The sequence below is a fragment of the Mustela lutreola genome, chromosome 3 (genome assembly GCF_030435805.1).
Source record: "Mustela lutreola isolate mMusLut2 chromosome 3, mMusLut2.pri, whole genome shotgun sequence".
Classification (NCBI taxonomy): domain Eukaryota; kingdom Metazoa; phylum Chordata; class Mammalia; order Carnivora; family Mustelidae; genus Mustela; species Mustela lutreola.
In genome coordinates, this window is record NC_081292.1 from 99,463,229 (window position 1) to 99,607,407 (window position 144,179).

The 144,179-nt window shown below is 42.8% G+C and overlaps 1 pseudogene; it reads right to left on the bottom strand.

Annotated features, from left to right (window-relative positions):
- Window positions 1-6,353: 6,353 nt before the first annotated feature.
- On the bottom strand, window positions 6,354-110,565 carry LOC131827897 (uncharacterized; annotated as a pseudogene).
- Window positions 110,566-144,179: the final 33,614 nt, after the last annotated feature.

A 144,179-nucleotide genomic window follows, 5' to 3' on the forward strand; every position in this document is an offset into this window, starting at 1 on the left:
CTGTCAGGTCCCCTGAACATGCAGAGTTCCCAGGGTGGACAATGCTCACTCCCCTAAAATCTTTCTGAGGTGGCAGCTTTAAACAGGCTCAATGTCTCCCCACTTAGATTGGCTGTCTTATGGGGTACTGGGCTGACCATCATCAATGCTCTGGATAAGATTCCCTCTTTCTGAAATCTCCAGCCATCCTGTACTGCCTTGCCTGACAGGGCAGTCCAGATTCCTCTAGGGGTGTCTTCAGGGGGAAGAATATGCATATTTGTGAAGATTAGCACTTGGAATTAGGCAGTGTCCTGGTACCCCAGTAACTCACTATAGGAACCCAGCCTCTCCCAATAGATGTCCTGGTTCAGATTCCAGGCTCTCTAGACTCGTGTCACCCACACAAGCACAGTATACAGTCTGTCAGCTGGTGTTTGGCTCTTGGAGCCTGTTAGGCTCGGGCTGGTCCCCAAAGCTGCATAGCATCCAGAGGGGAGAGGGCCCAATCCTCCCCATATATTCCTGAGGTGGCAGCTGGAAACTGGGAACTACCAATCCCCATTTGGACTGGCTGCCTGACAATGCCCTGGGCTTACCAGTAAGCAAGTCTCTTAGTGAAGGATACCTTGCCCAGTGGGCTGGGCTGATGCTGGCAAAGGGACTGTGCACATTAGTGCTAAGTAGAGCCTTCAATTAGGCACAAAATTGGTCCTGCAAGATATAAACCCTGTGATCAGGACTCCAGAGACCCTTGCCAGTTCCAAATCCCTCCAAACACTAATCTGCACAGCTACACCTGCCTAGTACTTAGTCCTTCAGCAGACCTTGAGCATTGAGACTCTCCAGGCCTGGGGAGTTAGTGCCTGTCCCCAAATGACTGCATAGTTTAGAGATGGTAGAACCCAGCCCCCCAAAATCATTCTGAGGCAGTGCCTGCCAATTGGTAGCACTTGGGTCTCATTTGAGGCTATTATCCATCAGCCTGCTTTGTGTGAATGTAGGTCTCAGTTCTTGGATTTTCCAGCAGATGGTTTATGTGGGGATTGGATCCATGTTGAATCAAGACAGTCAGTAGGAGTTTAGCAAGCACAAAAGACTTAATTAAAGTGAAAGTATGCTCTCAAGGTGGGAGGATAGGAAAGTTCTTGGAGGTGGAACTGATGTAAGAAAGAACTTTAGGGTTCTAATCTGATGGCCAAGATAGAATTCTTGAGACCCTTTTGGTGTGAAAAGGTGGTTTTACAAAAGCACAGGGACAGGATCCACAGGTAGAAATAGCTGTGGTAGGGTCGTGAGGGGTGGCCCACTAAACACCTTTACATCAGGAGGAGGTTAGGGATAGGGTAAGACTCTAAGGAATCTTGAAAGCAAGGTTTCTATGATATTTTGGAGGCCAGATATTGTTGGGAAAAGGTCATTTATTAATGTCTAATAAAACCTTAGTCATGAGAACCTTCAGATGTATATCAGGGGGCCATATGCTTGGGGGGTGATTACCAACAAATGTATTGGGGCAGTTAGAGATAAAGGAAGCTTCCAAAGGAATTTTTATATGTTAAAGTTGACTTAAAGGATCCATGGGGTGGGGAAGGTTTCAGGGTAGGATTGCCTTTCACCCTCAGGCAAGTATTAACATTGAGGCAATTGAGTCCCTAGAAGAATGTCACTCCTTCCATTCCAAGGACTTATTTGGGCTTTTTTTTTTTTATTTTTAAAATTTATTTTCAGCATAACAGTATTTATTGTTTTTGCACCACACTCAGTGCTCCATGAAATCCGTGCCCTCTCCAATACCCACCACTGGGTTCCCCCAACCTCCCACCGCCCACACTTTCAAAACCCTCAGATTGTTTTTCAGAGTCCATAGTCTCTCATGGTTCACCTCCCCTTCCAATTTCCCTCAATTCCCTTCTCCTCTCTAACTCCCCTTGCCCTCCATGCTATTTGTTATGCTCCACAAATAAGTGAAACCATATGATGATTGACTCTCTCTGCTTCACTTATTTCACTCAGCATAATCTCTTCCAGTCCCATCCATGTTGCTACAAAAGTGGGTATTTATCCTTTCTGATGGAGGCATAATACTCCATAGTGTATATGGACTACATCTTCCTTATCCATTCATCCATTGAAGGGCATCTTGGTTCTTTCCACAGTTTGGCGACTGTGGCCATTGCTGCTAAAAACTTTGGGGGTACAGATGGCCCTTCTTTTCACTACATCTGTATCTTTGGGGTAAATACCCAGGAGTGCAATTGCAGGGTCATAGGGAAGCTCTATTTTTAATTTCTTGAGGAATCTCCACACTGTTCTCCAAAGTAGCTGCACCAACTTGCATTCCCCACCAACAGTGTAAGAGGGTTCCCCTTTCCCCACATCCTCTCCAACACATGTTGTTTCCTGTCTTGTTAATTTTGGCCATTCTAACTGGTGTAAGGTGATATCTCAATGTGGTTTTAATTTGAATCTCCCTGATGGCCATGATGATGAACATTTTTTCATGTGTCTGATAACCATTTGTATGTCTTCATTGGAGCAGTGTCTGTCCATATCTTCTGCCCATTTTTTGATATGATTATCTGTTTTGTGTGTGTTGAGTTTGAGGAGTTCATTATAGATCCTAGATATCAACCTTTTGTCTGTACTGTCATTTGCAAATATCTTCTCCCATTCCATGGGTTGCCTCTTTGTTTTCTTGACTGTTTCCTTTGCCATGGAGAAGCTTTTGATTTTGATGAAGTCCCAAAAGTTTATTTTCGCTTTTGTTTCCTTTGCCTTTGGAGACATATCTTGAAAGAAGTTCCTGTGGCTGATATCGAAGAGGTTACTGCCTATGTTCTCCTCTAGGATTCTGATGGATTCCTGTCTCACATTGAGGTCTTTTATCCATTTTGAGTTTATTTTTGTGTACGGTGTAAGAGAATGGTGGAGTTTCATTCTTCTACATATAGCTGCCCAGTTTTCCCAGCACCATTTATTGAAGAGACAGTATTTTATCCACTGTATATTTTTTCCTGTTTTGTCAAAGATTATTTGACCATAGAGTTGAGGGTCCATATATGGGCTCTCTACTCTGTTCCACTGGTCTATGTGTCTGTTTTTATGCCAGTACCATGCTGTCTTGGTGATCATAGCTTTGTAGTAAAGCTTGAAATCAGGTAACATGATGCCCCCAGTTTTATTTTTGTTTTTCAACATCCAGAAAAGGCTTTTATTTCTCCAGACAGGGTTTCTCTAATATCTTCCGTGCCTTTTTTGAGCCCAGCTAGGACCTTGAGAATTGTCATTTTGAACTCTAGATCTTACATATTACTAATGTCCATATTGATAATGTTCCTAGCCTCTGGTACTGCCTCTTGTTCTTTTTTTTGTGGTGAATTTTTCTGCCTTTTCATTTTATCCAGATAAGAATATATGAAGGAGCAAGTAAAATACTAAAAGGGTGGCAAAGACCCCCAGGAAAATGTGTTTTAACCAAATCAGAAGAGGCCCCAACTCATGGGGCGGGGAGAAAAGGGGTAAAAAAACATTCAGGAAAAAAAATTAAAAAAGAAAACAAATAAAGAAAAATATATATATATATGACTGGTGAGTAGAACAGGATCACCCACTTAATTTTGGGAGTATTTTGGTCTCTTAGAAGAAACTGCCTCCCAAAATTTTAAGGAATAAAAAACATATATAAGGGTAAACACAATGAAGGGATAGAATATGACTATAACGATAAAAAAATTTTTTTTTAATTTCTAAAAAAGGAGTTGATAATAAGTTGGTTGGGAGAATAAAGAAAAAGAGAATGGAGAGAATTTGCTTGGGCTGAAGACTAGCACAAGCCTGGTGTTAGATTTAGGGTGTATTTTGATCTATTAGAAGAAGTTGTGCTCCAAATTTTTTAGAAGAAAAACCCCTGTGTTACACAGAAAATAAAGTTAGATACAATGAAGGATAAAATATGACTATAAAAATGAAGGTTCAAAAAAGATTTTTTTTAAATGAAAGGTATTGTTAAGATAAACTAGTTAAAAATGTTAAAAGAGGAAAGGGTAAAAATTAAAAAAAATTTAGCAGAAGAAAAAAATAAAATTAAAAAAATTAATTAACTTTGCAAGACTAAGGAATCATGGGGAGAAAGCTATGAATTCCATGCTTTGCTTTCTCCTCTGAAATTCCGCTGTTCTCCTTGGTAAGTGAACTTGGTCCTGGCTGGATTTCTTGTTGATCTTCAGGGGGAGGGGCCTGTTGTAGTGATTCTTACTGTCTTTGCCTGAGGCAGAATTTCAATGCCCTTACCAGGGGCCAGGCTAAGTAATCTGCTCAGGTTCGCTTTTGGGAGCTTTTGTTCCCTGAACAGTTTCTGTAGAGTTTGGAATGAAAATGGTGGCCTCCCAATCTCTGGCCCAGAGGAGCCAAGAGCTCGGGGCCCCACTCCTCAGTGCACTCTTGGAGTAAAGTGCTCAATCACTCCTGTCTCCCTGGACTCCAGCTGAGCTCTGAGCTCAGCCAGCCTGTGACCAAGCTTCTCTGTCTCTGGCACACAGCTCCGCCTGGAGTCTCTGAACCCTGCAGATCCCTGAGCTATTCCAGGGGAGGTTTCCCCAGATCTTGTGGGGTCCCCACTCACAGAGCAGTGTCCTGTGCCATGGATTACAGTCCAAGGTAATCCCGAGTTGTGATCTCACTCCTTGGCTCCATCTCTGTATCTGGCTTCCCTGCTCTAATACCTGTGAGCTCTGTGACACTCAGACACCCCTGATCCTTCTTTGACCCCATGGAACCTGAGGCCATGCTGTCCCTGTGTGGGCTTCATGCCAGTTTAGCCTCTGGAGCGATGTCCATCAGTGGAGTAGACTTTTCAAAGTTCTGATTTTGTGCTGCATGGCTGTGCCACTTGCCAGGAGCCGGCCCCTCGCCCCGCGGTCTATCTTCCCATTGTTTTGGATTCACTTCTCCGCCTGTCCTACCTTTCAGAAAGTTGTCAATTTTCTGTTTCTAGAATTGCTGCTCTTCTTCTCTTCAATCTCCTATTGGATTTGTAGGTGATTGGAATGGTTTGATAAGCTATCTAGCTGATCTCCTGCTACCTGATGTTGTTTCAGCCAGCTACTTCTCTGCCATCTTGACTCCTCCTCTGATTTCTTCTTATTGATGAATTAGTTAATTGATTCAAGTAACACTTATTGACAAATCTAGGTAGAAGGTATTGGTCATTTTGCTGAATGTGCTGCAAAATTCTACTCTATGGGATTTTCATATTACTGTGGTAAAAAAGCATAAAAAATAAACAAAAATATGGATAAACTAATTTCAAAAACTAAGTAAGCAAACCAGTCAGTTTTCTGTTGGAAAATGATGTAGATAGAGTAGTGGACCATTCAGCAGTATAATCACACAGGGCCTAAAGAGATAGCTTTTACTCAGAACTGAATGAAGAGGAGGCAGATGAATGATAACCAGAGGAACTTCCTTCATCTTAGGTGGGAACAACAAATTCAAAGCCTCAAAAAGGAAAGGTCTGGGATCTGATGTGTTAATTTGCTGTTAAATCCCCAGGATCTGGAAAATATGCAGTACATGCTAAGTGGGAACTTAATAAATGATGGTATCTTTTTTACATTTGGAAAGATTAAATAAGGGTGAGTTTTGTTATTTGTGGAGGACACTGTACACATTTAGGAAGCTGGAAGTGATAGATGAATCTCGTGCATCCTTGAGTTTTGTTATAGTTGGCATTTCCTTAATATACTGGGGTTTTTTGAAAAACAATAAATTAAATACATATTATCAGCAGATAGTTGTTGCTGATATATTATTCTCTCAAAGTTCATGGAAAATTTCAATATAATTTTAAACACCATACAATCACAGGGCCCTTTTTTGTGCATGTTGACATTCAGCTGGGAGACCTGGTCCCAGCCTTGAGGTTAAGTTTGTCAGCCAAGGTGGCTGGACTTTTCCTAGCCATATGGATGAGATTCTACTTCTTTTTCTTCTTCTTCTTCTTCTTTTTTTTTTTTTTTTTGGTCCAAGTATCACAATGTTGGGATTCTACTTCTGAGATGAGTAGCCTTCTCTAAAGGGACTGATAAAGCCTCTGTAAGCAGAAAGAAGAGACAGGACAGAGGGGACTGGGGCTCTACCAGGGGGCCTCTGTGGGGGAGGGCTTCCCTCCAACAGTAGTAGAGAAATTTGAAGAAAAACTTTCTTCTAGTAGTTTCTAAAACCTAAAGAGGGCCAGGTCAGAGCCCTTGAAGGGATCATGGAGTACCCAGGATGCCAGGGAGGTACTTGTCCTGGGTTAATGAGAAGTCCTGGCCAATGGTCCCCAGTCCTGGAAGACACCGGTCATGTTGTTGTGCCAGGACAGCCTTCAACTAAGACAGCTGGGCCTGCACAACCACACTAGAATGGTCATATGGGCTTCATACTGACTAACCCAAAACTGCCTGCCTGGTCCCAGTGTTGGAAAGACATAAAGCAGACACCCATCTTGACGTTGGAGAACACATGGGTGACCTGAAAGAAGACATTGTTGTTCCACTGTTGGATGGGAATGGGCACAGCAGAGAATTTATCCAGCACAGTCTGGTTACCATCTAGAAGTTGGACAAGGAGTCGATACATGCAGTCATTGTTGTGTCAGTCTCCCCACCAGGGACACAAATCTCAGTCTTGTCATTATCCAGCAGCTCTGGCCACAAACCCTCTTCCTCCAGGTCCAACACCTGTTTTTAGCGACACAACCCTAAGGAAGACATAGCAGGTCTACAAGGGGGCCTGCGGCACTATTGGCCTTTTTACCACCACCACCCAGCAGTCCCCACTATGCTGCACCATCCATTTCCGAAGGCCTTCCTGGCTGCAGGGGTTGCAGATGAAGTTGCATCCCAATGGGCTGCGCTGGCAGAGGCAGCCCAGAAGGCAGGGTCTGCCAATGCAGGCAGAGGTAGGGGGAGAGGGTGGGGACATGGCAGACAGTTGGGGCAAGCAGCAGCAGGGCGCCATGGTCCCAGACCAGACTGAGCAGTCACAGGGCCTGCCATCCACCAGGGTGCACCAGCCCCAACGCACTCTGTGGCAGCACCCCAGCAGCATTCATGGGCCACGTGGCTCAGTACCACAAGGAGCAACTCCAGTGGTACTGCACCTCCTTGGCTTGGGCATGGAGACTGGAGCAGGCATGCCCTCGGAGGCGGAGGCACCCATGGTCACTAGCCCAGCCTGCGCCAGGCCTGTCGGTGACTTGGATCAGAGCAAGGGTTCCTTGTCTTGCCAATGGACTCTCTCCTCTACATAACATACTGTTAATTTGATTTATCAATGTGTTCTCAAATCTACAAGCAGTTTTGTCATATTGATTTCCATTTAATATGGTAATTAATTACTATTTTCATAAGAAACAATGCAAAAAAAATTTTACTTGAACTCTGAATGGACACAAAAGTGCTGAAGGCTACACATAAGAAGATTGAAACATGGAAAAAAACATTTGTGTATGGGGAAAAAAAAAAAAAAAAACGAACCTGGGAAAGACCTTTTACATAGCCTAAGAGCAATATTTATTTAAATGCACATGATGAATATTTTTACCACCTAATTTTTTGTTCGAACAAATTTAAATATTCCTAATGAATTATGGAAAGCATTTAACTTGGATAATAAGTAAAACCAAGTTAACATTAAATTGTAAAAATATTGACTTTGAAAATGCTCAGATGTATTAAAATATTTTTAGCATATTGTATTTCTGGAGAGGCTACAACTGCTTTCCTTTTTGCAAACTTCCAACTTGGTTAGGTAGAATTATTTAAAATCCTTGAAGTGAGTCGCTGTGCAGAACCTCTTGGCAAACATACAGAGTGCTTCTTACTGAGTGTGTCGTCCTGCTATTAGGGCAATTTCACATTTGTTATCATGGCAAAATCTCAGATTACTTTTGTTTTCCACCTAAATCTCAGTACATAAATAATAAATATCATAGACTGATATTTATCATTGCCTGAAATGTAGATTTAACTTGAAGTATTGACTTTCTATTTAAAAGAAAATATACTATACCAGTACAGAAATCTAACTTTCTTAAATCATTTCTCCCCAGTGCATTGTCTTCCTATTGTTTAAGTATTTCCCACTTGTAACTATTGACAAACTTTTGCAATTTGTGACTTAAATTAATTCCAAGGGCCACAATAGTTTTAACTTAGAGTTTGCTTCATTTAGTACTGAAAATAATTTTCATTAAAAATTTAAAAATATTCTTATATGATATCATATTCTACACACAAAAGATATAATCCAGAGACCAAATGGTTTATTAACCAGATTGAACAGTCAGGTAATAGAAATGGAAGAAATTCATTGGGGTTTATGCCACTAGATTGTAAAATCATGAAAGCAGGTACATTATATATCTTGACTACAAATTATTACTTAATTCCTTCAGCTTGCAAAGGCCTTATCTAATTTAGTAGGTACTTTGTAACTTTTGTTCAGTGAGAAATTTAATTGGTGATCATTGGAAAGGCAAGTCAGAAAAGAGGGATAAGAGTTTGTGAGACTTGAAGATGTTGATTTAAAAATAAGCATAATTTGGGGCCTCTAGGCAGAGCTGTCTTGGCTTTGGCTCTGGTTGTGAACTCAGGCCCATGAGATAGAGCCCTATGTCAGGCTCCATGCTCAGTAGGGAGCCTATTTAGGACTCTCCCTCTCCCTCTCTTTCTGCCTCCCCTTTCTATCTCTCCCTCTCTCAAATAAATCATAACTGGTTTGGGCTAACAAATAAGGAGCTTAGAAATCGTTACTCCATCCTAACAAGTAAAAAGCTGAAAAATAAGCAACTCTCCTTAGATTTTTCAGAGAGTGAGTTCATGGACAAACCCCTGCTCCTAAAACATGAGAGACAGGCAGGCAGATCCAGAGAATTACAACCTTCCAGAACAGAAACTTCCACAGAAACCAGTCCTGGGGTTGGGAAACCTAAACGGTAGTTAGTGTATTGCTTGAAGGTTTAGTGTGCTTATGACTCTGATAAGAACTCTATTGGGGGAAAAACAAAAATCAACTGTAAGGGGACCCAGCCAGAGGGAACCTCCACACATTTGTGTGTTTTTACCTCCAGGAGCTCTACCAGGTCCTCATAGTTAACAGTGGAGAAAAACTTCCTCATGCCTCTACAAGGAGAAAAGAAAAAAGAACATTTTGAAAAATACCCCTTTTATCTACATAAGAACAGCCCAAAACGCTGATGGAAAGTATCATTGAACAAAGGAAATTGAGAAAGACTCCATATTCATGGATAAAGACTCAATATGGTCAAGATAACAGTTCATCACAAATTGGTCTATAGATTCAATACAACCCCAGTCAAAATCTCATCAAGTTAATTTATGGATATCAGCAAACTGATTCTAAATATACTTGAAAGGGCTGAAGATCAAGAATAGCCAACATAATATTGAAGAAGAAGAACAAAGTCAAAGCACAGGTAATACTCTTCTTCCAGACCTACTATAAAACTATAATAATCAAGACTGTGGTTATTGGTAAAAGAATAGACAGATTAATGGTATGGATTAGAGAGCCCATAGTCAAATCCACAGAAGTATGTCATCAACTAGTCTTTGACAAAGGAACAAATTCAATATACTAGAGCAATTAAGGTCTTTTCAACCAATAATGCTGCAACTAGACATTCACATGGGGGAAAAAAAAGACACAGACCATATACCATTCATGAAATTTGCTTCAAAATGGATCACAGACTTAAATGTAAAATCCAAAAGTGTGTAACTCCTACAATATAGTATAGGAGAAAATTCATGGCCTGGGGTCTTATAATGATTTTTAGATACAACATTAAAGGCACGATCCATGAAAGAAAAAATTGACTAGCTGGACCTTATAAAATTAAGAAATTCTTCTCTGCAAAAGACAATGACAAGAGCCACAGACTTGGAGAAAATGTTTACAAAAGACACATCTGATAAATTACCATTATCCAAGATATACTAAAGAACCCTTAAAATGCAGCACTAGAATATGAACAAACCAATTAAAAATTGGAGAAAAGACCTGAACAATTACCTCATCAAAGATTTATAGTTGGCAAGGAAACAGATGGGAAGATATTCAACTTCCTCTGAGAGCAGGAAATTTTAAGTTAGAAATGAGATGGCACCACGCACCTGTGAGAATGGACAAAATCCAAAACATGTGATCCCAAATGCTGGAAAGGATACAGAACAACAGAATCTCTCATTCATTGATGGTGGGAATGAAATGGTACCGCCACTTTGGAAGACAGTTTGGTGGATGCTTCACAAACTAAACATACTCTTACCATACTATCAAGCAACTATAGTCTTCGTATTTACATGAATAAGTTGAAAGCATGTCAACATACAAACTTGCACATGGATGTTAATGCAGTTTTATTCATAATTACAAAAAACTTGGAATCAAATAAGGTGTCTTTAAGTGGGTGAATAGATCTAAAAAAACAACAACATCAGTACATCAAATGAGATTCAGTGCTACAAAGAAATAGATATCAAGCCATAAACAGATGTGGAAGAAATTTAAATATTTATTATTAAGTAAAGAAGACAATATGAAAGTTCTATGTATGATTCCACTATGACATTCTGTAAAAATAAGAATTGTGAAGCAGTTAAAGTAACTGTGTTTGCCAGGGTTTAGATGGGAGGAAGGAATGAATAGGCAGAGCAGAGGTGCTTTTGAAGGCAAAAATGTCCCGTGTGATACGGGACATCTATAATGTATCTATAATGGTAGATACATCTGATTATACAATTATCAAGATCCACATAATGTATGACATCATTAGTGAACCTCAAGGTAAGTTACCAACTTTGGAAATTAATGGCATCTTAACCTCAGTCCATTGGTCATAACAAATGTATCCTATCATTCTAGATATTGATAGTGGGGGAGGTTGTGCATTTGTGCAAATGAAGAGTATGTAGAAATTCTCTGTAGTTTCTGCTCAATTTTGCTGTGAACTTAGAACTTCTCTTAAAAACACAAGTGCTTTTTGTTTTGTTTTGTTTGTTTGTTTGTTTAGTTTAAAAAATAATGTGTATTCTGCTACTTTTGTATGGTATGTTCTGTAAATATTTATTAAGTCCATTTGGTCTAAAATGTTGTTTAAGGCTAATGTTTATTTACTAAATTTTCTGTCTGTGATATAAGTAGGGTAGTATTAAAGTCCCCTACTATTATTGTTTAGCAATTTCTCCTTTAGGTCTTTTATATTTTATATTTTGGTGTGTGGAGTTTTTATTGATGATATATTTTATGTCTTTGTATTTTGTGTATCCCTTAACTATGTATTGTAGTTCCAGTTAATTTTACTACTCTTTTCTTTTAACCTAAATACTAGCTTTATAAGTGGTTAATCCACTCCTTTATTATATGTTTGCTTTTACCAGTGAAGTTTTACTTTCACATACTTTCTTGATATTAGTTAATGAATTTTAGTTCTGTTTAAAAAATTATCTTTAACATTTCCTCCAAGGCCAATTTAGTGAATGATGAATTCCTTTAGCTTTTTCTTCTCTGGAAAGCTCTTTATCTTTCCTTCAATTCTGAGTGACTGCTTGGCCAAGCATTCTTCCTTGGAGCTTTGTTCCTCTCTGCACTTTGGCTATGTCATGCCATTCTTTCCTGGCCTGCAGAAAAATCAGATGATCTTCTCATAGGGCTTCCCTTGTATATAACAAGTTGTTTTTTTCTTGCCATTTTTAAGGTACTCTCTTTAACTTTTGATATTTTAACTAATGTCTTGGTGTGGATCTCTTTACCTTATCTGGAACTCTCTCTGCTTCCTGGACCTGAATGACTGTTTTCAGGTCAGAGAAGTGTTCGGTTATTATTTCCTCAAATAAATTTTCTGCCCCTTTCTCTCTCTCATTTCCTTCTGAAACACTTATAATGGGAATATTATTCCACCTGATATTCTCCCTTAAGTCTCTTAAGCTATCTTTACTTTTTAAAGTTCTATTTCTTTCCTTCTTTTTCTCTCTCTCTCTTTCTTTCTTTTTTCTTTCCTTCTTTTAAGTAACCAATCCTTTGTGGTACATATCATATGATGTACAAGGATGCCCACTCTCAGCACTCTTGTTCAACATAGTGTTAGAAGTCCTAGCAACAGCAATCAGGCAACAAAGAGAAATAAAAGGTATTCAAATCAGCAAAGAAGAAGTCAAACTCTCTCTCTTCGCAGATGTCATGATACTTTATATGGAAATCCCAAAAGACTCCACCCCCTAACTACTAAAACTCATACAGCAATTCAATAATGTGGCAGGATACAAAGTCAATTTACAGAAATCTGTTGCTTTCTTTTACACTAACAATACAAATACAGAAAGGGAAATTGGAGAATTGCTTCTGTTTATGATAGCACCAAGAACCATAAGGTACCTGGGCATAAACCTAACCAAAGAGATAAAGGATTTATGCTCAAGGAACTACAGAACACTCATGAAAGAACTTGAAGAAGACAAAAAAAGATGGAAGACCATTCCATTCTCATGGATCGGAAGAATAAACATTGTTAAAGTTCTATTTTCTTTTTGCTTTTCTGTTTGGATGAATTCTGCTGCCCTGTTGTTGAGCTTGTGAAACAGTTGACTTCATCCAGTCTCTTGTTGAACTTCTCTAATGTACTTTTTAGTTTAGCTGTTGTATTCATCAGACATATGATTGGTACTTACTTATATTTTCTTTCTCTCTGTTGACATTCTCACAGTGTTCAGCCTGTGAGTTTCTCCTGAGTTTAGTGAGAATCTTTATAATTGTTACTTATAGATTAGTAGATTAGTTATATCCATTAATTTCCCCCCTGAGGCTTTGTCTTGTTCTCTCATTTGGGACATAGTCATTTCTCTATCTCTATTTTATTTGACTCTCTGTGTTTGTTTCTGTGTATTATGTGAAACAGGTACCTCTCCTAGACGTGAAGGAGTTGCCTTGTATAGGAGATGAAATATTATTCAACCTTGCCTAACACTTGATAGTCTCTTGAACCTTTGTGATTGCCTCAACAGCTTCATTTATTCTTCCTATGTATTAACTGTTGAGGGTGTGCCAAGACTTGTAGGGTTGCAAAGAGAAGAATCTCAGTCAACACTTAGCTTCAGGCTGACTGGAAGCCAGATCCTTAGGCAACTGCTTTTAACATATGTAAACACATATACAGTCCCGTGGGACCACAATCATAGGCTCTGCTGATCTTTAGACCAAGAGATCTGGAGGTGTCTTTAGCACTCATTTACAAGAATTGGTATTTCAGATGAGTTTGTATGTTCCTTTATGCGAGGTACATGTTTGCTTTGGTGAGGCCAAGGGAGGACACTAAGATGTCCACATTCCCCAACAGCACCCCTGTAGCTTCCAGATGTGTAGCATACCTGAAGTTTATATCTTCAGATTGAAGCTTTACCAAAAGTATTTTTTTAAATAGGCAGACAAAAGGGTGCATTTCCATCAGCCTTTGTGCAGTGCACTGGGTGTGATAGCCTGTTCTGAACTGACTTTCTGATTGTAGCAGTTGCGTGGGGCCCAGAATACATACTCCTCTGACCTCCAGAGCTAGGCAATCAAGAGGCATCACCTGTGTGGACTGCATTTGCCCACTAGTTTTAGCAAGACCTTGGGAAAGTGATGATGGTGGGGCTTGTTTGAGGCTTTAGTGATACAGGAGAAGTGTGCTAGAGCAGGGGACACCTACTGCAGAGAAGAATACTGAGCTAGGCATGCCTGCAGCATTAGCAAGGCTATGTCTTGGGCATCAGCACTACCAAGATGGAGGGAGAATGCAAAAATGTCACTCATCAACACCTTTATCTTCAAAGTTCTACTGGTCCCACCTCTCTTGCAGATACTTCAAAATTAGCAAATACATCTCCTTTACTTAGAGTCTGATTACTTCCCAAACTATTGCCTTTGTGCTGAATCCCAGAAAGTGAGTCCATGCACAAGCCCCTCAGGGGCATTTGGTTGGGTGAGTCAATTAAGCGTCTGCCTTGGGACCATCTGCCTTTGGCTCAGGTCATGATCCTGGGGTCCCAGGATCTGGCAATGTTGGAGTCCCTGCTCAGTGAGGAGTCTGTCTCTCTCTCTCCCTCTGCCCCTATCCCCCATTCCCATGATATCTCTCTCTCTCTCAAATAAATGGGTAAAATCTTTAAAAAATTTAAAAAAAAGAATATCTCAGATTACCACTATCCGTCAGACCGTGTGGATGTAAACCTATTAGTTTCTAAAGCCAGACTTGTCTTTCCAATGCAAGTCTCAACGTTTGGGGTGCCTGATGTGGGGCATAAATGTCTCACTTCTTGGAGAGAAATTTCATAACTGTGATCTCCCTCCTTATTGTGTGTCCATGTGCTGAGTTGGGGTTTTAAGCAAGACTTTATCTCTATCTCTCACACTCATCTTAATGTGGTCCTTTTATCCCTAGTTGTGGAAGGAGCTACTCAGATAGTTTCAATTCTTTTTCAGTGGGAATTAGTCCATATGTAGCTATAAATTTGGTATATCCTTGCAAGGAGGTGAGTTCAGGCTCTTCCTTTGTGTTCATGCTAGACCCCTCTCCCATGGTTGTCTGTAAAGTTCAAGAACAGAATGTCAAAAGAACACTACCTTTTTTTAGATGTCTCATCAGACTACAAACTGATTTTTATGAAAGAGACAACCATACAGACTTAATTGTGGTTAATTTCTGTAAATCTTTATGTAAAATCCTCTGATTCTGTGTTTTATCATAGGTAAACTGGGTTATAACAGGAAGTTTGTACACATTAAATGAAACAACACATGGGGAAGCAGTTATGTATCTGACACCTAGTAAACACTTATATTTCAATTCTTGTTGATATTGATATTAGATCTAATCTGAAGCAGAATTATAGAATAAAAGGGCAATGTGGGTTTTTTAAATCTATAGCTAATGTCTGGGTGATTGCTTGTAATAAAAAGATGGATTTATTTTTCCCTTATATGATCTTTATTCTCAAATACAAGCACAAAGTATCCCTACACTGAAAGAAGATTGAGACATCATTCTTTTTTTTTTTTTTTTTTTTTTAGGATTTTATTTATTTATTTGACAGAGATCACAAGTAGGCAGAAAGGCAGGCAGAGAGAGAGGAAGGGAAGCAGGCTCCCTGCTGAGCAGAGAGCCCAATTTGGGGCTCAATCCCAGCACCCTGGGATCATGGCCTGAGCCGAAGGCAGAGGCTTTAACCCACTGAGCCACCCAGGCACCTCAAAACATCATTCTTAATAGCAGGTATGGTGTTGCCTCTATAGGTTAACAGGTAGCTCTCAAAATGATTTATCCATTACGACTTTGCACATAGTTGAGAAGCAAAACAGGAAAGTAAAGCTCTTGTTACACCCAAAAGTGTGCTATTTTAAATGCACATAGAATTTATCAACTTTACAAATGCTTAGAGACCAACTAGTAAATGTCTTCCTAACTTCCCACTCAGTACTACTATAAGAAATCCTATCTATTAAAACATAACATATCTAGTGCCCTGACTTCTGAAGGAATGGAATAGCATCCTAAGTAAATCAGGCTATAATGCTTTTTCAACATATCGAGCCATTAAAACCCAAAGAAAAACCTCAATCCCACCCTAAACAATATCCCAGCGTTTACAAAAAGTCTCATCTTAAGTAAAACAGATTCTACTTTCTTTTAGTACCTCTGAGAAAATGCATAGGGAATGAGATAGTATTAATGAAACCAAGGCAAATCATTCAGGTCATAGGTTCACCTTGTGTGAGCTGGTACATTCCTTGAAGTCAAATATATATATGTAAACCTTGGCTCAGGCTTTTCTCACAGGAGCCAGATAAACGTAGATCTTTACCAAAAGAGATTTGGTCTTCTTGAGAATGTTAATAATGCCCCCTCCCTGACCCCTCACGCATAAGAGTTTGGCTGAACACATACAAATGTAAGATTATCTTGTTTCTCTCCTACAGACAGAACAATGATTTAGCACTTTACCAACATGTATGTCATATGTACTGTAAATCACTATTTTATATTGCTATGACCTTGCAAGATATAAAGTAATGTTAAGGTCAGAAATAGCACTTACATAAGTATTTTCTCATCTGCAAAGAGTGTTCACACGTGTTACCTCCCTTATCTATATATCACAACAAATCAAAACCTCCACCAAGTTCTCCAGATTTTTAAAAATAAAATACACTTAATTATTGATTTCCCACTATTGTATCAGTTCCATTCAAACACTATTGATATGAACTTACTCAGTGCTGGGAATTATGTACTGGGGGTTGTGTTGTGATGATGGTAACTGGGATCATATAATGATGATCCTGATTATCATAATGATGGTAATGCTGATTATAGCATTTTAGGGATGATTTCCAGGTGCTATGTTCTCCTCATACATACCAGGATCTATTTTTGTAATCTCGAGTTTGTTTTCACTTCTTTACTTTCCATTTCAATGCCAGTGATGTCTTCTGGAGTCTTTATAGTATGTTGTGATATTGGATAAGAAAGTTTTTGGTCACTGTTCTTTTCCAAAATTTTCTTAGGGATTCTTTTTTTTTTTTTTTTAAGATTTTATTTATCTATTTGACTCAGAGAGAGAGATCACAAGTAGGCAGAGAGGCAGGCAGAGAGAGAGGAAGGGAAGCAGGCTCTCTGCTGAGCAGAGAACCTGATGCAGGGCTCGATCCCAGGACTCTGGGATCACGACCTGAGCCGAAGGCAGAGGCTTTAACCCACACTGAGCCACCCAGGCGCCCCTTCTTAGTGATTCTTAAACATTTATTTTCTAATTGAAGTTATAAGGTCTCTTACTTGTCAGTTCCTCTCAAACTCCTTTCCTTTCCCAGAAGTTCTGCTCTATTGTGATTCTATGAGAATGGCATTAACATGTACTCATTATTTTTGGAACAATTGGCATATTAATGGTATTAAGACTTCCTTTCGAGACTATGATATGGTTTTAATAGGTTCATTGTGTTTTATGTTTTTCAATGAGATACTATACATGTAGATCTGGTGCCTTTACTATTAAATGCATTCCCATACATTTTACAGTTTTTGTCGCCAATACAAATGGAAGATGTTTTCTCTTCTTACTGCCCCTCAGTGTTTACTGCTGAATTAGAAACATTATTGAATTGCTGATTTTTAAAAATTTTATTTATTCATTTATTTTTTTTAATTTATTTTCAGTGTAACAGTATTCATTGTTTTTGCCCCACACTCAGTGCTCCATGCAATCCGTGCCTCTTTAATACCCACCACCTGGTTCCCCCAACCTCCCACCCCCATCCATTCAAAACCCTCAGATTGTTTTTCAGAGTTCATAGTCTCTCATGGTTCACTTCCCCTTCCAATTTCCCTCAACTCTCTTCTCCTCTCTAACTCCCTTTGTCCTCTATGCTATTTGTTATGCTCCACAAATAAGTGAAACCATATGATAATTGACTCTCTGCTTGACTTATGTCACTCAGCATAATCTCTTATATTATGTAGTTATGTCAATTATATCCCTAAATGCACTGATGTAGTGAACCACGTTGATATATTTTATGATATCATTCCTGACATTATCCCTGTTTGGTCATGGTATAATGGTCTTTTGATATTTTAGTAATATCTTTTTGCTAGTGTTAAGGGGCCTGGAAGGAAGCTGTGGTAGTCTTAGTAGGAGAACTTACCAGGAATACCAGAACATCTTACCAGAGTCTGACCAGGCTCTGCAGGCCACTCTTGGTCTTGCCAGTGGTGGTTTGAAGTCCATCATACTTGCCTGTCAAAACACCTGTCCCAGTTAAATGCAATTCTTCACCTGAGCCTCATTATTACTTTCTGTTCATGACTGCTAGTCTCCTGTAGGTCATTAATGTTATCTTGAAGTCCTACTAGAATTCCCTAATCCATTGACTTTACCAATCTCCTTCTTATCTATTTCATACCTGCTCCTATACCCCCAAATCTAGAATCTTCTCCCAAATATTCATCTCAAATAATTTTGATTTAGTAATAAAGGAAAGGATAGTTATATGAAGGTCACAATATTCCCAGAATTTCCAACTCACAAATGCTCTGAAATAATCTATAATCTGCTCATTCTCATGTTTAGATAATGAACAATGGGACATACTAAGTCACAGTTTAAGGAAAATTGATAACATAAATGCTGAGAAAAAATTAATCTTTCATTTCAGTGCCTTTAAACAAGCAGAACAATCTTCAAAATTTGAACAAGTATTAATTAAATTATTTAAATAATTAAATGAAATAAAATTATTCAAATCCAATGGAAAATTGAAGACAAATTTGACGAATAATAGCTAATACTAAAACATAGTGTTTTTATGTGAACATAGTTATAACCACTTTACATATAGTATTTGGTCCAATCCACAGAGTAACTTCAAAAATCAGAAATCATTAATGTCCACATTGTAGAAGTGAGAAATGGGAGGCACAGACAAAATAAACTTGTCTAATGTCACATAATTACTAAGAGGTGTTGGCAGGATTTAAACACAGGTAGCATAGCTGTTATTCCTTTCCTGTGGGGACTAATGAAGGGGAGAAGATGGTGAAAGAGGTGAGAAATGTTCAAATAAATTCTCTTCTCATAGAAATCAGGAGTGGAGAAAAGAGTTGCCCCATAAATTTATGAAGTGCAACAAAATGGGAGTTTGGCTCTTGTCGCTCAAGTGAAATGATCAGCAGTGTGTTTGGACAGTCTCCTATTTTTCAAGATGTCACTCACACATAGTGATCATTTCTGTTTTGTGCATTCTCTTGGGATCAAATGTGGATAATATAAAGTTTGTCTCCAAAGTTTCTAAAATAGATAAAAATCATGTATGAATTAAACTCAGTCTGAGGCCACTGAGTCCCCAAAGTCTGAGTCACTCTCTCTTCTCTTTCTTAACCAATAGTATTATGTGCAGCCACATAACATAATTTATTAGAGACTGTAGAGAGATTATATGTCATTAAGCTATTCGAAGATGCAACATCAAGATCCTAGCATTTGAATTCACACTCCCTGTGAACTTTGCAGAAACAAACTTAAGTCTATATATTATTCACATTTTTCTCAAAAAATCAAGTTATTCTTACTCTTTAATAAAAATTGGAAGAAAAAGAAGTCTATCCTCTCCACCTTCATTTTTTAAATTGTGATTCATTTTTAAATTTCTTTTCAGTGTTCCAGAATTCATTGTTTATGCATCACACCCAGTGCTCCATGCAATACATGCCATCCATAATACCCACCACCAGGTTCATACATCCTCCCAACTCCCCACCACTACAAAACTCTCAGTTAGTCCCTCAGAGTCCACACTCTCTCATGGTTCATCTCCCCTCCATTTTCACCCAATTCACTTCTCCTGTCCATCTCCCCATGTCCTCTGTGTTATTTCTTATGCTCCACAAATAAGTGAAACCATATGATAATTGACTCTGCTTGACTTATTCACGCAGCATAATCTCTTCCAGTCCCATTCATGTTGCTACAAAAGTTGGGTATTCATCCTTTCTGATGGAGGCATAATACTCTATAGTGTATATGGACCACATCTGCCTTATCCATTCATCCATTGAAGGGCATCTTGATTCTTTCCACAGTTTGGCGGCTATGGCCATTGCTGCTATAAACATTGGGGTACAGATAGCCCTTCTTTTCACTACATCTGTATCTTTTGGGTAAATACCCAGTAGTGCAATTATGGGTCATAGGGAAGCTCTATTTTTAATTTCTTGAGGAATCCCCACACTGTTCTCCAAAGTGGCTGCACCAACTCGCATTCCCCCCAGCAGTGTAAGAGGATTCCCCTTTCTCCACGTCTTCTCCAACACACGTTGTTTCCTGTCTTGCTAATTTTCGCCATTCTGACTGGTTTAAGGTGGTATCTCAATGTGATTTTAATTTGAATCTTCCTGATGGCTAGTGATGATGAACATTTTCTCATATGCCTGATAGCCATTTGTATGTCTTCGTTGGAGAAGTGTCTGTTCAGGTCTTCTGCCCATTTCATTACATGCCTATCTGTTTTGTGTCTGTTGAGTTTGAGGAGTTCTTTATAGACCCTGGATATCAGCCTTTTGTTTGTACTGTCATTTGTGAATAACTTCTCTCATTCCGTGGGTTGACTCTTTGTTTTGTTGACTGTTTTATTTGCTGTGCAGAAGATTTTGATCTTGATGAAGTCCCAAAAGTTCATTTTCGCTTTTGTTTCCTTTGCCTTTGGAGACATATCTGGAAAGAAGTAGCTGTGGCTGATGTCAAAGAAGTTACTGTCTATGTTCTCTAGGATTCTGATGGATTCCTGCCTCACGTTGAGGTCTTTTATCCATTTTGAGTTTATCATTGTGTATGGTATAAAAGAATGGTCGAGTTCCATTCTTCTACACATAGTTGTCCAATTGTCCCAGCACCATTTATTGAAGAGAGCGTCTTTTTTCCACTGTATATTTCTTCCTGCTTTGTCGAAGATTAGTTGACCATAGAGTTGAGGGTCTATATGTGGGCCCTCTATTCTGTTCCACTGGTCTATGTTTCTGTTTTTATGGCAGTACCATGCTGTCTTGGTGATCACAGCTTTGTAGTAAAGCTTGAAATCAGGCAACGTGATGCCCCCAGTTTTGTTTTTGTTTTTCAACATTTCCTTAGTGATTTGGGGTCTCTTCTGATTCCATACAAATTTTAGGATTGTTTGGTCCAGCTCTTTGAAACAAGCCAGTGGAATTTTTATCAGAATGGCATTGAAAGCATAGATTGCTCTAGGCAGTATAGGCCTTTTAACAATGTTTATTCTTCTAATCCAAGAGCATGAAATGGTCTTCCATCTTTTTGTATCTTCTTGAATTTCTTTCATGAGTGTTCTGTAGTTCCTCGAGTACAGTTCATTTATGTCTTTGGTTAGGTTTATGCCCAGGAATCTTGTGATTCTTGGTGCTATAGTAAATAGAATCGGTTCTCTGATTTCCCTTTCTGTATTTTCAGTGTTAGTATATAAGAAAGCAACTGATTTCTGTACATTGATTTTGTATCCTGCCACATTACTGAATTGCTGAATGAGTTCTAATAGTTTGGGGGTGGAGTCTTTTGAGTTTTCCATATAAAGTATCATGTCATCTACGGAGAGAGTTTGACTTCTTTTTTGCAGTTTGAATACCTTTTATTTTTATTTGTTTTCTGAATGCTGTTGCTAGGACTTCTGATACTATGTTGAACAAGATTGGTGAGAGTGGGCATCCTTGTCATGTTCCTGATCTCAAAGGAAAGGCTGTCAGCTTTTTCCCATTGAAGATGATATTCACTGTTGGTTTTTCATAGAGAGATTTGATGAAGTTGAGGAGTGTTTCCTCTATCCCTATACATTGAAGCGTTTTAATCAGGAACATATCCTGGATTTTGGCAAATGCTCTTTCTGCATCAGTTGAGAGGGCCATATGGTTCTTCTCTCTTCTTTCATTGATCTGTTCTGTCACATTTATTGATTTGCAAATGTTGAACTGCCCTTGTATCACAAGGATAAATCCCACCTGGTCGTGATGGATAATCTTTTTAATGTACTGTTGGGTCCTATTAGCTAGGATCTTGTTGAGAATCTTAGCATACTTATTGATCAGGGTTATTGGTCTGAAATATTCCTTTTTGGTGAGGTCTTTGTCTGGTTTGGGGATCAGAGTAATGCTGGCTTGATAAAAAGAGTCTGGAAGTTTTCTTTGTACTTCAATTTCTTGAAACAGCTTCAAGAGGATAGGTATTATTATTATTATTATTTTTGAAAGCTTGGTAGAATTCCCCAAGGAATCCATCAGGTCCCGGTCTCCTGTTTTTTGGGAGGTTTTTGATCACTGCTTCAAACTTGTTATTAGATATTGGGCTATTCAGGTGGTCAGTTTCTTCCTGATTCAGTTTTGGAAGTTTATAGCTTTCCAGGAATGCATCCATTTCATCTAGGTTGTTTAGCTTATTGGCATATAACTGTTGTTAATAATTTCTGATGATTGTTTCTATTTCCTTGTTGTTAGTTGTGATCTCTCCCCTTTCATTCATAATTCTATTAATTTGGGTCTTCTCTCTTCTTTTGGCTTAGTGTGGCCAAAGGTTCATCAAAAAACCAGCTTCTAGTTTCATTGATGCGTTCTACTTTATCTGTAGTTTCTATCTCATTGATCTCTGCTCTAATCTTGATTACTTCCCTTCTTGTGTGTGGAGTTGGCTTAATTTGCTGTTGATTCTCCATTTCTTTAAGGTGTAAAGATACCTGGTGTATTCTGGATTTTTCAATTTTCTTGAGGAAGGCTTGGATGGCTCAGTATTTTCCCCTTAGGATTGCCTTTGCTGTTTCCCATAGGTTTTGGACAGAACTGTTTTCATCGTCATTGGTTTCCATGGATCGTTTAAGTTTTTCTTTGATTTCCTGGTTGATACAAGCATTCTTTTTTTTTTCTTTTTATTTCTTTTCAGCATAACAGTATTCATTGTTTTAGCACCACACTCAGTGCTCCATGCAGTCTGTGCCCTCTCTAATACCCACCACCTGATTCCCCTAACCTCCCACCCCCCACCCGTTCAAAACCCTCAGATTGTTTTTCAGAGTCCATAGTCTCTCATGGTTCACTTCCCCTTCCAATTTCCCTTAACTCCCTTATCCTCTCCATCTCCCTTTGTCCTCCTTGATATTTGTTATGCTCCACAAATAAGTGAAACCATACGATAATTAACTCTCTCTGCTTGACTTATGTCACTCAGCATAATTTCTTCCAATCCCGTCCATGTTGCTACAAAAGTTGGGTGTTCATCCTTTCTGATGGAGGCATAATACTCCATAGTGTATATGGACCACATCTTCCTTATCTATTTGCCCATTGAAGGGCATCTTGGTTCTTTCCACAGTTTGGTGACCGTGGCCATTGCTACTAAAATCTTTGGGGTACAAATGGCCCTTCATTTCACTACATCTCTATCTTTGGTGTAAATACCCAATAATGCAATTGCAGGGTCATAGGGAAACTCTATTATTAATTTCTTGAAATCTCCATACTGTTTTCCAAAGTGGCTGCACGAACTTGCATTCCCACCAACAGTGAAAAAGGGTTCCACTTTCTCCACATCCTCTCCAACACATATTGTTTCCTGTCTTGCTAATTTTGGCCATTCTAACTACGTTTAAATGTACTAGAGGCCAAACGGTCTCCACCGAAGATTATATATTCAAAAAAAAATCATGGTACCTGATAGTCAAATTGAGGAATCATAATTGTAGATACAATTTCTTGAAAGCTGCTAGGACAAACAGCCTCCTTACTTACAGAGGAAAGCCCATCAAAATAATGTCAGACCTGTCTACAGAGACCTGGCAAGCCAGAAAGGGCTGGCAAGATATATTCAGGGCACTAAATGAGAAGAACATGCAGAAAACATCCAAGAATACTTTATCCAGCAAGACTGACATTCAAAATGGATGGAGAGATAAAGAGTTTCCAAGACCAGCAAGGCTTAAAAGACAATGCAACCACCAAGCCGACACTGCAGGAAATATTAAGGGGGGTACTATAAAAGAGGAAAAATTCTAAGAATAGCTTTGAACAGAAATATAGAGACAATCTACAGAAAGAAATACTTCAAAGGTAACATGATGTCAATAAAAACGTATCTATCAATAATTACTCTCAATGTGAATGGCCTAAATATGCCCATAAAATGACACAATGTTGCATATTGTATAAAACGACAGGACGCATCTATATGTTGTCTACAAGAGACCCATTTTGAACCTAAAGATACACCCAGACTAAAAGTGAAGGGATGGAGAAGCATCTTTCATGCCAATGGGCCTCAAAAGAAGGCCAGAGTAGCGATTCTCATATCAGACAAATTAGATTTTAAACTAAAGACTGTAGTCAGAGATACAGAAAGACACTACATAATTCTTAAAGGGACTATCCACCAAGATGGCCTAACAATTGTAAGTATCTATGCCCCCAATATGGGAGCAGCCAATTACATAAGAAAACTGTTAATCAAGATAAAGTCATATTGATATGAATACATTAATAGTAGGAGATCGTAGCACACCTCTCACAGAAATAGACAGATCATCGAAGCAGAAAATCAATAAAGAAACGAGAGCATTGAATAACACATTGGACTAGATGGACCTCATAGATATATACACAACATTCCACCCTAAAACAACAGAATACTCATTCTTCTCAAGTGCACATGGAACCTTCTCCAGAATAAACCACATACTGGGTCACAAATCAGGACTCAACCGATACCAAAAGACTGGGATTATTCCCTGCATATTCTCAGATCACAGTGCTTTGAAACTGGAGCTCAACCACAAGGAAAAGTTCCGAAGAAACTCAAACACCTGGAAGCTAAAGACCACCTTGCTTAAGAATGCTTGGATCAACCAGGAGATCAAAGAAGAACTGAAACAATTCATGGAAACCAATGAGAATGAGGACACTTCGGTCCAAAACCTATGGGATATAGCAAAGGCAGTCCTAAGGGGGAAATACATAGCCATCCAAGCCTCCTTCAAAAAAGTGAAAATTCCAGAACACACCAGCTGTCTCTACACCTTAAAGAACTGGAGAATCAACAACAAATCAAACCAACTCCACACATAAGAAGGGAAATCATCAAGATTAGAGCTGAGATCAATGAGGTAGAAACCAGAGATAAGGTAGAACGTATCAATGAGACTAGAAGCTGGTTTTTTGAAAGAATCAATAAGATCGATAAACCATTGGCCACACTAATCCAAAAGAAAAGAGAGAAAGCCCAAATTCATAAAATTATGAATGAAAAGGGAGAGATCACAACAACCACCAAGGAAGTAGAAACAATCATCAGAAGTTATTATCAACAGTTATATGCCAATAAGCTAAGCAACCTAGATGAAATGGATGCATTCCTAGAAAACTATAAATTCCCAAAATTGAGCCAGGAAGAAATCGACAACCTGAATAGACTGATATCCTGTAAGGAGATTGAAGCAGTGATCAAAAACCTCGTAAAAAACAAAAAGCTGATGGATTCCCTGGGGAATTCTACCAAACTTTCAAAGAAGAAATAACACTCTTCTCCTGAAGCTGTTTCAAAAAATTGAAGCAGAAGGAAAACTTCCAGACTCTTTCTATGAAACCAGCATTACCCTGATCCCCAAACCAGGCAAAGACCCTACCAAAAAGAATTTCAGACCAATATCACTGATGAATATGGATGCTAAAATTCTCACCAAGATCCTAGCAAACAGGATCCAACAGCACATTAAAAAGTTTATCCACCATGATCAGGTGGTATTCATCTCTGGGCTACAAGGATGGTTCAACATTCTCAAATCAATCAATGTGATAGAACAAATTAATAAGAGAAGAGCGAAGAACCACATGGTCCTCTCAATTGATGCAGAAAAAGCATTTGACAAAATCCAGCATCCGTTCCTGATTAAAACGCTTAAAAGTATAGGGATAGAGGGAACATTCCTGAACCTCATCAAATCTATCTATGAAAGACCCACAGCAAATATCATCCTCAATGAGAAAAAGCTTGCAGCCTTCCCGTTGAGATTAGGAACAAGACAAGGATGCCCACTCTCACCACTCTTGTTCAACATAGTATCAGAAGTCCTAGCAACAGCAACCAGACAACAAAGAGAAATAAAAGGTATCCAAATTGGCAATGAAGAAGTCAAACTCTCTCTCTTTGCAGATGACATGATTCTTTATATGGAAAACCCAAAAGACTCACCCCCAAACTACTAGAACTCATACAGCAATTCTGTAACGTGGCAGGATACAAAGTCAATGTACAGAAATCAGTGACTTTCTTATACCCTAACAATGAAAATACAGAAAGGGAAATCAGAGAATCGATTCCATTTACTATAGCACCAAGAACCATAAGATACTTGGGAATAAACCTAACCGAAAAGGTAAAGGATCTGTACTCGAGGAACTACAGAACACTCATGAAAGAAATTGAAGAATACACAAAAAGATGGAAGACCATTCCATGCTCTTGGATCAGAAGAATAAACATTGTTAAGATGTCTATACTGCCTAGAACAATCTATACTTTTAATGCCATTCCGATCAAAATTCCAGCGGTATGGAGGAGAAAGGGTAGAATGCCACCTGCTTCCCTTTCCCGTTATCTCCCCTTTCTCCTCCCAAAAGGGCCTGTTGCTAGTTAGATAAGTCCTTTGAATGTGCTTGCTTAACTATAAACTTAGCCCTCCTTCTTGTTTGTCCACAAGACATATGACTAATGTTTGACCTTCATCAGCTCTTCTGTTGGTCATTGTTTCTAGCTAATAAAAGTGAGACTGAGGAGTTGCTCAGGGCAGCAGTCTTTTCTATGGTTGTCCCCTGCTCCCTTTCTCTTGCAGCTGACTTTTTTGTGCCTCATTCTTCCCCTGTTCACCAACTGGAAGTGGCAAGTGCAGCCCGGAAAGGGACCAGAAATGCAACAGAAGAAGAAGCCCCAACGTGAGTTTTGCATGGCTGTGCCTTTTTCCCACTGGTGAGTTGTGGGTACTTATTGCAGGGTATGGGTAATCTAGAGAGCACATACGATTATCACCCTTATGTTTGCCTACTGAGACAACTCCAAAAGGTGGGAGGAGTAAAAGTCAGTGAGGGCCAACTCATGGAGCTTTTAAAGGTAATTAAAGAACATTGCTCCTGGTTCCCTATATTAGGAACTTTAGATTTACAAACATGGGAAAAAGTAGGTCATGAGTTAAAACTTTTGTACACTAAAGGAAAACCAATTCCAATTACTATATGGCCTACTTGGACCCTCATTTGCTCCATTCTGGAGCCTTTACAGACCCCTGATTCAGAGAGCAATAATGAATATTCAGGAGAAACTAAAAAAAGAGGAACCTGACCATGCCATCCAGGAGGAGAAAGAAATTACTAAGGCCATCATAAAAGAATATATAAAGAAGGAATCTCCTCCTCCTCCTCCTCCAATAAAGACAAAAGGTGCCAATGGCACTGCGGACATCAGCTCCACCATCCTATAAGAAGGCACCATTCAGTGAAAAAGATGAAAAGTACATGCTATCAGCCATTCAAAGAGGCCTCCTTGAAGCACAGCGAGCGAGACACCTAGATGCCTTACATTTTAATTTCCTGGTTATTATTACAGAACATGTCCTTCCAGGACATGATCCTAACAACCCTAATGGTGTCTATGAGGCCAAGCATGAGCCATTTCCCTTCAAATTATTGAAGGAACTAAAACAAGCAGTACAAAACTATGGAGTTAATTCTCCATTTACAATCGGAATCATTCAAGGCATCACAGAAAGCAATTGATTTATTCCGATTGATTGGTCACTGTTAGCAAAAACAGTTCTATCTTCAAGTGAGTTCTTACAATTTAAAACATGGTGGCAAGATCATGCAGAAACACCAGCTGCCCATAACAGAGCTATTAATGTTTTCTATTTCCATGAACAACTCATGAGTGTTGGGCCATGGGCCCGGGTGCAAGACCAGGTACTAATGAATGATCAAGCTATTGAACAGCTTCAGCATTGCTGTTTGAGAGACTGGGAGAGAATAGAATCCCAAGGAGAGAAGTACTCTTCTTTTCAAAAGATGGTACAAGGTCCAAAACAACCCTATACTATTTTATTGCAGGATTACAAGAGGCTATCGAAAGACAGATAAATAATCTTGAGGCTGCTGATACATTCTTCAGCTGTTGGCTTATGAGAATGCTAATTCTGATTGTAAGAAATTGATAGCACCCTTTAAAGGCAAGGGAACATTGACAGATTATATTAAGCTATGCCAAGGAGAAGGAACAGAGATCTATAAAGCTGATTTGTTAGCTCAAGCCACGGCTGCTCTGACCACCGGAAAATTTAAAGGACAATGTTTCAACTGTAAGCAAGCAGAGCATACTAAAGCTCAATATAGGGAAAAGGGAAAATTCCCTCTGCAAAATGTAAAAAATAAAACACCTGGTCTCTGTCCTAAATGTAAAAAGAAAAATCATTGGGCAAGTCAATGTCATTCCAAATTTAGCAAGGATGGATTCCCCCTTCAAGGAAACTTATTTTGGGGCAAGCCCTCAGCCCCGAAAAACAAGGGGGACAATTCTCCCATAACACCCAGCTTTTGGACAAATGTACAATTTTAAATTTATTACATGCCACATGTAATAGTAGTGCTGGATTAGATATTCCCATTCCCAAAGATTATTTTTTAATGCCTACCAAGCTTCCCATTAAAATTCCAACTAATATTTATGGTCCTTTACCAAAGGGGACCACTGGGAGATCTATCCTTACTTCAAAGGGAGTACTAGTTCACACTGGCATTATTGATTCAGATTATGTGAAATTTTAGTGATGTTAACTACTGTGGCTCTATACTGTTTTCAAAAAGGAGACTGCATTGCTCAGTTTTTACTTTTACCCTACCTCTGGGGTCAATCTAAAAATAAACAAAGAAACTCCAATGGGTTTGGAAGTACTGGAAAAACTAGAGCATATTAAACTGAGAAAATTTATCAAGACAGACCAGTTTGTCATCTTAAAATATAAGGAAAGGAATTTTCGGGTCTAATTGATACTGGAGCTGATGTCTCTATCATAAGCTCATCACATTGGCCTAAAAAATGGCCATATAATTCCTCTTCTGCTACTATTACAGGATTAGGACAGGCTGGCAATGTGAGTCAAAGCTCCAATATTCTTTTCTGTGAAGGACCTGAGGGTCAAAAGGGTTATCTACAGCCATATATTGTAGACTTTGGGGGTGAGATTTACTAAGTCAATGGGAAGCCTCTCTGGTTATACCTTCCCCTAAGGAGGATTCCCAGATTTTTCACTGAGGGCCACTGCTCCTGAACCCATTAAGTTAAATGGGAAGAATGACAAACCCATTTGGGTGGAGCAGTGGCCCTTAGCACAAGAGAAATTACTCACTTTGCAAACCCTAGTAGAGGAACAAATAAAAAGGGGACATATTGAAGAATCTCACAGTCCTTGGAATTCACCAATTTTTGTTATTAAGAAAAAATCAGAAAAATGGAGACTTTTAACAGACCTATGTGTGGTTGCTTCTGCTATTCAACCCATGGGGTCTCTCCAACCTGGATTGTCTTCACCTAATCTAGTCCCACACAAATGGCCAATAATTATCATAGATTTACAGGATTGATTTTATACTATACCACTTGCTAAGGAAGACTGTCCCCGTTTTGCTTTCACTATTCCCAGTGTAAATTTTAAAAAACCAGCCAAACGATATCAATGGAAAATTCTTCCACAGAGAACGTTAACTAGCCCCACTATCCATCAGGACTATGTGGCAAAAGTTACACAGCCAGTTAGAAATCAATTTCCACAAAATTATCTTGTCCATTATATGGATGACATATTATGTGCAGCCTCTGACAACATGCAATTGCAGGATGCATTCAGAATGCTTCGGTTGCAATTTGAAAAACACAAACTAATTATAGCTCCAGAAGAAATAAAAGTCACCACACCTTTCTCATATTTGGGGTTCATTATGGACAGGACCTCAGTTAAACCACAAAAAGTTTAAATCTGTAGAGATAAAATGACAACCTTGAATGATTTGTAAAAATTCTTGGGAGACATTAATTGAATAAGACCTAAAATTGGAATTCCCACTTGTGCTTTACAGCATCTATTTGCCTCTTTAAAGGGAGATCCTAATTTAAACAGCCCTAGGACCCTATCAAAAGAGGCCTTAAAAGAATTACAATTTGTTGAAAGCCAGATTCATTCAATGCAAACGGATAGAGTCCAACCTGAGATCCCATTAGATCTTCTCATTTTTCATACCCCACATACACCCACTGGATTAATTATTCAGGAAAAACTAATTATAGAATGGATTTTTCTCCCAAATAATAGTGTTAAAACACTCACTAACTATATAGGTCATATTGGAAGTATTATTCAATTAGGAAGAAAAAGAACTCGGCAAATACAGGGGTATGATCTGCAGGTTATTGTTCTGCCTTTAAATAAGACTTTAGGCAGCCACGGACCCAGCTAGAGGGGAGGGATCGAACCAGGCCCTGACTCGTGCCTCCTGAATATCAGTTGAGTTGCGCTTGAGAAAGAGCCTGAGCTATAGACCTTAAGACTCGCTGACGTGACTGCCTGCACAGATTAGAGGCAAAACTGGGTTGCACATTTAACTGTTACAAGATTACCCTGTACTTGCATGGATTATAAATTGCACCATTGTAAGCTCGTGAATTGCTAGTTAAAGATTAGCTAAGTAGACAAAAGTTACTGGCGTCAGAAGATCCGCTACCAGTGCTTGGGAAATGGGCTTCATGAAAGCTTGAGGGGTTTCATGTGAATGTTATATGTGTATGAGCAATCAACCGAAAATAGATACTTCCTTATAATTGTTTCTGTTAGCTATATAATGCCTCACAGCCTTGAATAAAATTGGCACTGCTTGGACATCATCCACTGTGTCCCTCTTGTCCACACTTCTTTACAAGTCTTATTCTTTCTCCATTATCTTACCCTCTGGACCCTGCTTGTGTCATCACACCGGCCACGGCATAAGACATAAATTGAAACAGCATTCCAAAATAATTTAAATTGGCAAATTGCCCTTAGTGGCTTTACTGGAAACACTTCTTCTCATTATCCTTCTTTACCTGTTGTTTCCTTTTTAAAACATACTGCTTTTGTCCTTCCTAAAATTACTTCTACAAATCCAGTAAGAGATGCCTCTACTTACTTTTCTGATGGCTCTGTCAAAGGTAAAGGTGGTTTTTATGGTCCTACTTCGAAGATCATATCTACTACCGGTCGCTCAGCACAAAAATCAGAATTAATTGTGGTTATTACATTGTTTCAAAACGTTTCTTCTGCATTTAATCTATTATCTAATTCTTTATGTGCAGTGTATGTTTTACAGCATATCAAAACTACTACTGTTTCTACATCTGATGCACTATGCTGGCTCTCATCACGGTAGCCATAAGTCTTCCTGGATGTTATGCACAAATACATAATTTTCTTACTGGGTTTATATACCCAATCCTCCTCTGCTCCATCCAGTAGAGTGGGGAGAAGATATAATACCAATTTATTTAAATATCTCCAAATGGGTACCTGGAATTTTGGATCCTAAATGGCCACTATTGCCCTTAGATGAGGGCACAAATATTAATCTTACCTTAGAATATCAAAATAGACCAATATGTATCAGCAATCATTCCAGTTGTCTTATCCCTGATGATCAAAGATGGTTGGTGGACTTTCCTACTGATAATTATCTGACTAAAGCTCAGTTACATTTACTCTCCGCTAAAGGATTCCTAGCCAATGAATATCGGGGTTCTAGCTATAACACAGCAGCACCCTCTATTCCCAAATGCAAACTAAGACAAATGTGGTCTGATGAGGGAATTCTACCTTTATGGGAGGATTGTCGAGCTTCTCACCCCAGTATTGTTATTAATGATTCCTATGGAAATGTATGGGACTGGTCCCCTAAGGGGATGGCAGTCACAAATTGCACAGGGAGACCCTGCTCCTCTCATCAAAATTTAAAATGTCAAGTTTTTGATGATCTCATTTTACCACAAACCTTAACCTCAGGAGATGCACTCCTGGTCTGGCTTGGGCAAGGACTTTGTATGCCATCTCCTTTTGCTAATTATCATAAAAGACAAAAGAATTTATGGAAGGTCACCACAGCTTTAAATCACATAAGAGTTTGGAACAGCTCTTATATTCATCTGTCTAATAACTATGCATTTCTTTTTTCCTAATGGATGAAGAATGGGTATAAGCTTGTGTTAGAGATCCCTATGTTTTTGTTATTGGCAAAATGACTTTTGATCATAGCAAGAGAGAAAAAAGCTGTCTCAAATGTAAAATGCACACCTGTGTAGATGAGAATATTTATACAGACAATTCTATTATTCACATAGCTAGAAGAAGAATAGGCATTTGGTTACCGGTAAAACACCACCGTGTTTGGGAAAGCTCTCCAGATATACATATACTTTTAACAGCTTTGAAGGACTGGGTCCATAGAGCAAAAAGATTTCTTGGGTTGCTTATAACAGCTATTTCAGGAATTATAGCCATTACTGCTACAGCCTACCACTGCAGGAATAGCCTTGCTTCAAACTGTACAAACCACACAATTTGTACAAAAGTGACATGAGAATGCTAGCAAAGCTTGGAATCAACAAATGATCATAGATCAAAAATTAGATGAAAGTATCTCTGATTTAGAAACAGCCATGATATATATAGGAGATGATGGAATGTTTCTTCTTTCTGTGTTACTCCCCATGTCTATAATGAATCAGAAATATCTTGGAGCAAAATTCGCTGGCATATTACTAATCATTATGGTGATAATCTAACATTAGATATTAAAAAACTTCAAGATACTATTCAAAGTATTACATACCCATCATTACAATCAGTTCCAGGAGTGAGTTTTTTTTTTTTTTAAGGCTTTTATTATTTTTAAATTTCTTTTCAGTGTACCAAAATTCATTGTTTTTTGCAACACACTCAGTGCTCCATGCAATCCATGCCCTCTCTAATACCCAGCACCTGGTTCCCCCAACCTCCCACCCCCCACCCCTTCAAAACCCTCAGATTCTTTTTCAGAGTCCATAGTCTCTCATGGTTCACCTCCCCTTCCAATTTCCCTCAACTCCCTTCTCCTCTCCATCTCCCCTTGTCCTCCATGCTATTTGTTATGCTCCACAAATAAGTGAAACCATATGATAATTGACTCTCTCTGCTTGACTTATTTCACTCAGCATAATCGCTTCCAGTCCCGTCCATGTTGCTACAAAAGTTGGGTATTCATCCTTTCTGATGGAGGCATAATACTCCATAGTGTCTATGGACCACATCTTCCTTATCCATTCATCTGTTGAAGTGCATCTTGGTTCTTTCCACAATTTGGTGACCATGGCCATTGCTGCTATGAACATTGGGGTATAGGTGGCCCTTCTTTTCACTACATCTGTGTCTTTTGGGTAAATACCCAGTAGTGCAATTGTAGGGTCATAGGGAAGCTCTATTTTTAATTTCTTGAAGAATCTCCACACTGTTCTCCAAAGTGGCTGCACCAACTTGCATTCCCACCAGCAGTGTAAGAGGGTTCCCCTTTATCCACATCCTCTCCAACACACGTTGTTTCCTGTCTTGCTATTTTTGGCCATTCTGACTGGTGTAAGGTGGTATCTCAATGTGGTTTTAATTTGAATGTCCCTGATGGCTAGTGATGATGAACATTTATTTTTAAATTGCAACTTACTCCTTCCTTCAGCACCCTTGATTCTTTTTATCCTGCTTGACTTTTATTCTTTCCCACAGTATTTATGACTTGCAGGTACACCATATTTCATTGCTCATTTATTAGATTTCCTTTTTTTTTTTGCCTGTCTATGCCTTTTAGAATATGTTTTATGATAGAGATATTTGCCTCTTTTGCTCATTAATATTGCTCAAGTATCTAGAAAAATGATGTAGATAGTAGGCACTCAAAAAATATATATATATAAAATATATGTAAATATAAAATATAAAATATATATTTATATAAATATAAATATATATGTATATATGTGTGTGTATATATATATATATATATATATGTATATATATAATGAATTAGATCTTAAAACAACTCTCTGTGACAGGTATTACTATTATTACCTTCAGGTTACAAATGAACAAACATATTTACAAAGAGATAAGCAACTTTTCTTGATTGTTCAAATGATAACTGACAAAGCATTGAGTCAAATACAGGTAGTATGACTACAGACTCTGAGCTCAACAATGATGCAATATTGCTTTGTTCTGAGAGAGAGGAAAAGCAACTTGTGAACCTAAAACTTTCATATTGCATGTAAAGACAGATAACCCCTCTTAAAAGTTTTGTTTCTTTGTCACATTACTATGTCTATAGAAGTTTAAGCATACATTTGCAGAATTCTCAGAAAAATACAATATTAAAAGAAATGAGTCCATCACACAGATGCAAACTTTACATTTAAGTATTGCTAAATTTTCCCCTCAAATAATTTAAGTAATATCCCTCATCCCAGGATTCTAACATTTTTCCTTAGCAGTTGAAAATCTCAACAGTAGAAAGGATTCAAATAAAATTAATAAGGTTCTTTTTAGTTCATCTTTATAGAAAAATCTTTAGCAAACAGAATAACTCAGAGTTTTAAATTGATGACTCTTTGGAGGTTTTCCAGCACTGTACTCAATATTTGGGCTAGTTCATTATTCTTCATGGATTTTATTTCACTAAAATACACATTTACCAGTCAAATTTCACATCAAAATCTGGGTCAAAATTATCTAAGCTTGAAAGAAACTAACAAAAGTAAGGAAATAATTGCATGATAAAATTGGGGAATTTCTGAGCAAGTTCATTGTCACTTTGAATGCTTTTTTAAAAGATTTTATTTATTTACTTGACAGAGAGAGAGCAGGAGAGCACAGCAGGAGGAGTGGCAGAGGGAACAGGAGGCTCTCCGCTGTGCCAGGAGCTTGATATTGGGCTGGATCCCAGGACCCTGGGATCATGATCTGAGTTGAAGTCAGATGCTTAACCAACTGAGCCAAACAGGTGCCCCACCACTATGAATGCTTTTATTATTATTATTATTTAATTTTAGTTTTTTTTAAATTTATTTTCAGAAAAACAGTATTCATTATTTTTTCAGCACACCCAGTGCTCCATGCAATCCGTGCCCTCTATAATACCCACCACCTGGTACCCCAACATCCCACCCCCCCGCCACTTCAAGCCCCTCAGATTGTTTTTCAGAGTCCATAGTCTCTCATGATTCACCTCCCCTTCCAATTTACCCCAACTCCCTTCTCCTCTCTAACACCCCTTGTTGTCCATGCTATTTGTTATGCTCCACAAATAAGTGAAACCAGATGAAAATTGACTCTCTCTGCTTGACTTATTTCACTCAGCATAATCACTTCCAGTCCCATCCATGTTGCTACAAAAGTTGGGTATTCGATCCTTTCTGATGAAGGCATAATACTCCATAGTGTATTTGGACCACATTGTCCTTATCCATTCGTCCGTTGAAGGGCATCTTGGTTCTTTCCATAGTTTGGCGGCTGTGGCCATTGCTGCTCTAAACATTGGGTTACAGATGGCCTTCCTTTTCACGACATCTGTATCTTTGGGGTAAATACCCAGGAGTGCAATGGCAGGGTCATAGGGAAGTTCTATTTTTAATTTCTTGAGGAATCTCCACACTGTTCTCCAAAAAGGCTGCACCAACTTGTATTCCCACCAACAGTGGAAGAGGATTCCCCTTTCTCCACATCCTCTCCAACACATGTTGTTTCATGTTTTGTTAATTTTGGCCATTTTAACTGGTGTAAGGTGATATCTCAATGTGGTTTTAATTTGAATCTCCCTGAGTGCTAGTGATGATGAACATTTTTTCATGTGTCTGATAGCCATTTGTATGTCTTCATTGGAGAAGTGTCTGTTCATATCTTCTGCCCATTTTTTGATATGTTTGCCTGTTTCATGTGTGTTGAGTTTGAGGAGTTCACTATAGATCCTGGATATCAACCTTTTGTCTGTACTGTCATTTGCAAATATCTTCTCCTATTCAGTGGGTTGCCTCTTTGCTTTTTTTTTTTACTGTTTCCTTTGCTGTGCAGAAGCTTTTGATCTTGTTGAAGTCCCAAAAGTTTATTTTCGCTTTTGTTTCCTTTGCCTTTGGAGACATATCTTGAAAGAAGTTGCTATGGCTGATATCGAAGAGATTATTGCCTATGTTCTCCTCTAGGATTCTGATGGATTCCTGGCTCATGTTGAGGTCTTTTATCCATTTTGAGTTTATCTTTGTGTACAGTGTAAGAGAATGCTCGAGTTTCATTCTTCTACTTATAGCTGTCCAGTTTTCCCAGCACCATTTATTGAAGAGATTGTCTTTTTTCCACTGTATATTTTTTCCTGTTTTGTCGAAGATTAATTGACCATAGAGTTGAGGGTCCATATCTGGGCTCTCTACTCTGTTCCACTGGTCTATGTGTCTGTTTTTATGTCAGTACCATGCTGTCTTGGTGATCACAGATAAACAAAAGGGGGAGGGAGCCACCATAAGCGACCGATTAGAAAGTAATACCTCAATATGAATGCTTTTAATAAAACTCTTTTACAGATCGTTTTCCTAATCATCAACTATACTGCAAGAATCATAACAGAAGTGTGCTGGATTAGGAGGAGTAGACCCAAGGTCTAATTCTGGCGCTGTCATTGTCTTACGATATGGCCTCATGTAAATAATTTTTTCTCTCTGGGTCTCAAATATTTCATCAATTGGAGAGCGTTATGGTGTAGCGTCTAATGTGACTTCCAGCGCTTATAACACCTATGAATCCATAAAAAGTGAGAAATCCGTCTTTTTTTTTTAAGATTTATTTATTTATTTATTTATTTGACAGAGAGAGAGAGATCACAAGTAGGCAGAGAGGCAGGCAGAGAGAGAGAGAGAGGAGGAAGCAGGCTCCCTGCCGAGCAGAGAGCCCGATGCGGGACTCGATCCCAGGACCCTGAGATCATGACCTGAGCTGAAGGCAGCGGCTTTACCCACTGAGCCACCCAGGCACCCCGAGAAATCCATCTTTAAAGTAAGGTTCTATGAAGCAGATTTTCCACACATCTGAGTATATGTAAGGAACAGGTGGCCCCCAGTTGTCTACCGGCTTCATTTAATTTAAATGAATGATGGAAGGAAGCTCTAAAGGGATAGTTGTTGTACACTTTCCTTGGATACTGTATCAGTCAGTTTTCAACATTAAAACCTATAACAAGGGGAGCCTGGGTGGCTCAGTAGGTTAAAGCTTCTGCGTTCAGCTCAAGTCATGATCCTGGGGTCCTGGTTTCAAGCCCCGCATCAGGCTCTCTGCTTGGCAGGGAACCTGCTTCCCTTCCTCTCTCTCTGCCTGCCGTCTGTGCCCACTTGTGATCTCTATCTGTCAAATAAATGGATGGAATCTTTTTAAAAAAATCTATAACAAATCACCCCAAAATACAGTGGTTTCAACAATATACATTTATTCCCACGCTCACAGGTCAAGAGGTTGAATGGCTTTTTGATCTAAGTTGTTTCCACTGGGCACTCTACTTCAGGCTGTGTAGTAGCTAAGCCTCATTCTAGGTTGGGTCATATTTACTTCATGTGATTTGTTCTAGGGACCAAGCTAATAGGACATCAGCTATTACAAAATTTATCCATGGAAGATTTCTGAACCACAAGAAATAAGCCAAACCATGCAAGGCTTTTGCTTCTGTTATATATGCCAATATGCATGGGCCAAGGCAGCTAATGTGGTCAAGCCTAATATTAAGGAGTAAGAAAGTATACTTTCTTGAGGTATGGCATGGATGTAGATGTACAGTAGTGTAGAATTACCAGTAGTAGTCCAATCTTTCACAAAGGCAAGGTGAAGGGACACATATGTGTTCCTGAACCTAGCCTCATGGACTGGTTTGAATGTTATCAAGGGGAAAAAAAATTCCCAATGTTGACAAATCTCCAGGGATTTATCAGGATTCAGTACCTAGTAGGGATTGGACGAACATAGTGTTGTTTTGTTCATTTGAGATCATTACAGTGGTTTATTTAGGGTGGAAGTAACTGGTGGCATCACCGTGGGCTAGGAAGCACTGCCATGTGGTACAATAGCAGTATCGATGATACTGGTGGTCTGTGAGTCTCAAGTGCCTCTTTAAGTGATAGCCTTCATTAAAGAATAGAAGGACATGAGCAAATTTATTCATAAACAGATGCTTAATTTTCCTGGGAGGATCTCATTTAAATGAAGACAATAGTAGCTGTTAGGATTGAACCATGTACTCTGCAAATTCATATGCTGAAATCCTAACCCCCAGTATACCCTAAGATGTGACTGTGCTTAAGATAGAGCTTTTAGGGGTACATGGGTGGCTAGGTGGGTTAAGCTTTTGCCTTCAACTCAAGTCATGATCTCAGAGTCCTGGGATTGAGCCCCACATCGGGTACTTGGCTCAGCAGGGAGCCTGCTTCCCCTCTCTCTCTGCCTGTCTCTCTGCCTACTTGTAATGTCTCTCTGTCATATAAACAAATAAAATATTTTAAAAATATTTAAAGAAGCAATTCGGTTAAATTAAATCATTATTAAATAGGTTAAATTAAATCATAATTAAATCCTAATCCCATCCTAGTCAATAAGTCAGATGTCCTTATAGAAATGGAAAGAGACACCATGGATGGACATGCATAGGGAAAGACCGTGTGAGGACACAGCAAGAAGGTCCTGTCTCCAAGCCAGGAAGAGAAGCTTCAGGAGAAACCAAACCTTACCTTAATTTTGGACTTCCATCTTCCAGAATTCTGAAAAAATAAATTTCTGTTGTTTAAGCCACCCAGTCTGGTGGCTGGCATTTTGTTAACAGAGCCCTAGCAACCTAATGGAGATTTTGGCATTGAACAGTAGGGAGCTGCTGTAACAAATACCTACCAATATGGAAGTGACTTTGTGGAAGTGGGTTGGGGAAAGGCTGGAAGATACAAGGTGCATGTAAGAAAAGCCTACATTGACTTGGAGAGACTGTCAGTAGAAGTAATAACCTTTAAAGGTGATGCTCATGTGGTCTCCGATGGGAATGAAGAATGCTATTAGAAACTGGAGGAAAGGCGACCTTTGTTATAAAGAGGTAACGTACTTGGCTGAATTGTGCTTAGTGTTTTCTGGAAAACAGAACTTATTTAAATGATTACCTGAGACTTCTAAGAAAAAATGTCAAAGGTGCAATCTGGATTTTTGTTACTGTTTATAGTACAGTGCAAAAGCATAGGGATGATTTTTCTTTAATAATTTTTTATTTTTTATAAACATATATTTTTATCCCCAGGGGTACAGGTCTGTGAATCACCAGGTTTACACACTTCACAGCACTCACCAAAGCACATACCCTCCCCAATGTCCATAATCCCACCCCCTTCTCCCAAACCCCCTCCCCCCAGCAACCCTCAGTTTGTTTTGTGAGATTAAGAGTCACTTATGGTTTGTCTCCCTGACAATTCTCAAGGTTATAGCCGGGCTCGAAAAAGGCATGGAGCATAGGGATGATTTTAACAAGGAATTGTTAAATGATTGTTAAGCAAAAAGGAATGAGACTTTGAACACTCAGAAAACTGCCAGCCTATCCACACTGAAAAACACAAGAAAAGTATGATCTGGAGAGAACAAAAATTGTTGGCTGGAAGAAGACTCTGGCAAAGACATTATGGATGTGACTCCTGGCCAGCAAGATAGGAATGAGTAATGTTGAAATTTGAACCAGGGATTAAGTTCTGGAATTTCAGTTTTTAACTCCTAACCTCTCAACTTTCACACTTTGTTATTCACAGAATCTATCTATCCTGTATTCTTTGTGTGTATATATATTATATATATTCATTACATGGGATACAAGTTTGGTAATTTCTCCATCCCCCTGTGGAACATATTTTAAAGGACAAGACATGTGAAATTTAAGATGAGTGACAGTACTATAAAAATAATAGTACCATATGATTTCAGTTATATGTGGAATCTGAAACCAAACAAACTCTTAAATACAGAGTACAAACTGGTGGTTGCTAAAGGGAAATGTGTAGGTGAATGGGTTAAATAGATGAGAGGTAAAGGGGATGAGAGGTAAAATTTTTTCTTTCTTTTTTTTTTTATAACTAACAGAATCTGGATTTATTTATTTATTTATTTTTAAAGATTTGATTTATTTATTTGACAGAGAGAGAGATCACAAGTTGGTGGAGAGTCAGGCAGAGAGAGAGAGAGAGAGAGAGAGAGGGAGAGAAGCAGGCTCCCGCTGAGCAAAGAGCCCAATGCGGGGCTCCATCCCAGGACACTGAGATCATGACCTGAGCCGAAGGCAGCGGCTTAATCCACTGAGCCACCCAGGCACCCTTAAAATTTTTTCAATTACAAAATAAATAAGTTACAGAAATGAACAGTACAACATAGGGAACATGGTCAATAATACTGTAACAATGCTGTGTGGTGACAGATGGTGACTACGTTTATCACGGTAAGCATCAAGTAATGTATAGAATTATCAAGTCACTCTGTTGTACACCTGAAACTAATATGACATAGTATGTTAATCTACTACAATATTTTTTAAATTTTTAAAATAAAAAGAACAATACCAGTGCTAAGGGTGATTGGAATGTGAAAGGGACATTTCTTAGACTGAGGAGTTTGTGTCTATGAACACAATGTGGAAAGGTTGGGATCTGTGTTTTCTGGAGTTGAGGAGTAACTTGCATTTGCTAGAAATAGAGGGGTGGAACTCCCTATCCACTGTCAATATTTCATGAGAGTTTTAATATATGGGGGCTAGGTATCATTGGAAAATGTGGATGTCTGAAATTAATTGAAAACTGAGAAGAAACATTTTATCTGTGGTAAACTCATTGGCAGCTTCTAAGAAAGGCACTTATTTCAGCTAAATGATAAGAAAGCTCCAGCTGACTTGAGCCATGTGTGAAAAGACTCTTGTCATATTTTCTTAAAAAAAAAAAAAAGTATTTTACGGGACACCTGGATGGCTCAGTTGATTAAGCATCCAACTCTTAGTTTTTGCTCAGGTCATGATCTCAGAGTTGTCAGATCAAGACTTATGTGGGGCTCCCTACTCAGCATGGGGTCTGTTTAGGTTTCTGTTCCTCTCCCTCTGCCTCTGCCCCTCCTCCAACTCATGCACATGCACATCCTCTCTCTATTTCTCTATAATAAATAAAATCTTTTTAAAAATGTGCTTTGTTTTGGTTTGGCTTTTTTCATTTTTGAGATTTTGTTTGAGATTTTGTACATCTGGATTTTCATGTAAACTTGACAATTTTAAATGTCAGGAAGTAGTTAACATTAAGTATGTTGAAGGCAAAGAAAGGTGTCCATGCACTGAGACCCAACACCTCATTTGTAATCTCTGACCTGCACAAAGTGATGAAGAAGAAAAGAATAACAAGTTTCATTACAGACCAGCTAAGGCTGGATAACAAAAATATTTAGTGCAGCCAGTAAGCTTGGCCACAATTAGCTGTATGGGATTGGATGAAAGGGAATAGATAGTTGTAACCAACCTGGAAGTTTTGTTATGTGGGTCTGGCAGGCAGTCAAGAGATGGAAAGAAATCTGTATATGAAAAGAAGGACATTCATGAACCTATTGTTGGCAAGCTGAAATAGCCGGGAGATGCACTCTTTTCTCTTTCAAGGATACATTTATAGAAAGAATAAATAATAGATATATTAACAGAGATACCAGAATGAGACAAGTGAAGCCCCTAGCGTACAAAATTTAAGGAGCCACTCACATGCAGGGTCATGAAGGTTCATGGTTGAGGCTTGCACAAACCTAGGCGTGAATGTCTCCTGAACTTGTGTGCTCTGGATACATCAATTGCCTCACCTTAGTGCTGGTTCCGGTGTTTATGCTACATCAAAAACAATTATTTATTCTTTTCTCAGATAATATTTCTCAGTTTTGGGAATAGCAAATCTTAGTGAAAAATAGTAATGAAAGAGTAGCAAAAAGAAAAAATATTTAGAAATTAATGGCCCATTTTGTGATGACAAATTTACAACCATTTGCTCCAGTAAACAAATTCCTATTTAGTATTTATAGATTTTCAATTATACTTCCATACTCTGATATGATTTCACTTTCTTGGATTACATATTTATTCATTCAAAGGTCTTTATTGAGTTCCTACCTCATGTGTCATTGCGCTAGGCAATTGATAATATATTGGCCAATAAAACAGAAAAGGTGACTGCCCTTTTGGAGTTGATAAATGAGAGAGAAAGAGGCACTTAATATGTACATAACTAAGTTAATAAGTACTTATTGCGGTAAGGACAATAAAAGAAACAAACACGATGCAGGAATATCCACTATTACTGGTTCATGTTAGAGAATACAGTCAAGGATCACCTCCAAGACCTTTGGCAATGCAGTTTGGTTGAGGAGAATTCCTGCTACAAGTCTCAAGACATTTGAGAAAGTAAACCATATAACATCTTTTCTTTAAATATTAAAGATGAAATTAAAATAATTCAGGCATGCTTTAAAAAAATAGGAAGATATTTTTTCAAGTATGTAGAATAAAATCACAACACATTTTGGTCACACCACAAAGATACTACTAATAAAGTCATTTCTTTCTTTCTCGTTTTGTCTCATGACACACTTTAGTAAAATTCATATTACTCTTTGACTACTCTTCCTCTGCTCTTCTCTTTCTTCTTTCTCTTCTTTCACCTACTCTTCCTTTTTATTCTTACATGTTTAGGATTGATCTAACTTTAATTTCTTCTCATTTAAATCTACTCTTGGAGGGGAGCCTGGGTGGCTCAGTTGTTGAGTTTCAGCTCAGGTCCTGATCTTTGGGGTCCTGGAATCCTGCCCAGAGTTGGACTCTGTGCTCGGCAGGGAGTCTGCTGCAAGATTATCTGCCTCTGCCCAACCCCTGCACACACACACACACACACACACACACACACACACACACACACTGTCTCTCTCTCTCTAATAAAAATTATTTAAATAGATTTTTAAAAATGAAAAAATGAAAAAATAAATAAAAGACTAAAAAATAACAATACAAAGAATGCTACTTAGTGTTTTCCCTGAGATCTGAAGCTTTGCAGCCCTCTATTATCAGTAAACTTGAAAAGAGTGAGTTGTTTGTGATGGTCTTATAGGGAAGGACCTCTTACCCTGATTCACAGGTATACTTCAGCTAGTGCAAATGCAGCTCTCCTAAGCAGCAGAAATGCCTCCGTGTATGCAGCTCTTGATGTTTTACTCTGTTTATGCTGTTTTACTCCCTGAAGGCTTGCAGCACCAATGGGTGAGATGAATATGACTGCAACCTGATCTCTACCCAGGCATTGAAAATTTGCACCCCAGCTCTTCAGTGAACCCTTACAGAAAAACAATGCCTAAGTCTGAACTCCTCAGTTTCTGTGAGAACTCTGTGTTCACCCTGCCAGTGACAAGGCATTTTTACCTCAGTCACATGACTGAGTTCCAATTCCAATTTCTTTGGATTCCTGTGGCACAGACCCACACTCTACCTGCTGGTGTTGTAGGTCTTGCCATGCTTCTGTTTTTTGCTGGACCTCTCTCAGGAAAGTGAATGCCCAACTGTGCTGTGATTTGGAGTGTATGGCTACATAGAACAGAAAGCCAGCACCTAGCCTCATGGTTTTCAGCCAGTTTTCCCTAACTGATGTCTGGGAACTCTGAAGCATTTAGGCCAACGTGTTTTTCTCATGAACCCTGGGACCCTAAGATCATGCTGTCACACCTGGGATTCCACTCCACTTCACCACTTGAACACTTTTAAGCCAGGAATGTCCCCCATAGTAGTAAACTCCTAAAAGCTTTGATTGTGCTCTTCGCTGTTGATAAAAAACTTTGCGGTAGGCTCCTTTAGCTGGGTGCCTTCCCTCTGCTGTTATCCATAGCTACATCACCCACACAACTTATTCCCACCTGCCACTTGAGCTCTGAAGCTGTAGCAGGCACCAGAGTGGGAGCTGGAGGTAGCTCTTGAGGTGGTTCAGGATCTTGTTTTGGGGCTGGTGCTGTAGGTCCAAGAAGAGAAAGTATCATCACCATGATTGACTTTTCATCTCCCTTCTAAATAAAGGAAAAATTTCCCACCACTCAATGTTGTCTGAGTCCATGAGGAAATCCCTGGGAAGTCTCTCCTGATTACAGGTCAGGGGCACAGGAAATTGAGGGTACTCATTACTCCTGCCCAACCACAGTTGATGGAGGCTCTGTGTGGCCTAAGCTGTTCCCTTCACAGGTCTGTATCAGCCACCCCCTGTCCTCCTCACCTCAGCATCTCTCTGGTTCGCCTCCCTCTGCCCCTCCCCACTGCTTGTGCTCTTTTCCCTCTAACCAATAAATAAAATCCTAAGAAAATAAAAAAAAATTGAGCATAAAGGTGTACATTTTGGCCTTCTAGACCTGGCTAGAAACAATGTCCCATATGTATTTCTTTGTCGTCTTTCTTCTTATGCTGATGGTGTCAGAGGTGCATGACAACCCAGGGAGTGAGAAGGCCCATGGTAGAGGGACTCTGGGCTCCTGAAAGACTACATGAAGGAATTCAGTCTCCAATCTGAAGAGCCACTTGGCACTGTCATGTGGGGGAATCTATGGTGACATGCTACCAAAATTTGGGAAGTTATTTGGTAATTCAGGATAACGTAAAATACCTACAATATGTTGAAATCGCCAAGTTAACTTCAATAGTTATCAGCCTAGAACCTTTAAAAATGACCAAAGAGGCAACTGGTTTTCTCAGTCAATAGGGTACTTGATCATGAGTTTGAGCCCCACATCAGGCATGGAATTTACTTAGGAAACAAAACAAAACAAAACAAAAGGACTTACACATGACACATGATCAATTAGGCTCAAATAATAGAGCTTGTCAGTGGTGGGATGGATCCAGTCTCCTGTTCATTCAGCCACTGTGCCCTGAGCACTCAGAAGGTACCAGTTCTTATCAGCCAATCAGTTTCTCCCTCTAGGAGGTCAGGGTCTAGAGGGGAAGATGGACAAACATGTAACAAAAACATGAAGGAAATGTGCAATTACTCCACAGGAAAAGAGCAAGGGACTACAGCTACGCCATGAGCTCCACCAAATGAGGGGTCTGATAAGGCTGTGCTGAGATGACATTGAGAATTCCTATGGCAGGAAAAGAAGGAGACAGCCCTGCACAAATCTGAGTATATGTAGCCTGGCAGAAGGCACCATGATGCAGAGGATTGGAGGCAGAATTTGATGTTCCCAGAATGGAGGTTAGAAAGGAGGCCAGGGTGGCCAGAGGAAGCTGAGGAGGAGAGCAGAGAGGGTGGGTAGGAGGGCCAGGGCCCAGGACAGGTGGACAGTATCAGTACCCTGCTCCCAGTGCTGTGTGACCACATTACCCCACACTCAATGGTTTAATCAACACGGTCTCTCAGTCTCAGAGGATCAGGAATCCAGCAATGCACAGCTGAGGGTTCCTGCCAGAGTCTCTCAGTAGGTTGGGACTGTTGACAACACCAAGGCAGGACCTGCTTCACTGAGAACCTGAGCTCCCTGAGGGGTGTTGGCAGGTTTCAGTCCATCTAGAAGGCCTGAGTTCTTCTGTCTGTTGTTGACTGCAGGTCAACAACCAGGCCATGTGTGTGTGTCTGTGTCATGGTTCAACATAGGGGCTTATATCCCACTGTGGGGATCTGAGAGAGAAGGTGGGCAGAGTCAGCATGGTGCTGGGCACTTAGTTTTCATGACTAAATCTCAGAAGGGGCATTGGGTCATGTTGCCATGTTCTGTGGCATGTAAGTGAATCACTAAGTCCAGACCACTTTTCAGGGGAGGAGGACACAAGGATGTGTACACAAGGACTCCTTAGGAATCTAAGGGAGCCACTGAGGGCAGAAGGTGAAGACCCCTGCAGGGTCCGTGCCTTGCCTAGATTCACAGTCTGGTAAGAAGGCTTATCAGGCATGAACCCAACTCTCTGAGTGTCCTCAAAGGTGGGGTCCTGGATGCACCTAGCCCTTCACTGGGGGCTCTAGAAAAGGTTGTCTTGGTAGAATGGCTACACACAGGGAAATGGTATGGGGGTGAAAGTGAGCATTAATATCCTAGAGACATTCCCTAAATTCTTATCTGAGGGAGAGGCCAGGTCATGGCAACCCACTGAGTGGGCCCATATCCACATCACACCCATTGGAAAGGAGGTAATGGCTTGCATCACAGGACAGGCAGTCTCTAGGGATAAGGGCGGTTTCTGACCATCGAGGGCCAAGGATCCAATCCCTTCTTTAGGGTTTGCATTGGAAATTAGAAAGCCCAAGATCTTGGGAAGTTACTGTCCATCCCTCTGTCAATGGGGCTGTCATCTTCTGGGACTCCAGAATTTTAGCACTAATGAACACATGTGGGCACACAGGAATGAGTGTGCATATGCACATACACACACACACACCCCAGTAGGGACTGTGGGGTGGGATCTGACTAGTAGCAGTCTCAGAGAAGGTGAGAAGAAAATGTGGTTGGAGGTTTTTGTCTACATGTGACACCACTCGTCCAATATCATAGGTATTATCCCACATATGCCTGTGGATATCTAGAGGAAGTACATGCTAGAATCATCTGTATTGTAGACAAGATGCAGACCACCCCCGACAGGGATGATAGCTTATACAGGGTCAAAAACAGTAAGAGTGGAGATTTGTGTCTGAAGCCAGGTGGGGCTCTTTTTGCACGCAGACCTTCCTTGGGGGCCTGTGGAGAATGGTGTGTTGGTGTCACTGTGTACAGATGTGGTCTTGCATGCAGAAAGGCGATGAGCAGACAGCAACCCAGAGCACTGTTTGTGTAGGTGTCAATCCAGGAGTGGACATGGAGAGGTGATCCCAGGCAGTGAAGTCACTTCCTGGACCATAGATCTCAACAGAACTTGGAACCCTTGCAACCAGGCGCCCACATTCTAGTGTAGTTCAGTATCAGAGTTACTTGGCTAGAGACATCCGATACTGAAAGATGTTCTCTTATTGCTTGCTTACTTCCCAGGACTGTGGCTTCCAAAAACCCTAGCAGAATGGCTTTTTCACATGCTGCAAACATTGGCTCAAACCTTGCCTACATAAGAGCAGCGTAGGTGATGCCAAGTCACTTCTCTGAACCATCCCAGGTCAGCCCTACCCCCTCCTCTTGAGTTCCAGGGAAAGAGGGGTATGTGGGTGTTCCCACCCCTGGGATGGAGGAGGTTGAGGACAGTGGATATCCTGGTGATCCCTTCATTTTCACATCAATGTCTTGGTAGGCAGGGTGGAAAGAGGATTCCCGAGGTGCCTCTTACCTGTGCCAGAGCACATCCAAGTCCCTGAAGCTGTGTCACATTTCTCTCCGTGGTGGAGGTGTGTGCATACTGGGGAGTTGTGTGTCTGGAATAGAGTTCCCTGGGTCTGAGGACCAGCAATGGCAGCCAGATAGGGCTCTGAGACCTCCTGCCTGGTTGCCAGTCTCTGTCTTTACAGAGCTCCACACGGAAGATAGAGCAGGGGCTGAGTGAAGAGGTCTTCTTCTCTACCTCCTTGAAGGTGCCCCACACTGCCAACAGAGTCCAGCGCTGGCTCAGGGTGAGTACAGGTGCTGGGGAGAACAAACTCACAGGGTGCTGATGCAGAAGAAAAGGCCTCACTACCTAGAAGCCAGTCTGGGCTCCCTCCTAGAGTCCAATGTCCACATGAACTCGCATTCCATCTCTTCCCCAAACTTGCCCTCATGGCCCTGCCTCTGTCTTGGCTAGAGGCAGAGTCATTGTCCACATATTTGTAGGAATATGAGAAAAGAGATTTTAAGATGTCTCATCCCATTCATCTAGAATCCTTTTGCACTGTACTATGCATTTTCTTAACTAGTGCTTTCAAGTGTCCCCGTTGGCCTATCCATCCTTCCCCGACTTCTGCAAGTCTTGCACATGATCATGGTGCGTTGAGAGACTTTTACCTAATGAGACATGGGGCCCATGGTACTATGTCTCTTGATCTGCCTTTTGGTTGTGAAAGAACACATCCCTGGGCCCCTCCAGAGTCAGGAGCAGGGGCCTCATTGTGCTGCACAACATTCCAGAAGGCCAACCATTTATCACAGCCACTGATTCCTTTATTGATGCAGGACTTGGATGTGACTCCCTTCTGTTGCCAACTCAGTGTTACATCCTACATCCTACATGTCCTAATATCCTGAGCCCTTTATCTAAAGCATCTCTATGTTGTCATCTCAAGAAAGGTATATGCTTTCAGAAATCATAGGATCCATGCCTTTCATCCAGGGAGGTGCTATCAATACTCAGCTCACAATATGACCTGACATACTATCAAGTTCAGACATCACTTGCTTCAATTCTTTGTATGGATGCCAAGAATTTTTTTTTCTTTTTCTTTTTCTTTTTTTTTTTTTACGTTAAGTAATTATATTGAATATAAATTCTCAAGGAATCATTTGCCGTTATAATATGCTACAGTGATCATTCCGTCATGAATATCAGTCCATTCAGCATAACAGTATTCATTGTTTTTGCACCACACCCAGTGCTCCATGCAATCCGTGCCCTCTCCAATACCCACCACCTGGTTCCCCCAACCTCCCACACTGTTGGTGGGAATGTAAGTTGGTGCAGCCACTTTGAAGAACAGTGTGGAGATTCCTCAAGAAATTAAAAATAGAGCTTCCCTATGACCCTGCCTTTGCACTACTGGGTATTTACCCCAAAGATACAGATGTTGTGAAAAGAAGGGCCATCTGTACCCCAATGTTTATAGCAGCAATGGCCACGGTCGCCAAACTGTGGAAAGAACCAAGATGGCCTTCAACGGACGAATGGATAAGGAAGATGTGGTCCACATACACTATGGAGTATTATGCCTCAATCAGAAAGGATGAATACCCAACTTTTGTATCAACAGGGACGGGACTGGAAGAGATTATGCTGAGTGAAATAAGTCAAGCAGAGAGAGTCAGTTATCATATGGTTTCACTTATTTTTTTTCTTTTTTTAATGATTTATTAACTGATTGGTTGATTGATTTGAGAAAGAGGAAGGGGGAGAATTGGGAGAATCAGAGCGAGAGACAGAATCCTCAAGCAGACACTGCCCTAAGTATGCAGCCCACGAGGAGCTGTCTCAGGACATTGACGTCATAACCTGAACAAATACCAATACTCTTTTGATTAACTCAATGAACCACTGAGTCACCTTATTCTTTTTATGCTTATGGGCCCACTTGTCCCACCTCTTGCCATAAGTCACTGAGATGTTGGGGGTTCAATCTGCCCTTCAACCCCCAACCTTCCTGGTGGCTACAGCACTGATTCATGTTTCCTCTGATCCACCTCAGGAAGAGGAATGAGACCTGCATGCTGTGGACCAACCAGGTCAACTCACTAGAGACACAAATCGAACACCTCTTGCCCATCCTCCTAGGAAGAGATCTAAGGTACATCCACATGTTCCTGGGAGCATATAGAGTCTTTGCCACCACCCAAGATGTGTTAGACCTTCTGTTTGCCAAAGAATTCTGGACCACCGAAAAGAAGACAAAAACAAAAACCTCCTGTTTGCTAGGTGAGCACCCTGCCCCTAACTGCCCAGTGGGATTTGGCCACCACCTGGTTGTGAGTTTTGGGAATGTCCCCACATTTCCCCAAGACTCAGTTTTCTCCTCTGGGGCAAAGTTATTACAGGGACTCAGTGGGTTCTTGTAGGGAAACTACACTTGTGTGCCTGGGCCTGTGGAAAGGTATGCTAGAGGGGCTGTGGTCATACTCATTTATAATTGTCCTGCTCCTTATGAAGAAGCTTCTGCCTCATACCTCAGTATAACTATGGTCTTCACTGGGCTCTTTTACCATTTAAAGGGATATCTGAGGCTCCATCTGGGGTCTGTGTCTGGGTGAAACCAGAGCAGGGATCCCCGGGGGTGAACAGCGGGCTAGGCCCACTCAGATCTCTGTGATGGGCTGGTAGGGACCCTTTCATTCATTCATCAAACATTCAGGACGCCCAACTCAGTGCAGACTCTTTCTCGGAGCTGAATGTGATCCCTGCATAGAACAGATAGCACCCCAGGGCTCCAGACTAGTCAGGGTCAGACAGTGACACTGGATACAATGAGAGGTAGCGTCCACAGGACATTTCATGTGATGCCCCCTGGCCTCCTCTAGATATGGGTGCATTCTTTCCAACTCTAATGAGATTGGCAGAGCGCAGGAGAAGTGGAACATGTGAGTGAGCTTTGGCTGATACAGGAGGATCTTACCTCTTCACTAGGGCAGTGAGGGTACTGTGAGTTGGAGGGACTTTTGGACCTTCAACTATACATCTAAGGTTTCTGTTTTAGGGTAAATATCTGCGAACTTCTTCTAGAGAATGGGAAATAGTCCTGAGGAGCTGTGGATGGGGTGTGAGAACTGTGGGAGAGCTGAGGGGGCTAAAGGACAGCTTTAGCCCCTAAGAGTCATTCCCAAACCTCCCAACCAGCCCTGTCTCTACCCCAATCCTGGGACCCAGAACAGATGATGTGGGAACCATCACATTCAGCAAGCTGTTGAAACTTGGATACTGGGTGCTCAGGAGACCCAGTGAGAGCTCAGGGACCAGACATCCCACACCCTGTAGGAGATAAGGGTCAATGGAAGGAGACCCACTCATGGCACCTGGAAAATGAGGCAGCATGGACATGGGAGGTAAATTTTGAGGTATTGGGATGGTCCTGGGAAGGTCTAGCTAAAGATACAGTTCCTTTGTTCCCTCCTTGGTTGGATCTTCTCACAGCAATGGTGTATGCAGTGAGAACAATGAACAGGCCAGACACTACCCCACCTTGGCCACAAGCAGATGAATTCATGTGGCACATGGGCAATGAGAGAGACTGAGGAGTGAGTTCAGCTCCCCTCAGAAGGACAGAAATGCTCACAACATTGATCAAGGACTCCTGCTCATAGAGATTTTTACCAGCTTTTCATCTGTGACCAGGCCTGTCTCAGGCAGGACTGCCAGATCACAGGAGGACAAGGAGTAGGACTGGTCTCTGACAGGAACTGGAATTCCAGGGACAGGTTCCCACAAGGGTTCCCTGGGATATTGATTTGAAAGGGTGCCCTGTCCTCTGACTCCTCTGCCTACTTTCTGTCACCAGGGCCCTCTATTCCATCTTGAGCACATGGATAGAACAATATCCCGAGGATTGTGTCAAGCACCCAGAATTTCCCAGCCTGAATATGCTGCTGGCTTACATGGGGCTCCGTATGCCAGGCTCAGTCCTGAAAAGCCAGGCCCATCTTCTGCTCTCACAGCTGCAACACCTTAGGTCCACGGAGCAAGAGGCTGGGGGTGAGGAGGACAGGCGGTGATAGGTATGCCTGTGAGGAGGGGACAGGGTGGGCCACACTGAGCAAGCCTCCATAGAGTACAGTTGGGCTGAGAGAAGTGAGTATTCTCAGATTCCTGTCGCTATTGTTTTGAGTCGGGGAGACCTTCCACAGATTGGTTCTTGGATTCAGATGACAATGAGTGGTGGGAAAAGTTTCTTTTTTTAGAAGGCACATGGGAAGTCAATCATGCTGATGATACTTTCTCTTCGTGGAGCTGCAACACCAGCCCAGAACAAGATCCTGACCCATCTCAGGAACTCTCCCCAGCTCCCACTTTGGCACCTGCTGTATCTTCAGAGCCTAAGCTGGCCCAACCCATCTCTGCTGCTGGAGCTCACCAGTCAAGAAGAGCAATGACACCACCTGCCCTGTTGAGTACAGTGCAGTTGGTAGTTAGGGCTCTAATTCACTCTCCTGACCTGGAAGAGCCACATGCTCCTTTGTCTGACCTGGAGGTCAAGGTAGGGTCCTGCCCCTGCAACTGGGGTTCCTGGAGGGCCTGAACTACCACCTGCCTTAGTGGAACAACCATCCTCAGCCCCCAAGCAACAGCTCGAGCTGGATTCAGTCTCAAAGGATGTCTTTGCCTCCCCTGTCATTCTCCTGTTTGTAAATTTTGTGATTTTTATACACCTGTATAATGGCCTAAAATATTTTGTTCTTTAAAATAGAATTTGACTTTACATAAAAATTTTATATGATCCTTTTCAATGACATATCAAGGTGCCACTAGGTATATTAGGAGTGTTCCCCCAACCATTAACTTTTGGAACATTTCCATCCCAAAGATAGCTGTACTAGTAATCACTCACTGCTCCTTACCTCACCTCAGTCCCCCAAACCACTGCTCTCTCTGTCTCTGGTACTTTACCTCATCTGAGATGTTCATGTGCCTGGAATCTTACAATATGGCCTTCTGTATCTGGCTGCAGAACATAAGATTGATTCATAATTTTCCTTCACTTTTTATACAAATAACATTTTATTACAAAGAATGTTACTGAAAGAACAAAGACCACAACAAGCCCCCAGATGAATTATTTTCAATATGTGGGATAGGGTTCCCTTTTCTAAGGATGTCTGGAAAGGTGAAAACCACAAGAGAAATGTCTGGATCCATGAGACATCTTTAATTTCTTTCATTTTCCTGGATAGGCCACATTTAAACTATTCTAATGGGAATATTATAAAATATTAAAATCATACCTTAATTATTCCCATTTATTACTAACAAGTTAGGTAATAAAGTAAATAGTACTTTAGATTTTAGCCAGACTATGTTTATTTAGTAAATAATGATTTAAATATGAAGAAAAGAAGACACCTTTCTTTTACCAAGAAATAATCACCCATAACACACGATGTCCATTTTCTCCACCATTCCATCTGAGTGTAGTGTGTGTGTGTGTGTGTGTGTGTGCCCGTGTGTGTGTGACAGGATGGGGCAGGGAAGGTTCCAGGGCTGGGCTTTTATTGTACCTGATGTCTTCACAGTGAACAGGCACTGTCGCTGCTGTTCCCTTGGGCATTCTCAGTGACAACACTCAAGGTACCATCTGTTGAACAACAGAGCCATTTCCAATTATTTGACTCTCATAATTAAAGTAATAAGCATGTCTGTGCCATAAATCTCTATTTCTTTAGGACTAGTTCCTATAAGAACCATTACTGGAACACACTTTAACCACATTTTTGGAGGACAGCCTGCAGGCTCCTCTGTGCTCTCTAAGGGGCAGCCTTGCTCTGGAAAGGAGGGATCCCATTTTGCATAGATGAAACCTGAAATCATGAGGAGGACAAGCCAGCAGTGAGGTCACTGGTACTGAGAGAGACCAAAGAGCTACAAAGAGCCTGCCCACAATCCCCTCATGTGTCCTCCCCCACAAGCTTCCCTGCCGCATGTCCTGGAACACACCTCACCCAGACCCGGTCCAGTGAAATGCTCCAGCCACTCCAGCCCATTGTGATTCATAACTCAGATTCTAACTAGAACAACCAGGCCCTGCTCCAGGCCAGTAGAGGAGTGTAGGCCAGGCCAATCCTGCCAGGCTGCTTCCTGTCCTCCCTGGCTGAACTCCATCCTTTCAGGGAAGAACCTCTAAGGATAGTACAAGTCAGTGGGTTACAGACAGGTGATCATTCAGATGTAGTTTTAGTGGCAACAGCAAGAACCACTTGAATTTGTGTGAGCAAGAGAGGCCTTTACAAATCACACTGGATGCTCATGGAAGCTCCAGGATGGACAGAGTCTCAACCAGGGGCTTTGACACTGGACCTAGCTCATCCACACCCCTCAGGATCCACTAGCTGTGACTCCCTGGCCCTGCCAGCCCCAACATTGGTATCCCTCAAGTTAAGCTTGTCCAAGAGAGGGGACTGTGCTTCCTCCTGAGACCGCTTTCCTCCCACAAAGTCAGATAGTGGGAGTCCACTTTCTCTGACACTGTAAGAGAGGCCATCATCAGTAATTTCTGTCTTCTCTTCCACAAGACGGAGCTCCCCAGAAGATAGATCCTCAAGGAGAGAGAGGGCATTTGGGCTCTCTCTGCAGGAAGAGAGAAATACCAGCTAATGGGACTCAGTGAGAGAGGAGAGCTCTGACCACTAGGGGAAGGGCTGCCATGGGATGGGCACTGCCCTATTGGTCAGCACAGGCTTTGTGTGGGTTTGTAGGGAGTGGCCAGGCTTCATCCTACCAACAGTTCCATCAAAAATGAAGTTCACCACCAGCAATCACTTTCATCTCTGACCACAAAAAGGCTCTGGGGCCCTGGCAGCCAAGGAGGTGCTATGTACCAATGATTACACAGTGGGGGAAAAGGGGGGACATGTGTGATGGAACTGAGGGCAGCTTTTTTTGTCTGCTTTGTGGAGAAAGAATCCCATCACAAGGCACCCCATAATTTGTTCCAAAAACAGGTGACAATTCAGGGGGCTCCAACTGGCAATCTCCACACTGAGGACTATCCATATCCAGGACACAAGCTCTGGATGACATCCAGTCTCGGGGCTGGGTGGGTCTGATGGGCGAGCACCAGTGCTGTGGGATCCCATACTGGAGGGGATGAAGGCTTTCTCGAAGGACAAGTGAGTCAGGGGAGGCTGAATGGACAGAGTAAGGCAGAGGTCCAGAGCCCAGGGCACCAATGTGCTCACAGTGGCCTAATTTAAGCAGGTAGAGCTAAGAATTACGGAGTATCTTTTGAGAGCATGAATCATGTCCGTCAATCTCCATAACAATTCCATGAGGAAGGTAGAAATGCTGTCTCTGTTTGACTAATAAGGAAACCAAGACTTTAAGAAACTTCTCCTTATTGAGTCACAGGCAGGATTTGAACCCAGGGCATGCCACCCTTGTGGCCCTGATCTCACAAGAAAGTTGCATCCAGATGCTTCAAAAGGGGTTTCTCAACTCTGAGGTTGCATGAACCTTTGTGCATGTACCCAGGGAGAAACCTCCTCCTGCCCACACAAAGGCTGGCTGCTACTAGGAGAGTCCTCTGTGCCATGACAGACCCAGGCCAAGCCCCAGTCAGGAGTGGCACCAACTGCCCCCTGAGTTTAGTGAGATCTCCAGACCTGGGAGTTGGATGTGGAGCTTTACACATCTTTGAATTCCAGGGACGAGCCATGTGGATGGAGTGCAGAGTCCAATGACAGAGAGACAGCCATTTTAGCTAGCCCCTGCTCAGCCACTTTGTAGCTGAGTGATGCCAGGTAGGGCTCTGAAGCTACAGACCCCATCCCTAAATTGGAAAATATAACAGGTACTGCTAAGTGGGATGCAGAAAGAAATGACTCATATAGTTCCTGCCTCATGCTTGGGAGCACATGGGAAGCCCAGAGGAAATGTAGTCATGCTGGTAAACAAGTTACCCACGTATCTGTTTTTCCACTTGTTAATTCTGACGTCATCCTTAAGAAATAGATGCTAAATCTAAGGTCAGGTATATTTCTTCTTAAGCTTTCTTCTCTGAGGTTTATATTTTTAGCTCTTAAATTTAGGTCTGTGACCCATTTGGAGTTCACTTTCTGTCTTATCTGAGGGGAGGGTCCACCTTCAGTCAGTTATTTATAATTTTATATATCTGCATGTGTAAGAAGGGATACGGTTTCATCACCTTAGTACCTTAGGTTGTCACTTGTAGGGACCTGTCAATAGATCCCCAAGAATTTTTAGAATAAATAATCCTTGAAGCAATTCCCCAAGATTATAAACAAGTCTTAAAGGAGTTAATTGTATCTTCAGTAGAGGTGGTGTGTTAAGAGCACACACCACCCTCTGCTGGCCACAGGAGAAACTGCAGAGGTTCCCTGATTTGTCTGCAAAACAAGCCTCATTCAACCTTGGACATCTTCAAGGATTTGTAGAGAGACAAAAACAATTCTGCAAAATTCAATGTTTTGGAGGATGTCTTCTAGGAAATCTGTGGAAAAAAATAGCCTTCTCAAGAGCACTATTTCGAGAAGTATTTTCTGAGAAGCTGAGTCAGGCCCTGGGTTCCAGGACAGAAAGTAGGGAGAATGGTGGATGCTTCTTGAGAGGCACAGGTTGTAGGGTGGGAAAGTGTGGGGAATAACTGATCTACACCACAGCTCTGTATATCCGGGTGAAAGAAAACAGTAAATGAAATAAGTCATATTTATGGATTCCTTTGCTTACATTAATCATAAAACATTTTAGAAAATTTGAAAACTATCTGTATCTGCAATCTTTTTTCTGTATCCTTTTTTCCCAGTTAGATGATATATCTGTGTCTTTTTTTCCCAGTTAGATGACATCAATCCATAGTCCCAGCTAATTTTTTACTTACTAGGTGAGGATGATATGATATGTCTAACCCTTAATGACTCTACAAAAATCCTTGTAGAACTAACAGATGGATTAAGTTAAGCTTAAGGACAAAGATTCAATATAAAGAAATGAGTTTCATCTCTATACATGAATAACAAGCTATCATGGAGAGAAATTAAGAAAACAATATTTAATTGGTAATCACTCAAAAAGAATAAAATACATAGGAATTATTTTCACCAAGAGGTGAAAGACCTGTATGCTGAAAACTATAAATCGTTAATGAAAAAAATTGAAGAAGACAGAATTAAGTCTGAAGACATCTCATGTTACTAAATCCCAAGAATATATGCAATCCAAAGCCCCACCCTGCATAAAGCAATCTAAATACCCAGTGCAAACCCCATAACATTTAATGGTATTTTTAGAAATAAAACCATAATCCTACAAAGTGAATAATACCACAGAAGGCCCTGAATAGCCAAAGTCATCTGGACAAAGAACAAAGCTGGAGGCGTCATACTTTCTTAATTCAAATTGTAATACAAAGCTGTAGAAATCAAAACATCATGGTATTGACATATAGACAGGCACACAGATCAAGGGAACAGAGTATAAAGACCTGGAAGAAACTGACACATATGTAGTCAATTAATTTACAACAAAAGGTCCAAGAATATAAAATACAGAAGCAACAGTCTCCACAATAAGTGATGTTGGAAACTCTGGGCAACCTCAAGTGAAGGAATACAACTGGATGTCTATCCAACCTCATCCACAACAATGAAGTCAAAATGTGGCAAAGACTTCAACAAAACAGCTAGAGCCATAAAATACCTAGATGAAAATTGAGCAGAATGTTATTAACACCGCTACCTTTTTTCAAAATAAACTCCATGACCGAAATTTGAACTCAATATTCTGAGATCAAGAGTCAGATGCTGTGCTGACAGAGCCAGCCAAGAACCTGTTAAAACTATGGAGCACAGAAAATGTCCTGAGGGGGAGACAAGATGGCAGGGAAGTAGGAGGAAGGGCCTTTTCAACCTGTACCCTAAAGTGAGCTGATTACCTTCCAAAGAACTCTGATCACCATGAAATCAGCCTGAGATCAGAATTATACACGTCTGGATCTCTACAGGGACAGAAGATGCTAGTGGGCAGGTAAAGTGGAGTGGGAAAGTAGGACTGATATCGGAAGATAAACAAAAGGGGTAAGGAGCCACCAGAGGTGACCGATTGGAAAGTAATACCCCTAATACGAGAGTGCCCTGCATCTGGGGACCAGCATTAACTTGGAGACTGGTTGAAAGCACTCCAAAAGAGCAAAGGATGGGGGCGGGGGCGACTGGGGAATCGGGGCAGCTAAAGACAGGGGCTTAAGTCCCCGGACCCAGGACAGCCTCCCCTGGCACTGAGCCAGAAAGAGTGTGGTGGAGAAATCAGGCCTTGGTCCCTGAGCCACCAGCTCGCCCGAGATTGCATGGGGTCTGGCTCCTGTGAGGGGCTGGGAGCCACAGAGCCTAAGACACGCGCGCCCCCACCCTCCCCTGAGAGAGGTGTACAAAGGCCCACCCAGTGCTCTTAGACCCTTGCCATTTTTTCAGAGCCTGAGACGTGCACCCCAAACACCCCTGAGAGAGGTGTGTGAAGGCCCAGCCTAGTGCTTTTGGACCTGAGCCCCGCTCTAAGAGGCTAAGACACACGCACACACAACCCACAGGCTTCCCTGAGAAGGGTGCGCGCAAGTCGGACTCTCTTAGACCCAGAAAAACCAGGCACTCCCAGCCCGAGCCAGCGGGAAAATCTCAGTGTGCAATCCCTGCTTAGAACCTCTCTGGTGGTCTGGAGCTGCCCAGACAGCCACTGCTGCTGTGGTTTTGTGTACAAGCAGATTATCCTGAGTCCCCAGGGACCACGACTCGGAACCTGCACTGCTAGTGGCCAAGGGAGAATTTAAATGAGCTCTACTACACCCACAGAAGAGCAGACTGAGGCTTCTATCTGAGAAGGAGGGTAGGGTGCACTTTACTTTCCTCTAAACCTACAAAAACCATCAAAAGGGGTCAAGGTGAGAGAAAAAAAAAAAAGTGAACAAACGTAAAAACATTCGGAGAACAAAAGCCTGAAAAAAACGGTTTTCTCAGAGACCACCCCCTTGAGGAGGGCGGGAGGACTTAACTCAGAGAACATCATTGACTGAAAACCCACGTGGCAGGCCCCTCCCACAGAAAACCAACCAGGAAAGAAAAAAAAAAAAAAAGACTAGAAGATAACAACCACCACTACTTCATAGGACACTTTTATTTTTAATGTGTTCCCACTATTCTGGCTTATTTTTTATATATAGATAATTTTTTAACCTATTTACCATTACAGTGAGCTGTCCAGTACATCAAATTCCATAATAACCTCCTAACCTGAACTTTTTGATACATACACCTGTGTTTTTCTTTTGCATTTCTATTTTTTAAATTTCTTTTTCTTAAATTTTAGTTTAGTTTAGTCTTGTTTATTCCTTTTTATTTTTATTTTCTAATATTCATATAGAGTTAAACTTCAAAGTAATCCCCTTTCCCCAATCAATACTACCCCTATAGGTAAACCAATTTTTAATCCCCCTTTATCTTAGGAAAGTTGAGTCCTTTAAAAAAGATAACAAGATATATCCAGGAAGAATCAAAACAGCCTTCGTTGCCCACACTGAGAATTTATAACCACTTTCTCATCTTTTTCTTCCACTAGTATTTCTGTGTTTTTGTGTTTGTCCTGATAGTATATAAATCTTATATTTGGGGTGCTTTTTGATGAGGTTCTTCCTTTATCTGCATATATATATATTTTTTTTTCTCTTGTCATATACTTTTATCAGTCTTTTTGTCTGTTTTTGTTTGTATACTTCATAAATCTTACCTTGGGGGCCATTTGGGTGGAACCTTCTCTTTTTTTTTATATAATTTTTTATTTTTTATAAACATATATTTTTATCCCCAGGGGTACAGGTCTGTGAATCACCAGGTTTACACACTTCACAGCACTCACCAAAGCACATACCCTCCCCAATGTCCATAATCCCACCCCCTTCTCTCAAACCCCCTCCCCCCAGTAACCCTCAGTTTGTTTTGTGAGATTAAGAGTCTCTTATGGTTTGTCTCCCTCCCAATCCCATCTTGTTTCATTGATTCTTCTCCTACCCACTTAAGCCCCCATGTTGCATCACCACTTCCTCATATCAGGGAGATCATATGATAGTTGTCTTTCTCTGCTTGACTTATATCGCTAAGCATGATACGCTCTAGTTCCATCCATGTTGTCGCAAATGGCAAGATTTCATTTCTTTTGATGGCTGCATAGTATTCCATTGTGTATATATACCACATCTTCTTGATCCATTCATCTGTTGATGGACATCTAGGTTCTTTCCATAGTTTGGCTATTGTGGACATTGCTGCTATAAACATTCGGGTGCACGTGCCCGTTTGTATCTTTAGGGTAAATACCCAATAGTGCAATTGCTGGGTCATAGGGCAGTTCTATTTTCAACATTTTGAGGAACCTCCATGCTGTTTTCCAGAGTGGCTGCACCAGCTTGCATTCCCACCAACAGTGTAGGAGGGTTCCCCTTTCTCTGCATCCTCGCCAGCATCTGTCATTTCCTGACTTGTTGATTTTAGCCATTCTGACTGGTGTGAGGTGATATCTCATTGTGGTTTTGATTTGTATTTCCCTGATGCCGAGTGATATGGAGCACTTTTTCATGTGTCTGTTGGCCATCTGGATGTCTTCTTTGCAGAAATGTCTGTTCATGTCCTCTGCCCATTTCTTGATTGGATTATTTGTTCTTTGGGTGTTGAGTTTGCTAAGTTCTTTATAGATTCTGGACACTAGTCCTTTATCTGATATGTCGTTTGCAAATATCTTCTCCCATTCTGTCAGTTGTCTTTGGATTTTGTTAACTGTTTCCTTTGCTGTGCAAAAGCTTTTGATCTTGATGAAATCCCAATAGTTCATTTTTTCCTTGCTTCCCTTGCCTTTTGTGTTGTTCCTAGGAAGATGTTGCTGCAGCTGAGGGGGAAGAGGTTGCTGCCTGTTTTCTCCTCAAGGATTTGATGGATTCCTTTCGCACATTGAGGTCTTTCATCCATTTTGAGTCTATTTTTGTGTCGGAACCTTCTCTTTTATCTTCCATTTCTTTCCTGTCTCTCTCTCTCTCTTTTTTTTTCTTTTTATTTTCTTTTTTCTCTCGTTTGGGTGGGGAATGTTGATTTCTCAGAAGTGTTCCAGGGTGCACCTTGACTGCACCATGGTTGATATATCCAGCTACATCTGTTCAGTCATCTCTCACCAAAATGACTAGGAGGAGGAAGGCCCAACAGAAGAAAAATACAGAGGATGGACCTTCTGCAACAGAGTTAATGGCTACATAGCTAATGGCAACATAGACAATATGGGTGCAGCTAATTACATAAGAAAACTGCTAATCAAGATAAAGAGTCATATTGATATGAATACATTAATAATAGGAGATCTTAACACGCCTCTATCAGATATAGACAGATCATCGAAGCATAAAATCAATAAAGAAACAAGAGCATTGAATGACACTTTGGACCAGATGGACCTCATAGATATATACAGAACATTCCACCCTAAAACAACAGAATACTCATTCTTCTCAAGTGCACATGGAACCTGCTTCATAATAGACCACATACTGAGTCACAAATCAGGACTCAACCGATACCAAAAGACTGAGATTATTCCCTGCATGTTCTCAGATCACAGTGCTTTGAAATTGGAGCTCAATCACAAGGAAAAGTTCAGAAGGAACTCAAACACCTGGAAGCTAAAGACCACCTTGCTTAAGAATGCTTGGGTCCACCAGGAGATCAAAGAAGAACTGAAACAATTCATGGAAACCAATGAGAATGAAGACACTTCGGTCCAAAAACCTATGGGATAGAGAAAAGACAGTCCTAAGGGGGAAATGCATAGCCACCCAAGCCTACCTCAAAAAAACTGAAAAATCCAGAACACACCAGCTGTCTCTACACCTTAAAAAACTGGAGAATCAACAACAAAACAAGCCAACTCCACACATAAGAAGAGAAATCATCAAGATTAGAGCTGAGATCAATGAAGTAGAAACCAGAGATACAGTAGAATGTATCAATGAAACTAGAAGCTGGTTTTTTGAAAGAATCAATAAGATCGACAAACCATTGGCCACACTAATCCAAAAGAAAAGAGAGAAAGCCCAAATTCATAAAATTATGAACGAAAAGGGAGAGATCACAACTACCACCAAGGAAGTAGAAACAATCATCAGAAGTTATTATCAACAGTTATATGCCAATAAGCTAAGCAACCTAGATGAAATGGATGCATTCCTGGAAAACTATAAGCTCCCAAATTGAACCAGGAAGAAATCGACACCTGAATAGACTTATATCCTGTAAGGAGATTGAAGGAGTGATCAAAAACATCACAAAAAAACAAAAAGCTGATGGATGCCCTGGGGAATTCTACCAAACTTTCAAAGAAGAAATAAAACTCTTCTCCTGAAGCTGTTTCAAAAATTGAAGCAGAAGGAAAACTTCCAGACTCTTTCTATGAAACCAGCATTACCCTGATCCCCAAACCAGGCAAAAACCCTACCAAAAAGGAAAATTTCAGACCAATATCACTGACCAATATGGATGCTAAGATTCTCAACAAGATCCTAGCAAACAGGATCCAACAGCACATTAAAACGATTATCCACCATGACCGGCTGGGACTCATTATTGAAGTAAAAGGATGGTTCAACATTCTCAAATCAATCAATGTGATAGAACAAATTAATAAGAAAAGAGTGAAGAACGACATGGTCCTCTCAATTGATGCAGAAAAAGCTTTTAACAAAATCCAGCATCCGTTCCTGATTAAAACGCTTCAAGTACAGGGAAAGAGGGAACATTCCTGAACCTCATCAAATCTATCTATGAAAGACCCACAGCAAATATCATCCTCAATGGGAAAAAGCTTGCAGCCTTCCTGTTGAGGTCAGGAACACGACAAGGATGCCCACTATCACCACTCTTGTTCAACACAGTATCAGAAGTCCTAGCAACCGCAACCAGACAACAAAGAGAAATAAAAGGTATCCAAATTGGCAATGAAGAAGTCAAACTCTCTCCCTTTGCAGATGACATGATTCTTTATATGGAAAACCCAAAAGACTCACCCCCAAACTACTAGAACTCATACAGCAATTCAGTAATGTGGTAGGATACAAAGTCAATGTACAGAAATCAGTGGCTTTCTTATACCCTAACAATGAAAATACAGAAAGGGAAATCAGAGAATCGATTCTATTTACTATAGCACCAAGAACCATAAGATACCTGGGAAAAAACCTAACCAAAGAGGTAAAGAATCTGTATTTGAGGAACTACAGAACACTCATGAAAGAAATTGAAGAAGACACAAAAAGATGGAAGACCATTCAATGCTCTGGGATCGGAAGAATAAACATTGTTAAAATGTCTATACTGCCTAGAACAAATTTTACTTTTAATGCCATACTGATAAAAATTCCAACGGTATTTTTCAAAGAGCTGGAGCAAATAATCCAAAAATTTGTATGGAAAGAGAAGAGACCCCGAATCACTAAGGAAATGTTGAAAAACAAACATAAAAGTGGCAGCATCACGTACCTGATTTCAAGCTTTACTACAAAGCTGTGATCACCAAGACAGCATGGTACTTGCATAAAAACAGACACATAGACCATTGGAACAGAGTAGAGAGCCCAGATATGGACCCTCAACTCTATGGGCAAAAATCTTCGACAAAACAGGAAAAAATATACAGTGGAAAAAAGACAGTCTCTTCAATAAATCGTGCTGGGAAAACTGGACAGCTATATGTGGAAGAATGAAACTCCACCATTCTCTTACACCACACACACAGATAAACTCAAAATGGATAAAAGACCTCAATGTGAGGCAGGAATTCATCAGAATCCTAGAGGAGAACATAAGCAGTAATCTCTTCGATATCAGCCACGCAACTTCTTTCAATATATGTCTCCAAAGGCAAAGGAAACAAAAGCGAAAATGAACTTTTGGGACTTCATCAAAATCAAAGAAAACAAAGAGGCAGCCCACGGAATGGTAGAAGATATTTGTAAATGACAGTACAGACAAAAGGTTGATATCCAGGATCTATAAAGAACTCCTCAAACTCAACACACACAAAACAGAGAAGCATATCAAAAAATGGGCAGAAGATATGAACAGACACTTTTCCAATGAAGACATACAAATGGCTATCTGCACATGAAAAAATGTTCATCATCACTAGCTATCAGGGAGATTTAAATTAAACCACATTGAGATACCACCTTACATCAGTTAGAATGGCCAAAATTAGCAGGACAGGAAACAACATGTGTTGGAGTGGATGTGGAGAAAGGGGAACCCTCTTCCACTGTTGGTGGGAATGCAGGTTGGTGCAGCCTCTTTGGAGAGCAGTGTGGGGATTCCTCAAGAAATTAAAAATAGAACTTTCCTATGACCCTGCCATTGAACTACTGGGTATTTACCCCAAAGATATAGATGTCGTGAAAGAAAGGCCATCTGTACCCCAATGTTTATAACAGCAATGGCCACGGTTGCCAAACTGTCGAAAGAACCAAGATGCCCTTCAACGGATGAATGGATAAGGAAGATGTGGTCCATATACACTATGGAGTATTATGCCTCCATCAGAAAGGATGAATACCCAACTTTGTAGCCACATGGACGGGACTGGAAGAGATTATGCTGAATGAAATAAGTCAAGCAGAGAGAGTCAATCATCATATGGTTTCGCTTATTTGTGGAGCATAACAAATAGCATGGAGGACAGGGGAGTTAGAGAGGAGAAGGGAGTTGGGGGAAATTGGAAAGGGAGGTGAACCATGAGAGACTATGGACTCTGAAAAACAATCTTAGGGGTTTGAAGTGGCAAGGGGTGGGCGGTTGGGGGAACCAGGTGGTGGGTATTAGAGAGGGCATGGATTGCATGGAGCACTGGGTGTGGTGCAAAAACAATGAATACTGTTATGCTGAAAACAAATAAATAAATAAATAAATTTTAAAAAGTAAAGGTGAAAAAACAAAACAAAACAAAAAAACAACAAATGTCCTCTGAGAATAAAGAAAATGCCTATCATAAAAAAAAAAAAAAAAAAAAAAACTGTGGAGCACAGAGGTGTCAGAATGGATCTATTCATTTATCCCCCTTAACACAATTTCTTTCAGAAAGATGTTTCTTGAGATCCTTCTTCACACTGATTTTTGGATTTGACATCAGAAGCAAAGGCTACAATGAAAAATAAACAGCTGGGACTACATCAAACTAAAAGCCTTCAGCAGAGCAAAGGAATATCATCAACACGTTGAAAAGACAACATACTAAAGAGGAGAAAATATTTGCAAACTATCTAACTGGTAAAAGTTTCATATCCAAAATACTGAAGAACTCATATAACTCAATAGCACAAGAACAGATAGCAGTTACGAAATCAGCAGAGTTCAGAATAGATATTTTTCCAAAGAAAACACACAGAGGGTCAAAAAATACATGAAGCGATTTCACCAACACTTATCACCAGTGAAATGCAAATCAAAGCCCAAAGTGATGTCACCTGATACCTGTCAGAATGGCTAGTATCCAAAAGACCAAAAATAACAAGCGCTAGCCAAAATGTGGAGGAAAGGGAACTGTGTTGTTGGTGGGAGTGTAAATGGGTGCAGCCACTATGGAAACAGTATTAAGTTTCCTCAAAGAATTCAACATGGGGCACCTGACTGACTCAGTCAGAAGAATGAGTGACTTGACCTTAGGGTCAAGAGGATGAGCCCCACTTTGGGGGCAGAGAGTACTTTTAAACAGTCAATATAAAACAACCATATCATCCAGAAACTCCCCTCTTACATATTAGAATAAAGCCAAACCTTCTCTCATCTAAAATGAATAGTTTGTTGTGATCCACTGTTTCATTCCAGCACTGAAGAGTCTCTGCTCCCTTGAAGTAGACTGTGAAGGGTCCTGGCCACCAAGCTAAGGTCTAAAGTCCCAAGCCAGCTGCCATCCAGAGCTCTACTCAAATCCTGAGAAGTTAGCTCTCAGTCTATTTTCCTTGTACCCACAGTTCTGTCTTTCCCCAATCTCTCAAGGCCCAGCCCACCATCCCAGGGAGCTTGACATAACTTGTGGTCTGGCTGACCCTGGACTTGCTGGGTCAGCACTGAGCCCAAATCTATATCCTAAGCTGCCCACTACAAATATGCCTGGGTCATAGAAACGTATTAGCTACTTAGCAGAATTCTCAGAAGGGTCTCACAAGCACAGACACCCAATCTATATACTTGCTGATTCGGAAGCGTCCCCCAGCTATTGCAGGCCCACTGTCTCCAATGTGCCATCAGGTGTTCTGTGCAAAATCCTTCCACTCTTGTCCCTCAAACAGCCTAGACTCTCACCAGCCAGTGAGAACTGGTTAAGTTACATGCACATGATCACCAAAATCTGCTGTCTATAAGCCCTCTGCTACTCATGCATATATTCCCTTCCCAGCTTAGCAGTATCTGGAACTTATCACACATTACCGAGTCTTCTGATCTTGAATCCTTTGACTCTTCATCTATCCCATGGTCTGATGTGCTTGGTGTCTTCCTTCTGCCTTCAGAAATCTTTTTCTTCATAAGGTCCAGCCCTCAGATCTGAGTGCTGCATTAACCCATGGAGTCCACCAGGTAACTCTCTTGATCCTTAGAGCTTCCCCATTGATGGCATGGGAACAATAATCTGGAGTTTATGGACCTCTAGGAGTTTCTGGAGTGAATAAGTGACATTTTTCAATCCAGCGGTCTCAGATTTTGTTTTATGGAGGAAAATATTGACACTGACAGGGCAAACAAATCCATTCAAATGCAACATATTTCATAAATATACATGTTCAAAAAGGAAAATTCAAACCATAATTTGTCTCATTTTATATTTATATTTACTCAAAATGACAACCTAAGTTTGTTTCCTTCAAAAGGTCCACATAAGACAGCAAGAGGCTATTTTAAATGGTCACTTTGACTGGAACCTAAGTGGTGCTTTTCCTCTCCCATCACTATGCTTTTCTTCCTCCACCTTGCAACACACAGCCTATTCTTTCCTCCTCTTTGGAAGGAAGCCAGGTGTCCACCTTAATGCTCAGTCCCTAAAGAACATCTTTTACTTCCTTTTTTTAATAGGATAGTGTCTTCTGCTAATCACACAGAAACCATTGCTGGCCTAGGTGAAGAAAATAGATTATCCACAAGGGAACAGCATTTCCATTTTAAACATTATCTGAAGTGAAATATTAGTTCCCAGATGGGGGAATTTGGAGTGAATTTTCCTCAACACTGTCTCCTTTTTCAGAGTCCTCAGAGGTGGGTATGGGATGTGGCTGCCCCAAGGCCTGACTGCCACAGGAAAGAGCCCTACCCCGGAACTCCAGATTTTGAAGATTGTAGCAGGATTAACTCTAAAACCGCCTGTACTCAAAAGAGTCTGGGAGCAAGGGAAGGAGAAACAGTCAATCATCAATGTGGGAAATACCCATCAGATGCTAAAAGTACTTGAATGCTAAGCAAGGACTGGGCCTGATGTCTTTCATCAGGCATGTGTCCCCTACAGGAGGCTCTAGAGCAAGGACTAAAGTCACAGTTGATGCCAAACTCTGAGTAGAGATTTACAGTCCCTTCCAGTCAGTGGAGATGTGAGAGAAAGTGTGTGGGCTTTGGAATCAAGGCACCAAAACTTCAGTGCCCCATTTCTCATATGTTGGTCATGTGCCTACATAGTCCTCAAGCCTCTGTTGCCTCACATAGCACACAAAGACCATGATAGTGCCTTTTCTTTTCTCATGTTTGATAAATGCCATGAGGGAAATCTAAAGCCTGCTCAAAGATTAAGTTATTAAGATGAAGTTATTACTGACTCAGTAACAGAGATTCTGAAGTATGGCTGTTGTTCATTTACAACCCTGTGAACATGTTTTTCAGTGGTGATAGCATTTCCCCGAGGTTTATTGAAGTACCCCTTGGTGTGCAATAAACTCCTGAGGCCCAAGCAAAACCAGGCTTCCCTCAAGAGAATGCACAGGGTCCAAGTGGATGATCATTACTAACAATCCTTGTCTTGACCACTGGGCATTATCTGAAGTACTGACCTTTCAGGAAGTACAGTCAACATGAGTTAAAAATTTGCCATACCAGTATTTGCAGGAGTTTTCACAGTGATGACCCTCGTGCCAATGCTTAAGTGTTTTTTTCTTTTTTTTGAGTCCATTATAGTTCTAATGAATGAACAGCTCCTCCATAGTGTCTTCAAATGTAGCTTCTATTTTTATTAGGTGTGGCAAGGCCATTGCAAAGATAGTTTGTTATCCTCACAGATCTCAGGAGGACAGAACACAGCATGCCACGTGGGGAAGTACAGAGTCAGTTAGGAGGCTGAGGGGGCAAAGGAAAAAATGTACCAGGAAACAGTACCAGGAATGCCTTTATACCCCAGAGTCTGCTGAAATTCTTCAAACTAGCCAATCCTAAGCCTTCTTACCTTGCCTTGCACATTCCTTCCAATGGAAACCGAATGTAAAGATTTTTCCTATAGTTTCCCTTGTACCCCTTTCTCCTGAATGAGCCTGGAACTTCCCCATGTAGCTCCGTGTGGTGATCTATGCCTTTTATTTCTAGGCACCTGCAAATATTAACTTTATTCTTCATGAGAGTCTTTTTTTGTGTCCATATGTCTTACCCTACTTGCTTAAAACAAGCGTTAGGTACATCTTTTTTTTTTTTTTTTTTTTTTTTTTACTTTACTTTTAACTTATTCTCAGCATAACAGTATTCATTATTTTTGCAACACACCCAGTGCTACATGCAATCCATGCCCTCTATAACACCCACCACCTGGTACCCCGACCTCCCACCCCCGCCCCTTCAAAACCCTCAGATTGTTTTTCAGAGTCCATAGTCTTTCATGATTCACCTCCCCTTCCAATTTCCCCCAACTCCCTACTCTCTATCTCCCCATGTCCTCCATGCTATTTGTTATGCTCCACAAATAAGTGAAACCATATGATAATTGACTCTCTCTGCTTGACTTACTTCACTCAGCATAATCTCTTCCAGTCCCGTCCATGTGGCTACAAAGTTGGGTATTCATCCTTTCTGATGGAGGCATAACACTTAGTGTATATGGACCACATCTTCCTTATCCATTCGTCCGTTGAAGGGCATCTTGGTTCTTTTGACAGTTGGGCAACTGTGGCCATTGCTGTTATAAACATTGGGGTTCAGATGGCCCTTCTTTTCACGACATCTGTATCTTTGGGGTAAATACCCAGTAGTTCAATGGCAGGGTCATAGGAAAGTTCTATTTTTAATTTCTTGAGGAATCTCCACACTGTTCTCCAAAGAGGCTGCACCAACCTGCATTCCCACCAACAGTGGAAGAGGGTTCCCCTTTCTCCACATCCACTACAACACATGTTATTTCCTGTCCTGCTAATTTTGGCCATTCTAACTGGTGTAAGTTGATATCTCAATGTAGTTTTAATTTGAATCTCCCTGATGGCTAGTGATGATGAACAATTTTTCATGTGTCTGATAGCCATTTGTATGTCTTCATTGGAAAAGTGTCTGTTCATATCTTCTGCCTTTTTTTTTTTTTTTTTTTTTTTTTTTTTTTTTTTTTTGATATGCTTCTCTGTTTTGTGTGTGTTGAGTTTGAGGAGTTCATTATAGATCCTGGATATCAACCTTTTGTCTGTACTGTCATTTGCAAATATCTTCTCCCATTCCGTGGGTTACCTCTTTGTTTCCTTGACTGTTTCCTTTGCTGTGCAGAAGCTTTTGATTTTGATGAAGTCCCAAAAGTTCATTTTCGCTTTTGTTTCCTTTGCCTTTGGAGACATATCTTGAAAGAAGTTGCGTGGCTGACTGATATCAAAGAGATTACTACCTATGTTCTCCTCTAGGATTCTGATGGATTCCTGCCTCATGTTGAGGTCTTTTATCCATATTGAGTTTATCTTTGTGTACGGTGTAAGAGAATGCTCGAGTTTCATTCTTCTACATAGAGCTGTCCAGTTTTTCCAGCACCATTTATTGAAGAGACTGTCTTTTTTCCACTGTATATTTTTTCCTGTTTTGTCAAAGATTTTTTGCCCATAGAGTTGAGGGTCCATATCTGGGCTCTCTACTCTCTTCCACTGGTCTATGTGTCTGTTTTTATGCCAGTACCATGCTGTCTTGGTGATCACAGCTTTGTAGTAAAATCAGGTAACATGATGCCCCCTGTTTTATTTTTGTTTTTCAACATTTCCTTAGCGATTCAGGGTCTCTTCTGATTGCATACAAATTTTAGGATTATTTGCTCCAGCTCTTTGAAGAATACCGGTGGAATTTTGATCGGAATAGCATTAAAAGTATAGATTGCTCTAGGCAGTAGAGACATTTTAACAATGTTTATTCTTCCGATCCATGAGCATGGAACTGTCTTCCATCATTTCTGTCTTCAATTTCTTTCATGAGTGTCCTGTAGTTCCTCAAGTACAGGTCCTTTACCTCTTTGGTTAGGTTTATTCCCAGGTATCTTATGATTCTTGGTGCTATAGTGAATGAAATCGATTCTCTAATTTCCCTTTCTGTATTTTCATTGTTAGTGTATAAGAAAGCCACTGATTTCTGTACATTGACTTTGTATCCTGCCACGTTGCTGAATTGTTGTATGAGTTCTAGCAGTTTGGTGGTGATGACTTTTGTATTTTCCATATAAAGAATCATGTCATCTGCAAAAAGAGAGAGTTTGACTTCTTCATTACCAATTTGGATACTTTTTATTTCTTTTTGTTGTATGATTGCTGTTGCTAGGACTTCTAATACTGTGTTGAACAAGAGTGGTGAGAGTGGGCATCCTTGTCGTGTTTCTGATCTCAACAGGAAGGCTGCAAGCTTTTTCCCATTGAGGATGATATTTGCTGTGGGTCTTTCATAGATAGATTTGATGAAGTTCAGAAATGTCCCCTCTATCCCTATACTTTGAAGTGTTTTAATCAAGAACTGATGCTGGATTTTGTCAAATGCTTTTTCTGCATCAATTGAGAGGACCATGTGGTTCTTCGCTCTTCTCTTATTAATTTGTTCTATCACATTGATTGATTTGAGAATGTTGAACCATCCTTTTACCTCAGTAATGAATCCCACCTGGTCATGGTGGATAATCTTTTTAATGTGCTGTTGGATACTGTTTGTTAGGATCTTGGTGAGAATCTTAGCATCCATATTGGTCAGTGATATTGGTCTGAAATTCTCCTTTTTGGTAGGATCTTTGTCTGGTTTGGGGATCAGGGTAATGCTGGTTTCATAGAAAGAGTCTGGAAGTTTTCCTTCTGCTTCAATTTTTTGAAACAACTTCAGGAGAAGAATATTATTTCTTCTCTGAAAGTTTGGTAGAATTCCCCAGGGAATCCATCAGGTCCTGGGCTCTTGTTTTTTGCGAGGTTTTTGATCACTGCTTCAATCTCCTTACAGGATATAAGTCTATTCAGGTGTCGATTTCTTCCTGGTTCAATTTGGGAGTTTATAATTTTCCAGGAATGCATCCATTTCATCTAGGTTGCTTAGCTTATTGGCATATAACTGCTGATAATAACTTCTGATGATTGTTTCTACTTCCTTGGTGGTAGTTGTGATCTCTCCCTTTTCGTTCATAATTTTATGAATTTGGGCTTTCTCTCTTTTCTTTTGGATTAGTGTGGCCAATGGTTTGTCGATCTTATTGATTCTTTCAAAAAACCAGCTTCTAGTTTCATTGATACATTCTACTGTATCTCTGGTTTCTACTTCATTGATCTCAGCTCTAATCTTGATGATTTCCCTTCTTATGTGTGGAGTTGGTTTGTTTTGTTGTTGATTCTCCAGTTTTTTAAGGTGTAGAGACAGCTGGTGTGTTCTGGATTTTTCAGTTTTTTTGAGGTAGGCTTGGGTGGCTATGTATTTCCCCCTTAGGACCGTCTTTGCTGTATCCCATAGGTTTTGGACCGAAGTGTCTTCATTCTCATTGGTTTCCATGAATTGTTTCAGTTCTTCTTTGATCTCCTGGTGGACCCAAGCATTCTTAAGCAAGGTGGTCTTTAGCTTCCAGGTGTTTGAGTTCCTTCTGAACTTTTCCTTGTGATTGAGCTCCAATTTCAAAGCATTGTGATCTGAGAACATGCAGGGAATAATCTCAGTCTTTTGGTATCAGTTGAGTCCTGATTTGTGACCCAGTGTGGTCTATTCTGGAGAAGGTTCCATGTGCACTTGAGAAGAATGAGTATTCTGTTGTTTTAGGGTGGAATGTTCTGTATATATCTATGAGGTCCATCTGGTCCAAAGTATCATTCAATGCTCTTGTTTCTTTATTGATTTTCTGCTTCGATGATCTGTCTATTTCTGAGAGAAGCATGTTAAGATCTCCAATGATTAGTGTATTCATATCAGTATGACTCTTTATCTTGATTAGCAGTTTTCTTATGTAATTGGCTGCTCCCATATTGGGGGCATAGATTTTACAATTGTTAGATCATCTTGGTGGATATTCCCTTTAAGAATGATGTAGTGTCCTTCTTTATCTCTTACTACAGTCTTTAGTTTAAATTCTAATTTGTCTGATATGAGAATCACTACCCCAGCCCTCTTTTGAGGCCCATTGGCATGAAAGATGCTTCTCCATCCCTTCAATTTCAGTCTGGGTGTAACTTTAGGTTCAAAATGGGTCTCTTGTAGACAACATATGGATGGGTCCTGTCATTTTATCCAGTCTGCAACCCTGTGCTGTTTTATGGGTGCATTTAGGCCATTCACATTGAGGGTGATTTTATTGATAAATACGATTTTATTGACATAGTGCTACCTTTGAAGACTTTCTGTATATTGTCTCTATATTTCTGTTCTTACTATTCTTGGGCTTTTTCCTCTTTTATATATCCCCCCCTTAATATTTCCTGCTATCGGCTTGGTGGTTGCATAGTTTTTTAAGCCTTGCCAGTCCTGGAAACTCTTTATCTCTCCATCCATTTTGAATGTCAGTCTTGCTGGATAAAGTATTCTTGACTGCATGTTCTTCTCATTTAATGCTCTTAATATATCGTGCCAGCCCTTTCTTGCTTGCCAGATCTGTCTCTGTGGACAGGTCTGACGTTATTCTGATGGGCTTTCCTCTGTACGTAAGGATCTTCTTTGTCCTAGCTGCTTTCAAGAGGTTCTGCCTACAATTATAATTCATCATTCTTACTATTAGGTGTCTCGAGTACTTTCGAGAATCTGTAATCTTGGGGGGAAACCGTTAGGCCTCTAATACATGAACACTGGTTCCATTCATGAGATTCGGAAAATTTTCATGAAGAACTTGTTCCACTATATCTTCTAGACTACTTTCTTTCTCCTCCCCTTCAGGGATTCCAAGAATTCTGACGTTGGAATGTTTCATGGCATAATTTATCGCCCTGATTCTGTTTTCGTGGCTTCTAAGCTGTTTGTTCCTGGCTTCCTCCAGATCCTTTCTCTCTATCTGTTTGTCCTCCAGATCACTAATTCTATCTTCTGTCTCAGTTACTCTAGCTTTGAGAGAATTTAGATTAGATTGGAACTCATTGAGAGCATTGTGAAGCTCATCCCTGGTACCTTTCAGCTCTTCCCTAGTATTGAAAACATGGTCTCTGGTCATTTTCCGTTTGGTCCTAATCAATTCCATTTGGTCACCCATGGCTTTCTCTAACCTAGCTATTGCTTGGATAATTGTTAGGCTGAATTCTCTTTCTGGCATATTGTCTATGTTGATAGCCATTAGCTCTGTTGCAGAAGGCCCATCCTCTGTATTTTTCTTCTGTTGGGCATTCCTCCTCCTAGTCATTTTTGTAAGAGATGGCTGAATGGGTGTAGCTGGATGTATCGGCCGTGGTGCAGTCAAGGTGCACCCTGGAAAGCTTCTAAGCAATCAGGGTTCCCCACCCAATTGACTGGAAAAAGAAAAGGAAAAGAAAAAAAGAGAGAGAGAGAGGGAGAGACAGGAACGAAAGTAGATAAAAGAGAACGTTCCGCCCAAATGGGCCCCTAGGTAAGATTTATAAAATATACAAACAAAAACAGACAAAAAAAAGACTGATAAAAGTATATGACTAGAAAGAAATATATATATATATATATATATATATATATATATATATATATATATACAAATAAAGGAAGATCCTTGTCAAAAAGAAGCCCGAGTGTAAGATTTATATACTATCAGGACAAACACAAAAACACAGAAACACTGGTGGAAGAAAAAGATGGAAGAGTGGTTGTAAATTCTCAATGTGGGTGAGGAAGGTTGTTTTGATTCTTCCTGGATGTATTCTGATACCTTTGTTAAAGGACTCAACTTTCTTAAGATAAAGGGGGATTAGGAATTGGTTTACCTATAGGGGTGGCATTGATTGGGGAAAGGGGATTGCCTTGAAGTTTAACTCTATATGAATATTAGAAAATAAATATTAAAAAAAGAATAAACTAGACTAAACTAAACTAAAATTAAAAAAAAAGAAATTTAAAAAATAGAAATGCAAAAGGAAAGCACAGGTGTATGTACCAAAAAGTTCAGGTTAGAAGGTTATTATGGAATTTGATGTACTGGACATCTCACTGTGACAGTAAATAGGTTAAAAAATTATCTATATAATAATAAAAAATTATCTCTATAAAAAAATGAGCCAGAATAGTGGTAACGAATTAATAATAAAAATTGTCCTATGAAGTAGTGGTGGTTGTTCTCTTGTCATCTTTTTTTCTTTTTTTTCCTTTCCTGGTTGTTTTTCTGGGGGAGGGGCCTGCCACGTGGGTTTTCAGTCAATGATGTTCTCTGAGTGAAGTCCTCCCGCCCCCCTCAAGGGGGTGGGCTCTGAGGAAACTGGTTTTTTCAGGCTTTTGTTCTCTGGAGGTTTTTTTATTTGTTCACTTTTGTTTTTCTCTCTCGCCTTGACCGCTTTTGATGGTTTTTGTAGGTTTAGAGGAAAGCAAACTGCACCCTGATCTCCCTCTCAGAGAGAAGCCTCAGTCTGAGCTGCAGAGCCCAAATATATCCCCCCTTGGCTGCTGGCAGAGCAGGTTCCCAGTTGCGGTCCCTGGGGACTCAGGATTTTTTGCTTGTACCCAAAACCACTGCAGCGGTGGCTGTCTGGGCAGCTCCAGACTGCCAGAGAAGTTCCAAGCAGAGATCACACACTGAGATTTTCCCGCTGGCCTGGGCTGGGAGTGCCTGGTCTTTCTGGGTCTGAGAGCACTGGATTGGTGCCTGTGTGCACCTCTCTCAGGGGAGGGCGCAGGGCACGACTTGGACTCTGATGGCATGGCAGGGTACTCACGTGGGGAGTGCAAAAGGCTGTGCTTCTGTTGGCTGGTGAGGCTCCCAGCTCCTCAGGGGAGCCAGGCCCCACACACTCTCAGGCGTGCTGGTGGTTCAGGGACCAAGACCAGGTTTCTCTGCCACACTCTCTCTGGCTCTGCGCCAGGGCTTGGCTGCCCTGTATCTGGGGACTTAAGCCCCGACCCTAACACCCCGATTCCTGCAATTTCCCCCCAGTGATCCTTTGCTGTTTTTGAGTGCTTTCTACCAGACTCCTGAGTTAATGCTGGTCCCCAGACACAGGGCACTCTGGCATTGGGATATTACTTTCCAATGGGTCGCCTCTGGTGGCTCCCTCCCCCTTTTGTTTATCTTCTGATATCAGTCCGACTTTCCCACTTTGCTTTACCTGCCCACTCGCGTCTTCTGCTCCAGTAGAGATCCAGACATGTATAATTCTGATCTCAGCCTGATTTTGTGGTGATCAGAGTTCTTTGGAAGGTAATCCGCTCACTTTAGGGTACAGGTTGAAAGGGCGCCTCCTCCTAGTTCCCCGCCATCTTGTCCCTCCTTTATGTTCTTTTCTGAATTAGCTAGGTAAAGGTTTCTTAGGGAGAGAGGGAGAGCGGTAAGTAGATGATAGATGGATAGATGGGTAAGTGGATTATCAATGGATGTATAGGTGATTGACAGATGATAGATGATAGTTAGATGGATTATAGATAAAATGGTTAATTTGGTTTTCTTATTTATACACAGGGATTATTAGAAGGATCCAGTTTCCTACTTAGAAGATAAAACAAAAACAAACTGCAAGGGGAGCCTCCATACATTTGTGAGTTCTACCTCCAGGAGCTCTACCAGGTCCTCACAGTTAACAGTGGAGAAAAATTTCCCTGTGCCTCTAGCAGGAGAAAAGGAAAAAGAACCAATTTGAAAAATACCCCTTTATCTATATAGGAACAACCTAAAATGCTGATAGAAGGTACCATTGAACAAAAGAAATTGAGAGAGACCCTATATTCATGGATAAAGATTGCATATGGTGAAGATATCAGTTCATTACAAATTAGTCTATAGATTCAACACAATCCCAGTCAAAAATCTCATCAAGTTAATTTATGGATATCAGCAAACTGATTTGAAATTTACTTGAAAGAGCTGAAGGACAAGAATAGCCAACATAATATTGAAGAACAAAGTCAGAACACAGATAATACTCTTTTTATGAAGGGAAGGACATTCAGGAACCTGTGGTTGGGAAGCTAAAACAGCCTGGAGATGCACTCTTTTCTCTTTCATGGATAAGTTTATAGAAAGAATAAATAATATATCAATTAACAGAGATACCAGAATGAGACACGTGAGGCCCCTGGGGTACAGAATTTATGGAGTCACTCACTTGCAGAGTCATGAAGTTTCAGGGTTGAGGCTTGCACAAACCTAGGCATGAATGTCTCCTGACATCATGTGCTCTGGAGGCATCAAGTGGTTGTGCTGGTTCTGGTGCTTACACTATGCAAAAAAAAAATTACTTATTCTTTTATGAAATGATATGTCTATATTTCAGTTTGGGGAATAGCGAACCTCAGTGAAAAATAGTCATGAAAGAGTATTAAAAAGAAAAAAAAAGTGGACACTGATGGCCAATTTTTTTTAAGACAATTTTCAAGCATTTGTCTGGCAAATCAGTTTTTATTTTATACTTCTAGAATTTCAGTTATACTTCCAAACTCTGTTACAACTTCCTCATTTACATTATTCATTCAAATTTATTTTTTGAGTTCCTACCTAATGAGTCATGTGCTAGGCAATTGATTATATATTGGTGAAGAAAACAGAAGACCTGAGTGCCCTTTTGGAGTTAATAATAAGTGAGAGAACAAGAAACATTTAACATGTACATAACTAAGTTAATATGTACTTATCATTGTGGTAAGGACAATAAAAGAAACAAGGATGATGCAGGAATGTCTATTATTCTTGGTTCATGTTAGAGAAAACAGTCAAGGATCACCTCCAAGACCTAAATTATGGTGGGGATCAGTCATATATAAAAAATTGGGGGGATGCAGTGTGGTTGAGGAGAATTCCTGCCAGAAGTCCTAAAACATTTGAGAAAGTAAGCTATATAACATCTTTTCTTTAAATATTAAAGATAAAATTGAAATAATCCACGCATGCTTTAAAAAATAGGAAGACATTTTTTCAAGTATGGAGAATAAAAACAGAACGCATTTGGTCATACCACAAAGATACTGCTAATAAAGTTATTTTTTTTCTTTGTAGTTTTGTCTCATGCCACACTTCAGTAAAATTAATGTCATTCCTTCACTTATCTTCCTGTGTCTTTCTTCTTTGTCTTCCTTCTCCTACTCTTCCCTTTTATTCTTACATGTTTAGGATTGATCAAATTTTAATTTCTTCTCATTTAAAGCTACTCTTGGAGGGGCACCTGGGTGGCTCTGTTGTTGAGTTTCAGCTCAGGCCATGATTCCTGGGATCTAGCCCAGAACTGGGCTCTGTGCTCAGCAGGGAGTCTGCTTGAATATTCTCTCCCTCTGCCCAAAACCCCACTCTCTCTCTCTCTCTAAAATATATAAATTTTTGAAAAAATAAACTCTTGGATATTTTAAGTTTTTTTTGTTGTGAATGAGGTCTGATCTCTATATTTCCTTTTCATAATTTTCATAATCGGCATAGTCAAAATTATTCACTGTAGAGAAATTTTAAACAGAATTTTAAATTCTAAGGACTAAAAAAATCACCCACAATGTGGTATCTGGTTAATATTTGCAGCATATTTCAGGTGTATGTTTATATTTATAAAATCAAGCATTTTTGTTGGTCATATGTAATACATTTTGTAGCTATCATTTACTTACGTGAAAAAAAGTATTGAATTTTTCTAGATGTAGCTTGCATATGCCATTATCCCCTTATCTATCCCATAGTATCTAATTACTAACACTTTTAATCAAATGCTTCATCTTCATCTATTGAAGTAAACGTTTTTTTCATATTTCACCAATTGTTAAATAACAGAGTAGATTAGGTTTTTTTGGAACAATGATGTCTTTGTGTTCCTGGGATAGAATTTAATCTATTCATGGTATTTACTTTCATTTATTTTGTGTAAATTGACATACATAAATACAATACACACTTTACTGCAACTGCTCATATATGTCTTATATATCAAAATCGTTCTTCTTTACTTATGAGAGAATCCACTGATAGAAAATAATAATTCCTCCATTTTCATCCTTTTCTTTTGAAGATTTTTATTTCTTTAACTTTTCCATATATCACTCTGAAGTCCATTCATATGACATTAAAAAATAATTTTATACTTTTAGCCATTTTAATAGTGGAAATGGATATAATTCACTATTGCAAAGAGTGATGTCCTAGAAAATATTTATCAGTTGAATCTTCAGAATTAAAAAAGAAGAAGAAGCCATAATTGGTAACATTCATTTCTCCCATGGTGTAAATACTCCCACCCTGGCTTTTTTCAAGCTGCCAAGGTGACATCACTTAACACAGATTTGAGACTTTCAGTAACCTATAGAATCCTGCTCTAGGACACTACTGAAATTGATGGTGCAGGATTTAGTCATTGAGATGGCTGAATATAAGAAAAGTCTTATAGTCCTAATATCTATAAATGAAAATGGACTTATGAAAAAAGATAGGATTGTATACATATTTTATATGAATAGTTCAAGAAGGTTTTGAAGGTTTGCTAGCTCAACATATGGCAGTAAAAAAGTACTGGAACAAGAGCACAGACCTAGATACCAGTTTAAGCCTGACCACTAACCAGTAATTAGATACCTGAGCAAGCAACATAAATTTTCTGGTCTCCATGGTATCCATATTAGAGAGAGAGAAAGAGAGAGATTGTGTGTGTGTGTGTGTGTGTGTGTATACATATATATGTATTTAAGTCCAATTTTCTGTGAATGAGACATAATATATTCATTCCATCATAAACTATACCAGTTTACCATTTCCCAGCTGTTATAGAGATTATAACTGCCTTTCAAGATCATACTCAGGTCCCTAAGAACTTTATCAAGCCTCTTCTGACCATATTAAATTTTCATCTTTATTCATTTTCGTCTTTTTTTTAAAAAATTAATTTTATTTATTTATTTGACAGACAGAGATCACAAGTAGGCAGAGAGGCAGGCAGAGAGAGAGGAGGAAGCAGTCTCCCTGCTGAGCAGAGAGCCCAATGTGGGGCTCAATCCCAGGACCCTGGGACCATGACCCCAGCCAAAGGCAGAGGCTCAACCCACTTAGCCACCCAGATGCCCCCATTTCTTCTTTTTAATTCCTATCTTCATTTTCCCTATTATACAATGCAACATGTGTGCATGTATCATTTAAATTATTCAGAGCTTCAATATGTCCTGATCTTTCCTTTTCAGATAGACTTAAAGCCATTAATGTTTTGAATCATAAAACCCCAAATATTTATCATATTGCCACACATATAGCTTCCAATTACTACCTCTTGACATATATATATATATATATATATATATATATGAAAATAAAATCGAACTCTAAACTTGAAAAAGCAAGAAAATAAAAACAAATTTTTATGTAATTTTAACTTAGAACTGTGATGGTATCTTTGAACTTGAATTATTTACCCTGTTTACTGTTGATTGCTTAATGTAACAGTGTCCAACAAATTACTATACCTATCATCTACTAAAGGCTTCCTACAAGCCAAGAACCCTACCAGGAAGTTTTATGATCTTTTTTATCCTTACATGAATTCCAATAAGATAGGTCATTTCATCCCTTATTTTTGAAAAAAATGAAGTTATGCTTTAGAGATATTAACATGTTCAAGGTTATAAAGCTTAAGTAATAGATCCAGGAATAAATCCAGGTGTGTCTGACTCCAAAGTCCATGTCTTCATGTACTGCATCACAAGTGCAAAATTTAACTGGGTAGCATGTGCTTTGGCTTTAGAACGTAAATCGGGGTCTCATGTCTGTGTGCTCAGATGTAAACAGTTATCTAACGGATTTAAGGAGATCCTAGCAGACGTGTATAAAATGCAGTTTCTCCTTTTGAAGAATTATTGCTGATGAAAAATATTGCATTGTACAATTGGGTGTTGGTACGCTCCTAGTTCAGCAGTGAGAAAGGATATGAAAATTCTAGACTTGGTTCTAACAATAAATGGCTGGGTTTTTTAAACAAAACAAAACAAAACAAAACAACAACAACAAAAAAACATATGTTCCAGAAGTTTACATTGAAATTAAGAATATATTCAAATTTATGGAGAAGAGAAATGAAATGCCGTGGGTCAAAATAATTCTATGGTTAACCATATAGGAAATCATCCACGTTGTTGCAAATGGCAAGATTTCATTTCTTTTGATGGCTGCATAGTATTCCATTGTGTATATATACCACATCTTCTTGATCCATTCATCTGTTGATGGACATCTAGGTTCTTTCCATAGTTTGGCTATTGTGGACATTGCTGCTATAAACATTCGGGTGCATGTGTCCCTTTGGATCACTACATTTGTATCTTTAGGGTAAATACCCAATAGTGCAATTGCTGGGTCATAGGGCAGTTCTATTTTCAACATTTTGAGGAACCTCCATGCTGTTTTCCAGAGTGGCTGCACCAGCTTGCATTCCCACCAACAGTGTAGGAGGGTTCCCCTTTCTCCGCATCCTCGCCAGCATCTGTCATTTCCTGACTTGTTGATTTTAGCCATTCTGACTGGTGTGAGGTGATATCTCATTGTGGTTTTGATTTGTATTTCCCTGATGCCGAGTGATATGGAGCACTTTTTCATGTGTCTGTTCGCCATCTGGATGTCTTCTTTGCAGAAATGTCTGTTCATGTCTTCTGCCCACTTCTTGATTGGATTATTTGTTCTTTGGGTGTTGAGTTTGCTAAGTTCTTTATAGATTCTGGACACTAGTCCTTTATCTGATATGTCGTTTGCAAATATCTTCTCCCATTCTGTCAGTTGTCTTTTGATTTTGTTAACTGTTTCCTTTGCTGTGCAAAAGCTTTTGATCTTGATGAAATCCCAGTAGTTCATTTTTTCCCTTGCTTCCCTTGCCTTTTGCGTTGTTCCTAGGAAGATGTTGCTGCGGCAGAGGTCGAAGAGGTTGCTGCCCGTGTTCTCCTCAAGGATTTTGATGGATTCCTTTCGTACATTGAGGTCCTTCATCCATTTTGAGTCTATTTTTGTGTGTGGTGTAAGGAAATGGTCCAATTTCATTTTTCTGCATGTGGCTGTCCAACTTTCCCAGCACCATTTATTGAAAAGGCTGTCTTTTTTCCATTGGACATTCTTTCCTGCTTTGTCGAAGATTAGTTGACCATAGAGTTGAGGGTCTATTTCTGGGCTCTCTATTCTGTTCCATTGATCTATGTGTCTGTTTTTGTGCCAGTACCATGCTGTCTTGATGATGACAGCTTTGTAATAGAGCTTGAAGTCCGGAATTGTGATGCCACCAACGTTGGCTTTCTTTTTCAATATCCCTTTGGCTATTCGAGGTCTTTTCTGGTTCCATATAAATTTTAGAATTATTTGTTCCATTTCTTTGAAAAAGATGGATGGTACTTTGATAGGAATTGCATTAAATGTGTAGATTGCTTTAGGTAGCATAGACATTTTCACAATATTTATTCTTCCAATCCAGGAGCATGGAACATTTTTCCATTTCTTTGTGTCTTCCTCAATTTCTTTCATGAGTACTTTATAGTTTTCTGAGTATAGATTCTGTGTCTCTTTGGTTAGGTTTATTCCTAGGTATCTTATGGTTTTGGATGCAATTGTAAATGGGATTGACTCCTTAATATCTCTTTCTTCTGTCTTGCTGTTGGTGTAGAGAAATGCAACTGATTTCTGTGCATTGATTTTATATCCTGACACTTTACTGAATTCCTGTATAAGTTCTAGCAGTTTTGGAGTGGAGTCTTTTGGGTTTTCCACATATAGTATCATATCATCTGCGAAGAGTGATAATTTGACTTCTTCTTTGCCGATTTGGATGCCTTTAATTTCCTTTTGTTGTCTGATTGCTGAGGCTAGGACCTCTAGTACGATGTTGAATAGCAGTGGTGATAATGGACATCCCTGCCGTGTTCCTGACCTTAGCGGAAAAGCTTTCAGTTTTTCTCCATTGAGAATGATATTTGCGGTGGGTTTTTCATAGATGGCTTTGATGATATTGAGGTATGTGCCCTCTATCCCTACACTTTGAAGAGTTTTGATCAGGAAGGGATGTTGTACTTTGTCAAATGCTTTTTCAGCATCTATTGAGAGTATCATATGGTTCTTGTTCTTTCTTTTATTGATGTGTTGTATCACATTGACTGATTTGCGGATGTTGAACCAACCTTGCAGCCCTGGAATAAATCCCACTTGGTCGTGGTGAATAATCCTTTTAATGTACTGTTGAATCCTATTGGCTAGTATTTTGTTGAGTATTTTCGCATCTGTGTTCATCAAGGATATCGGTCTATAGCTCTCTTTTTTGGTGGGATCCTTGTCTGGTTTTGGGATCAAGGTGATGCTGGCCTCATAAAATGAGTTTGGAAGTTTTCCTTCCATTTCTATTTTTTGGAACAGTTTCAGGAGAATAGGAATTAGTTCTTCTTTAAATGTTTGGTAGAATTCCCCCGGGAAGCCGTCTGGCCCTGGGCTTTTGTTTGTTTGGAGATTTTTAATGACTGTTTCAATCTCCTTACTGGTTATGGGTCTGTTCAGGCTTTCTATTTCTTCATGGTTCAGTTGTGGTAGTTTATATGTTTCTAGGAATGCATCCATTTCTTCCAGATTGTCAAATTTATTGCCGTAGAGTTGCTCATAGTATGTTCTTATAATAGTTTGTATTTCCTTGGTGTTAGTTGTGATCTCTCCTCTTTCATTCATGATTGGAAATCATAAGAACGTTACTTGAATATAACCTTACCCTAGAAAGAACTCTAGTTCTAGCCACCAAGCTGAATCAGTCATTAAGAATTCAAGGTGGTCTGCAGAGGAAGACACTTAGCCCATAAAAGTGATTCATCCATGCTCTATCTGGATATGACATTCCAGTTGGGCAAATCAAAGACATGAGCTGCTATTGAGGGCACTATATGGGCCCAAAACCACTGAGGCTCACTTTTATTTTTTGACTGTGATTCTAAAAGGTACTTTACAAATGTTGCAGGATTTTCTGTACAAGAAGGCAAACAATAATAATTGGGGGAAATTGGGTATCATACATGAAAGGACTACTGAAGGATCTCTGGCATTAATTTCACTTTTATTCCCTTTTATAAGTTTTAATTGAGGATTAGCAATAAAACAAGTTTCTGGAAAAAGGTTGTGCTACTTTAAATTCTAAACAAAAATACTTGGAAGAAAGATAAAATAAATATTATAGTAAGTTACACAAATATAACAAAACTTCAAACCCTTAGGATTATATTGTGCTTAGTTCCTTTTTATAAACAAAGATTTCTGTTACACACAAAATTAGCACTATGGTTTACTGGTTCCCAATTTTGATATGTTGGACTAACAGAAAAGATGGAGCTACATTCACATTTGTAAGTTGCTCAACTTGCCTAGACACATTAGTTATTCAAGAAGTATTTGTTAAATTACTAAATAAAATTTTGTGAGTATAAACATTTGTATGCTTATGTACACATGTACATGTACACATATTCATGTCTCACATGGCAATCATTCTAAACACATATTTACAGTGAGGTGTGTGTGTGTGTTCATGTGTATTGAAATATAGGGACTGAGTAAGAAATAGTCTAAATCCCTGGCTATGGTATACTCTGTATTATTGAAGAATAACAGATTTTAGAAGCAAAACACACTTGGCTTTGAACCCTGATTCTACCATTAACCACTTTCTAACCTTTGGCAACCTCTCTGATGTTTCTAAGTCCCTGTTTTCAACTGTTAGTACACAGTAATGCCACTTTTTCAGATTTTCTGATTTGTTAACATAAACATTTCAAATATAAAATATAAAATAATCCAGATGACCTCAACATTTTAGTATTACGTGGTCTTAAGTTTTAGATTCACTACTGAAATATTTCAATATTTCAAGATAGCTATGTGGGGCTTCAGTTCCCAAGAAGGCTCCATCTTTCAAGAACGATAAGATAATGCTTGTGATTCCTTCTAAGATGTTTTTAATGTAATAGATGCATGATTATGAGAAGAAAATGTCAAATACTGAAGCTTTGAATCAGTATAGCTGAAATAGCTTCATTTTAGTATTTTAACATAGATTGTCATCTCATGGGCTGGATGTATATTGTTTGTGCGAAAATTCACAAGTTCACTTGGTTCTTGGTTAACATAGTACTTAGTAATTTCAGATATATTTTCCATTGTGTTAATATTCATGAACTAATTAAGTTGTGTTCGTGGTATAGTTTAGGCTGCTTTTATTTTCCTAATAGAGTGTAATTCCAAATATTCTATCAAATTCAGTTGGTTGGAGAGAAATCAAATGTATAATTCAATGAGAAAACAAATCCTAAAAAAAATCTAATAAACTCTTAGAATTTTACAAATAAGTAGCAGAAATTTGAAATGAGCAAGCATATACCATGATTCTGCATTTATAGAAAATTGGAAATAATATGATTGAAAACTGATTCACCATATTAGTGGACAATAATAATTTTAATTTTTAATTATATAACTTTAATTGGGCAATGCTTTCCTTAACTAATCTCTTATTTTGAATATAGGTGACATTGACAAAGCTCTAGTTCTCATCATATTTAATGAATCACTTCTAAGTGCATGTATACTTTTCTTAAGATTTCTAATTCCAAAATAATATATGATAGTCATACTTTGTCTCCTGAATATCTGTCAAACTCAGAAACAATAAAACCATTACTAAAATAAATAAGTATACAGGGATGCCTGGGTGGCTCAGTTGGTTAAGCAGCTGCCTTTGGCTCGGTCATGATCCCAGCATCCTGGGATCGAGTCCCACATTGGGCCCCTTGCTCAGCAGGGAGCCTGCTTCTCCCTCTGCCTCTGCCTGCCACTCTGCCTGTGCTCACTCTCTCTGACAAATAAATAAATAAAATCTTTAAAAAATAAATAAATAAGCATACATCATCATGTTGGAAAGTAAGAAAGGGAACTATCAACAAACAAGAAACTAAAATGAATTCAACACCAAAAAAAAAGGAGGGGGGCAGTAGGAGGGAAATTAATGACTACCTTTAGAAATAGAGCTAACTGGGGCACCTGGGTGGCTCAGTGGGTTAAGCTGCTGCCTTCGGCTCAGCTCATGATCTCAGGGTCCTGGGATCGAGTCCAACATCGGGCTCTCTGCTCAGCAGGGGGCCTGCTTCCCTTCCTCTCTCTCTGTCTGCCTCTCTGCCTACTTGTGATCTCTCTCTGTCAAATAAATAAATAAAATATTTTTAAAAAAAAGAAAGAAAGAAAGAAAGAAAGAAAGAAAGAAAGAAAGAAAGAAAGAAAGAAATAGAGCTAACTTAGGTAGTTGAGTGCACCTGGAGAGGCCCATGGCTGATTCAGGAAACTGTAGTTTGAAAACTGTAGGCAGTGCTGCAAATATGTGTTAAATAAATTTAATCACCATATAGTTAACAAAATCCAAGCTAATGAAAGACTAACAAACTCAACAAATAGAATGTGCATTCAAAGAAACATAGTTAATAGAACACTTAGATCCTGTCTGTATAATAAACATATTTAGTGTGGTAGACAAATAAAGTGAGAATGTACACCCTTGGAAATAGAAACAGGAGACTGTAAAAGATAGAAAGGCGATGCTGGGAAAGAAGTCAATTCAATGTGTGTGTGTAATTGCTGAAATGTACTTTTCATCATTTTAAAGGTAATGTCAGAGAAAATGGTAGTCACCGGACTTCATTCTTCTCTTCCCTTTTCTCCTTCTTCTTCCCCTTCTTTTAATTCCAAGTTCCTTTTTTTTTTTTTTTTTTTTTTTTTTTTTGCAGTTTCCTTCCTTTAGTTGTTGCTGTTGTTGTTTTGGTGCATTTTTTCTTTGTTCGTTTTGTTTTTTTGTTGTTTTTGTTTTTGTTTATGTTTTGGTCTGAACCTGAAATCCTCTTCCCTCATTCATTAGGATACTCCATGAATTTGCATGATTACATTGCCTCTGTGAGTTATATCAATATTGGCTCTGTTATCCTATATTCTGAATGTATAAATAAACAAAGGGTAAATAGAGCAAATTAGACCCAAATGCTTTAGGTTGAACATTCTTCTACTTCGTATGCAGCACAATGCTCTCTTTGATGTCAGCCTCAATTTTAAGTAGTTATTCAATTTTCCTGTTTCCTCCAACTTGCTCTATTGAAGACACTGCTTCCTCTGTAGTCCCCTTAAGTAAGTCATTTACAAAACACAGATTCCACTTCAGACTAATTCTCATCTTTGAGCTTGAGAAATCCCTTTTTATTTCCTCATCTATATTGTCCTCCCTTCTTGTTTCTGGATAATTGGCTAATTTTATGAAATCCACATTTAGGGAAGTCATGGTCCACAGACTCCTCCATTCCTGCTGCATCTCAGTGTGAATAACATCTTCTCCAGTATCACTCATCCATCTAATCAGGCCTCCTCAAAGGCACCCTAATGCCCCCTAACTCCTCTACTTCCGTTTGAAACATCCCATCCTTCCACCCCACATACTATCTTCCAGACTGCTTGTTTAACTATTTCTTTTCTTTCTTTGGCCTCATTGAGCTTCTCAACTCATGGATTTCTCATTTTTCTCATTACCCATCACCACCTCCTTCCTTTAGTTCCTTCTGTATTGGGAAAGACTCCCTATTCCCTTATTTCAGTCACTGTCTTCCAACCTGAAACTCTGCCTCTATCACAATGAGCCCAATGTTCTCTGCATGTCCACCTGGGCAAGGGACCGTTGCTGAAGGAGACTATACAACCAGATTGGAATGAGAATCTCTACAATTTTTGTTCACCACAATAAACACTGTTGCAAATTTAGGTAACATTTTCCTATTTGGCTAATTGTTCTACTTTCCACAATAGCAATTTCAGTTTCCTCCATTCTATGCAGACTTCCAATCTTTCCTACTTCACCATACTAAGCAGTTTCAGAAGTCTCTTACTTCCTGTAGAATGTAAAAGCCAGCATTCTGGAAATCCTTCAGCTTCCCACCACTAAACATAAATACCTCTCTGAATCCTCAGCCATCCCCTTTTTCAGTGTTTAAAGTGGAGAAAAAAAAATTTTCTCAAAAGCTAGCTACTACTTCCATTTTCTTTACATTTCTTCACTCTTAGCCCACTCCAATCCAATTTATTGAATTGAAAGTGGCAGAACCACTTCCATAAAACTATATTGTCTATGAAAACCTTTGGAATCTTAATTTAATATACTACTTAGTTTTTCAGTAGTATGACCCTGTGTTCCATAATACACTCCTACTAGTTTTCTTCTGACCATTTCTTTATCACTCAGCCTTTTCTCTTGGCTGTTTTTATCTATAAGATCTTTAAATATCATAGTTCCTAAGTATTTCCCTACTTTCTTCTCTTAGCCTGACCTCCCCACACCTATTCATTTCAAGAACGTCAATCAATAGCTTTAAACTGAATGTTCTCATTTTTTTTTTCATCAAATCTATAAAAGACCCACAGCAAATAGTATCCTCAATGGGAAAAAGCTTGCAGCCTTCCCGTTGAGATCAGGAACAAGACAAGGATGCCCACTTTCACCACTCTTGTTCAACATAGTATTAGAAGTCCTAGCAACAGCAATCAGACAACAAAGAGAAATAAAAGGTATCCAAATTGGCAATGTCTCTTCACAGATGACATGATTCTTTATATGGAAAACCCAAAAGATTCCACCACCAAACTACTAGAACTCATACAACAATTCAGCAACATGGCAGGATACAAAGTCAATGTACAGAAATCAGTGGCTTTCTTATACACTAACAATGAAAATACAGAAAGGGAAATCAGAGAATTGATTCCATTTACTAGAGCACCAAGAACCATAAGATACCTGGGAATAAACCTAACCAAAGAGGTAAAGGATTTGTACTCGAGGAACTACAGAACACTCCTGAAAGAAATTGAAGAAGACATAAAAAGATGGAAGACCATTCCATGCTCTTGGATCAGAAGAATAAACATTGTTAAAATTTCAATACTGCCTGGAGCAATCTATACTTTTAATGCCATTCCGATCAAAATTCCACCAGTATTCTTCAAAGATCTGGAGCAAATGATCCAAAAATTTGTATGGAATCAGAAGAGACCCTGAATCACTAAGGGAATGTTGAAAAACAAAAATAAAACAGGGGCATCACGTTACCTGATTTCAAGCTTTACTACAAAGCTGTGATCACCAAGACAGCATAGTACTGGCATAAAAACAGACACATAGACCAGTGGAACAGAGTAGAGAGTCCAGATATGGACCATCAACCCTATGGTCAATTAATCTTCGACAAAACAGGAATGTTCTCATTTTTATATACTGAGCCAAGACTTTTTTCTGAGTTATCGATCGGCACAATTGTTTGCCTACTTGACTTTACACTTGGATTTTCAAGAAGCATTTCAAATTTTATACAAACTGAACTCATGATTACTTATCTCCCTAAGTCTTCTTGCTTTTCATAATCTCCCCTCCAGAAGTACTCCAAACAGGTCTTCAAGTCAGAAATATGCAAGCCCTTCTTAACACTGTTTCCCCAAACAACATTATTACGTCTTACCTATTTTATTTCCGTATCACTGGGATTCATCATTTTTTCCCAAATGTACTCTACTCATCTATCTCCTAAACTACTGCAATAACTTTGCAAATCATTTGCTTTTATTCAAATACTTGTTTCATTAATGGCATAACAACTAAAGGAATGTATGAGTTATTCCAATGATCACTGTTGGAACACTTTATGTGTTACCTAGAATTAATTCTTTTTTTAATTTATTAATATTTTTCTTAATTTATTTTTTATTTTCAGGAAAACAGTATTCATTGTTTTTGCACCACATCCAGTGCTACATGCAATCTGTGCCCTCTATAATGCCCACCACCTGGTACACCGACCTCCCACCCCCTGCCCCATCAAAACCCTCAGATTGTTTTTCAGAATCCATAGTTTCTCATGGTTCACCTCCCCTTCTAATTTCCCCCAACTCCCTTCTTCTTTATATCTCCCCATGTCCTCCATGCTATTTGTTATGCTCCACAAATAAGTGAAACCAGATGATAATGGACTCTCTCTGCTTGACTTATTTCACTTAGCATAATCTCTTCTAGTCCCGTCCATGTTGCTACAAAATTTGGGTATTCATCCTTTCTGATGGAGGCATAATACTCCATAGTGTATATGGACCACATCTTCCTTATCCATTCGTCCGTTGAAGGGCATCTTGGTTCTTTCCACAGTTTGGCGACCGTGGCCATTGCTGCTATAAACATTGGGGTACAGGTGGCCCTTCTTTTCACGACATCTGTATCTTTGGGGTAAATACCCAGTAGTGCAATGGCAGGGTCATAGGAAAGTTCTATTTTTAATTTCTTGAGGAATCTCCACACTGTTCTCCAAAGAGGCTGCACCAACCTGCATTCCCACCAACAGTGGAAGAGGGTTCCCCTTTCTCCACATCCACTCCAACACATGTTGTTTCCTGTCTTGATAATTTTGGCCATTCTAACTGGTGTAAGGTGATATCTCACTGTAGTTTTAATTTGAATCTCCCTGAGGGGTAGTGATGATGAACATTTTTTCATGTGTCTGATAGCCATTTGTATGTCTTCATTGGAGAAGTGTCTATCCATATCTTCTGCCCATTTTTTGATATGCTTCTCTGTTTTGTGTGTGTTGAGTTTGAGGAGTTCATTATAGATCCTGGATATCAACCTTTTGTCTGTACTGTCATTTGCAAATATCTTCTCTCATTCCGTGGGTTGCCTCTTTGTTTTCTTGACTGTTTCCTTTGCTGTGCAGAAGCTTTTGATTTTGATGAAGTCCCAAAAGTTCATTTTCGCTTTTGTTTCCTTTGCCTTTGGAGACATATCTTGAAAGAAGTTGCTGTGGCTGATATCGAAGAGATTATTGCCTATGTTCTCCTCTAGGATTCTGATGGATTCCTGTCTCACGTTGAGGTCTTTTATCCATTTTGAGATTATCTTTGTGTACAGTGTAAAAGAATGGTGGAGTTTCATTCTTCTACATATAGCTGCCCAGTTTTCCCAGCACCATTTATTGAAGAGACTGTCTTTTTTCCACTGTATATTTTTTCCTGTTTTGTCAAAGATTATTTGTTCATAGAGTTGAGGGTCCATATCTGGACTCTCTATTCTGTTCCACTGGTCTATGTGTCTATTTTTATGCTAGTACCATGCTGTCTTGGTGATCACAGCTTTGTAGTAAAGCTTGAAATCAAGTACCGTGATGCCCCCAGTTTTATTTTTGTTTTTCAACATTTCCTTAGCGATTCGGAGTCTCTTCTGATTCCATACAAATTTTTGGATCATTTGCTCCAGATCTTTGAAGAATACCGGTGGAATTTTGATCGGAATGGCATTAAAAGTATAGATAGCTCTAGGCAGTATTGACATTTTAACGTTTATTCTTCTGATCCCAGAGCATGGAATGATCTTCCATCTTTTTGTGTCTTCTTCAATTTCTTTCATGAGTGTTCTTAGTTCCTCAGGTACAGATCCTTTACCTCTTTGGTTAGGTTTATTCCCAGGTGTCTTATGGTTCTTGGTGCTATAGTAAATGGAATCGGTTCTCTAATTTCCCTTTCTGTATTTTCATTGTTAGTGTATAAGAAAGTCACTGATTTCTGTACATTGACTTTGTATCCTGCCACGTTGCTGAATTTCTGTATGAGTTCTAGTAGTTTGGGGGTGGAGTCTTTTGGGTTTTCCATACAAAGAATCATATCATCTGCGAAGAGAGAGAGTTTGACTTCTTGATTGCCAATTTGGATACCTTTTATTTCTTTTTGTTGCCTGGTTGTTGTTGCTAGGACTTCTACTACTATGTTGAACAAGAGTGGTGAGAGTGGGCATCCTTGTCGTGTTCCTGATCTCAGCGGGAAGGCTGCAAGCTTTTTCCCATTGAGGATGATATTTGCTGTGGGTCTTTCATAGATAGATTTTATGAAGTTTAGAAATGTTCTATCTATCCCTATAGTTTAAAGCGTTTTAATCAGGAACGGATGCTGGATTTTGTCAAATGCTTTTTCTGCATCAATTGAGAGGACCATGCGGTTCTTCTCTCTTCTCATATTAATTTGTTCTATCACATTGATTGATTTGCGAATGTTGAACCAGATTGCTCCAGGCAGTATTGAAATTTTAACAATGTTTATTCTTCTGATCCAAGAGCATTGAATGGTCTTCCATCTTTTTGTGTCTTCTTCAATTTCTTTCATGAGTGTTCTGTAGTTCCTCGAATACAGATTCTTTACCTCTTTGGTTAGGTTTTTTCCCAGGTATCTTATGGTTCTTGGTGCTCTAGTAAATGGAATCAATTCTCTGATTTCCCTTTCTATATAATCATTGTTAGTGTATAAGAAAGCCACTGATTTCTGTACATTGACTTTGTATCCTGCCAGTTGCTGAATTGTTGTATGAGTTCTAGTAGTTTGGTGGTGGAGTCTTTTGGCTTTTCCATATAAAGAATCATTAGACACTAATTCTTACTCTCAAATCAGGTCCAATTTATTTCTTTGGACACTTAACAAATATTATAGCCCTAGGCCCTCCTTTTCTTGATATTATGTAACTATAGGGTTTGCTTATTAAATTAGTTCATGAAGTTCTTCCCTCTCATATCTTCACAAACTCTGTATAGTAAGAGACAGACCTGGACATTTGTGTAGTACCAGGATGGAGGCCTGGCATTTTCCAAGGTCCATTGTTGTAACGTTTAGGATAACCTCTTCTTGTATAGAGAAAATAGAGTTCTAAGACCAAGATTAGTGAATTAGTCTAGTAGAAACTGTGTAGGTGAAACAGATAATATCCTTTTACATGATTTCCAGCTCTGCTTCTCACTGTCAGGTTTTCCAGATAGGTGTATGGAACTGATAGTTACTTGTCATTTCTGTTGAGATCCTTATGTGTTCAGCTGGAGCAGAAGTTAGCAGTTTGACAATTTTTGAAATTTGACTATCTTTAACTTGGTGTCCTGAGATAATTCCTGGGATGATGGCCCTGTTTTACTTCATACTCACTCCTCCTAAAAAATGGAGTCATCTCTGAGATCCATGTTGGTGCTCGTGTTCTTGATTCGTGCTGATAATTTTGGTACAAAGTTCTTGCTAGGATGGTTTTATATTCTATTGCACCACCTAATTTCTCTGTCTTTATTATTAAAGAATGTTTTAACTAAATCCTACAGTGACACTTTAGGAGAAATTTAAGTTAACATGAAATGTTTGCTTTTGGGAGAACTTATATGGTGCCAAGGCTTATTTATTGAAGAAATGTTGATCCTCCTGTCAAATACTGTCATATCCCTCAACTGATATGGCACAAACTTACTGAGTTTATTCCATGCATTTTTTATAGAATAAAATATACTCTTTTTTTCTGCCCCACCAGGCCAGATCCCAAACAGGTATTAGAATCCAAGTAATGAACTTTTAAGTCTGATTCTGATGGGATTGGCACAGATTTTATCCACCTTCCTCTATTCTATTTTTCTGCCAAGATCTGCTCCCTCAATACATTTTCTGGAACACTTTACTATCTATCTGTTTCGTTAAAAAGGAACTCACCTATTTCTTGGGGTAAATTATGTTTACTCTCCCACTTCACGACTAAGACTAACTGAACATTGAGCAAAATATCCCAAATGGAGCTTACAACCTGAATACTGCTTTGGAACTATGCCAGCTTTTCCTGAGTATTAACTGCTCTTCTAATGGTTGTCGAGTTCTTCAAATTGCAGTTTGAATTATGTCTATTTTAGAACTACAGATAGAAAAATTCAGATGTTTCACACAGGGATTTGGAGAATTAATTTTGTAAGCAAAAAATTTCACTATGTTCTAGCAGAAGAAATAAGTTAATGATTTTGTGTGGTTTAATAAGACCCAAAGAAGGAAAATGGGGTCAATATCTATATTTTCAAAGAAATGTGTTTAAAATAGTCTTAAATATTATAGTTTGATTTCTAATTTCACCAATGGTTTAACTTGCTTTATCTTTCATCTGCTTTTCAAAAAAGGCAATATCTAATCCACTCATTGGACTTTGTCTTTGTGCCCAATGGTGGGAGAAAATACTAGCCCTGTCATCTTCCCTGCGACTCTCAGAGCTGCTTCATTGGACTTCAGTAATTGTTCCAAGTTCACTTTACTTCTTTAGGGCTCACAGTAGGATATAAAAGGGGCCATGCCTCCCTCTCAGTGGAATTTTTAGTGAATAGTTTAAATACTGCCCTAATTTGTGCTTTCTTACTGCTCTTCAAGCAATGACCTAAGAACAGGGAAGAATCTGTAACTTGATTTCATTAAACACTGGGAGAAGAGCTCATGATTGACCTCATCATCCTTTTTTCTTGTTGTTGTTTTTATTTGTTCCTTTGTTTTTGGCTCTCTGTTGATGCTCCATGGAATAGGAATACAGAGAGCCCAGTGCTAAATATGGTTTTAGACTTAATTCTCATCAATGGCGTCATTTTCTATTTAAAGAAAGTAACTGATTTGATGGGGGAAAAAGTGCCAACCAAGATTTGTAGCATGTTCAGCAAGCTTTTAATTCCCATATGATAGTGTGTTAAAGACACTGAGTATATAACCTCACACATTTACTTTTTTGTAACTATAAGATTTAACTTCATACACAGCATTCTCTCCAAAGCAAATGCAGCCTGAACCTCACCTTTTCCTAGAAACTCCATAGGGAGAATGCTGTTCTTCTACCTATATCTTTCAGGGTTACAGTATGATTATTGCTGAAATTGAGACACTTTGGAGAGGAAAACATAATGCTACTAATAATTAAATAAGGTGAGGGGGGCAAGATGGTGGGGAAGTAGGAGACATTATTTCAACAGGTCCTCTAAAGTGAGCTGATTATCTACCAGAACACTCTGAACACCCATGAAATCAGCCCGAGATGTAGGATTATACACTTCTGGATCTCTACAGGGGCATGAGATGCCAGTGAGTTAAAGCAGCAGAGTATGAATGATCTGACTGATTTTGGATTGATATCAGAGGATAAGCAGAAGGGGTAGGGAGCCACCAGAAGCAGCCCATTGGAAAATAATACCCCAATATGAGAGTGCCCTGTGATTGGGGCCCAGCATAAACTTGGAGTCAGGTTAAAAGGAGCAAAAGATCTTAAGGGGAAACTGGTGGAATTGGGCATTTAAGGGCATGGGCTTAAGCCCACGGACCCAGGACAGCTGGCGCTTTGCCAGAGAGACTGCAGCAAAGCCTCTAGGCCTTGGTCCCTCAGCTGCCTGCGCGTGAGAGAGTCTGGGTGCATGCCAGCCAGTGCTCTCTAGAACCACAGCCTTTTGCACTCTGCCCTGCACTGTGCGACCTGGGTCTGTGTTGCACACAATGTCTTCCTCTGCCAGGGATCCGTGCAGGCGCTAGCTGGTGCTCTCTAGGATCAGTGAGAGTCTGAACACTTCCAGTCCAGGTCGATGTGAAAATCTCAGCGTGGTATCCCTGGTTGGGATCTCTCCGGTGGTCTGGACCTGCTCAGACAGCAGCCCAGCAAAGGAAGCCACTGGAAGAGGGCTCTCTGAACCAATATTGCTCGTAGTTTTGTTTTTGTTTTGTTTTGTTTTGTTTTGTTTTTTATAAACATATAATGTATTATTAGCCCCAGGGCTACATGTCTGTGAATCGCCAGGTTTACACACTTTACAGCACTCACTATAGCACATACCCTCCCCAATGTCCATAACCGCACCACCCTCTCCCGATCCCATGGCCCCCAGCAACCCTCAGAGACTCTTAGCAAACTAAGAGTCTTTTATGGTTTGTCTCCCTCCTGATCCCACCTTGTTTCACTTATTCTTTTCCTACCCCTCAAACCCCCCACATTGCATCTCCACTTCCTCATATCAGGGAGATCATATGATAGTTGTCTTTCTCCGATTGACTTATTTCACTAAGTATAATACCCTCTAGTTCCATCTAATGTCGTCGCAACTAGTATCCAAAATCTATAAAGAGATTAACACAAACTCAACACCCAAAGAACAAATAATCCAATCAAGAAAATGGGCAGAGGAGATGAACAGATATTTCTTTTTTTCTTTTCTTTTCTTTTTTTTTTTTTGGAACAGATATTTCTGCTCATGGTTTTAATAGCACTGAGGTACAGAGACAAGCGGGAGCTCCTGCAACCCTTGAGATGGTGGCTGGGGACGAGCTCTGCTGGTGGGAGGTGGCAGAGGGGGATATGGTCTGGCCCACCCAGAGGGGAACACATTGAGGCTTCTCTCTGAGATGGAGGTCTGGGTTCAGTTTTTTCCCCTAAACCTCTGAAGAACCAACAAAAGCTGCTAAAGGTAGAAAACAAAAACAAAAACCCTCCAGTGAACAAAAGCCTGAAAAACAGGTTTCCTCAGAGCCCAGCCCCTTGATAGCAGACAGGAGGACTCAACCCAAGCAAGACTTCCTGAAAAACCTTGCAGTGGGCCACTCCCCCAGAAAGCCAGCCAAAAAAATGCTAGAGGACAACTATCATAGGGTCCCCATAAAGCTGTAAAACCCCAATATCAGGGGAAAAGAAGATATTAAGCTCTCAGTGTAGCACTAAAACCTATACTTCATAGAAAACAACTTTTATTTTTAATTATTAAATAATGCATAAATAGAGATGTTTCAAGAAAATCAAGACATTAAATTACAGTAGAAATAAAAATAAAGTAGACCAAATGAGTCACTGAGCTTGAATTCCTACTTGAATTGAAACCTTAGTTTCATGATCACCAGATCAATCTAGAGAGCCTCTGTGTAAATATATGTAAATATATTTCCGAATTACTTAAGCAAAGCCCCAGTTTACCACTCCACACTTCCAACAATGAAAAATATTTTGTAAAGCTGTCAAAGAACATATCACACTTTTGCTTGACTCATGGTTTTTTCCATGCTCTTTTCTAGTAAAGGTATTTGTTTTGTATGCTTGTTTTAAATTAAGAACATGTGGACCCCTGAGTGGCTCAGTTGGTTAAGTTTTGGTCTTTGGCTCAGGTCATAATCCCAGAGTCCTGAGATTGAGTCCCACATCAGGCTCCTTGCTTGGTGGGAAACCTGCTTCTCCCTCTGCCTGCTGCTCCCCCTAATTCTGCTTTCTCTCTCTGGAAAATAAATAAATAAAATCTTTAAAAATAAATAAATCAATAAAGAACATGGAGGTGAATTTATAGTGGAATATACCCTTAGGTATACAACAACATGAATATTTCCAACAAATCATCAAGACATTGCTTATATGCATCACATGACAGTTTTTCTATTTTCTTTAGCAGTCACTTTCCTCTGTCCAAAGTCAGAAACTGGCAACTACTTATCTACACTTTTTCTAGAATGTCATAGAGATGAAATTATATAGTATGCAACTTTTAGAGTCTGGCTTTTTTCACTTTGCATAGTACAATTGAGATTTGTCCATGTTACTGCATATATCTGTAGTTTCTTGTGTTTTTATTAATCTTTCTGCTGAGCAGTATTCTACCATATAGCATTATCACAGATAATCCATTCACCAGTTGAAGGGCATTTGTGTTTGGGGTAATTATGATTATAACCACTATATCTTTGCCATCAAGATCTGTGAGTGAACTTTTTTTTTTTTCTCTCCGAGGGGCAGGATTGTTGGTTTGGATGTAAATGTATGCTTAATATTATAAAATACTACCAATTTGTTTTCCACAGTGATTGGTTTTCATTCCCACCAGAAATATGTGAAAACTGCAGGTGTTTCACACTCTCATCTGCAACTGATATTGCCATGGCATCATTTTTATCCAACCTTATAGACATGTGATGCTACTAATCATAGGTCTAACTGGCATTTCCCTATTAGTAGTAATGTTGAGCACTTTTGCATGTTCTTATGGATCACCCATTTATCTTCTTTTGTGAAGCAGCTGTCCAAACCCTGTTTTTAACTGTGACCTTATTTTCTTATTGTTATGAGTTTCTTCCCTCCTCAAGGGAAAAAAAGAAAAGAAAAGAAGAAAGAAAAAGATAAAATGAAAGGATACCTGGGTGGCTAAATACTTTAAGTAACTGACCCTTGATTTTGGCTTAGTTATGATCTTAGGGTCATGAGATCAAACCGTGCTTTGGACTGCCTGCTGGCCATGGAGGCTGCTTGGGATTCTCTCTCCCTTTTCCTCTGCACCTCCTCAGTTGCCTGCTCTCTCTCTCTGTCTATCAAAAACAAACAAAACCACAAAACTATGAATTTTGAGCACTGTTCGTTTGCAAAAAGGTGTGTTTTGCATTTTCTTCCAGTAGTTTATAGTTTGTCCTTTAATTTACAAAAACATTTTGAAGGAAGAAATGGTAACTTGGATGAAGATTAATTTATCATGTTTTCCTTTATGATTCATAACTGTGGTGTCCTATCCAGAAAATCCTCGCTTAACTCAAGGGTGCAAAAATCTTTCTTAAAATGTTCCTCAAAAAATCTTAGATTTTTGCATTTACTTTTATGTCTGTTATGTACTTTATGTTAATTTTTGTATGTGGTGCAAGATAGGAATTGAGTCAGGTTTTTGTTGTGTTTTGTTTTATGTTTTGCTTATGGATGTCCAATAGCTCCAGCACTATTTGTTGAAAATACCTTCTCTTCTCTATTTGACTACCTTGGCTTCTTTAACTGGTCATATACATGTGTATATGTACATATGTACACATTTTTGGACTCTTCCATTCTCTTGACTTGGGAGTTTATGCTTTTGCCAATACTATACTCACTCGAATATAGTCTTAAAATTATGTAGTGTGATTTCTCCTCTAACACTGTTTTTCTCCTTTTTCTTTTTCTAATGGCTACTCTAGTTCCTTTGCTTCTCTATATACATTTTTTTTACTTTCCAAAGATCAATTTATTTAAATTACGAATACTAAGAATAAAGGAGTTATGTGTTCACATAACAATTTAGCTAAGTGTAAACCCTGCACTTAAGTTCTATAGTGACATAGTACCAACAAAGAATATGGAAGCATTTTTAAACTATACAAAAATTTCAAATGGAAAATAATCTCATTTTAGTTTTTTGTTTGTTTGTTTACTTGTTTGTTTTTTGACATACAGATAACACAAGTAGGCAAAGAGGCAGTGGGGGAGGGGGGAAGCAGGATCCCTGATGAGAACAATTTTAATGTAGTTTGACTTTATAATATCCTATATTAAAACAAAGAAAATCCCAAATACACACTTTTTACAAGATTAACATTTCAGGCAGGGTTTTTTTTTCTTTAAAAAACCAAGAAAACAACAAAAAAACCCCACAACCAAATATAAACCTTGTTTTCTGCATTTCACAGCACTGGTTATTACATGTGTTTTTCCTATAAAATCTTTTGACTTATAAAATGTGCACGTTTGGATTTTAACCAGTCATCCGGTTCAAAAGTTGTGCAAATAAACAAAATGTGAAAATAATGTGTTACCAGTCTTTTTAAATAAGTCTCATAACAATCGTACCTTTTGCCCTGAATTGATGGGAAAACTCAGGCTAAATCCACTTGCAGAAATGCAGTGCTTTGCAAGTAATTAATTTTTCTCCTGCTCCTTTCTTTTCTTTCAACAGACAAAAAAACCAAGGTTTGTTTTATAAATTATGATAAATTAAAATATTTATGATTATAATATGATCTCTAGAGCAACATCACCAGCAGATATCCATTTCACATACTTGTCAAAGCTGCATCTCCCTTGGCTGTTCTGATTGATTCCTCCACAAGTAACTTCCTGCCTCTGGAGGGTGCTCTTTTCCAGAGCCTGCAGGTAGAGGAGCTGACCTGCTGGCACTAAAACCCTTAGGACATAGCTCCCCACAGGAGGCTCCTGTCTGGGCTTGTAGACCCCAGAAACGGCTGTCTGCGCCTGTCATCTGAATTCATGCATGTTGATAAAGGGGTCAGCACACTCTTCCATGAAAGCATCTTAGTTTCAGACAGTTTTGGCTGAAAAATACTTGCCAATAAACATGTAACATAAGAGATGCTACTGCAGCTGAATCATAGAAAGAAAAATAAATGGAATGCTCGTTAGCAGTGGTGGTTCAAGAAGCATGACAGTATGTTTCAAAGTCTTCACTGGAGGTGAACTTTGGTTCCAATAAACAGGGGCAAAGGAATTTCATCTGGGAGATCTTCGAACTGGGAACCATCTGCAACTTGCCTTTTTTGTAAGAGTCATATTTTCTGTCGTTTCTGTTTTAACGCTGGTCTCTCTTCCTCAAAACATGAACAAGAAAGTCTCCATGTTTTCCCATAAGTCGCCTGATTATTCCCCATTCTACCCTTGTAACTTTCTTGTTTTTAAATTAGGAAAGGATTCCTTCAGAAAGACACAGAAGTCATCATAGCCTTCAAACAGTTGTTTATCTATAGTTGAATAGAACCATTCATATATGCACCATTTATGTGCTTTGGGAAGCTTGAGTTGGTTATGTAATTGGAAACCAATCTTCTGTGAGGCTTTCTTATCTGGTGTGATTGTCCACTGTAAAGTTTGGTGGGACCATTGCAACTTTCCTGTTTCTTTTGGGTTACCATTTTTTATCTGTCAGTCATTTTCATTGGAAAAGAGTCAACCTCATTTTGAATTTCTGAAAGGCATCTCCACAGCGCCACAGCGGAGCCCATATGCCTGCTTTCCAAACAGGTGGGTTTTTTGTTTTGTTTTCTTTTTGTTTTGTAAAGAGCTATACTTTTCATTCCATGTGTTAGATAAGCTTCCCTTTTTTAAACTGACAAGGGCTTTTTGCTGAAGAGTTTTTGTCAGGCATCTGGTTAAGCTGCACCATCTGGAATGAGCCACCTCCATATACATTTTGATACCAGCTTGTTGATCTCTACAAAGCAAACAAGCAAATAAATAAAATAACTTGCTTGGAATCTTAAATTTTTTTTATTATTATGTTCAATTCTCCAACATTGTATATCATTAATTTTTGATGTAGTTTCAATGATTCATTAGTTGCCTATAACATCCAGTGCTCATCACCACATATGCCCTCCTTACTACCCATCACCTGGTTACCTCCTCCTCCCCCACTTCTGTAACCCTCAGTCTGTATCCCAGAGTCCAGAGTCTCTCATTGTTTGTCTCCTTCTCTCATTTCTTCCCACTTAGTTTTCCCTCCCTTCCCCTATGGTCCTCCATTCTATTCCTTACGTTCCATATATGAGTTAAACCATCTGATAATTGTCTTTCTCTGCTTGACTTTTTTCACTTACCTTGCTTGGATTTTTAATTAGAAGTGAATTGAAAGTTTAAATAAATCTGAGGAGAAATGATATATTAAGCATTTTAACTCAATTTATGAGTACAGTACATTTCTCCACTTATCTATGCCTTTGATGTCAATGTTTTCAGTGTTTTATTATATAAATCTTAAGTATATTGTGCAAATGTATTTAAGTGTGAATAATATTCTAAATTTTTTTGCTACAAATGTACTTGGTACTATTTCAATTTCTAATTACAGTTACGTAAATGTGAAATAAGATGGATTTTTTCCATACTTCTATTATACCTCATTATATCAGAATTCATTTATGGGCACTAGTAGGTTTTCTTGTAGATTTTTTAAGCTATTTCTATGTAGAACATCATGTTGTGAGTTAAGTCACTTTTACTTTTCCCTTTTTCTTTCTTTCTTTCTTTCTTTCTTTCTTTCTTTCTTTCCTTCTTTCTTTCTCTCTCTTTCTTTCACTCTTTCCATCCTTCCTTCTTTTCTTCCTACCTTCTTTCTTTCACTTCCTTTTTTGCCCTATTGCACTGGCTAGGGCCACCATTGTGATTTTCATTAGGAACAGTGAGAGAACACTGCTTTTCATCCTGATATAAGAGGGAAGCATTTATTCATTTGTCATGAAGCATGATTTAGCTGTAGTTTTGTTGCTGCTTTTTTTTTCTTTTGCAGATGTTCATCATCAGGTTGAGAAAGTTTCCTTTTGTTATTAGTTTGTGAAGGCATTTTTGTCATAAAGGAATTACTGAATTATGTCAGAGGTATTGTCTGTTTCTATTGAGGTGGCTGTATTTTTTTTCTTCATCTTCTTAAATGGCAAAGTAAACTGATTTGTTTTCATATGTGAAAATGCGTTCCTGCATGCCCGAGATAATGCCCTGATGTATTATACATTTCTGGATTCTATCTGTAGTATTTTTTGAGTATTTTTATGTCTCTATTCATGAAGGATGTGTTCTTTACCTTCTACTCTAGAGGCTTCTATACTGTTAATGTTTTCTTCAGTAAAATTTACTAGTGATGTATCTGGGCTTGAAATTCTTTTTGTTGCATGTTTTGGTTTTTGGTTGTTGGTGGTGGAAAGCTATTGACTTAAAATTCAATTTCCTTAATAAGTATAGTATCACATTATAATGAATTCTATAAATATAGAATTGTATTCTATATATAGAAACGTGATTCTAGTAATATATGTCTTCTTGAGCAATCTTTGGTAACTTGTGTCATTCAAGAAATTTGTCCATTTCATCCAGATTTCTGAATTTATGAACACCAAGTTGTTAATAATATTCCCTCATTAACCTATTAATATTAGGATGACCTTCTGGATGTCCCCTTCTTTCTTGCTAATATTGTTTATTTTTACATTCTTTTTTTCTTAAGACATATCATTAGAGCTTAGTGATTATATTCATCCTTCTTAGTAATTAGCATTGTTTCATTCATTTTATTGTTTGTTTTTCTCTTTTAAAGATTATTGCTTCTACTTTTGCTTTATTATATCTTTTTTTTGGTTGACTTGAGTTTCATTTGGTCTTCTCTTTCTAGTTCCTTAAGATGAAAATTAATATCACTTCAATACATATATTATTTAAAGATTTTATTTATTTATTTGACAGAGATCACAGGTTGGCAGAGAGGCAAGCATGGTGGGGAAAGGGAGTAGCAGGTTCCCTGCTGAACAGAGACCTGAGTGGGGCTTGATCCCAGGACCCTGAGATTATGACCTAAGCTGAAGGCAGAGGCTTAACCCACTGAGCCACCCAGGCACCCCAACAGAAGGTTTGTTTGTTTGTTTGTTTGTTTTTTAAGATTTTATTTATTTACTTGACAGAGAGAGACAGTGTGAGAGGAAATACAAACAAGGGGAGTGGGCAGAGGGAGAAGCAGGCTTCCTGCTAAAGAGGGAGCTGGAGCCCAGGACCCTGGGATCATGATCTGAGCTGAAGGCAGACGCTTAACCAAGTGAGGCACCCAGGCACACATCACATGAGACGTATTTTAATATCAGCATTTAACAGTATTACTTTGCTAAAACAAACAAACAAAAACAGTATTACTTTCCTGTTCATTAGCCATATCACACAAATTTTGGTATGTTATTTTTATTTTTTTAAGGGTTCATTTATTTGAGAGAGAGAGAGAAAGAGAGAGAAAGCATGAACAGGAGAGAGGGGCAAAAGAAGAGGGAGAAGCAGGCTCCCTCAGCAGGGAGCTCTACATGGAGCTCCATCCCAGAACCCTGGTATCATGATCTGAGCTGAAGTAGATGCTTAACCAACGGCACCACCCAGTTGCCCCATATTATTTTCATTTCCAATAAAATTTTTAAAATATTATCTGATTTTCCTTGTGACTTGTACTTCAACCCATGGGTTTTTTAGCAGTGTGCAGTTTAGTTCCAGTTCTACGGAGGAACTGAAGGCAGATACCATTGTTCTTTGACATCAGGTTTTTATATTTCTATCATTTTCACTTGGTTCCTTTCTCTAGTTTCTAATGTTTTATAAAAAACCCCTGTATTTTCAATCTCTCCTATTATAACCCATAATATATCAATCATAGTTATTTTGAATACTCTAATTGATAATCCCAATATCTGGTCATCTCTGGGTCCTTTCCTGTTGATTGATTTGCCACTTTACACTGTGTTCTTTCCCTTCTTTCCTTCCTTCCTTCCTTCCTTCCTTCCTTCCTTTATCTTTCCTTCTTTCATTAACTTGTCCTGTGGCTTCCTGAGGGACCATTACAAAGGGATTGCCTTTAACTCACCTAACTCACAATTCCCCTAGTGTTGAGCCTGATACCCAGGACACATTTGTTAAAAAAAAATTTTATAGGCATCGATGTTAGTTGTTGTTGCCTTATGGAATTGATAACAGTTAGGGCAAAAAATAGACTAACAAAAAACTTGGAAGCAAAGACTGGGTTTTCAGAGGATTGGGCCAAAAGACCTTGATAAGCACATACCCATGGCAATGGGTATTTGTTGTGGGCTTACAAAAGACATTTGGGGAGTAGAGGGTAGGCCTGTTTCACTGTATACATTTTTATTTTGGGATTGGAATGTTTGTGATTGATGGAGGATTTCCCTCAAAGTTTGTGTTCTGCTCTCCGTTTTCGCCATCCTGTAAGCCCGTGCTACAATGGTGTTCTTTTAACCACTTTTGCTTCTTCCCAAGGTTAGACTCTTATGGCTCCTACTCGGTGCTTGCTCTTATGTAGTCTAGTTCACCTTCAAATCAGGTAAGCTCTGTGTGGCATCAGAGGTAGGTTTCTCTCAATGTATCTGCTCCTCCTCCCCATGGTAGAAGGGAAATGTGAGTTGTGTTGTGGTAGGTCTTATGGATCAGAACATTGTTTTTCCATTCCCCAAATGTAGAAGACCTCTCCATTCTTACTGGTGTAAGATACTGTGCTCAGAGCTGTTAGTTTCTCCTTCCCCTTGGGTAAAGGGCTTTTGCTAGTGTCTGGGAGTGATAGACCTAGACTTTTGAGAGAAAAGGATGGGGCTTTGTAACTTTTCTGGGGGAGCAAACAACTTTCTGAATCCCTACCAGTTAAAAAGGAGAACCTTTCTTTTTTTTTTTTTTTTTTTTTTTTTTTAAAGTAGGCAGAGAGGCGGGCAGAGAGAGAGAGGAGGAAGCAGGCTCCCTGCTGAGCAGAGAGCCCAATACGAGACTTCATCCCAGGACCCTGAGATCATGACCTGAGGCAAAGGCAGTGGCTTAACCTACCGAGCCTCCCAGGCGCCCAAAAGGAGACCCTTTCTTGTATCTCCACCTGTTCCCAGTCTTTCTTAGCACCCAGTGGAAGTCCATGGAAGGATAAAGGCCTATCTGTGGGTATAGGTGTCCTTGTTTTGATATTTCAAGGGGTTCTACAGAGACATTTTAACCTCTACCCAGCCTTTATCAACTGAAGAAAAAAAATGGCTGATGTATTCTTACTTGCTTGTGTAGTAGCACTATCTGTTCTCATACTCTGCCAATCTGTGATAAGCCAGTCCCCTTTTTGTTCATGGTGGCACCCATCTCTCCTTGGATTTCAGATTTCTTGTCTGATTTGGGAATTCAACTTCCTGATGTGCAAAAGAAGAGTTATTTTGTGGTTTATCTGTCTAGATGTTTCTCGTTGTTATCAGTATAGTGGCAACACTTTCTCAAGAACTCCACATCCTAGGCATAAAGGGAAACTCCAGTGAGTTTTTGAATCCTAAAAATATATGAAACAATTAAATGAGGGAATGGTGAAGCTAACTCTTCTACATCATGGTTTCTGTTCCTCAACTGTGGAAACTTATGGAGGAAGTATCTTCATGCCTTAATGATATACTTTTCTACAATATTCTTCATGGAGAAGACATCTATGATAGTCATTTCTTCCATATGATTTGTCACTGTTAAATTGATTAAAATGTAGTTACACATTAGCACAGGGTATTTTAATTTTTATCAAATTGTAACACTTGTCTTACTAATTGTTCTTAAAATATTTGTTGTGGGCTTACAAAAGACATTCGGGGAGTAGAGGGTAGGCCTGTGTCACTGTATACATTTTTAATTTAATATAGACATACTAAAATGTTAAAATAATAGACTTTGACACATTGAATTGATTTGTTTGCATTCCTCTCACTTGCTGTTTGTGGACAATTTTTACCTCCAACCTCCAACCAAATCAAAACATTTTTATCATGAAACAGCAAGTCTTTTCAAAATTATATGCTAGACTCCATGTGCATAATACTCATATCATCGTGCTATATTACTTTCCTTAATATTATGTTATTATTTGCTGAATTATTTCTTGACTCACGTCCTTTACTCCATCTAAACATTTGTTCAAATTTTCACCTTTACAGAAGGCTATTCCTGCCTTATTCAATCTAAAATAAGAGCTCTCTTCCCCACTATCACCATCTATTCTGCTACATTGTCCTTCAGTTTTCCTCAAAGGATATTGTAGCATGACATTATGTATTTTTTTCACCAAGGAATAGGGAACCTTAATTTCTATCATAATTATTCTGGGTTAAGAATATGAGAATATATATATTGCAAAAATGGAAATGATGACTAGAAGAAATAATAACAAAAACAACTGGTATTTTATATGGATCTATAGAAGCATAAGTTTCAATACCAGCAAAAAAAAATTGTTACAATGTCTTTCAGGTTTGCATCTGTTTTGAGATCTTTTTCAGCTTTGAGGTTCCCCAAGCAGATTTGGTGATGACAGAAAAGATGTGCTAAGAAAGCATTCCCAAACATTGTTCTTTTGCCAGATTCCAGTTTACCAAGGTACCTGTTTACACCAGCAGAGATGACAGCTACTTGTTCATCATCAGCCATGAGAGTACACTGTACGTGTTTCAAGAACTCAGTCAGACATACACTAAGACTGAGGAATTATGAATTATACCATTGAGGTCAGAACAAAACTGGGCAAAAGTAGCCACCTCAGGATAATGAGGCAATTCATCATACCTGATACCTGGTTTATAGTCTTGATTTTAGCAGCAGTAGAATTAACAAACTAACATTTATAAAAGGTGGATACCTTTGAAGAAAATTCTGTCTCACTCACAATGAAATTACCAGAGGGCTGGGATTTGTTGTGCACATTGATCCTGCAAGAGTTCCTGGTAGGCAGATTTTTTGAGTGGATGCTTTAAAAGTATTCATTGAATGAATGAATGAATGAATGAATGAAAATAATGTACAAATTTGCAACCAAATACATTTTTTTTCTGTGTATCTTGTATGAAAATGCAGAGGCATGACATCATTTTACATTTCAAAAAAAAGTTAGTATAAGGAGATGGAGAAGAAAAATCTGGCTGAAAAATAGATACTAATAGATAAGAAGAGTAGAGAAGGGTGTAGACATAACATAAATAAAGCATGCATATATTGCAGAGATAAAAAGAAAGTAGATGTCAGGTTACTAGATAGCAACAAATATAAACTGAATGAGCAGAGAGCTTTAGAAAGAGGGGGAAGTAAGAAATCTGAAACAAACATTTACTAGAAGATCAGCTAATAATAATAATGTTTGGAGGGGCAAGAATAAGATTTTAGCCAACCTGTAACTAATATTAGGGTCCTTAATTTCTATGTGCATATTACAATTGTTAAATGTTAAATATTAGCTTTAAACCCTATTTACTCTATGAGTTTGCTTTACAGAATTTCCACCATACATGTATAGAATGGAAAACTAATTACATATACACATTTCAGATGATGATGTCTCAAATGAGGGAATGAAAGGAAATGTTCATTCTTCCCACGAAATTCTATTCTTGAAGCACCTGGGTGGATCACACTTAAACATCTGACTTTGGCTCAAGTCTTGATCCCAGGGGTTGGGATGGAGCCCAAAGTGCAAAGCAAGTGCCACGGGTGTACTTCATTCAGGACAATGCTGTTGCCCACATGCCACACTCAGTCCCATAAAGTGAGAAGCAGTTGCGACACTCAGAAGCACAGAGAGAGGCAAAAATGCCTCAGCTGCACGAACGAGCTTTACAGAGGAGCCCCAGACAACTCCAGTTTCCCCTAAAGCCAGAAAGCCTTCTCTTAAATGGTGGCGAACTTACACCCTGAGGGTATCGGGCTCCACCTCAGGGGCCTGTGGGTGTAGTCAGAACCTATGGTGTAACAGAGTGTTTCAGAAAGACAGAGTCATTTCTCACAGGGGCCCGGAAGCTGACCTAGCGAGCAGGGCCCTGAATTCAGAGCAACACCATTCTTCGGGGAAAGCATCCTCCCCCGGACAGGTCTTTGAAGAGAGAAGCAGGAATGAGAAAGGAAACGGCCCACTTCCTGAGGGGTGAGAGCCAGAATTGAGAGGCTGGCCACTGCAGGCTCAGCACCTGCAGGGTCATACACGGGGAAGCATTCTGCTAACTTAGAGTGTGTGAGAACGCTGGACGTAATGTCCCTCTGCCTCCCTGTGAGAAAGAAGTCACAGTCGCATGCCAACACCTTCCCCACACACGTCGCTCCACAGAGAAGGATGCCTTCTCAATCCTGAGCCTGCACAATGCTAGAAAGAACCAGAGCCTTACCTCCAAGAAAGAAGCCTGAAGCCAAACTGCCTTTGGTGTGTAGTTCTCTCTGGCGAAGAGAGAAAGAGTTGCTCCCGCGGGCTGGTGCAGAAGCCTTGAGGAAGGTTAGTGGTGCTCAGTTCGGAGGACATCAGTGAAGGAGCCCATTCACTCTGCCTCACAGAATCCCCGCACAAGTGCGTCGAAACTGGCTCCTGTTGCTACCATGACCGCCAACACCAGCCCTGCTACTTCAGCCTGAAGGTCGAAGATGATCTGCCCCACAGGGGCAACCCTTAGGAAAACACTCTGCTGCATGCCCGATCACGGAAAAGACGGGACAAGGACGCCCTCCTTGGGGCACACATTCTTGGATGCCTCCTGAACAGGGAGGTCTGAAACGGGCGGGCAGGGGGCTGGCAGGTGGGAGGACGGGGTGGAAGCACCAAGCATGTGCCACAAGAATACATCGGGACGACCCAATTGCCCCCACACCACACACAGTCCTGTGAAAAAAAGAAGCAGCCGTGAGACCCAGAAGCACAGAACAAGCCTCCAACGCCTCAGCTCCAGGAACGAGCTTCACGGAGGAGGAAGCCCATCAACTCCGATTTCCTCTAAAGCCAGGAAGCCTTCTCTCTGACAGTGGTGAAAGTACACACCCCCTGAGGGCTTTGGTTTCACCCCAGGAGTCTGTGGGTGCCTCCAGCACCTCTGCTGCGACAACCTGTTTCAGGGAGACAGAGTCTTTTCTCACAGGTACCTGGTAGCAGACCGAACGAGTGGGTCCTGAATTTAGAGCCAAACCGTTCTCCGAGAAAAGTGTCCTCCCCTGAATAGCGTCCGCAAAGAGAGAAACACAGATGATAGAGGAAGCGGCAGGCTCCTGAGGGGAGAGCTCCCGGGCTAAGCGGCCGGACTCTGCCAGCTCAGCGCCTGGGTCCTAGGCCAGGAAAGCCCTCGGCTAACTCAGAGTGTGTGAGAACGCCTGACGTAGTGTCCCTCTGCCTCCCTGTGAGAAAGAAGTCACGGTGGAATGCAACACCATCCCTGCCCACGACGCTCCATAGATGAGAGAAGAAGCTTCCCGAGGGGCGAGAGCAAGGGCTGAGGGGATGGTGGCTGAGGGCTGAGCGCCTTGTGTAGAACACGGGGAAGCTGTCTGCAACCTCAGAGTGATTCTGAATGCCTGAGGTAAATTCCCTCTGACTCCCTGTGAGAAGGAAGTCAGGTTGGGATGCCAACACTCTCCTCACACACGTCACTCCATGGAGAACGATGCCTTCACAAACCTGAGCTTGCATGATGTGAGAGAGAACCAGAGCCTTACCTCCAAGAAGGAAGCCTGAAGCTGAGCTTCCTTTCGCCTGCAGACCTCTCTGGGGAGGGGAGAAAGAGTCGCACCCACGTGTTGGTGCGGAGGCCTGAGGAAGGTTCCAGGTCCTTGGGACGGAGGACATCCGAGAAGGTGCCCGTTCACTCAGCGTCACAGAAGCCCCGCACGAGAGCGTCAAAACCGACTCCTGCTGCTACAGTGAAAGCAGGACCCACAGCAGAACACACACTCCAGGTGTGAGTGCGCGGGAATATTTATGATAGCAGCCCCACTTCTCTCAGAAGGAGACTCGCCGTCAGTCGAACCCAAGGTAGCAAACCTTTGGGAAAACACCATGCTGCATCCCCGTCTCGCAGAGAGGAGAGGTCGGCAATGGTCTCCTTGGGGCACACATCTTTGGAGTCTCCCTGAATATCGAGGAGGGCCGAAATGGGGGGTGACGGGGCAGGCGGGTGGAGGGGTGGAAGTGCAAAGCAAATGCCACAAGAGTACTTCGGGATGACCCAGTTGCCCTGCACGCCACACTTAGTCCCGTGAAGAAAGAAGAAATTGTGACACTCAGAAGCTTCATGGAGGAAGCCCAGTCAGCTCTGATTTTTCCTAAAGCCAGTAAGCCTTCTCTCAGGTGGTGGCAAACAGACACACACACTGAGGGCTTTGGCTCCACAAGAGGGGTCAGTGGGTCCTCAAGGACCTCTGTCCCCACAGAGTGTTTCAGAAAGACATAGTCGTTTCTAACAGGGAACCGGAAACCGAAAGAGCCAGCGGGTTCTGAAATCAGAGCAACACGGTACTCCATGGAAAGCATCATCCCCCAAACGGTGTCTGAGAAGAGAGAAGCCTAAATGAGAGAGGAAGCAGCAGGCTCCTGAAGGGAGAGCTCCCCGGCTAAGCGGCCGGACTCTGCCAGCACCTGGGTTCCAGGCAGGGAAAGCCCTCAACTAACTCACAGTGTGTGAGAATGCCTGAGGTAGAGCCCCTCTGCCTCCCTGTGAGAAAGAAGTCATGGTAAAATGCCAACACCATCCCAGCCAACGACGCTCCACAGAGAAGCATGCCTTCTCCAACCTGAGCCTGCACAATGCAGGAGAGAGCCAGAACCTTCTCTCCAAGAAACAAGCCTGAAGCCGAGCTTTTCTTGTACAGGCCTGTCTGGAGAAGATAGTCATGCCCGAGTGTTGGTGCAGAGGCCTGAGGAAGGTTCCCCGCCCTCGAGTCAGAGGGTATCGGAGAAGGCGCCCGTTCACTCAGGCTCACAGAAGCTCCACACAAGCGTGTCGAAACCGGCTCCTGCTGCTACCGTGTCCGCAGAACCCACAGCAATAAGAGCCAGCTGGTCCTGAATTTAGAGCAATACAGATCTCTGGGTAAACCGTGCTCCCCCGAACAGCGTCGGCAAAAAAAGCAGCATAGAAGAGAGAGGAAGTGGTCCAATTCCTGAGGGCCGTGACCCAGGGCTGCGAAGCTGAATCTTTTCCAACCCATGCCCTGTTTGTGCCACGAGCACCTGTGTTGCAAAAGTCAGTTTCAGGAAGATAGAGTCTTTTCTCACAGGTGCCCGGTACCAGACTGAACGAGGGGGTCTTGAATTTAGAGGCATACTGTTCTCCGAGAAAAGTGTCCTCCCCCGAACAGCGTCCACAAAGAGAGAAATACAGATGAGAGAGGAAGCGGCAGGCTCCTTAAGGGAGAGCTCCCGGGCTAAGTGGATTGCTCAGTGCCTGGGTCCTAGGCAGAGAAAGCCCTCGGCTAACTCAGAGTGTGTGAGAACGCCTGAGGTAGAGTCCCTCTGCCTCCCTGTGAGAAAGAAGTCACGGTGGAATGCAACACCATCCCTGCCCACGACGCTCCACGCAGAAGCATGCCTTCTCCAACCTGAGCCTGCACAACACAGGAGAGAGCCAGAGCCTTCCCTCCAAGAAACAAGTCTGAGGCCGAGCTGTCTCGTGCAGGCCTCTAGGGCGAAGACAGAAAGAGTCGCGCTTGAGTGTTGGAACAGAGGCGAGAGGAAGGTTCCCTGCCCTCGGGTCGGAGGACACTGGAGAAGGCTCCCGTTCACTTCGTCCTCACAGAAGCTCCGCACAAGGGCGTCGAAACTGGCTCCTGCTGCTACCGAGGCCACGGACCCCCCAGCAGAATACACATTCCAGCTCGGAGTGTGCGGGAGTACTTCTGACACAGGCCAGCTTCTCTCAGCCTGATCGTCAACGACGGTCGGCCCCAGTGGAGAAAGATTTAGTAAAGCACCATGCTGCATACCCGACCAGTGGAGAGGGGAGGAGATGACAGGGAAGCCCTCCAGGGGACACATGTCCTCGGAGGTGCCCTGAGCACGGAGGCCTGCCCAAAAGAGGAGTGGCCGGGCAGGTGGGGTTGGAGGGGTGATAGCGCAAAGCAAGTGCCACAAGCGTACATGGGGACGACGCAGTAGCCCCAAACGCCACACTCAGTCCCAGGAAGAGAGAAGCAGTTGAACAGCCAGAAGCACAGAGCAAACTGCCAACGCCTCAGCTCCATGAACGACCTTTACGGAGGAAGCCCCGTCAGCGCCAACTTCCCCTAAAGCCAGAAAGCCTTCTTTCAGACAGGGCGAAAGTACAGACACCCTGAGGGCTTTGTTTCCATGCCAGGGGCCTTTGGGTGCTACCAGCACCTCTGGTGCGACAGCTTGTTTCTGGGAGGCAGAGTTGGTTCTCACAGAGGCCCGGAAGCCGACCGATACAGTGGGTCGTGAATTCAGAGCAACACTGTCCTCTGGCAAAAGCGTCATTCTCTGCACGGCGTCCATGAAGAGAGAAGCCTAGATGAGAGAGGGAGCGGCATGCCTCTGATGGGAGAGCTCCCGGGCTAAGCGGCCAGCCACTGCCAGCTTAGAGCCTTGTCCTAGGCACAGAAAGCCTTTGGCTAAGTCAGAGTGTGTGTGAACGCCTGAGGTAGAGACCCTCTGCCTCCCTGTGAGGAGGAAGTCAGGGTGGAATACCAACACCACCCCTGCCCACGACGCTCCACGGAGAAGCATGCCTTCTCCAACCTGAGCCTGCACAACGCAGGAGAGAGCCATAGCCTATTCTCCAAGAAACAAGCCTGAAGCCAAGCTGTCTTTCTCGTTCAGGCCTCTCTGGCAAATACTTAAAGAATCGCACCTGAGCATTGGTGCAGAGGCCCAAGGAAGGTTCATGTCCCTTTTGTGTCGGAGGACATCGGAGAAGGCGCCCGTTCACTAGGCCTCACAGAAGCTCCGCAGAAGGGCATGGAAACGGGCTCCTGCTGCTACCATGACCACTGACCCCCCAGGAATATACACACTCCAGCTCTGAGTGTGCAGGAGTACATCCGACACAGGCTGGCTTCTTTCAGCCTGAACGTAGACGACGATCAGCCCCAGTGGAGAAAGCTTTAGGAAAGCACCGTGCTGCATACCCGACCCACGGAGAGGACAGGACAGTGAAGCCCTCCGTGGGGCACACATCCTCAGAGGTGCCCAGAGCAGAGAGGCCTCCCCAAACCAGGAGTGGCGGGGCAGGCGGGGTTGGAGGGGTAGTAGCCATTGCAATTGCCACAAGAGTACATCGGGACGACGCAGTAGCCCCAAACGCCACACTCAGTCCCCGGAAGAGTGAAGCAGTCGTGACAACAAGAAGCACAGAGCAAGACGCCAAGGCCTCAGCTCCATGAACCAGCCTCACGGAGGAAGCCCAGTCAGCACCGATTTCCTCTAAAGCCAGGGAGCCTTTTTTCAGACTGGGCAAAAGCACAAACACCCTGAGGCAGTGGTTCCTGAATTTAGAGCAACAATGTTCTCTGACAAAAGCGTCCTTCCCCGAAAAGTGTCAAGTGTCGGAGAAGAGAGAAGCCTAGATGAGAGAGGAAGGGACACACTCCTGAAGGGAGAGCTCCCAGGGTAAGCAGCCGGCCTGTGCCGGCTCAGCACCTGGGTCCTAGGCGATGAAAGCTCTCGGCTAACTCAGAGTGTATGAGAACGCCTGAGGTAGAGTCCCTCTGCCTCCCTGTGAGAAAGAAATCACGGTGGAATGCCAACACCATCCCTGCCCACGACGCTCCACGGAGAAACATGCCTTCTCCAACCCGAGAGGGCAAACGCAGGAAGGAGTCAGAGAATTCCTACCAAGAAACCAGCCTGAAGCTGAGCTGTCTTTTCGGGCAGGCCTCACTGGTGAAGACAGGAAGAGTCGCGCCCAAGTGTAGGTGCCCAGGCCTGAGGAAGGTTCCCGGCCCTCGGATCGGAAGACATCGGAGAAGGCTGCCCTTCACTCGGCTCTACAGAAGCTCCGCCCAAGGGCGTGGAAACTGGCTCCTGCTGCTACTGACCACGGACCCCCCAGGAATATACACACTCCAGCTCTGAGTGTGCGGGAGTACTTCTGACACAGGCAAGCTTCTCTCAGCCTGATCGTCAACTACGGTCAGCCCCAGTGGAGAAAGCTTTAGGAAAGAACCATGCTGCATACCCGACCCGCGGAGACGACAGGACGGTGAAGCCCTCCGGGGGGCACACATCCTCGGAGCTGCCCTGAGCAGAGAGGCCTTCCCAAAACCGGAGTGGCAGGGCAGGCGACGTTGCAAGGGTGGTAGCCAAAACAAATGCCACGAGAGTACATCGGGATGACGCAGTAGCCCCAAACGGCACACTCAGTCCCAGGAAGAGAGAAGCACAGGTGACCCCCTGACGCACAGAGCTAGCCGTCAATTCCTCAGCTCCATGGAGGAGCTCCACGGAGGAAGCCCAGTCAGCTCCTATTTCCCCTAAAACCAGAAAGCCTTCTTTCAGACAGGGCAAAAGTACAGACATCATGTGGGCTTTGTTTCCACCCCAGGGGCCTGTGGGTGCCACCAGCACCTCTGGTGTAACAGCCTGTTTCAGGGAGGCAGAGTCATATCTCACAGGGGCCCGAGGGCAGACCGAGCCAGCCGCTCCTGAATTCAGAGCAACAGTGTTTGCTGGCTAAATTGTCCTTCCCCAAACGGCGTCCAGGAAGAGAGAAGCATAGATGAGAGAGGAACCGGCAGGCTCCTGAACGGAGAGCTCCCGTGCTAAGCGTCTGGCCTCTGCCGGCTCGTCGCCTGGGTCCTAGGCTGAAAAAGCTCTCAGCTAACTCACAGTGTGTGAGAACGCCTGAGGTCGTGTCCCTCTACCTACCTGTGAGAAAGAAGTCATGGTGGAATGCCAACACCATCCCTCCCCACGACGCTCCTCAGAGAAACCTGCCTTTTCCAATATGAGCCTGCACAACGCAGGAGAGATCCAGAGCATTTCCTCCAAGAAACAAGCCTGAAGCAGAGCTGTTTTTCTCGTGCAGGCCTCTCTGGCGAAGACAGAAAGAGTGTCGCCCGAGTGTTGGTGTAGAGGGCGGAGTAAGGTTTCCGGTCCTTGGGTCGGAGGACATCGGAAAAGGTGCCCGATTACTCGGGCTCACAGAAGTTCTGCACAAGGGCATTGAAACCAGCTCCTGATGCTACCGTGACCACATACCCCCCAGCAGAATACATACTCCTGCTCTGAGTGTGCGGGAGTACTTCTGACACAGGCAAGCTTCTCTCAGTCTGAACGTCGACGAAGGTCGACCCCTGTGGAGAAAGCTTTAGGAAAGCACCGTACTGCATACCCAACCTGAGGTGAGGACAGGACAGTGAAGCCCTCCGTGGGGCACACATCCTCGGGGGTGCCTTGAGCAGAGAGGCCTGCCCAAACAGGAGTGGTTGGGCAGGCGTGGTTGGAAGGGTGGTAGCCAAAACAAGTGCCAGGAGAGTACATCGGGACAACGCAGTAGCCCCAAATGCCACACTCATTCCCAGGAAGAGAGAAGCACAGGTGACACCCAGAAGCACAGAGCAAGCCGCCAACACAGCTCAATGAACGAGCTTCACGAAGGAAGCCCAGTCAGGGCCAATTTCCCCTAAAGCCAGAAAGCCTCCTTTCAGACAGGGCGAAAGTACAGACATCCTGAGGGCTTTGTTTCCACCCCAGGGGCCTGTGGGTGCCACCAGCACCTCTGGTGCTACAGCCTGTTTCAGGGAGGCACAATCATTTCTCACAGGGGTCCGGAAGCGACCGATCCAGCGGGTCCTAAATTTAGAACAATACAGATCTCTGGGAAAACCTTGCACCCCCGAACAGCGTCCACGAAGAGAGAAGCATAGATGAGAGAGGAAGTGGCCTGCTTCCTGAGGAGCGAGGTCCAGGGTTGTGAATCTGGCCTTTTTCCACTCCAGGACTGTGGGTGCCACCAGCACCTCTGTTGCAACAGCCTGTTACAGGGAGACAGTCTTTTCTCACAGGTGCCCGGTACCAGTCCAAACCAGCAGTTCTTGCATTCAGAGCAACACTGTTCTTTGGCAAAAGCGTCCTTCCACGAATGGCGTTGGCAAAGAGAGAAGCCTAGATGGGAGAGGAAGCGGCACGCTTCTGAAGGGAGGGCTCCCGGTCTAAGCGGGCGGCCTCTGCCGTCTCAACGCCTGGATCCCAGGCGGGGAAAGCCCTCAGCTAACTCAGAGTGTGTGAGAAAGCCTAACGTAGAGTCCCTCTGCCTCTCTGTGAGAAAGAAGTCCGGGTGGAATGCCAACACCACCCCTGCCCACAACGCTCCATGGAGAAGCATGCCTTCTCCAACCTGAGCCTGCACAATGCAGGAGAGAGCCAGAGACTTCCCTCCAAGAAACAAACCTGAAGCCAAAGCTGTTCAATTTGATATTAACCCATTTGTTTATTTTAGCTTCTGGAGCCTTGCCTGAGGAGACTGTTCCACAATTATATTGCTAAAACCGATGTCAAAGTGTTTTCTGACTGTTTTGTTCTAGGAGTTTAATGGTTACCAGTTCTATAATCAAATCTGTAATTCATTATGAATTTATTTTTGTGTATGTTTAAGGCTGTGGTCCAGTTTCATTCTTATGCATGCTTAGTCTAACACACTTACTTCAGGGCACTGTCTTTTCCTCCTTGTATGCGCTTGTATCTGTTTATTGATCTGTATGTACATGGCTTTTCCTGAGCTCTCTGAGCCCTACTGTTTAGATTACTAGAGTTTTGTAGTTGAGCTTGAAATAAGGAAAATGACACCTCCATGGTGTCCAGTTTTCAACTGGCCATAGTAAGTATCCATTTAGACCTATTCTGGATGGGGTCCCAGGCCTGATCATCAATAAAGCCTCCCTAGTGTGTCCTGCTGGAAAATACCCTGCCCAGCCTGTCTGGCTCTTTCCTCACAAGACTAGTTTTCTTCATCTCTGCTTTCAATGGAAAACTGTGTAATTAGAGTTTGGAATGAGTCAGGTGGCCTCGAGCCCCCAGAAGTCTGCTCCAGTGACTGGACACTCCAATTTCTTGCCGGGTTAATGATAGCATGTGCATGTGCAGTAAATTGCCCCTCCCCATCAGGCAGGCTTAAGGAGGCGTCTGGAGTTCAGCCTGCTTCCCAACCACCTGCATACTTTTCAGTGTAGAGTGTCAACCCCCAAATTTTTCTGAAGCACCCTTCAAATGGTGACAGTCTGCCTGCTGGGCTTCAAGTCTTCCCCAGCACTCAGTATTTCCAGGTCTCCTATTAAACTGGGGCTACTTTTGTCAGTTGCCAAGTCCATCCTGGCAAGGCAGTGCTGATACTTGTGGTTCTACCTTTAGGGGAAAGATGAGCAATTGTGTATTTTAGTGCTTGGAATTTGGCATGTGTCCATTACCTCTTGAGCTAAAGATGATTTTCAGTGTGTGGGCCTCACTACACCTGAGACAATGCATATGACCTGGGCTGAGCTGAGCCCCCATGGGCCTGCAGTGCCCTAAGGGCCTCAGGTCAGCTGAAAGAAGAGTGGTATGTATACTCCAGCTTGGTGCAAAGTAGCCCATGATGTGGAGCAGGTCAAGCATAGGCATAGTTCTCCTGAAAAAGGTTCCTTGTCAGACTGGCTGTGTGTGCCCTGAAGAGTTGCATTTGGGGTGTGGGGGGGTACATTCTGATAGAAGATACCTGGAAACACTTTCTGCTAGAGAACCATGGGGCCCTCCAGGCAGCAGGACCCATAGAGCCTGACTTGCATTTGTTTGTTGCTGCTGCCTAGGGTGATTTTATATATGTTCACCCTCTCCATGGAGCGGAGTTTTATGTATGTTCACCCTCTCCATATAGTGATTGGAGCCTGGCTATCCTCTCTTTGGCCTGCAGGGTCTCAGCTACAAAAGGCCTGGGGATGAAGTTGAGCCATCCATGTCCGGGCTGTGAAGGTCGTGGTAACCAAGGACTTAGAACTGGGCAGAAGTCATGAGACAGTGGGACACAGGAGCAGGATCTTGGGGGAACAAGGCATCTGTATAATCCCAAACAGTAACCTGCATAAATGTACATATTTCTCCTGCAGATAGAGAGAGAGCACACTGTCCTGCCTTGCCAAGGTGGGGCTGGTGCATTGCCTATTGTAACCTCCAATATGAGACACATATTGCCGTGGTTGATGGAGAAGACTCAGACGCTCTAGGTGTCAATCCAAGTGGGATATATTGTCACCAATGTGCATCTACCACTTCAGGTTGAATGTAAAGTTGTTGGGTCTGGGCTCCAGCTTCACCAGCAAAAAAGTCCCTGTAAGGCTCTGGTAGGCTGCTTGGGATTCTCCTGACAGCATGCCGGCCAAGAACTGCAGGATAACTAGTGATCTAGAACAGCCCAAATGTCACAGAACTGGGCTCCGGGGGACAACCATTAACCTACCCAATGGGCAGAATTCCCCCTGAAGGTAGATTTCAGGTTTAGTTGTTGGCCATGCTGGAGAGGATCCTGAGGGCTGATTGGGGGGCCACCTAATAAGAAAGACCTGCAAGTCCTGGTTTTGGTGTAGGAACTCTCCCAGAATAGTGGAGAAGCAGGTGTAAGGGGCTTAGAAGAAAATGGCATCAAGCTTCTTTGACACCTCCCAGTGGCTGTTCTCAGGAATGAAGGAGTCAACAAAGAATACAAAGACAGCATGGGACCCACCTGAACTGGAAAAAGACCCTGTCCCACACATGGGAGAAATGCTCTTGGATATCTGGGGAAGTCCAGAAGGCAGAACATTTGAAGCCAGAATGATCTGGCAGACCATGAGCTAGGCTATGTTAAGGAAGTTTAGTGTGGGCAAGTCAATCAAGGAGAGCCTCCAGGAGGAAAATTTTAAAGAATTTTGGCAGGTGGAGGGGCATGGAGTAAAAAGAGTTGAAGGGTGGGCTCCTATTCATGGAATCTGACAGCTAGTTCACTTGTCCAGGCTGGAGAACCACCCTAGGGGATCTGACAGGGTGTGTGTAACAGGATCCTGCAATTCTACTCAGGCCCTGGCCTGGACACTGAGCTCTCCTGAGAAGACTGCCTGAGGAGCCAACAGAGAGATAAGCCTGAGCTGAGCTGTCCCTGACAGGAGAGGGCTGGAGTAGGGCAGGAAATGTTCACAGAGCTCATCTGTCCTTTAGTGAAATATTGAGCCCTGGGCCTGGAGCTGTTTTGGGAGGAAGCTGGTTTTTTAGCTCCCTTCCTCTCTACCCAATACCCTGTACTTTCTCTCCTCTGGCACTCTTCATGCCTCTGTTTCTCCTGGCCCCTCGGGAGTCTGGGCCTTCCCTCCCAGGTCAGCCAGTGGCTATTGAGGGCTGAGGACTCCCTTGGGTGCCTGTCCCAATCTGCCTCCACCATGTGGACAGCCCAGTTAGGATGGATGAGACTTCCCATGCCTGCTTAGATCTGTCTAAAGTCTTCTTAAAAAGATAAGGAGTTGTCATGGGATCCTTGCTTAATAGGGGGTGTGCTGTGGTTAGAGGGGGCCCTCAGAGGTGATCAGCCCTCTTGATTTACCTATGAAGAACTTGATTCCCCCAGAGAGACAGGGCAAGGCTATGCAGTGAGTTAGTGATGCAATAGGAATTGGGCCCAGACATCCTGGTTGCCGGTTATGGACATTTCCCACTGTACCTCCCAGAGTCTGAGGAGATATCCTCAGGATGAATGTCTTTCTACATTACTCACAATTGCTCTTCCTAATTATGTTCCCAGAGATCCATGCCCCAAGGGAACTTATGACTAAAAAGACAACTAATTTTTTTAAAGGTTTATTTATTTGAAAGAGCCTGAGAGAAAGGGATGGGAGAGTGGGGAGAGGCAGAGAGGTAATCTTCAAATCTACTCCCTGCTAGTTCAGAGCCCTACAAGGGACTTGATTTCAGGGCCCAGGAGCTCTTGACCTGAGATGAAATGAAGAGTCAAGAGCCTACCTGATTGAACCACTCAGGTGCCCCAGAAGACAAGTATTTTTCCATTGCCTCTTCAGAAGAAACACCTGTCCCTGTCGTACAAAATTCCCTTGGACCCCCATCACTTACGAGAGAGAGCTGAGCTGCTTAGCACAGCACAGATATTCCTCTGGCAGTGGGCCAACCCTGAACAGTAAGCCCCCTCCAGGCCCCCAGCTCAGGGCACATGGGTCCCCCCCCTTGACCCTCTGGGTCTGTGTCTTTAGTACTCTCATCCCAGGGTGCCCTTAACCACTACAAATTGCGGTCCTGCCCACCTCTTGTGGCTCCATTCGAATGTGACCTCACCCAGGAGCCTGCTCTGTCCTTCCCAAATGGAACCGGTCTCTCTTTCCCAGTAACCTGTCCCAACACCACTCTGGCTCTCAACACTTTCTCTCCTGGAACACAGTCATTTGCATATTTTGCCTTTGCCTTCCTGTCCATCCTGGAGGGGAGTTCTTACTCATGTTCATGTTCACTCAAGTACACAGCCTGGGGCTTGAAATATGGGAGACCTCACATTTGCTGAAGGATGTTTCATTACTGGCATCCCAGGCCCTTGAGCCAGGAAGCCTGTATGGAGGACCTACTGTGGGCACCACCCCTTAACCCCTGGCTACTTCCAACCATTCCCCTTCCATGAGGCAAGATGGTCTCCTCTTCCACCGCTACTAGCCCTTCTGCCCAGTCTTCATGAAGCCTTTCCTCTCTGTCCCAGCCACTCCTGATGACTCTGCCCTCCAAGGCTCTCCTTGGCCCTGAGTGCATCCTACTTTGCACTGCTGCGATGGTACAGGGAATAGTGGTTAAGAGTTCAGACTGGCTGTGCAACCTAGACAATTTACTTAACCTCTCTGTGCTTTAGTTTATCAATGGAATAGGATAAAAACAGGACTTACTTTGAGCATTTAGATAGTAGATGAGAAGTGGAAAGAGCTCAGTAAATAAGAGGTATTATAATTAGTTATATTTTTATTCATTCATACAAGTATCAGTTGAACACCTGGTATGTGCCAGACACTAATGCCACAAACTGGGGAAACAGGATGAGTGAGTCAGAATACATGTGGGCCACATAATATTCTTTGCTGAATTCTTAATCACATGTTGAATTCTTGGCGGGTAAAGGACAGAGCCAGACACACTGCCAAGCAAGCACACAACAAGTATTTAATAACTGCTGGCTGAATGCATGCTTGAGTAAATGAGTAAATCTCTTATGACTGACTGAACAGTGCAGGGATAGCCCAGGGCCACATGAATAGAAACCTGGGAAGCATGCCCTGCTGGTGTTAGCCCTCCACCATTTGAGCCAATGAATGGAGGAAGTGCAGGCCAGAGCAGGCAGCTGGTTCTGGGTGTCCTCCCTCCTCACCACTGTCTAGCCCTCTAAACAGGCTCTTGGGTGCTTCTCCTGTTTACTCCCATAATGCCCTCTGCTGCCTCATGCTGAAGTACTTTTCACTCTGCACTCAACACTGCACACAAACTTCCAAGGAAAAGTACCGGGAGTCAAGCGCTAAAGCAGGTTGGCAAACCCATCTTAACACAGCTTTGTTAGTTTGTTTACTTTAAATTTTAGTTAGATTGTTTTTCGGACTCCATAGTCTCTCATGGTTCATCTCCCCTTCCAATATGAGGGCTTTGAAGGGGTAGGGAGTGGGAGGTTGGGGGAGCCATGTGGTGGGTATTATGGATGGCACATATGGCATGGAGCATGGGTGTGGTGCATAAACAATGAATTCTGTTACACTAAAAGAAATTAATAAAAATGAAAATAAAATTAAATTTTAGTTAGAGATCATACAGCACAAAACGGTTTCTCAAGAATTCAGTGGTTCATCTCATACATAAAAGATGGTCATCACAAAAGTACCCTTTAGTTTGTCTGTATCCTTAATAGTCTCTTCTGGATTGTTTCTGCTCTCATTTTTTTTCTTTTCCCCTTCCCATATGTTCATCTATTTCATTTTTTAAAGTCCACATACATTTTCTATTAACATATGTTTAAAGTGAAAAATACATATTTTTAAAAAGCTAATTAGAAGAGTGATTTTTTTACATTTTTGCACCTCTTCTTTTTTTTTACTTTTATATTTTATTTTTATTTAAATTCATGTTAGCTTACATATGGTGTATTGTTATCTAGAGGGTAGAATTTAGTGATTTTCAGTTGCATATAGTATTCAGTGATCATGACATCAAGGTCCTCTTTCATGCCCGTCAGTCAATTACCCCATTCTCCCACCCACTTCCCCTCCAGGGTCTATTTTTTTTTTTGTTTTTCTCTCTGTTTTTAGCCTATTTTATATTTCTTGCCCTTCCCCTATGTTCAACAGCTTTGTATATTCAATTTCACATACAATTGAAACCTTGTGGTATTTATCTTTCTCTGAATGACTTCTTTCCATTACCTTAATACCCTCTAGTTACATCCATGCAAGGGACAAAATACCCTTCTTTATGATGGCTGAGTAGTATTCCATTGAGTACATATACCAAGTCTTCTTGATCCATTCATCAGTGAATGGACATCGTTCTATAGTTTGGTTATTGTGGACTTTGCTGCAAAAGCTCTGGGGACATGTGCCCATCCCAGTCACTATATATATATATATATATATATATATATATATATCTATATATATATATATATATATCTATCTTTTGGATAAATATCTAGTAGTGTAATTGCTCGGTCATTGGGTCATTCTATTTTTAACTTTTTGAGGAACCTCTGTATGATTCCCAGAGTGGCCGCACCAGTTTACATGCCCACCAGCAGCGTAAAAGGGTTCCACTTTCTCTGTATCCTAGCTAAAAGAGGTTGCTTCTTGAGCTGTTCATTTTAGCAATCTGAGTGGTGTGAGGTAGTATCTCATTATGGTTTTGATTTGTATTACTCTGACCAAGAGTGATGTTGAGTATTTTTTTTTCATGTGTCTGTTAGTAATTTCTGTGTTCTTTGCAGATTTGTCTGTTCATGTCTTCTGGCAATTTCTTGATTGGATTTTTTGGGTCTTGGGTGTTGAGCCTGATGGATTCTTAGATTGACGGTACCTTTATTTGATAGGTCAGTTGCAAATGTCTTCTCCCAGGCTGTAGGCTGCCTTTCGGTTTTGTTGATTGTTTCTTTTGCCATGCAAAAGCTTTTTTTCCCGATTAAGTCCCAATGGTTCAAGTTGGGTTTTATTTCCCTTGCCTCTGGACACCTGTCTAGGAAGAAGGTGTTTTGGCCAAGGTCAAAGAGGTTATTACTGGTGGTTACCTACAGGATTTTGATGGATTCCTTCTTCACATTTAAGTCTTTCATCCATTTTGAGTTCATTTTTTTGAGTGGTGTAAGAAAGTGGTCCAACTTCATATTTCTGCATGAGCCTGTCCAATTCTCCCAACACCACAGAATGCAGACCCCTACAGAATTTAGAACCCCTGCAACCAGGTGCCCACATTCTAGCACAGTCCAATACCAGGGTTACTTGCTAGAGACATCCAATACTGAAAGATGTTCTCTTGCATCCTGCCTAATTTCCTGGGGCTCTTGTTTCCAGAAACCCCAGGGGAAAGGCTTTATCACATGCTGCAGACCTTGGCTCAAACCTCACCCCCAACACCTCAGGGCATTTGGCAAGAGGTTCCATAAGGTAATACAAAGGAGCCTAGGCCAGGCCCAGCCACTCCTATGAGGCATCCCAGGGCAGACCCATCCCCTCCTCTTGAGTTTCTGGCAAAGAGGGATATGTGGGGGTTCCCGCCACTGGGCAGGAGGAGGTTGCAGTACAATGGATATCCTGGTGATCCCTTTATGTCCACACCAATGTTATGGTGGGCAGGATATAAAGAGGGGGAAAATGGCTTACCAATGAAGAGGAGTGAGACCCTCGTGCTATGGACCAACTGGGCCAACCTGCTAGAGAAGCAAATACATCTGATGCCTGTCTTACTAGGAGGAGACCTCAGCTATGCTGACATATTCCTGGGCATATACCAAGCCTTTGCCACCGCCCAAGAGGTGCTGGACCTCCTGTTGACAAGATGAGCACACAGTCCCTAACTGCCCGTGGGATTTGGCCCTGGCCTGGTTGTGAGTTTCAGGAATGTCCCCAAACTTCCAGAGACTCAGTTTTCTTCTCTGACTGAGACAGAGTTATTATACGGACTCAGTGGGGTCTCAAAGGGAAGGCACAACTGGGTGCCTGGGGCTTTGGAAAGGTCTGTTAGAGGGGCTATGGTTGTGCTCATTTATCATTGTCCCGCTGCTCATGATGGAGCCTCTGCCTTATTCCTCACTATTGCTATGGTCTTGATCTGGGGTGTTTGGCCATTTAAAGGGAGATGTGAGACTCTGTCTGGATTCTGTGTCAGGTGAAACCAGAGCAGGGATCACTGGATGTGAGCAGGGGGCCCCAGGCCCACTCAGATATCTGTGATGGGCTGGTTGCGGCCCCTTCATTCATCAACCATTCAGGAAGTTCCACTCAGTGCAGGTGCTTCTTTAGGAGCTGATTGTGAACCCTGCACAGAGCAGACAGCACCCCAGGGCTCCAGACTAGTCAGGGGTCAGACAGTGACAATGGACATGATGAGAGGTAGCATGCATAGGCTATTTCATGTGATGCCCCCTGGTCTCCTCTAGATATGGGTGCATTTTCTCCACCTGTGATGAAGGTGACAGAGCCCAGGAGCCGCAGAATACGTGAGTTTTGGCTGATGCTGGAGAGCCTTACCTCTCCACCAGGGCAGCCAGGGAACTGTGAGTTGGAAGGACTCTTTGACCCTCATCCCACACATCTGTGGTTCCTCTTTAAGGGTGAAGGTCTGAGAGTTTCTTTATGGAGAAAGGAAGGGGCCCAGGAGACCTGTGGGTGGGGGCACTGTGGGAGAGTAGAGGGGGCTGGAGGACAGATTTAGCTCCTAACAGATTCATTCCCCGCCCCGCCCCCTCCTAGCCCTGACTCTACCTTAATCCTGGGACGCAGAATAGAGGCCATGGGACCCATCACACTCTGCAGTGTGTTGGAACCTGGACACTGGGTGCTCAGAGAGTGCTCAGGAGATGCAGTGAGAGCTCAGGGACCAGACATTCCACACCCTGTGTGAGATTAGTGTTAGTGGAAGGAGACCCACATGGGCAGCACATGGGCACAAGTGGTAACATTTGAGGTATTGGGAGAGTTTTGGAAAGTCCTGGCTAGAGACATAGTCCATTTGCTCATTCCTCGGTTGGATCTTCAGAAAACAGTGGCCTGTGCAGTGAGGGTAATTAAAAGGACAGACACCACCCCTCCTTGGGCACATGCAGTTGAATTCAAGTGGCAAGTGGATAAGAAGACTGACTGAGGAGTGTGTCCAGCTCCCCTAAGAAGTACAGGAGTGCTCACAGCATTGATTAAGGACTTGCTCTCATAGTGGCTTTTTGCCAGCTTGTTGTCTTTGACCAGGCCTGTCTCAGACAGGACTGCCAGATCACAGGTGGACAATGAGTATAACTATCCTCTGACAGGAGCTGGAAGCCCAAGCTCTCAGTTTCCCACAGGGGTTTCCTGGGATATTGGTTTGGGAGGGTGCCCTGTCCTCTGACTCTTCTGCCTGTCTATCCCCAGGGACATCTCCTCCATCTTGAACACATGGCTAGAACAATACCCCGAGGATTGTGCCCAGCCTCCAGAATTTCTCAGCCTGAATATGTTGCTGGCATCCCTGGGGCTCAATGGCCAGGCTCAGATTTGGAACACGGTGCCCAGCTTCTGCTGCCATAGCTGAAACACCTTGATCCCACATAGCCAGAGGCTGAGTGTGAGAAAGACTGGGGTTACTGACGGGGGCCTGTGGAAGACACACTGAGAAAGCCTCCATAGAGTGCAGTTGGGCTGAGAGGAGTGAGTAGTCTCAGATCTCTGTCCCCATGGTCTTCAGTCAGGCAGACCTTCCAGGGATTGGTTCTTGTATGCAGACCACATTGAGTGGCAGGAAAAGTTTCCTTTATTAGAAGGGATATGGGAAGTTAATCATGTTGATACTTCCTCTTCATGGAGCTATTGTACCAGCCCCAGAACAAGATCCTGATCGACCTCAGGAAATTGCCCCAGCTCCCACTGTGGCACCTGCTGCATCTTCAGAGCCTGAGATGGCCCAACTCATCCCTGCTTCTGGAGCTCACCAATCAGGCAGAGCAGTGATGGCTCCTGTCCACTGAGGCCAGTGCAGTTGGTAGTCAGGGCTCTAATTCTTTACAGAAGTGGAAGAGCCACCTGCCCCTTTACCCAACCCAGAGTTCCAGCATAGTCCTGGCTATGCTACTGGAGATCCTGAAGAGCCTGGTCCACCACCTGTCTCAGTGGAGCAACATCCTGAACTTCTGAGCAACAGCTCGTGCTGGCTGGAACCCCAAGAATGAGTTCCCTTTCCCTATCTTTCTCTCTTTGTAATTTTTGTGTTTTTTATACACCTGTATAATGGCTTAATATATTTTGTTAGTTAAATAAAGTAGAATTTTAGTTTACATAAACCCTTACTCTGGTCCTTTTCAGTTTTGTATTAAGATGCCCTTTAGGTACACTCAGAGTGTTGCACAACCATTTACTTGTAGAACATTTCCATCACAGAGAAATCTGTGCTACTACTCACTGCTCATTCCGTCATCCTGGTCCCTGCAACCACTGCTCTTTTCTCTGTCTCTGGTACTTTACATCATCTCGGATTTTCTTCCTTTTTAAAAAAAATTTTTATTTATTTTTCTAATTTCTTTTCAGTGTTCCAGAATTCATTCTTTATGTAACAAACCCAGTGCTCCATGCAATATATTTCCTCCACAATACCCATCACCAGGCTCACCAAACCTCCCATCCCCTCCCCTCCAAAACCCTCAGCCCCTCAGAGTCCACCGTCTCTCATGGTTTGTCTCTCCTTCCAGTTTCCCCCAATACCCTTCTCTCCATCTCCCCATGTCATCTGTATTATTTCTTATGCCCCACAAATAAGTGAAACCATATGATAATTGACTCTCTCTGCTTGACTTATTTCATTCAGCATAACCTCTTCCAGTCCCGTCCATGTTGATACAAAAGTTGGGTATTTTCATATGCTTGCAATTCTACAACATGGCCTTCGATGTCTTCTATGGAACGTAAAAGAGATTGATGTTTTTTCTTTTTTCTTTTGGTATTTTATTACAAAGAAACATTCCTTGAAAGAATAAAGATCATGGGAAACCCCAAAATGAACGCTTTTTATTATCTGGGGTAGTTTTTTTGTTTTGTTTTGTTTTGTTTTTAAAATACGGATGCCTTGAAAGGCAGAAACCACAAGAATAATGTCTGGGTCCATGAGACACCTTTAAATTCTTTTATTTTCCTGGTTAGGGCACAATTACACTATTCTAATGGGCATATTATCAAAATAATAAAATATCATCTTAAATCTTTGCATTTATTTCCCACAACTCAGGTAATAAAGTAAATAGTTCTTTAAGCTTTAGCCTGACTATGTTTATTTAGTGAAATAATGATTGAAATATGAAGAAAAGAAGACACATTCCTTCTACCAAGACATAACCACCCATAACAAATAGTGTCCCTTCTCCATGATTTTCCCTCTGAGTGTAGTGTGTGTGTGTGTGTGTGTGTGTGTGTGTGTACATGTTTGTGTCTGTGTGTGCATATGAGTGGGGCAGGGAGAGTTAAAACTCTCCCTAAAGGGCTGGGCTCTTGTTCTGCCTGTGCCTCCACAGTGGACAGGCACTGTTGCTGTTGTCCCCTTGGGCATTCTCAGTGACAACACTCAGCAGCCCCATCTGTTGAACAACTGAAACATTTCCAATTTTTGACTCTCATAATAATAGTAATAAGTATTTCTGTGCCAAAGTCTCTTCCTTTAGGAGTGATTCTTACAAGCACCCTTTCTGGAACACACTTTAACCACATTTTTTAGAGGATTGGATGTTGGCTCCTCTATCAGTGCTCTCTTTATTAAGGAGCAGCCTTGCTTATGAAAGGAGGGACTCCGTAGTGTATAGATGAGACCTGAAATCATTAGGAGGACAAGCCAATAGTGAGTCCATCAGGGTACTAGCAGTGACCACAAAGCAGGGAAGAGCCTTGCCACACCCCTCTCATGTGTCCTCCCCCACAAACATCCCTGTCCCATGTCCTGGAACACATCTCACTGAGGTCCTGTCTGGTACACACTCCAGCCACTCTAGCCCTTGGTGCTCCATATCTCAGACTCTAACTAGAGCAACGAGACCTTGATCAATGCCAACAGAGGGGTGCTGTCCAGGCAACTCCTCTTGGCTGGCACCCTGTCCATCCTGGCTGGACCACAACCTCTCAGGAAGAAACCTCTTAAAACAGCGCAGATCAGTGGGTTGCAGACATGTGTTCCAGATGTAGTTTTAGTGGCAACAGAAAGAACCACTTGAACTTGTGTAAGCAAGGAAGGCCTTTACAAAGCCTATTGGTTGCTCATGGAAGCTGCAGGATGTAGAGAGCCTTATCCAAGGGCTTGGGCACTAGAGAGTTTGTCCAGAGCCCTCAGTTCAATATATATATATATATATATATATATATATATATATATATATATATATATGTTATTTTTTTCTCTTGTCATATACTTTTATCAGTCTTTTTGTTTGTTTGTGTTTGTTTCTATACTTCATAAATCTTACCTTGGGGCCCATTTAGGCTGAACCATCTCTTTAATCTCACCTTTTGTTCCTGTCTCTCTCCCTCCCTCTTTTTTTCTTTTCCTTTTCTTTTTCCTCTCATTTGGGTGGGGAACCCTGATTGCTCAGAAGCGTTCCAGGGTGTAACTTGACAGCACCACAGTCAATACATCCAGCTACACCCGTTCAGCCATCTCTCACCAAAAGGACTAGGAGGAGGAATGCCAAACAGAAGAAGAATACAGAGGATGGACCTTCTGCAACAGAGCTGTTATCAACATAGACAAAATGTTGGAAAGAGAATTCAGGCTAACAATTATCCAAGCAATAGCTAGGTTGGAGAAATCCATGGGTGACCAAACGGAATTGATTAGTGCCGAAAAGAAAACGACCAGAGATCATGTTTTCAATAGTAGGGAAGAGCTGAAAGCTACGAGGGATGAGCTTCACAGTGCTCTCAATGAGTTCCAATCTAATCTAAATTCTCTCAACGCTAGAGTAACAGAGAGAGAAGATAGAATTAGTGATCTGGAGGACAAACAGATAGAGAGAAAGGATCAGGAGGAAGCCTGGAACAAACAGCTTAGAAGCCACGAAAACATAATCAGAGTTATAAGTGATGCCATGAAACGTTCCAACATCAGAATTCTTGGAATCCCTGAAGGGGAGGAGAAAGAAAGAAGTCTAGAAGATATAGTGGAACAAGTTCTTCATGAAAATTTTCCGAATCTCGTGAATGGAACCAGCATTTATGTACTAGAGGCCTAATGGTTTCCCCCCAAGATTACAGATTCTCAAAAGTCCTCAAGACACCTAATAGTAAGAATGAAGAATTAGAATTGTAGGCAGAACCTCTTTAAAGCAGCTAGGACAAAGAAGATCCTTATGTACAGAGAAAAGCTCATCAGAATAACGTCAGACCTGTCCACAGAGACATGGCAAGCCAGAAAAGGCTGGCAATATATATTCAGGGCACTGAATGAGAAGAACATGCATCCAAGAATACTTTGGCCAGCAAGACTGACATTCAAAATGGATGGAGAGATAAAGAGTTTCCAAGACTGGCAAGGCTTAAAAGGCTATGCAACCACCAAGCCGATACTGCAAGAAATATTAAGGGGGCTTCTTTAAAGGAGGAAAAAGCCCAAGAATAGCATTGAACAGGAATATAGAGACAATCTACAGAAGGAAGAACTTCAAAGGTAACACGATGTCAATAAAAACATATCTATCAATAATCACCCTCAATGTGAATGGCCTAAATGCGCCCATAAAACGGCACAGGGTTGCAGACTGGATAAAATGACAGGACCCATCCATATGTTGTCTGTAAGAGACCCATTTTGAACCTAAAGATACACCCAGACTGAAATTGAAGGGACGGAGAAGCATCTTTCATGCCAATGGGCCTCAAAAGAAGGCCAGGGTAGTGACTCTCATATCAGACAAATTAGATTTTAAACTAAAGACTGTAGTCAGAGATGCAGAAGGACACTACATCATTCTTAAAGGGACTATCCACCAACATGATCTAACCATTGTAAATATCTATGCCCCCAATATGGGAGCAGCCAATTACATAAGAAAACTGTTAATCAAGATAAAGAGTCATATTGATATGAATACACTAATCATTGGAGATCTTAACACGCCTCTCTCAGAAATAGACAAATCATCGAAGCAGAAAATCCATAGTGGTATGGGGCTATTGGTCATCTGTCAATGTGAAAAGGGGAAACCATTTGCCTTCATTGCAATTTAACAAGCCAGTAAGACCTTCAAAGCATGCATCACCTAAGGGAATCAGAGCAGAACAGAATTTCATAGTGGCTATGTTGAAAGCTGTATGTTTGAGGGAGGTTTAAGTGGTTTTTTGGTATAGTAGAGATTTTTTAGAATTTTTACTCTGCTTGGAACATGTGTCATCTTATTCTTCATAGATCATCTTTCTATTCCCAAATTCCATGTCATTTTGGGAACTCTTCAGACTCCTTATTGTATAAATAACCAGGTCTGGGCGCAGCACCTTGCCAATGCTGTCCCACCACACTTGCGAGGGGTTTCCTCTTGATGAGCCATAGGGGCGCCAACAGCATTACTGACAGGAAGGCGTCTGAGCGCTCCTCCATAGGGCCCTTTGGCTGAGGCTTCTTCAAGTACGTTTGAAAATCACGTCTGTCTCCCTGGAACATGGTTCTCGCGGTGCGCGCAGGCCGCAAGCACCGGCCTCCTAGGCGCAACCACGTTTCTCTCTCAAGTAGAGGGGACTTCCAGGCAAAGAGGATTTCCCTACATGCAACTTTATTACACCGTGCTGTGGAGAACAGCTCAGGCAAGCAGCAGCAGCATCCCACAGACCCGACTCTGATTGCCCGAAGAATGCTGTGCTTTCCCAGAAGGGATGCCCAGGCAAAGAGGCTTTCACTCTATGCAGGTCTCTCCCATCGTGCTGCAAATACGAGGCTAAGGCAAGCAGCAAAAGCCGCCCACAGAACCGACTCTGATTTCCCAGCGACTGCTATACTTTTGCAGAGGTTTTCAGCTTGGCTCGAATCACACCTCACTGCTACTCCATCTGCAAGGCTTTGGGCGTTCACTCTGTCGCGTCAGGGAAGAAGAGCTGCGGGAGAGCTGGTGCCTCTTGGGCTTCTCTTTCCCGGGCTCCATGTTCGCGCCCTGGGTTCACCCTGACAAGCCGAACTAAGCAGACACATTCACAAGCCTGCAGCAGCGTGCGTGGCTTAGGATGGCACTCTATGCCCACTACCATCTCTCGGCGTACCAGGGCTTGGCCTTTTCCTCTGGCGCTCAGGCAGACTCGGGGACTAGGCCAGTGCCTTCCCCACAGCAGAGGAGATGCGAAAGGATTCCTGCACAGCGCCCATGCACTGGCTTGGGGAGCTGTGGGGGACTGTCCCCACTCCTTCCCCGGCACACCCCCTGCCACCGTCAACGCTGCCACATCTTGGTGGAAGATGGCATCTGACTGCAGGTTCCTCCAGGGAGCTGTTTTTGCGAGTTCCGAGTATGGTGTCTGGTATCAAACCCAAGTCTGCCCTAGTGACAGGTGTCCAAGGAGATGCTGTTCCCTTGGGACCAGAGTCACAAGAAAGGCCTGCCTTCTGTCCAGACTCCTTCCTCAGAGTGGAGCACGCGAGCCTGCCCTAGTCGTCCCCTCGTGTCTCCTTTGCAACCAGGCTTCCGTCTCTCCACACAGGGAGCGGATAACTCTTGTCTTGCCACCAGCCCGCTCTTCCTGCCAGGACACGCCGTCCGGCTTCACGAACATTTTCCCGACAGCAAGGCCAACGGCTCCTTCTCTTCTCCCGGGTCAGCGTGCTGCGCCTTCCCATGACATGCGGCTGTGGAGCCCAGTGACAGACGTGTCCCTTTCCTTAAGGCTGTTTCCACAGGCGCAACCACGCTTCTCTCTCAGGCAGAGGGGAAGCCCACGCAAAGAGGATTTCACTCCATGCGGGTTTAATACACTGTGCTGTGGAGACAAGCACAGGCAAGCAGCAGCAGCACCCCAAACCCGACTCTGATTTCCCAAAGAATGCTGTGCTTCCCAGAGGAGATTCCCGGGCAAAGAGGCTTCGCTCTATACGGGTTTTTCTCACCGTGCAGCGAATACTAGGCTAAGGCAAGTAGCAAAAGCCGCCCACAGCACCGACTCTGATTTCCCAGCGACTGCTATACTTTCCCAGAGGTTTTCAGCTTGGCGCGAAACTCACCTCGATGCATCTCCATCTGCAAGGCTTTGGGCGTTCACAATGTCGCGTCAGAGAAGAAGAGCTGCGGGAGTGTTGGTGCCTGTTGGGCTTCTCTTTCCCGGGCTCCATGATCACGCCCTGGGTTCACCCTGACAAGCCGAACTAAGCAGACACATTCACAACCCTGCAACAGCGTGCGAGGCCTAGGATGGCACTCTATGTCCACAACCATCTCTCGGTGTAGGCAAGGCTTGGCCTTTGGCTCCGGCACTCAGGAGGACTCGGGGACAAGGCCAGTGCCTTCCCACAGGAGAGGAGAGGCAAGAGGTTCCCTTCACAACGCCTGTGCACTGGGATGAGGAGCTGTCGGGACTGTCCCCACTCCATCCTCGGCACACCCCCTGCCACCGACAACTCTGCCACATATTGTTGGAATACGGCATTGACTGCACATCCTCCAGGGAGCTGTTTCTGCGAGTTCCGGGTATGGAGCCTGGTGGCAAGCCAAAGTCTGCTCTAGGGACAGGTAGCGAAGGAGAGGCAGTCCCCTTGGGACCGGAAACACAGGACATTCCTGCCTTCTGTCCAGACTCCTTCCTCAGAGTGGAGCACACGCGCATGCCCTAGTCATCCCTCGTGTCTCCTTTGCAGCCAGGCTTCATTCTCTCCACAAAGGGAGAGGGTGACACTTAACACTCGCCCCCAGTTCCTGCTATGAAAGGCTCTCCTGCTTCATAACGTTTCCCAACAGCAAAGCCAATGGCTCCTTCTCTTTCCCCGGGCAACGTACTGCACCTTCCCCAGACATGCTCCTGGGGAGCACAGTGACAGACTTGTCCCTTTCTTCAAGCCCTTTGCAGATGTCCAAAAGCTCCTCTCTCTCAGGCAGAAGGGATGCTAGGGCCAAGAGAATTTCACTCCATGCGGGTTTCTTCCACCCTGCTACGGAGACTAGCTCCGGCAAGCAGCAGCAGCATTTCACAAACCCGACTCCGATTTCCTAACGAATGCTGTGCTTTGGCAGAGGCTTTGGGCTTGGAGTAAAACCGCTCTTCGCCCGTGTTCCTTGGCAAGGCTTCGGTCGCTGAAGGGAAGAAGACTTGCGGGACAGCTGGTGCCTCTTGGGCCTTGCTTTCCCGGTCTCCATATTCTCGTCCTGGGTTCACCCGGCCAAGCCAAATAAGCAGACACAACCTCGACCCTGCAGCAGCGTGCGTCTTCTAGGATGGCACTCGGATCACAATACCATCTCCGGCGAAGGCAAGGCCTGCCCTTTTGCTCTGGCGTTCAGGTGGACAGGGGACTAGGCCAGTGCCTTCCCCAGCCGAGAGGAAATTCGACAGGATCCCTGCACACCGCCCGCGCCCCGGGATGGGGAATAACGGGTAACTGGCCCTCCTTTCCAGGGACACACCCTGCCCCCGTGAACGCTGCCACACCCTGGAGGAAGACTGCCTCTGAATGCGCGTCCCTCCAGGAGCTGTTTCTGCGACTCCAGGGCCGGGAGCCTGGTGACAAGCCCACGCCTCCCCTATGTACTGGTGGCCTAGGAGCACAGGACAGCCCTGCCTTCTGTCCAGACTGCTTCCTCAAAGTGGAGCACGCGCCCCTGTCCTCGACGTCTGCTCATGTCTTCTAAGCAGCCAGGCTTCACACTCTCCCCAAAGGGAGAGGGTGACACTTGTCTTGCCACCCACCCGCTGTTCCTGCCATGGCAGGCCCTCGTGCTTCTCAACCGTTTACCGACTGCAAGGCCAACGGCTCCTTCTCTTCTCCCGGGTAACGTGCTGCACCTTCCCCAGACATGCTCCTGGGGAGCCCAGTGACAGACTGGTCCCTTCCCTTAAGGCCCATTGCCGATGTGCAAAAACGCTTCTCTCTCAGGCAAAGGGTTGCTAGGGCCAAGAGAATTTCCCTCCATGCGGGTTTCTTCCACCGTGCTAGGGAGACTAGCTCAGACAAGCAGCAGCAGCATCCAACAAACCCGACTCTGATTTCCAAAAGAATACTTTGTTTTCCAAGACGGTATGTCCCGGGAAACAGACTTTCGCTCTATGCGGGTTTCTAGCATCTAGCTATGAATACTAGTCTAAGGAAAGCAGCAAAAGCCTCCCACAGAACCGACTCTGATTTCCCAGCGACTGCTATGCTTTCGCAGAGGTTTTCAACTTGGTGCAAACCGCACCTCGCTGTTGCTCCATCTGCAAGGCTTTGGGCGTTCACAATGTCGCGTCAGGGAAGAAGAGCTGCGGGATTGCTGGTGCCTCTTGGGCTTCCCTTTCCCGGGCCCCATGTTCGCGCCCTGGGTTCACCGTGACAAGCCGAACTAAGCAGACACATTCACAACCCTGCAACAGCGTGCGAGGCCTAGGATGGCACTCTATGCCCACAACCATCTCTCGGCGTAGGAAAGGCTTGGCCTTTTGCTCTGGCACTCAGGCGGACTCGGGGACTAGGCCAGTGCCTTCCCACAGGAGAGGAGAGGCGACAGGTTCCCTTCACAACGCACGTGCACTGGGATGAGGAGCTGTCGGGACCGTCCCCACTCCATCCTCGGCACACCGCCTGCCACCGACAACTCTGCCACATCTTGTTGGAATACGGCATTGACTGCACGTCCTCCAGAGCTGTTTCCCCGAGTTCCGGGTATTGAGCCTGGTGGCAAGCCCAAGTCTGCTCTAGGGACAGGTGGCCAAGGAGAGGCAGACCCCTTGGGACCGGAGACACAGGACAGTCCTGCCTTCTGCCCAGACTCCTTCCTCAGAGTGGAGCACAAGCATATGCCCTAGTCGTCCCTCGTATCTCCTTTGCAGCCAGGCTTCATTCTCACCACAAGGGAGAGAGTGACATTTGTCTTAACTCTCGCCCACAGTTCCTGCTATGAAAGGCTCTCCTGCTTCATGACCGTTTCCCGACAGCAAGGCCAACGGCTCCTTCTCTTCTCCCAGGTAACGTGGTGCACCTTCCCCAGACATTCTCCTGGGGAGCACAGTGACAGACTGGTCCCTTCCCCTTAGGCCCTTTGCCGATGTGCAAAAGCACGTCTCTCTCAGGCAGAAGGGATGCTAGGGCCAAGAGAATTTCGCTCCATGCGGGTTTCTTACATCGTGCTACGGAGACTAGCTCAGGCAAGCAGCAGCAGCATCCCACAAACTCGACTCTGATTTCCCAAAGAATGCTTTGTTTTCCCCGAGGGTATGTCCCGGCAAACAGACTTTCGCTCTATGCGGGTTTCTAGCCTCTATCTATGAATACTAGTCTAAGGAAAGCAGCAAAAGCCGCCCACAGAACCGACTCTGATTTCCCAGCGACTGCTATGCTTTCGCAGAGGTTTTCAGCTTGGTGCGAACCGCACCTCGCTGTTGCTCCATCTGCAAGGCTTTGGGCGTTCACAATGTCGCGTCAGGGAAGAAGAGCTGCGGGAGTGCTGGTGCCTCTTGGGCTTCTCTTTCCCGGGCTCCATGTTCGCGCCCTGAGTTCACCCTGACAAGTCGACCTAAGCAGACACATTCACAGCCTTGCAGCAGCGTGCGTGGCCTAGGATGGCACTCTATGCCCACAACCATCTCTCGGCGTAGGCATGGCTTGGCCTTTTGCTCCGGCACTCAGGCTGACTGGGGAACTAGGCCAGTGCCTTCCCACAGGAGAGGAGAGGCAGCAGGTTCCCTTCACAACGCCCGTGCACTGAGATGGGGAGCTGTCGGGACCGTCCCCACTCCATCCTCAGCACAACCACTGCCACCGACAACTCTGCCACATCTTGTTGGAATACGGCATTGACTGCACGTCCTCCAGGGAGCTGTTTCTGCGAGTTCCGGGTATGGAGCCTGGTGGCAAGCCCAAGTCTGCCCGAGGCTCAGTTGGCAAAGGAGACGAAGTCCCCTTGGGACCAGAGGCACAGGACAGGCCTGCATTCTGCCAAGACTCCTTCCTCAGAGTGCAGCACACGCCCATGCCCTAGTCGTCCCTCGTGTCTCCTTTGCAGCCAGGCTTCATTCTCTCCACAAAGGGAGAGGGTGACACGTGTCTTGCCATTCGCCCGCTGTTCCTGCCATGGCAGGCCCTCCTGCTTCTCGACCGTTTACCGACTGCAAGGCCAACGGCTCCTTCTCTTCTCCCGGGTAACCTGCTGCACCTTCCCCAGACATGCTCCTGGGGAGCCCAGTGACAGACTGGTCCCTTCCCTTAAGGCCCATTGCCGATGTGCAAAAACGCTTCTCTCTCAGGCAGAACGGATGCTAGGGCCAAGAGAATTTCCCTCCATGCGGGTTTCTTCCACCGTGCTAGGGAGACTAGCTCAGACAAGCAGCAGCAGCATCCCACAAACCCGACTCTGATTTCCAAAAGAATACTTTGTTTTCCAAGACGGTATGTCCCGGGAAACAGACTTTCGCTCTATGCGGGTATCTAGCATCTAGCTATGAATACTAGTCTAAGGAAAGCAGCAAAAGCCTCCCACAGAACCGACTCTGATTTCCCAGCGACTGCTATGCTTTCGCAGAGGTTTTCAGCTTGGCGCAAACCGCACCTCGCTGTTGCTCCATCTGCAAGGCTTTGGGCGTTCACAATGTCGCGTCAGGGAAGAAGAGCTGCGGGATTGCTGGTGCCTCTTGGGCTTCCCTTTCCCGGGCCCCATGTTCGCGCCCTGGGTTCACCGTGACAAGCCGAACTAAGCAGACACATTCACAAGGCTGCAGCAGCGTGCGTGGCCTAGGATGGCACTCTATGCCCACAACCATCTCTCGGCGTAGGAAAGGCTTGGCCTTTTGCTCTGGCACTCAGGCGGACTCGGGGACTAGGCCAGTGCCTTCCCACAGGAGAGGAGAGGCGACAGGTTCCCTTCACAACGCACGTGCACTGGGATGAGGAGCTGTCGGGACCGTCCCCACTCCATCCTCGGCACACCGCCTGCCACCGACAACTCTGCCACATCTTGTTGGAATACGGCATTGACTGCACGTCCTCCAGAGCTGTTTCCCCGAGTTCCGGGTATTGAGCCTGGTGGCAAGCCCAAGTCTGCTCTAGGGACAGGTGGCCAAGGAGAGGCAGACCCCTTGGGACCGGAGACACAGGACAGTCCTGCCTTCTGCCCAGACTCCTTCCTCAGAGTGGAGCACAAGCATATGCCCTAGTCGTCCCTCGTATCTCCTTTGCAGCCAGGCTTCATTCTCACCACAAGGGAGAGAGTGACATTTGTCTTAACTCTCGCCCACAGTTCCTGCTATGAAAGGCTCTCCTGCTTCATGACCGTTTCCCGACAGCAAGGCCAACGGCTCCTTCTCTTCTCCCAGGTAACGTGGTGCACCTTCCCCAGACATTCTCCTGGGGAGCACAGTGACAGACTGGTCCCTTCCCCTTAGGCCCTTTGCCGATGTGCAAAAGCACGTCTCTCTCAGGCAGAAGGGATGCTAGGGCCAAGAGAATTTCGCTCCATGCGGGTTTCTTACATCGTGCTACGGAGACTAGCTCAGGCAAGCAGCAGCAGCATCCCACAAACTCGACTCTGATTTCCCAAAGAATGCTTTGTTTTCCCCGAGGGTATGTCCCGGCAAACAGACTTTCGCTCTATGCGGGTTTCTAGCCTCTATCTATGAATACTAGTCTAAGGAAAGCAGCAAAAGCCGCCCACAGAACCGACTCTGATTTCCCAGCGACTGCTATGCTTTCGCAGAGGTTTTCAGCTTGGTGCGAACCGCACCTCGCTGTTGCTCCATCTGCAAGGCTTTGGGCGTTCACAATGTCGCGTCAGGGAAGAAGAGCTGCGGGAGTGCTGGTGCCTCTTGGGCTTCTCTTTCCCGGGCTCCATGTTCGCGCCCTGAGTTCACCCTGACAAGTCGACCTAAGCAGACACATTCACAGCCTTGCAGCAGCGTGCGTGGCCTAGGATGGCACTCTATGCCCACAACCATCTCTCGGCGTAGGCATGGCTTGGCCTTTTGCTCCGGCACTCAGGCTGACTGGGGAACTAGGCCAGTGCCTTCCCACAGGAGAGGAGAGGCAGCAGGTTCCCTTCACAACGCCCGTGCACTGAGATGGGGAGCTGTCGGGACCGTCCCCACTCCATCCTCAGCACAACCACTGCCACCGACAACTCTGCCACATCTTGTTGGAATACGGCATTGACTGCACGTCCTCCAGGGAGCTGTTTCTGCGAGTTCCGGGTATGGAGCCTGGTGGCAAGCCCAAGTCTGCCCGAGGCTCAGTTGGCAAAGGAGACGAAGTCCCCTTGGGACCAGAGGCACAGGACAGGCCTGCATTCTGCCAAGACTCCTTCCTCAGAGTGCAGCACACGCCCATGCCCTAGTCGTCCCTCGTGTCTCCTTTGCAGCCAGGCTTCATTCTCTCCACAAAGGGAGAGGGTGACACGTGTCTTGCCATTCGCCCGCTGTTCCTGCCATGGCAGGCCCTCCTGCTTCTCGACCGTTTACCGACTGCAAGGCCAACGGCTCCTTCTCTTCTCCCGGGTAACGTGCTGCACCTTCCTCAGACATGCTCCTGGGGAGCCCAGTGACAGACTGGTCCCTTCCCTTAAGGCCCATTGCCGATGTGCAAAAACGCTTCTCTCTCAGGCAGAACGGATGCTAGGGCCAAGAGAATTTCCCTCCATGCGGGTTTCTTCCACCGTGCTAGGGAGACTAGCTCAGACAAGCAGCAGCAGCATCCCACAAACCCGACTCTGATTTCCAAAAGAATACTTTGTTTTCCAAGACGGTATGTCCCGGGAAACAGACTTTCGCTCTATGCGGGTTTCTAGCATCTAGCTATGAATACTAGTCTAAGGAAAGCAGCAAAAGCCTCCCACAGAACCGACTCTGATTTCCCAGCGACTGCTATGCTTTCGCAGAGGTTTTCAGCTTGGCGCAAACCGCACCTCGCTGTTGCTCCATCTGCAAGGCTTTGGGCGTTCACAATGTCGCGTCAGGGAAGAAGAGCTGCGGGATTGCTGGTGCCTCTTGGGCTTCCCTTTCCCGGGCCCCATGTTCGCGCCCTGGGTTCACCGTGACAAGCCGAACTAAGCAGACACATTCACAAGGCTGCAGCAGCGTGCGTGGCCTAGGATGGCACTCTATGCCCACAACCATCTCTCGGCGTAGGGAAGGCTTGGCCTTTTGCTCTGGCACTCAGACGGGCTCGGGGACTAGGCCAGTGCCTTCCCACAGGAGAGGAGAGGCGACAGGTTCCCTTCACAACGCCCGTGCACTGGGATGAGGAGCTGTCGGGACCGTCCCCACTCCATCCTCGGCACACCGCCTGCCACCGACAACTCTGCCACATCTTGTTGGAATACGGCATTGACTGCACGTCCTCCAGAGCTGTTTCCCCGAGTTCCGGGTATTGAGCCTGGTGGCAAGCCCAAGTCTGCTCTAGGGACAGGTGGCCAAGGAGAGGCAGACCCCTTGGGACCGGAGACACAGGACAGTCCTGCCTTCTGCCCAGACTCCTTCCTCAGAGTGGAGCACAAGCATATGCCCTAGTCGTCCCTCGTATCTCCTTTGCAGCCAGGCTTCATTCTCACCACAAGGGAGAGAGTGACATTTGTCTTAACTCTCGCCCACAGTTCCTGCTATGAAAGGCTCTCCTGCTTCATGACCGTTTCCCGACAGCAAGGCCAACGGCTCCTTCTCTTCTCCCAGGTAACGTGCTGCACCTTCCCCAGACATTCTCCTGGGGAGCACAGTGACAGACTGGTCCCTTCCCCTTAGGCCCTTTGCCGATGTGCAAAAGCACGTCTCTCTCAGGCAGAAGGGATGCTAGGGCCAAGAGAATTTCGCTCCATGCGGGTTTCTTACATCGTGCTACGGAGACTAGCTCAGGCAAGCAGCAGCAGCATCCCACAAACTCGACTCTGATTTCCCAAAGAATGCTTTGTTTTCCCCGAGGGTATGTCCCGGCAAACAGACTTTCGCTCTATGCGGGTTTCTAGCCTCTATCTATGAATACTAGTCTAAGGAAAGCAGCAAAAGCCGCCCACAGAACCGACTCTGATTTCCCAGCGACTGCTATGCTTTCGCAGAGGTTTTCAGCTTGGTGCGAACCGCACCTCGCTGTTGCTCCATCTGCAAGGCTTTGGGCGTTCACAATGTCGCGTCAGGGAAGAAGAGCTGCGGGAGTGCTGGTGCCTCTTGGGCTTCTCTTTCCCGGGCTCCATGTTCGCGCCCTGAGTTCACCCTGACAAGTCGACCTAAGCAGACACATTCACAGCCTTGCAGCAGCGTGCGTGGCCTAGGATGGCACTCTATGCCCACAACCATCTCTCGGCGTAGGCATGGCTTGGCCTTTTGCTCCGGCACTCAGGCTGACTGGGGAACTAGGCCAGTGCCTTCCCACAGGAGAGGAGAGGCAGCAGGTTCCCTTCACAACGCCCGTGCACTGAGATGGGGAGCTGTCGGGACCGTCCCCACTCCATCCTCAGCACAACCACTGCCACCGACAACTCTGCCACATCTTGTTGGAATACGGCATTGACTGCACGTCCTCCAGGGAGCTGTTTCTGCGAGTTCCGGGTATGGAGCCTGGTGGCAAGCCCAAGTCTGCCCGAGGCTCAGTTGGCAAAGGAGACGAAGTCCCCTTGGGACCAGAGGCACAGGACAGGCCTGCATTCTGCCAAGACTCCTTCCTCAGAGTGCAGCACACGCCCATGCCCTAGTCGTCCCTCGTGTCTCCTTTGCAGCCAGGCTTCATTCTCTCCACAAAGGGAGAGGGTGACACGTGTCTTGCCATTCGCCCGCTGTTCCTGCCATGGCAGGCCCTCCTGCTTCTCGACCGTTTACCGACTGCAAGGCCAACGGCTCCTTCTCTTCTCCCGGGTAACCTGCTGCACCTTCCCCAGACATGCTCCTGGGGAGCCCAGTGACAGACTGGTCCCTTCCCTTAAGGCCCATTGCCGATGTGCAAAAACGCTTCTCTCTCAGGCAGAACGGATGCTAGGGCCAAGAGAATTTCCCTCCATGCGGGTTTCTTCCACCGTGCTAGGGAGACTAGCTCAGACAAGCAGCAGCAGCATCCCACAAACCCGACTCTGATTTCCAAAAGAATACTTTGTTTTCCAAGACGGTATGTCCCGGGAAACAGACTTTCGCTCTATGCGGGTTTCTAGCATCTAGCTATGAATACTAGTCTAAGGAAAGCAGCAAAAGCCTCCCACAGAACCGACTCTGATTTCCCAGCGACTGCTATGCTTTCGCAGAGGTTTTCAGCTTGGCGCAAACCGCACCTCGCTGTTGCTCCATCTGCAAGGCTTTGGGCGTTCACAATGTCGCGTCAGGGAAGAAGAGCTGCGGGATTGCTGGTGCCTCTTGGGCTTCCCTTTCCCGGGCCCCATGTTCGCGCCCTGGGTTCACCGTGACAAGCCGAACTAAGCAGACACATTCACAAGGCTGCAGCAGCGTGCGTGGCCTAGGATGGCACTCTATGCCCACAACCATCTCTCGGCGTAGGGAAGGCTTGGCCTTTTGCTCTGGCACTCAGGCGGACTCGGGGACTAGGCCAGTGCCTTCCCACAGGAGAGGAGAGGCGACAGGTTCCCTTCACAACGCCCGTGCACTGGGATGAGGAGCTGTCGGGACCGTCCCCACTCCATCCTCGGCACACCGCCTGCCACCGACAACTCTGCCACATCTTGTTGGAATACGGCATTGACTGCACGTCCTCCAGAGCTGTTTCCCCGAGTTCCGGGTATTGAGCCTGGTGGCAAGCCCAAGTCTGCTCTAGGGACAGGTGGCCAAGGAGAGGCAGTCCCCTTGGGACCGGAGACACAGGACAGTCCTGCCTTCTGCCCAGACTCCTTCCTCAGTGTGGAGCACACGCATATGCCCTAGTCGTCCCTCGTATCTCCTTTGCAGCCAGGCTTCATTCTCACCACAAGGGAGAGAGTGACATTTGTCTTAACTCTCGCCCACAGTTCCTGCTATGAAAGGCTCTCCTGCTTCATGACCGTTTCCCGACAGCAAGGCCAACGGCTCCTTCTCTTCTCCCAGGTAACGTGCTGCACCTTCCCCAGACATTCTCCTGGGGAGCACAGTGACAGACTGGTCCCTTCCCCTTAGGCCCTTTGCCGATGTGCAAAAGCACGTCTCTCTCAGGCAGAAGGGATGCTAGGGCCAAGAGAATTTCGCTCCATGCGGGTTTCTTACATCGTGCTACGGAGACTAGCTCAGGCAAGCAGCAGCAGCATCCCACAAACTCGACTCTGATTTCCCAAAGAATGCTTTGTTTTCCCCGAGGGTATGTCCCGGCAAACAGACTTTCGCTCTATGCGGGTTTCTAGCCTCTATCTATGAATACTAGTCTAAGGAAAGCAGCAAAAGCCGCCCACAGAACCGACTCTGATTTCCCAGCGACTGCTATGCTTTCGCAGAGGTTTTCAGCTTGGTGCGAACCGCACCTCGCTGTTGCTCCATCTGCAAGGCTTTGGGCGTTCACAATGTCGCGTCAGGGAAGAAGAGCTGCGGGAGTGCTGGTGCCTCTTGGGCTTCTCTTTCCCGGGCTCCATGTTCGCGCCCTGAGTTCACCCTGACAAGTCGACCTAAGCAGACACATTCACAGCCTTGCAGCAGCGTGCGTGGCCTAGGATGGCACTCTATGCCCACAACCATCTCTCGGCGTAGGCATGGCTTGGCCTTTTGCTCCGGCACTCAGGCTGACTGGGGAACTAGGCCAGTGCCTTCCCACAGGAGAGGAGAGGCAGCAGGTTCCCTTCACAACGCCCGTGCACTGAGATGGGGAGCTGTCGGGACCGTCCCCACTCCATCCTCAGCACAACCACTGCCACCGACAACTCTGCCACATCTTGTTGGAATACGGCATTGACTGCACGTCCTCCAGGGAGCTGTTTCTGCGAGTTCCGGGTATGGAGCCTGGTGGCAAGCCCAAGTCTGCCCGAGGCTCAGTTGGCAAAGGAGACGAAGTCCCCTTGGGACCAGAGGCACAGGACAGGCCTGCATTCTGCCAAGACTCCTTCCTCAGAGTGCAGCACACGCCCATGCCCTAGTCGTCCCTCGTGTCTCCTTTGCAGCCAGGCTTCATTCTCTCCACAAAGGGAGAGGGTGACACGTGTCTTGCCATTCGCCCGCTCTTCCTGCCATGGCAGGCCCTCCTGCTTCTCGACCGTTTACCGACTGCAAGGCCAACGGCTCCTTCTCTTCTCCCGGGTAACGTGCTGCACCTTCCCCAGACATGCTCCTGGGGAGCCCAGTGACAGACTGGTCCCTTCCCTTAAGGCCCATTGCCGATGTGCAAAAACGCTTCTCTCTCAGGCAGAAGGGTTGCTAGGGCCAAGAGAATTTCCCTCCATGCGGGTTTCTTCCACCGAGCTAGGGAGACTAGCTCAGACAAGCAGCAGCAGCATCCCACAAACCCGACTCTGATTTCCAAAAGAATACTTTGTTTTCCAAGACGGTATGTCCCGGGAAACAGACTTTCGCTCTATGCGGGTTTCTAGCATCTAGCTATGAATACTAGTCTAAGGAAAGCAGCAAAAGCCTCCCACAGAACCGACTCTGATTTCCCAGCGACTGCTATGCTTTCGCAGAGGTTTTCAGCTTGGTGCAAACCGCACCTCGCTGTTGCTCCATCTGCAAGGCTTTGGGCGTTCACAATGTCGCGTCAGGGAAGAAGAGCTGCGGGATTGCTGGTGCCTCTTGGGCTTCCCTTTCCCGGGCCCCATGTTCGCGCCCTGGGTTCACCGTGACAAGCCGAACTAAGCAGACACATTCACAAGGCTGCAGCAGCGTGCGTGGCCTAGGATGGCACTCTATGCCCACAACCATCTCTCGGCGTAGGGAAGGCTTGGCCTTTTGCTCTGGCCCTCAGGCGGACTCGGGGACTAGGCCAGTGCCTTCCCACAGGAGAGGAGAGGCGACAGGTTCCCTTCACAACGCCCGTGCACTGGGATGAGGAGCTGTCGGGACCGTCCCCACTCCATCCTCGGCACACCGCCTGCCACCGACAACTCTGCCACATCTTGTTGGAATACGGCATTGACTGCACGTCCTCCAGAGCTGTTTCCCCGAGTTCCGGGTATTGAGCCTGGTGGCAAGCCCAAGTCTGCTCTAGGGACAGGTGGCCAAGGAGAGGCAGTCCCCTTGGGACCGGAGACACAGGACAGTCCTGCCTTCTGCCCAGACTCCTTCCTCAGTGTGGAGCACACGCATATGCCCTAGTCGTCCCTCGTATCTCCTTTGCAGCCAGGCTTCATTCTCACCACAAGGGAGAGAGTGACATTTGTCTTAACTCTCGCCCACAGTTCCTGCTATGAAAGGCTCTCCTGCTTCATGACCGTTTCCCGACAGCAAGGCCAACGGCTCCTTCTCTTCTCCCAGGTAACGTGCTGCACCTTCCCCAGACATTCTCCTGGGGAGCACAGTGACAGACTGGTCCCTTCCCCTTAGGCCCTTTGCCGATGTGCAAAAGCACGTCTCTCTCAGGCAGAAGGGATGCTAGGGCCAAGAGAATTTCGCTCCATGCGGGTTTCTTACATCGTGCTACGGAGACTAGCTCAGGCAAGCAGCAGCAGCATCCCACAAACTCGACTCTGATTTCCCAAAGAATGCTTTGTTTTCCCCGAGGGTATGTCCCGGCAAACAGACTTTCGCTCTATGCGGGTTTCTAGCCTCTATCTATGAATACTAGTCTAAGGAAAGCAGCAAAAGCCGCCCACAGAACCGACTCTGATTTCCCAGCGACTGCTATGCTTTCGCAGAGGTTTTCAGCTTGGTGCGAACCGCACCTCGCTGTTGCTCCATCTGCAAGGCTTTGGGCGTTCACAATGTCGCGTCAGGGAAGAAGAGCTGCGGGAGTGCTGGTGCCTCTTGGGCTTCTCTTTCCCGGGCTCCATGTTCGCGCCCTGAGTTCACCCTGACAAGTCGACCTAAGCAGACACATTCACAGCCTTGCAGCAGCGTGCGTGGCCTAGGATGGCACTCTATGCCCACAACCATCTCTCGGCGTAGGCATGGCTTGGCCTTTTGCTCCGGCACTCAGGCTGACTGGGGAACTAGGCCAGTGCCTTCCCACAGGAGAGGAGAGGCAGCAGGTTCCCTTCACAACGCCCGTGCACTGAGATGGGGAGCTGTCGGGACCGTCCCCACTCCATCCTCAGCACAACCACTGCCACCGACAACTCTGCCACATCTTGTTGGAATACGGCATTGACTGCACGTCCTCCAGGGAGCTGTTTCTGCGAGTTCCGGGTATGGAGCCTCGTGGCAAGCCCAAGTCTGCCCGAGGCTCAGTGGGCAAAGGAGACGAAGTCCCCTTGGGACCAGAGGCACAGGACA